The 142,799-nt window shown below is 47.5% G+C and overlaps 2 protein-coding genes across 3 annotated transcripts; one reads left to right on the plus strand and one right to left on the minus strand.

Annotated features, from left to right (window-relative positions):
* Nucleotides 1–1,141: 1,141 nt before the first annotated feature.
* ABCA5 (ATP binding cassette subfamily A member 5) lies at nt 1,142–36,032 on the minus strand. 2 transcript variants are annotated; one of them, XM_068413041.1, is made up of 40 exons: nt 35,897–36,032; nt 33,326–33,439; nt 32,678–32,791; nt 31,731–31,935; nt 30,523–30,681; nt 30,219–30,316; nt 28,922–29,151; nt 27,483–27,624; nt 26,662–26,850; nt 26,166–26,313; nt 25,141–25,309; nt 23,518–23,576; nt 22,876–22,986; nt 22,084–22,259; nt 21,559–21,678; nt 20,643–20,781; nt 19,845–19,935; nt 19,483–19,622; nt 17,871–17,990; nt 16,643–16,844; nt 16,236–16,405; nt 15,302–15,435; nt 14,273–14,410; nt 13,554–13,667; nt 13,029–13,199; nt 11,297–11,410; nt 10,902–11,039; nt 10,318–10,392; nt 9,703–9,794; nt 9,061–9,187; nt 8,848–8,965; nt 8,650–8,741; nt 8,314–8,489; nt 8,053–8,128; nt 7,873–7,967; nt 6,984–7,103; nt 6,622–6,771; nt 5,614–5,693; nt 5,305–5,360; nt 1,142–4,683 (listed from the first exon to the last, which is right to left on the minus strand). In XM_068413041.1, the coding sequence occupies exons 3-40, from the start codon at nt 32,780–32,782 to the stop codon at nt 4,576–4,578; spliced, it is 4,947 nt and encodes a 1,648-aa protein (XP_068269142.1). In that variant the 5' UTR covers nt 32,783–32,791; nt 33,326–33,439; nt 35,897–36,032; the 3' UTR covers nt 1,142–4,575. The 2 variants fall into 2 exon arrangements, with proteins under 2 accessions (XP_068269142.1, XP_068269143.1); XM_068413042.1 differs by lacking the exon at nt 35,897–36,032 and adding an exon at nt 35,696–35,777.
* An 11,851-nt stretch (nt 36,033–47,883) lies between these two features.
* Nucleotides 47,884–101,433, plus strand: MAP2K6 (mitogen-activated protein kinase kinase 6). Its single transcript, XM_068413617.1, has 12 exons — nt 47,884–48,190; nt 72,943–73,009; nt 73,961–74,009; nt 76,492–76,605; nt 78,183–78,302; nt 79,066–79,182; nt 79,631–79,682; nt 81,770–81,897; nt 82,619–82,696; nt 83,487–83,626; nt 86,507–86,552; nt 90,012–101,433. Exons 1-12 carry the CDS (start codon nt 48,175–48,177, stop codon nt 90,087–90,089), a joined length of 1,005 nt encoding a protein of 334 aa, XP_068269718.1. The 5' UTR covers nt 47,884–48,174; the 3' UTR covers nt 90,090–101,433.
* Nucleotides 101,434–142,799: the final 41,366 nt, after the last annotated feature.

Raw genomic sequence — 142,799 nt, forward strand, 5'->3', positions numbered from 1 at the left:
ATCCTGTGTATCGGGTGCTGCTCCTGAAGCGGGACCCCAGTCCAAGGTAACCCCTTGGGGCTTCCCTGAAAAGCAGCTAGAGAGCACATAGCACCTCAAAACCTCATTAATTAAATCCCCAAGTTGATCCAGAGGATTTCTGGGGAGGGGATGCAGGACCAGCCTCGGATCACCCCTTACATCTACCAGGGGGACGAGAGGGGCTGAGGACAGAGCCAGCATCCTCCAAGGGGGACACTTGAAGCAATGCATTGCAGGGAAAAGGAGAACTGAAAGCTCCAGGACACTCTTACTGAGGAGAAATTTAGCATGCTAAATCAGGGACTTTCTGAAGATCTCTTAAAGGAAGCACTACAAGGGAAAGGATTAATTTTACAGCTTTAAAAAAAAATAAATGGCATGCTGCCCTTCACACACCCTTACAGAAAAACTGGAATGGAAACCTGGGAACTTTCACCAAGTTCAGATTAAATTTCTTTGGAGTTATTTTCCTCCCCACTGAGGGGTCTGGGGAGACTGAGGCACAACCCGCTTTCGTTTTACTGGTCCTTAGCTGAGGGCTGGAGGTGGACCTCCTCCTCCTCCTCCTCAGCACCAGGTCATGCCAGGAGCTGGCAGTCCCACGCGGCAGCCGAGCAGGCAGGCAGCGTCCTCCATCCCTGTAGACCATGGTTTCGTGCTCCAGCTTCACCATAACCTCACCAGGAGCATTTTGCTGCCCCTTGCACTGGAGCGACACTCATCCAGCCACCCAGTGAGTGCGTCTTGGGCATGGATCCAACCAGAAAAATGAATTATTTTTTTGCGGTGGGGTTAATTTTCCAGTGGATGAAGGTGATTCATCCCTGCAGATGCACGACGCGGCGTGCCAGCAGCGCGCAGCTGCCGCGGGGTCACTTCCAGCCCGAAGCGGGCGGTCGAATCCCAAGTGTTGCAATACTGCAATTCCCCGAATTCAGTTAAAAATATGCAATTACTGAAGCCTGACACCCCTGGGCATGCCAAGAGCCGGGGCCCCCCATGCTCTGCCCAAGCCCCCCAAGTCCACTCACCTGCACGCCCCGGAGTGGTCCAGGGAATGGCCAAGGCTGTTGAAAACTGTGCCCCTGTTTCTAAACACACACATGACAAACACAAGCAGTTAACAATCCAATCCATCTTTATTTTGGTAGTACTCTCTGCATGAAAAGGAAAAACCTCGACTTCACAAGTAGAGCAAGGTGGTAACAGAAAGACGGGTGTATAAAATAAACTGCAAAGGATTCAAAGTGCCTGATGGCAACATCAGGAGGAGCGTTACAACGTGTCACCTTTAGACCCATTACCTTCTGCTACCAGAGTACTGGATGTCAGCCCTGTAATAGACTTCACTCGGTATACAGAGAGATTTTTAAATAAGAGCTTTTCTTGGTAAACAAAATCAGACACATTAAATTCTTCCATAGAAAAATACAACCTCATAATGACACCTCGAAGTAAATGCATCTTCCAAGCTTTAGACACCAGCTAACCATTTCTCACAACCACCCTGCAAGGGAACTAAAACCATTATACCTGCGAACGGTGGCACAAACTGAATGGATTTACCCCAAGTCCCACGGTCAGCCCGAATCCAGCTGCTTTGTCTCTGTTTTATCTCCTTGAGCACAGACTGTGTGTATCATACAGCCGGGATTTGGCGCATGTCACTGGTAACAGTCAAATAAAAGGACTTAAAATCACAGGAACAAAGCTCTCACGTTTCCAGGGGATTCTCTGGTTTAATTTTGCATGTGTTTTTTCCCTCTTCTGACAATTATAGACATCATATGACGCTCTGAAAGACTTTGATACAATGCACTATGATTATAGTGATGTTTTGGGGTGGCATGTGATGCACATTGACACATGATGTCACCACGCCAAAAAGATCTCACCCAAATACAGTTAACTTCACGAGCCAAATTCTTTGTACATGTAGGTGGGTAAGTACCGTGCCTGGGTTAACTCCAGGGTAAACAACAACAGTACCAAACTGAGCAAATCTAGCTGCTAAGGGAAGGGTTCACATGATCCATTTGAAAATGAGAAACTATTTGAAATAGGGTGATGTCACCCAGGCAGTACGGAACTATTTTACAGACTATTAGCTCTGACTATAAGTTAAAGAATAAAATTGAAAGGAGACATCAAGGCTCACGAGGTCACAACGGTACTTTCATAAGTTCAGGTGAAAAGAGCTTGCTGGACAGATGTGCAGACAACACTCAGCTGAAAAACCATTTACAAAAAGAGATGGAAGTAAGAAATGTGGGATTTGGAGAAGATGCACTTAGCTTGTATGTACCGACACGGGAAAGCATCGCGAGACAAAACTCTGGGTCCCACCTTTGCTCTGAATAAAGGAAAATGCTCAGAGATGCTGGCCAGGAGCAGGGATGCAGCTGGGAGCAGCGGGCTGGGGGTTCCCAGGGGCTAAATAAAAGGCTGCATAAACAAAAGAGTGGAAATTTGGGTCATTTTTGTTTTCTTACAGAGAAGCTTCAGCCCAGGAAAGGTTGCTACCGGAGCTGTAGTTTAGAGGCTGGTGCTTTAATCCTGTTCTTTACCTCTGTTTTGTTTCCAGCACAGGAGATCGGGGCACATGCAAGTACCACAGCTCAGGGTTCACCAAACAGGGCAGTCACGGTCTGCGCTCCAGAGGGGAAGGGACCTTCCCTGGGAAAGCCAACGGGACACGTCCAGGTGCTTCTGCAGTTCTTGGGCTCAAATTTTAACTACAAAACGAAATCCCTATGTTTATATGCAATCTACGGGTGCAAAAGAGGATGCAAAAATTGTACATGAAGAGTTCACTTCTCCCCATAGTAGAGTAAGAAACTAATGAAAACAGATTTCGGCTCAACGCGATGATAAACCATTATCAGACATATAACATACATTATTGCCTGATAAGTACAAACAGTTGGGTCACAGAACTCCACCTTAACCCACAGGTTTTTGAGTTTTCACAAGAAAAACAAAGGTCTTTTCTAACTTTAATGTGAAGATATATAATTGATAGGACTTATGAAGCCAATGTTTCGATATAAACACCTCTCTATATTTGTTCATTGCAGAACACAATAAATTGCTAGCAATCTTTAATTTTACCTTATAAAACTAAAAAAGCAATGATAGCTTTGTGTAGAAAAAACAAAAAAATAATATATTTTCAACATACATCTGTCATATCTCAGGATAAAGGATCACATACTCTGCTCTTCTTAGTGCTTCTAAGCAAACCAAAGGCACCATTCCTACTGATGAGGTTGTGAATTTGGATTCTTTTTTGGGGGGGGGTTTACAAAGGTGAATGAAAAATTGCCAGGCCAGGACAAAGCAAACATTCCTGTGCTGAGCACACTACTGCATTACTTACTGCTATCACAACAAAGATGGATTAGGAGATGCTGCTGCATGTACTTATGAATTCACTGTCAAGAAAAATGAAAACATCTTAAAAGGACGGTCTCTAAAAACAGCTGGCAGGACACACGTTGTTACACCCGACAAAAGACTTAGACTGGTTTTAATGAAGACGAGAAACACTCACATCTCTGCAAACCCCGTAACTACACGGTTATGTCTTTGTACTTTTACCAAGCAGGGGAAAAAAGAAAAAGCACCCACTTGTGTACCCGCCCTGTAACCCTACAGTGCATGCATCACAAACACCAACGCCACCCAGAAGGGCAGCAGGAGTCAGCCACATCTGCCAACTTGCAGTAGAAAGGAATATGTGTCCACAAGTGCCATATTATATCCGTAAATGAACATTTTCACATTGGTTGGGTACCACGCTAAGCTCGCAGTGTAATTCAGGACCCTCTTTGCAGTGAATACGATTACTGTGGAGTGGTTTTCCCCCTCTCCTCTAAGCAGGTGCATCTTCTAAGCACAAGCAGGGACGGATCAGTTGGCGGGGGAGCAGGACCGTGCAAGGACACGTGTCTGCGTGGCACCTCATCGGGCAGGCAGCAATGCCCAACCGAGGGCACGGAGCACGGCAAGACCCTGCGAACCAGCTAGCGGGATGCTCCGGCGACAACTGGTTTTGCTCAAACGCACGATTTCCAGTAAGGACAGCCCAACCTTGGCGCAGCACGGCCAAGGCAGGAAGGCAGGCGGGTGCTCCTGAACCAGCAACCGACACCAGGAGATGACCAACTGTCGTGGCAGCGTCTTTTCGCTCAATGCAAACCGGGAAGCAGCGAGGGGAGGAGGAATTTCAGAACAGTCAGAATAACGGTGGGGATGCTCGCTGCCTCCACCGCTACCGCGGCGTTAGTGCCATGGTCTAGTTGACATGGTGGTGTCAGGGCAATGGTTGGACTCGATGATCCCAGAGGTCTCTTCCAACCTCATTGATTCCGATTCTCTTCTGTTCTGTTATTCCTAAGGCCAGGACAGTGGAACATGCTCGGTGCTTCCAAATACCATCATCCTTGTCCGTCCCAGCTCCGATGTTTCCCACGCACACGCCCCAACGTGCGAGCCGAGGATGATCGCTTGCACAAAACACGAGCTGCCGAGCAGATCCGGACCGTAAGGGGCTCAGAAAACCACTCGGTCTTCCTGCGTCCTCTCCCACCACAGCGTGCTGTTCAGGGTGCCGAAGCTGCTGTCCTCCTCCTCCTGCTCTTTAGCAAGCTCCACAAAAACCTGGGACAGACAGAAAGGATGAGAACGTGCCATGCTCCTTGTAGGAACTTTCTAGTTGGGTCACAAATAGAATTCATGGTAAAAAAATCTCACAGGTACGGAATGTATTGGTTCGTCTCCAAGGAGGAAGTTTTTAGTATTTGTGGTTTTTCCTCCTTGCTCCTACGCTCCTGCCTCATTTCAAGAGAACAAGGAAAAGGAACCAAAGACATGCTGAAGGACATTTATCGTCAGCAGTAACTAATCCAGAATGAGCAATAATAAGCCTCAGATTCACTCTCCTTTCAGAAATGAGCAGCAATGCCCGTCTTTCAAATAAATCAGACCCTCACTTCCGCTAACATCACACATTTATTTTACTCCAGTCACTGCAGTTGCTGTGTCTTATTTTAAAAAGAAAGGAGAAAATAGGAAGAAAGAGGAGCAGGGGAACTGGCAGTTCCAATTCACTTGGAAAAAGCCCCTCCATCCACCACGACTTGTCCACGCTGGACGCACAACTCCTGTATGGCGGGGCAAAGTGAATCCACTCCAGATGCTCCCAAAAACCCCATCTAAAAACCTGCAACACCTTCACCTGGCAGGGTTTACTTCCACAAAATATCATTTGCTTTAACATACCTGTTCCAGCGTCGCCTGAGAAAAGCTGTACTCCTCGATGTTAAAGGCGTGTTTTACTGTTGAAAGAATTAATGAGAGCGCATGTTTAGGGATGCTTCACTGACACAACTGGATTTAAAGCATTTTAAGCTGGTACAAGTGCTTAGTCTTGATTTCACAAGCAGCAGAGTTGGGGACAGTAATAATAATAGAAAAAATAAATTAAATAAATTTGGAACAGAAATGCAGAAGCGCAACCGCATGGTAAATGTGTCAGTTATGGGAGACAAAATGATTTCTGTATGTGGTGTGTGGCAAGTGCTTAATTACCTTCTTCCAGCTTGGAAAAAGAGTGTGAAAGCGACTGTACGTCTTCTTTAGGAATTTTATACGCCAAAATAGAAGCAAAACTGGAACACAGAAACAAAGCAAATTTAGCTTTAGGTAAAATTACTCAAAGCAAAAATATTAATATCCAAGTGAATGGATTTAAATTCATTTTCTGGCATTTTGACCAGTCATCATCACACAAGACAACAGGAATGATGCAATTCCAGGAGACCAGCTGGTTTATAATGTGTTTCAGAGATCCGGGTGCATCAGCTGAGACCCACCTGAGACTTTCTGTGCTCTTCAGCTAAGATTCTACCATTTATATTCTGCCTATAAACTCATGAAAGAAGAATCACTCCCTGGGACTCCCAAAGTTAGGAGGTTTTTGCCTTCCCAATGAACTCGGAGGGAGGTCACGAGATCTCTTGGGACTCCGCATCATCCAGCTGTTCCTGCACACCAGACCCCAGAACAGGGAGTTGCTCTACCCCACACATTTGCTTCTGAAAAATGAGCTCTCCAAATCTCCCGAGCTGAAGAACGCTCCTTACACAATGCCTGCGGTGCCCTTTTTGGAGAGCGTCATCAGCCAGCACCAAGCCAGACCCTCGAGTTCACACAGCAGAAATTCAAAGCTCTTGAGGGGGAGAAAACCAACCAACTCACCCGCAAACTTTGAGGTACCCCCAGAAAACATTCAAGCATTTCTAGGTACAGGCCAGTGACTCATGTTACCCCCATTTCCCGGGGAACCCCGACCGAGGAGGAAGCTGTCAGGCACCAGCTACGCAGAAACTGAGTTTTGCTTCCTCCATTTGAACATCTGCAGGCAGGGCTCACAGCCACCGCCCTGGCAGCCTCTGCAAAACCCTTCCTCTTTTTTTTTTTTAAGCTACGTGTAAATATTTTTTTGTAAATTTTAGTGTCATGGCATTCCCTACTCGGTGCCAAGGAGCTGCTGAGAAATCAGGGGCTTGTGTTACTATCAGTGTTGTTAAAGCTTACCTTTCCTGACGATTTGCGTTTGGGAAGATGTGCAGAATCTGGCTCTGCAGATACTCCACCTGCTCTACATCTGCTGCTTCTTTTAATTTCATCTCCAAGAAGTACCCTCTGCCAAACTTACTCTTCAGGTGTTGGACAGTACCTATACATCTACCAATTGCAGAGAGAAAATAAAGAGTTGCACATGTCACACCACACTCAAAAAGCAGCCTAACTTCTAACAGAGCCTTTTAGGAGTTTAAGTTTAATTTTGCTGCAAGTTTAAGGTGCAAAACAATTGTCTACCTACATTTTCAGAGAAATCTATTCTAGCCAACAGCTGTTCTATGCTCCCTGCCCGCAGGGGAGGGCTCCGGTGGTACCTGAGCTGCCCGGACACCAGGATGGCCACGCGGTCGCAGACAGCATCCGCCTCTTCCATGTAGTGAGTGGTCAGGATAGCTGCTCTCTCCTTATTCTTAAATGCTGCTCGAATTGCCCGCCTACAAAATGTAACCAAAACCATCCCTGAATAAAACATTTGGGACGTAACAGTAAATCCTGGGGTAGTAGGAAAAGAGGACTGTGGTGGTCAAACACAAACCCTTTATTTTATGGACCAATACTATTCCCACAGCAACAACTTTATGCACCAATACTATTCCCACAGCAACAACTAACACCTGATTTTTTCACAAAGATTACTCTGATCTCCTGTAATTACCCGATACTCCTTACATTTCAGAGAATCAAGGAATTGTTTTGGTTGGAAAGGACCTTTAAGATCATCAAGTCCAACCATTAACCCAGCACTGCCAAGCCCACCACTAAACCATGTCGCTAAGCACCACATCTACATGGCACCACATCAATACCTCCAGGGGTGGTGACTCCACCACTTCCCTGGGCAGCCTGTTCCAATGCTTGACAACCCTTTCAGTGAAGACATTTTTTCTGATATCCAATCTAAACCTCCCCTGGCACAACTTGAGGCTGTTTCCTCTCATCATCACTTGTTACTTGGGAGAAGAGCTCGACACCCACCTCGCTTCAACCTCCCTTCAGGCAGTTGTAGATTTCTTCCAACTTTCAAGCTTCTGCTCTCCAAGCTATTCTGGGAGAGGATACAGATGAAGAGCACCTGGCGCTAAGGCAGAGTTGATTCCCTGTCTATGGCTCTCCCTAGTGTTAACAGGGATAATGCATCCATAAAATCGGACAAATCCCCAAACAGAAACAAGCCTATGGTGAACACAGCCCGGCAGCACTCACCACATGTGCTGCTTGGCTTTTGGATCCATCCCAGTCGATGGTTCATCCAAGAGCGTGACCCGTGGGTTGCCCAGCATACTCAGGGCAAAGCACAGCTGGGAGGAAGGCAAAGGGAAAGGGGTGAGGACCCAACGGCTGCTGGAGACACCCGACACAGGAGCTGGAAAACCTCCCCCGTACCTTGCGTTTCAGCCCTACGCCCAGCTTCTTCGTTGTCTTCTGCAGGTGGTCCTTTAAATCCAGGGCACTTGCGATGCTGCGGAAGGGGAAGGACCGCACGTGAAGAGCTGAGAGGGTGATGGTGCGGCTTCCCTCTCATCACACAGTATGCAAACAGGCTCATTTGATGAACTCAGTTACAAATATTTGTATTTATTTGTATATAAAGCAGAGCAGCAAACCTTAGCTAAACCTTAAACATTTCTACAATAAACTACTTACCGTTTTATGACTTCCTTAACATCAGACTGACTCATTCCTTTGATAGCGCCATAAATTTCAAAGTGTTCCTGCAATGTAATATCTGGCCAAAGCGGATTCGTCTGAGGACAGTACCCCACAAATTTCACCGAGTCATCTTCAGTGTTCAGGCCAAAAGAATAATCTCCCATCAGAACCTGCGAGGAAAACGCATAGACCTTCCTCAATAATATTGTAAGTTTCAGAACTGTTTTTTGTGAAGTTTTAGCAAAAAACACTTGGGAATGCTTGCAATAATAATAATAAAAAAATTAAATATAGGTTCATCTTCTGTTTAGTCTGTAGCACGCAACGTACCTGCCCGCTGGTTGGCTCGATCTCTCCAACAAGCATATTAATTAATGTGCTTTTCCCAGCTCCGTTGGGCCCCAACAAACCCAGTATTTCTCCTAAAGAAAGTACGACACAAAACATTGCCCTTGAGGTCAGATAAATGGATTCAAGAGTTGTTCTTGTAAATAAAACAGCTCAACAGCAAGTGATCGAACTCCCAACCTTTTTTTACACAGAGAAAAACATGTTTGGTTGCCACTTTCTTTATTTTTCTCCCCAGAAGAAATTCCTTTCTTTCATCAAACTCCTTGTGCAGGCCACTGACCAGGATTGCTGGCACCTAGTAGAGAAGAGAGAAGCGGCTGCAGGTCCCAGCAGCTCTGGGAAACATCTGGATTTGGGTTTTGAGTAGTGCCCGCGGGCGCACGGCATTACCTCCTCGCTTTTGGGGCTGCTCAGTATTTCTTGGACTCGCAGCCTCTCCGCCTTCACATCTTCATCTTCGTTCTCATCATGTGGGACGTCTGGGAACTTCCAGGTTTTGCCTTTGGTAAAACATTTTCTAAGGGGAAGAAAACGGTGTGATGCCTCTGCTCAGCATTCAGTTGAGATCTGCTCCCTGCTTTGATGCAGAAAGCGATCTGTGTTTGCCCAACCCAGGAGTAACACATCTATGCAGCACATCTGAGAAGCCCCAGAAGAGCAGAAAGAGCTGTCAATGATTACAACTATGTCCTCTGTATGCTGAGCTCTCTGTTGGGGTACAGCATCTCCAGCCATGCAATGGGAAAGCAAGTTCCCCTGTTTTTATCTAGGGGACGTCCTTACAAAATCCCTGATTTTGCACTGGTATAACTTAAAAGGAAGTAAAAACCCTCTTTATGCACTTTATTGACTGAATTTCAGACAACTAAAGTAAGGAGAACAAATTCTTTAGATACTTGGGATGGGATAGAGCCACAGGTATCTTATTTTCTGCAGCAGCCCCCATAGCTATGCATTGCACACTCCAGTTTCACCACCAGCATCACTTCTTTTGACTATTACTTTTAAAAAGTCTATTCAACAGAGACACACCTGAAAAACGGATCCTCTCTAACTGTCCTCCCTCCGTTCTTCAGCTCGAAACATCGCAGCAGGAAGAGCCACAGGACACACTGCAAATAGGGCTAAACCAGACAAACACAGTTCTGGTTACTCAGAGCACCGCCAGTCCTGGTGATCCTGTAGGTGACCCTATAGGTGATCCCACCAGTGCAATGAGTGACAAGAAGCACCAGCTCTTCCCCACCACAGAAGTGCTGATGTTTCTGAGAAGATGAGATGTATCACTAGATGCTGCTCAGTGGGTCGAGGATGCACAACCAGAGCCTGCCTAGATTTAACGGTAATTATTTGGGTTTTGGAGAGAGAAGGGGCTGTCCCGTGCTCTGGAGTTCTGGCTCCATCAGCACAGGCTCCCACAATAATCAGGATTAATATCAGCACTGTTAATGAAGCAGCAGATGTAGAGCTGGCAGGCACAGTGGCTTCTACTGATACTGTCCGTGTTGCGACAGGCTGCAAAGCTGCAGGCTCCGGCGATGCTCAGCGTTAGGTCAACTCTTCACTAACAAAGATGCCTGAGCAGAAGGGGCCTCCCAGCAGGACTGAGCGATTCTCTACAGCAAATAATCAAATAATCATGCTTACAGCTATAACTGCTACCAGGAGCCGGTCCCATGGGTCGTAGTATCCTCCATTCTTTCGTTTGCCTTTCCACGAGATCTGACAATGCAAAAAAAAAAAATACATCCAGGTAAGTAACCACCTACCAGAGACTGCATGTTCTACCCCGCACTTTAATCTCAAATCAGTCACTTAAGTTCTGTTGCTCAAGCACCTTCTGAGCTCTGCAAAGACCCTGCTTGCATGAGCCTGACGCCAATAAAACTCCATCCAAGTCCCCAGGGCTACTCCTGGTTTAAATCCACCGACTCCCAATCAACCCATCTCCCACCACAGTGATTGCCCAGTCTGCAGGCTGAGAAACTCGTGGTTTTGCTTTAGGTATTTAATGGAAGACTTGCTTCTTTCCTCATTTTAAAACTGCAACATTCTGCTTACAGGAAAAAAGGTGACTTTTCACCAGCAGTTGCTATTCTTCACGTGTTAAATAGCTACGGATGACGTTACACCACTAGGCAGCTAATTGCTGCCTCGTTATCATTAAAGACACCCACCCAACCCCAGATGTCTACAAGTGCTCTGGACAGGATTTCTTGTGTCCCCTTTACCTTTATAAAACAAATCAGACAGCCAATAAGGGGATAAATAGGAATGAAGATGGAGAAGACATAATGCAGGATGGTCGTTACCAGGTAATAGTCCAGAAAAAAGGCCACTTCAGAGACAACCGTACAGAGCAAGGCTGTCTGTACAAAAGAAAAGGAAAAAAAAAAAGTCCATTTTCATTCAGTTCAGACTCTCTAAGCATAAGTTATCTAATTTGAGGCACATTTTTTAAAGCTTTTATCTTTAAGATATGGCAGTGATAAAGAGACATTGGTAAACGTTTCAAATTTCTTGTGCATTAAGGACACACAGTTAAATAAAGTAACTGCGAAGCCCGTTGTGGCTTTGGAGAGAACCAACCTTCCCAGCTAGCCGAACTCAAGGTAAAGTTACTCACCACTGAAAAGATAAATGACCAAAATTCTTTCGTATTCTGGACTTTTTTAAACGTGAAGGAGACCACGTAAGTGAAGAGCACGACTGAGGGGACGTAACCAATCAGGCAAAAAATCTGCAAACACAGGAAAGGTTCCTCAGGAAATGTACAGCAAGAACCCACGGGTGAACTTTTTGTGTAAGTATCAACTGGAATTACTTTAACGTGCCACATAAGTCTGGATTCATCTTTGTCACTTGATATATTTTGCCACCTTGGTACATACAGCATATACTATTAAAGAATACAAATAAAAGAGTAAATGGATACACAGGAACCTCACTCCGTCTCCTTTAAACTATTTCCCATTTTTTTATAACACAGGCTCCCATAAATGTTGACTTAAGAATTCTGGCAAATATTAGGAATTCCACCCTTCAGCCTTTGCATTTTCACAGAAATTAAAACAAGGTTTGATGTGCTGGTAGCAAAATAGCCCTGCAGCGCAACGGTCACATCCCAAACCTGATTAACTCAGAGCTTCTGGGCAAGCAGCTAGGAAAATCTGATTCTTCTCAATCACGGCCAATATCTCAGGGAAGCCCGCTTTGAATATAAAAGACATGAAGACTTGTAGTCTCTTCAATTTAATCACATGCTGCAATTCATTGCAGAGCTGGTCTGCGTTCAAAATCACTGTGACCTCCTCGTTAGCTGCACGCTGATGCAAACGGAGCAATTATCAATGGGCAGCAAAGAGGGCAAAGCAGACTGAGCAAGCAGGATCAAAAAGGACACAGCATTTCCTTGGAAAATCCTGGTATTTCAAAGCTCCTTTTTATTCCAGTTCTGAATGAAACTCCAAAATATTAGTATTTTTCCCCACGAGAAGCACTACTATCCTGCCTTTGGTGCGGCCTGACTGGTGCCTCTGCGCCAGCAGCCTCAGTTAAGCATTTTCCCTGTATATCAGTTGGGAAAAGTCCGCTGAACCATCCAATAAAAATAAACACTCGTGGAAAAATAACATAACCATTCGACATACATAACCATAGCTGATCAACAGCCCGTTAAACATGAGCCAGCAGTGTGCCCAGGTGGCCAAGAAGGCCAATGGCATCCTGGCCTCTATTAGGACTAGTGTAGCCAGCCGGTCTGGGGAAGTGATCGTCCCTCTGCACTGGGCACTGGTGAGGCCACACCTTGAATCCTGTGTCCAGTTCTGGGCCCCACACTTCAAGAGAGATGTTGAGGTGTTGGAGCGAGTCCAGAGGAGGGTGACCAAGCTGGTGAAGGGTCTGGAGGGTCTGACCTATGAGGAATGGCTGAGGGAGCTGGGGGTGTTTAGCCTGGAGAAGAGGAGGCTCAGAGGTGACCTTAGTGCAGTCTACAACTACCTGAAGGGAGGTTGTAGCACAGTGGGAGTCGGCCTCTTCTCCCAGGCAACCAGCGATAGGACAAGAGGACACAGCCTCAAGCTTGGCCAGGGGAGGGTCAGGTTGGACATTAGGAAGCATTTCTTCTCAGCAAGGGTCATTAGCCATTGGAAGGGGCTGCCCAGGGAGGTGGTGGAGTCACCATCTCTGGAGGGGTTTAAGAAAAGACTGGACATGGCCCTTAGTGCCATGGTCTAGTTGACATGGTGGTGTCAGGGCAATGGTTGGACTCGATGATCGCAGAGGGCTCTTCCAACCTCATTGATTCTGTGATTTTCTCACATCCCTGTGTGTGCTCCGATCCCCACCGCACTCACCACAGCAAGGAACTTGCCCACGTAGAAATAAACGCCGTAGTGAAAGGCGAAGAGGCTGCCTATCATCAGGACAAGGATGGAGAAAAACAGCGGGAGGTCAACGACAGCTTGCCCGGTCCAGTACGCAGAGGGGTAAAGCCCCGCTATCTTCAGCTGCGTGTATGCTTTGATCTGCAACAGAAAAAGAAAATGCAACATTAATTAAATGTTCATTAAAATCAATACAATGTTAATCTGCCTCGGTGTGTGAGCAGGATCTTGTTTTTCCCTCTAAAACACCGCTTTTACACTGATGTGGCATCAGTGCTTTGCTCAGTTATTGCTGATTTTAGCTGCCACAGAAGCAAAAAGCACCTCCAAGGAAAGCAAAAGGGCTTTTCCCACACCTGCTCTACCCAAGGCAGCAAACAGCAGTCACATCCATACTGCCTCTCATGGCAAAAGACACTATTTAAAACGCCTGTTAAAAACCCCAAGGTTTTTAAGTTCTTGTGCAGTCCATGAATCCACATCTTGGGAGCTTACCTTATGGTTTTCTGCGTTGTCCATGGCAAAATAGGGTGGCATGCCAGTAATAATGATGCCCAGTAACACAGCTTCAAAGTAGATCTCTAGTCTGAAAATTGTGTCTGGAAGATTCTGAAATATAAATCAGATTTCCTCAAATCAGAACATGTGTGACCAAAAAAAATGCATTTAGAATTGGAACATGACTGTAAATGCTAAAACATATATTTTGTGTATCTCAAGATCATCTGAGCAGCAGCATGAAGAAAAATACCTATGGAAATCTCTGGAGTATGTATAAGAGCATCTACTGAATTCCTGGAGCATCTGCCTCCTGCAGCAGGACCTCTCCTCTCCTGAAGACCACCCCAGCTCTGCACAGGAGGCAGCAGAGCTCCAGCATCCCCATGCTCAGCCTCTAACAAACCCCTAACAAATTCCCCACAGGAAATCCTCTGGCCAAGCCCCTTTTTTCCTCCACTTCCACAAACTGCACAACAAAATCCTGGCACTTTTCAAGTCCTCTTCAATCTGCAAAGCTCCACCAAGTACCACCAAGGACCTGCTCCACAGGATTTGGCTACTGGGGCCCGATCCTTCCCGACTGCACACAGCCCCAACCAGCTCCTCCCTCCATTTACAGCACCTTTTTTACACCCCTCCTCTCACCCCAGGGATGCTTTGCCACCCGCCCTGTGTTTTAAGGGTGATTTTAACCACCCACGGGTGCTGCTCACCTGAATGAAGGGGTTGCTCCAGATTTCAATGCTCTCCGTCACGTTTAAACTGCGCAGAAGCAAATTGCTGACAATATTCATCAAAACTGGCAGGGAATGCACCATGGTACTGTTGAATATGACCATGAAAACATAGTTCTGGAAAGGAAAGCGCTTGCTATATTAATTCTTCTGCACGAAGGGTAATATAGGGCTCTCCTATGGGCTTAATTAAACTTGAACGTTGGGAAAAATCTTTGCATAACAAAGTATGCTCTGTGGGAAGCTCTGGGCCGCTTATAGAGAACAAATTATTTGGAATAAATTCCCAGAATGTTTTATGCAACTGTGACGCTACGAGAAATGATGCTCCAGACAATCACAGTCTGAAAAACAAAACGCACAACGACCCGCGCTCGGATGTTCTTGCTAATGCACTCAAAAACCAGACAGGAAAAAATCTGCATTAGCTGAGGGCTGCACTGTCGACCCTGATATTCACCGTTTGCAGTGAATAAAAATGGGAACAAGAGACAGGGCTGGCACATTGCAAAGCAGTTCCTTTGTTGGAGATGAAATACAACCCCAATGTTCAAATCTTTCTGACACTCCTTCAGTGACCATACTGAAACAATACTTACAATCCAAGAAACTCATTTTTCTTTACACGAGAGCACCGCAGAATTATACTTCTGTCAAATTGTATAATTCAGCCAGTATAAGTAAAAAAAAAAATAAATTCCTATGCCAGGTCTCTTGAGAAGTAAAGTATTTCTCTTGGCTTTTTGTATCCTTGTGGGGAAGAAAATGGGATGGAAGTTTTATTAGTCTCCTGTAATTATCATTATGGAAGAACATTTATTTTGATAGTATTTCCATTCTCTTAATACAAGTCCTCTTTGCAGGCCTCCTGTCTAAGCAACATTATATGATATTATTTGATTATATGACTCAATACATGCCCTCCAGGCAAGGGCACAACAAAAGCAGCCCCTACCCTGCTGCTTGTCTGCTCTCTGGGACACAACCGAGCGCGTCTGTCTGACTTACCTGTCTGGATTCGAGCTCGAACACGTTTAAAGCTGCGCTGTGAGGCGCAACCGAGACGTAATCACTGTCATTGAACATCTCCAGAAGTATGTTCATGCTCCCAAGGGAATGGACAACGTCATCCATATCTGATTCTGGTGTAAGACAGAGAAAACGACGTGATTATTCATCACCAGCTTGGAGAATTTTACACAAAATTATTGATGCTTTTTCCCACTGATACAACCCTTTCATCAAAGATCATCGTTTCCTTGCACATGCCCACCAAAGAGAGTCCTCTGCTGTTTTGAACATGAATTATTTTATTTCAGCTTCCCACTAAACAGCCTCCAAAGCATTCAAGAAATTTTTAAAATTATATTCTCCAATTAATTCGTGCAAGTCAAATGCAGCAGTGAGGAAGTGGAGGTGCCAAGGAGCATTATCAGGAGACTCAAAGTTTCAGCTGAACAGAGAATTAGCCAAGAGAGCAGGACACCAGCAGCACTTTTATACAGTGTCCAGAGAAATTAAGTTGTATTAAGCACAAATTCCTGATAGCTCAAACAGACGCTCATTTCTATTGCCCGGACTGCTGCTATGCAGGGAAACAAAAAGGAATTTTCCAAAATGCTTTGTAGCAGGATTATAATGTTGATATATCTAAATGTCCCTCTGGCCAGTTCCTCATACAGGTCATCTTATGGCAGAGAAAGCACAAGGCTACCAGAGATGGGAGGAGGAGGAAGACCTCCAAACCAAACCCTATGGCACAAAGGATATTCACTACCATCTCTAGGTACTTGGAAACTCTTCATTTGGGTTAATTCCAAGGGAAAAGTTTGTTCCAAACCCCCACAGTAGCACACACCCATCTTTCCCCACCATGTGAAATGCTACATTTAAAGAGAGGTGGAGAGAGGAGCTACCCAGCAGAGAGTCTCTGCTCTCCTACCTGTGGAGTTCTGCAGCAGGAGACGGCTCCTGTACTTGTGATAGTCCTCCCCAGGCTTCAGCAAGTACAAATCGGGGGAAAGTTTGATAGCAGCTAAAGAATTTTTGATGATGTGGTGTATGAAAAACAACAAAATCTGAACTACAAGAAAAATCAGAAAAAGCAACAACCTGAAAGAAAGAAAAGTTTCAGTTTTATTAAAATTCAGCAAAAGCCAGCCCAGTTTATGTGCATGTTGTTGAAACAACATCTCCCTTGCCCCAAAAAAGTATGTATTCAAGAGTAACACTAGTTATTGCTGAAATATAACTATGGGGAAAAAATAAATCACATCCTGCTGTTTCTCTGGTACTATTCAAACAGGTTTTGAGAATTTTGTGTATAAGTGAGAAAGCCCCAATACTCACATAACTCTCACACATTTATTTTCCCGCCTGAGGCTAAGGAAGTGAACTTTTGCTATGGTGGAAACCTGCTTCTTCCAGAGGGCTGTATTGCTCATGGCTGGCGCCTTCGTCTCCGAGAGCATCAGGAGGCTCTGCTCCATATCATCGAGGGATTTTGTATCCATTTCATCCTGCACTTGCTGGGAATTGAACACGCTGTAATCTGAAAAAGAAGAGAGTAAAACTCTCCAAACGTGATGCGCCATCAAAGCTACATGGTCTGAAATTGGAGGGCTGGAGAAAGCTGGGTGGCCATCAACTCCTCCCCCTTGCTGCTGCAGAAACCATCTCATCTCAACCCCATCTCTCCACTTAACCCCAAGCTCAACGACACCAATCTACCCCAAAGCCCTGAATCACCAGCACAGAAGACACTTAAGGCAGATGATACAAGTTTCTGCCACCCAAAAGGTGCAGCTTGCCCCAGTGTCACACCGTTAGCCTACGCACGCGCCTACATTATTCAGCACCAGAATATTCAGCTGTTAAACCCTCTTACACCCCTGCAAAAGCTTTGCAGAGCAGGGTAGTTTACTAGTCTGTATCACAAAGAAAGTTCTAGATTAAGATGGTTTAAACCATTCAAAGTTGACATCAAAAGAACTGATTAATTCTAAAGTAATATTAAATGGTCCCAACTTTTCATTTCATTTGGAAGTTAATTTAAAGGAGGGGAAGAAAGATGAGTTCAGCTACTTCAGCATTAAGTGCAGGCTTAATATTAACTAATATTACTGTTCATGCAGAAGGCCAGAAGTAAGTTTTACCCTGGACATTTACAATTTCTTGAAAGTAAGCTCCATTAGGAAAATAAAGCACATTTTAAAAAGCCAGCCATAAAAAGTGCAACTGTAAAGCAAAGAGGTTAGATCTAAGTACACTGGATGTAAAATTAATTACGGCAGAGACAGACAGTAAAAGCTTTTCCCCTGGATCCTCCCAGAATCACTCCCCACCCCAACTTGCTGCTTTTGGCTTGTTTTTCATGCCAAATATTTCAAAAGCCTGGAACGCCGTGAGACCGAGGGAGCCTCGTGCTGCTGGATGTAGCCCTCTGCGAGAGCATTTTTTTATTCTTGCCTCCACAGTGAAACTCCTTCTGGCAGTGATGTGGCACAGACAATTCTACACTAATTAAGATGAAATAAAATATGAGGGAAAACAGGAGAACAGCCACGGTCCATCCCACCTGCTTGATCGATCTCTGCCTCCACTTCCAGCTTCAGATAGACATCCTCCAGCGTCGTCATGGAAACGCCGTAGGTGATAACGCCCAGATGGGAATGAGTGTCGAGGTCAGAAAACAAGCCTAGGGACAGAAGTGAAACAGACTGGTTGCTCTGAAACAGGATTACACCATCTTCCTGAGAGATCTTCAAGCCCATCAGAGGCATCCCTAAAGCCTTCTGCACGGCACCCTAGAAAGCAGGTTACACGTAAATATGGTTGCTTAATTACGAAGACACAGGTCATGGCTTGAGAACCAAGGTTGGGATAAGCTCCTTCTAGCACAAAACTTCAACCTCTGGGGTCAGCAATGGGAAATGTGGCATGTTTTCCCCCAAGCTGTAGTGTTTATGAAAACCACCTCAGCATCCTGAAGCTCCTGGGCTGAGAGGTGCGTCCTGGCTGGCTGCGACAGCCCCGCTCCTGGAAACACCATGCACAGGGACTGCAGGACAGCTCACCCTACACAGATCCCTGCCCAGGCACAAAGGGATTTTACAAATAAAACCACTGAGCAATTTTTTATATATATATATAAATACCCAGATCTGTAAAGCCAGCTTAACTGGGCAGGAGATTCTGGATGGCATGCACAGCTTGAAGAGCAAAATGATGTTCAGCGTGAGAGCACTTATTAGCACCTTGAGATAAAAAAATGCTCTTGGGCTCTTGCCAGTCCTATGAAGTGAAGGACTTGACAAAATGAGGAGCTTCAGAGCCAAGGTCACATTGAAGGGAAATGCAAATGCATACAATGGGAAGAGCAGGTGGATACTCGACGATGCTCATCAGATCTCTGCGATTTCTCCTGCCCCAGTAGCTGAGGCTTATTCCTAACCTCAACTTCTCCTTAAAACAGTTTGGGGGGATTGATTCAGTCTTGCATAAAGATGCCTGTTTTTCAGAAGTACATGCAGTGGCTGCTAACGGTAAAGCTAATAAATTATTAACTGGTTAAATGCAACGGGGGAAAAAAAAGCATTTATGAAATATGAGCTGCATTCACGTCAGTATTGATTCTCCCTTAGCCTTCCACACAGCACACAGAACACACAGTTTCTTCCATTTCTCCCGGGAGCTGAACAAGGAGTCCCACGTAGGGCTGACCAGATAATTGCTGCCATCTAGTGAACCCAACACACCTTCTCCACGCTCCCTCCCTCCAGGGAATCGATTATTGTAGGACTTGGGGCTTTCTGGCTGCCGGCTGGAGGCCAGCTCTGCTCACCAAAACGCTCTGCAATAAGATGATGGTTCTGCGGGACAAGGGGATTCTTGGACAAAAGGGTCCCTTCACCTTTCTGCTAAAGGCATCTCCCCAGCGCTCGCTGCCGGGTACCCACGTCCCTCTAAACGTACCACAACCCCCGTGGAGGAGGTGATGAGGTCCCCACTCACCTGAGAAAGACCTCGCTGACTGATCACCAGCCAAATCACAGCCAAACCACGAATATGTATAAAAACATGTAAAATGCAGAAGTGCCAATTCAATGAGAACCGCAGGCTGCAGCCGTGCTCGATGGATTTCTCTTCTGCAGCCATTCGACCCCGCAGCACAACAACATCATCAATACCTGCAAACTTGTCCATGTCCTTGAGCGGCAGGGTGTACACGAGCTGCTCGTCGTTCTCTTGGATCAGGCTGGCTGCAGGGATGTGCTGTCGTATCAGCGAGGTTGTGGCTTCCGTGTTGCAATAGGCATCGATGTGCATGCTGAGAAAACGCACGACAAGAAAGCGGGTTTTTAAAGGTTGCTCTTCTCCTTACGCCTGCATAAGAACTAGCAGCCAGCGGAGCACCAAATATTCAGTATGAAGATGATAAAAGGATCTTTTTTTGGGGTGGGAAGCGCTGTCTTACAGATTTCAATAGAAAACAAACAAAAAAAAATATAATATGTGATGTCACGTAACTGGTATAACACAGAAAGAATACCTCAAGCGGTAGCCGATCCCCCATTTGCTTTTCAGAAAGAGAGAAGATCCAAGGCATTTCAACATCCCTTGAGAAATCACAGCTTTACGATCTAGAAACAAAAAAAAGTCAGAGGACTGTCATAGAATCCTAGAATGTCAACGGTTGGAAGGGACCTCTGGAGATCATCGAGTCCAACCCCCTGCCACAGCAGGACCAATCTAGGGCAGGTCACACAGGAACGCATCCAGACGGGGCTTGAAAGTCTCCAGAGAAGGAGACTCCACAACCTCTCTGGGGAGCCTGTTCCAGTGCTCTGGAACCCTTACAGGAAAGAAGTTCTTCCTCATGTTGAGGTTGAACTTCCTCTGCTCTAGCTTGCATCCATTGCCCCTTGTCCTATCGCAGCGCACAAGTGAAAAGAGGTTGCCCCTTTCCTCTTGACACCCAGCACTCATCTATTTATACACATTAATCAGATCCCCTCTCAGTCTTCTCTTCTCCAGATTAAAAAGCCCCAGGTCTCTCAACCTTTCCTCATCAGGCAAGTGTTCCAGTCCCTTCATCATCCTCGTAGCCCTCTGTTGGACTCTCTCCAGTAGATCTCTGTCCCTCTTGAACAGGGGAGCCCAGAACTGAACGCAATACTCCAGGTGAGGTCTCACCAGGGTACTCCAGGTTACTCCAAAAAACAACCACGTATTTCAAATGAAGGCACATACGACGGTTAGAGAAGCATCACTTTTTGCTCTAAAACGTGACCGTCGCTCAGGGACCGGGTACCCCGGGTGGTACGCAGGGGCTCGCGGCAGGACTCACCGGCGAGGATATCCGCCTCGTCCATGAAGTGGGTACTGAAGACGGTCACGCGATTCGCTTTTCTGTTCTTCAGGAGGTTCCAGACGATGTGCCGTGAACACGGATCCATGCCCGCCGTCGGCTCATCCAGCAGCAAAACCTTTGTGCGAAACAAGAAGCGTTTGCAAAGCCACGGGCAAGGTGTTGAGCTCAGGAAATCCTACCTAAGCAACAGACACTGGGCTTCCCGTTTGAAGCCTGCTAGTTAGTCCTCTAAAACACATAGGAAACATCCTAGAGTAAGCAAGGCAGCTCTGAATAAATTTGCCTCCTGTCCTGATAAATGGAAAAATTATATAGCAAGTTAATGCCACAGTCTGTTTTATTCTGTTTATTCTGAATACAATTACATTTAGCCAAGGATCCACTCCTTCTTCAAAGGGATGGTTAAATACACACACATGCTTTTAAAATCCCAGTGAGCTGCCACATGCATCATTCTTAAATACAGATCTAAAAGCAGTCCCCATTCTTACAGGCCAGAAATAATAGATCTGTAACACAAAAGAGCTCTCTGGCCCCGTCCCTGCTCCAAGTGCCTGGAGGCTTTGCAAGGAAAGTCTCTGACAGTTTCACTGCTGGGGGCTAAATGTGACCTGCCAGAGACAACATAAAACTTGTCACGCTGTTTATTTCACAAAGAGATCAAATCCAGAGCTACTGCCGTTACGTAAACCTTAATACCCTCAAGCATAAAGGCTGAGCTATTGAAGTGATTTTAATTGTTTAAACCATAAATGAATTAAAAACAGAGTGACAGATGCTCAGAGTAACAATTTCTGCACCTTACGTATTACTACATGCAAGTTTTAACAAGAGACATCAACCCTTGGGTGTGGTGGTGACACCAGGTTGGGAACACCTCCATCACACTCACCTTTGGGTTCCCAAGGACAGCAACTCCCACCGACAGACGCCTTTTCTGCCCCCCACTTAATTTTTTAGCTTGATTGTCTCTGATAGGCTGCATATCCAAATCCAGCAACACTTTCTGCACCTTTAAAACATAAGGAACACATTTATTATTAAAAAAAGGCTATACATTTTTTTAATCAGATTATTAACCATTAACATTCAAATTAACTGGTCCTAACTCACAGGGTATTCTGTATTTGAACTGCGCACCCTGCTAACGAACCTGTACACCCACAGCAGGGTCTTAAGCTCCAGCAAACCTGAAGTTAAAAGGTGTCTGTGCTTGAACACAAATGCCAGGATCTAAAATGTTTCTGTTTATCTATGTAAAAACATCTGCCTGTACTCCGCCTCCTTGTCTGTTATACTGTAAAACAGTATTCCCCTGCAAACCTCCCTGAAGGAAGTATATGTACAATATAAGGCTATTTTGCCCCACAGGTTAAAAATGAACATATCAGACAATATTTGTGCCCAGATGACTTACTTCTTGTATCAAATCATTCTGTGGGATTCCTTTAATTGCAGCAAATATGGAGAGGTTCTCCTCCACAGTCAGTATATCGAAGTGTATGTCGGACTGGGGGCACACCCCCGTTATCTGTCGCACTTCAAGCATTTCATCGATTTCGGAGACTTTGTGCCCATAGACAGAGACGAACCCTAAAAAAACAAAAAGCCAAGAGCAATCAACTGAAGGGGTTTTTTACGGCCAGAGAGCAGGCTAACATGGCCACGGATCTACAGTGGACTCCTCCAGACATTATCCAGAGAAAAGTCTGGTTATCCTGAAATAACCATAAAGGTGAACAGCTTTGGTTATCAAAAGCGGGGTACTCACAGAATCACAGAATCAGTCAGGTTGGAAGAGACCTCTGGGATCATCGAGTCCAAACATTGCCCTGACACCACCATGGCAACTAGACCGTGGCACTAAGTGCCATGTCCAGTCTTTTCTTAAACCCCTCCAGAGATGGTGACTCCCCCACCTCCCTGGGCAGCCCCTTCCAATGGCTAATGACCCTTGCTGAGAAGAAATGCTTCCTAATGTCCAACCTGAACCTCCCCTGGCCAAGCTTGAGGCTGTGTCCTCTTGTCCTAGCGCTAGTTGCCTGGGAGAGAGGCTGACTCACACTCCACTACAACCTCCCTTCAGGCAGTTGTAGACTGCACTAAGGTCACCTCTGAGCCTCCTCTTCTCCAGGCTAAACACCCCCAGCTCCCTCAGCCATTCCTCATAGGTCAGACCCTCCAGACCCCTACCACCGGAGAAGCTCACCGTCTGTCGGTGGACACAGCCCGCAAAGGATGTTCATCAGCGTCGTCTTCCCAGTCCCGCTGTGCCCAAGCAGAGCCGTGATCTGACCTTCATAGATGTCGAAGGATAAACCTGGTCCCCAAGAGAAAGACGAGCTGTTGGCGACGTGCTCGTGGCACCCGGAGCCAGCTCCCGCCGCGGAGGTAAATTCAAATACTGACATATGGGGTATGCATTTATGCCATGTTCGAAGGGACGCCTTACCTCCACACCACGGGACCGCTGGGGCTGGGACAGTCCCTGCGATTGCTGCGGGGCGGCCGCGTTTAAAAGCCACGCAGGGACACAAGACTAAAAGATCAGGGAGATGGGGCAGGGAAGATCGTATCATAACAACAGGAGTGGAAGAGGAATAACAGGGATGACGTCAGCAGGCTTTCTTTAGTGATGGAAGGGCTCCTCTTTTTGGGTACCATTTTAAATAAGATTACTGCCAAAGCGGTGAGAGAAGACACACGCAAGCACATCTGGCGTTCATGCTCCAAGGTCCCACCCCACTAAAAGAAACCAAAAAGCCCGAACTGAAACACAAAAGATCACTCAAAAATTCAGCTATTGCTCCTCTGCATCTGACAAGCAGCTAAAAAGCTAAAATGTTCTTACTTCTGAGAGCCTCCACAGTTTCACCCTTTTTCCTGAATGTTTTCTGAACACAGCTGATTCTGAAAGAAGACATGTCATTTTATAAACTATTTTAGGACCTTTATACGTCATTTTGAATGATCAATACTTGGCAACAGTCACAACAAGACGACCATGCTAAAGTGGCACTAGACACGTTAAAGACCCATAGAGGCAAGTCAAGGGACAGGGCATCTCTTCCCAGAACTTACTCCATCTCCACCCTGGTATCAGAAAGCTTTTTTTGGTCACCTTCTAAGGTATTTCCTATGATGACAGACTGCATTACTTCAAACCTGTGTTTCTTTCACACAGTAGAACAAAGCACTAGAGGTTTCCCAAGCTAGAAAAGGGAATGGCCACTCCCCAGTGATTTCACAATACAACAGAAGACTCAACAGACACGATATGGAAAAGAGGTGTTAGTAGTAACAGACTCCACAGATGTGGTTACTGCCAGCTCTTGATCAAAATTAGGCAAAAGAAAACAGGTATCTTTCTCTCCAAGAAAGGTAAAAACCTTCCTTCTAGCCCCACTGCTTTTCAAAATGAAAAAAAACATCTGGTTTATCTGAAGGCACCATGTGAAGAATGGGTTTTGGAAGCCTGGTCACCCTGAAAATGAGGATGGGGAGTGGCTTACAGGTGTGGATAGCAGGGAGGAGAACTGGGTCTGAAAGGCAACAAAACATGCACATGTAAAGATGACAAGATAGTGCGAAAATGATGGAGAGCTGGTGGAGGGATGCTATGGAAAGAGTCCAGGGTGGATGAATAATGGAAAAATGGCCACAATGTTCTCATGTGAACATCAGGATTAAAACTGGACCCTTCAACCTATGCCCGAAGAGACATGGATAGCATGGAAAACGCAAGATCCATTCTGGTGACTAAGCTCAAATATTTATTTGAGACTAGCGGAGACAACCAGGAGGAGTGAAGACACAGAGTTCCTCAACTCACATCAGGCTATGCCATTGGAAAATGTTGGAAACAAGGGAAAATAATATCTGAGACACTAAAGTACACAACAGTCCAGATGCAAGACAACAGGTGACACAAAACGCAATGTGAAAGATGAGAGCACGGACATCTATTTTGCAGTTTTGTTTTACCCTCTTAGATATGGCACCACCACGAAGTTCTCCTCTGGTCAACAGAGCACACAACAGCCTTCACACAAACCCAGAATTCCACTTTTTCTCCTCACATGTGTGTTACCAGAAACTAAACCCTCCCAGAAGAGTAGGCATTTCAACATCTGCAACTGCTTATGCCTCTTGTGGCCTTGGTGAAACTGAGGCAATGGAAAACCGTCCGGTTTTGAGGGGACTCCAACTGAAGGAATACAATCCACAAACAAACCCTTTCTTTAAGCCCAGTGATTTATCCTTGGAGAGCATCCATGTCGTTAACGATGGGGCTTCACTGAAAAAGGAAACCACCCGTGCTGTGCGTGCGTGTGCAGGACGCCCTGCAATGCATACCATATGCTATTTGAATCCAACAACTGGAGAAACAAGAGTGATTTCCAAATTACACGTTAAAATGTCAGGGACCCAGGTGATCTGCTGACCTGCACGTGAGGCAGGGCAGGAATCCTACCTGATGGCTTCTTTCCCCTGAAATTCAGAAGGCACGGGCTCGACTATCTCACTGAAACTCAAACTGCCGTTGATGCTGCTCTCGTACAACTCCTTGTAATTTTTCCTGCGCTTTGACCAAAACGAGGGCTTCATGAAGAAAAACGGTGCACGGCGTAGCCCAAACTCCCCTGGATAGCAAAGGGAAAAGACAACTTTGTTGTTGTTGTAACTGCAATATTACAAAATGTTGTAAAAATGTGAAAAGCACTGGTACCAGAGTAACTGCAGATACTCCTCAGCTTTTGGGTTTTAGATAGGAAAGCCATGAGCTATCCTGCTAAAGGCTTAGGAGCCAGACCACACCCCGCTTCTGGAAGGATTTCATCAGCCAAGTTTACATTGTCTGCATTTAAGCCATGGTTCCCACCACCACTGCTAGCGGGTTCCAGTTTTGCTAAGTATTTAAACATACGTGCAAATCTCTTTTCTAGGCAAGAGAAATCCCCAGTGCTGAAAGAACAGTGACTCAAACACGGGCAATATAAAGCCAGCGAGATCAGAGGCAACGGGAGCTGAAGGGCTTAACCAGGCACCAGCCGCCAGATTAATAACTTTATGCTGCATTTCATGCTGAACTACTGCTGTCACAAGGACGGGTCTGGCACAGGCAGAGCGGCCTTTAATGAGCCACCCTGTAAGAGCAAATTGCAAAGGCTGAGGCACCAGTTAACCCAGTAAGGAAGTTTTTCCTTCAGAAAGATGGAGACAAAGTTTAGCTGGCGTAGCTAAGGGCCATCAATTCCAAACACGCTAACACCCCTCCTCACACCTCACAGCTTTAATAGAATATAAATTATTTCAGCTAAAAGCATTCTGAGTCACAGTGTAAAATCTGTTTGTAAACAGCACCATCTCCCTTCTCCGCAGCTGAAATTAAGTCAGAAATGCCACCCAGCCCCACGAGCCACGTCGACCTGGGGGGCTCAGGACTTCAGGAATTGGTGATGCTAGCACGGTTCCCTTCAATTTTTCTCATGGACATACCTGGGATAACCTGATCAAGGTAGACAGCTACAAGCAGATAAAATATGCTATCCAGCGCCAACAAAATAAGAGCGATAAAGAGCGGGTAAGGACCGTGATTTAGATTTGAAAATGTTGCACCATCTTCATAATCTTCTAGATGCATGACCTGCCAACAAACACGGACAGAGGGAGACGTTACACAGCGGCACTGCGCCAGCCTGGAAAGACACAACAGCGTGGTGCAAAACTTGGCAACAGAAAAAAAAAAATGTAATGAAAAAGTGACTGAGATGACAGTAATGAACACAAAGAATAACAGTTGCTTGATAGTGCACTGTGTTTTTCTTGATGCTAAATTGCCATGGGAAGCTATTAAAATAGGCATTTTCCCCCATCATCATCAGTTTATTAAAAAAAAAATATATACAGAAGTATATCTACATCACTATTTGAAAATGATGCAAGACAAGTGAGCGTGATGAGGTTGCAACTGGAGGAGCAGAAGATTATTCACCTGTGCAACACCAACCAAGAAGCTGCACTGACACAAGGGGCTGAGAATCCACACGAAAGACTTGGGGAAATCTTCCAGCAGGACAATATTAAGGCCCACGAAACCAAAAGCCAGCGTCGCCAAGAACTCCACTATACCCACGTGTTTTGACTTTTTAAAGAGAGGTGTCAGCATCAGCGCAAAGAAAACCTACAAACAGATTAAAAAAAAAAAAAGATAAGAAGGTACTGTATTAAAAAAAAAAATACAAGGTGTTGAAAAACTAAAGTAAAAAAACCCAATAGCTTCGTTTTTTCCTCTGATAATCAAATCCTTTTCCTGGGATAGTCACCACTCATGTCCCACACTTCCCTTACAAACAGACCATCGGGAGGGACAGTTTCCCAAAGGTGACAGGGCACAGAAAAAAATCTTAAAAGAAAAATAAAGAGCCATACGGCTGAGCGTATAAATTAATTCTCTGACCCTTAATTGGGGTTTTAACATTACACTATATAGTAACAGCACATGGTTAGAAAAGGGCATAGTTTTGGACCTCAAACTGATGCTGTACAGTGTTTTCAGTCAAAGATGGATGATTATAAACTCACTTCAGTAAGGGAAGATATTTCTCCTAGTGATGGTTGAGAGCTGTAGAGCATCCCAAACCAGAGCAGCCCCAGGGAAGGGGATGGGGACAGGTGAGACACCCACCACCCTTTGGTCCTACAGAAGCTACATTTGTCCCAAATGCTTCAGTAGAGAGAACAAGATCAGATGGGAAGGGAAAAAAAACCCACAGGGATGGGATGGTTGAATTCAACGAGAGCTGGAATACTTACTGAGGAGATTCCATACAGGAAAAAAAGGAGAAAAATCACAAAGGCACTGCTCTGGGGAAAGAGGGAAGAGGCCGTCGCGATCACCGCCATAAGAATGGACATGACAAAAATGAGGCTCATGTAGAGCAGGACCCAAGAAAGCCTAGGAGCAAAAGGGGGGGGAAAGAAGAGAAACCAGTCAATGAAATGCCAGCCTGAATTATTCACATACAAAAAGAGCTAAAACTGCCGTTCTTTAACATTCCAGACAGCTGCACCAAAGGACAGGCCTGCAACAAAACAAGAGCCCCCAAACAAAGAGCTCTTGTAAACATCCCTGTCATTGTTCTAAGCATCAGCGCACACATCAGCATCAAAAAGATACGCAACTAGATGATTCATTATTTTTTTGTTGTTTTTTTTTTTTTTTTTTTAACGTGCACCATTATTCCCTGGTATAACCAAAAGAGAGTAACTGAGTAGTAGGTTTCAATAATTAAAGAAATCCTATTTAAAATTTAATACACTAGTCACTCCAGTAGCTGGGCAGGGTAATAAAATCCTTTTCTTTTCAAAAACAGAGCTGCAAGTCTGTGAGTGATTCTGACCTCAGGAAGCAGAGGCGGCTTGTGCACAGGTAGTAAAAAATGACACGTTTTCCTCAGAAGCAAGTTTCTGAGTTATGTTCACTGCGGGTGAAGGACTCAACTAAGATTTGTCACCAAGGATATACTGCAGACGACTGTCAGAAAAGAGCTTGGGTGTAGAAATAAAACAAAAGCAAATGGAAAAAAAAAAAAAGAGAAACCCCAGGTGGCTGTCACGGTGCAGCAGGGAAAGATGCTAAAGTGCTGCTGTGGTGAAGGGTAAAGCTAAACCCGTTTTTATCTCTGCAAGTATCAATGATTTCAAATTAAAACATCCTCTCATTCAGAAAAAAACCCCATTATATTGCATAGGAAAATTTCCATCATGGTAAGGAAACAAATTAAAATCTGCTGCTCAGATTGCTCTGTCACGTTAAAATTACAGTGAGATTCATTTAATTACGTGTCATGGAAACGCTACGGATAAACTCTGCAGTTTAGAGAGCACAGGTTACCTGTTGAGCCTCCAGAAAAGAAGGCACTGAGCCAAAAATATCTAAAAACAAGCGACATAAAAATCTCACGCGTCATCACATTTAATCCCTCTATGTCTGGCGTGACTTTACGTGCATAAATGCAACAGCATTACTCTGGTGTTTACTTAGGAAAATATTCCTGTATTCATGATATCTCTGTGTTAGATTTTATGGAGTATCTCACTTTTAGGCTGCTTTCAGTTAATCAGACTGAAAACAATTAGAAACTGGAGGACAGAATAGATGAGTTTTTCTAGAAAGTGTTTTTTTTTTTATATTTCTTTATATATTTTCTATTTCTTTTATAAAGAACGGGTTATACCAAACACTCACATACCAAAAGGCAGTGTCATGAAGTCCCAATATTTTTAAGAATTCCTTCAACTTCCTCTCCTTTTCTGCCACAATATGAATTGCCAAATAATACCCGAACGGTGAGAAAGCGATCACCAGGTAAATTAAAATGATTGCACGAGGAAAATTATCTATTTCCACCACTGCAGCCTCTCCCATAACCGTTGCTCTCGTCAATTCAAGTTGCTCCCAAACCGACTGATTAGTCTTCAGCTGTAATGAGAAGGAGGAAGAGTTATTTTTGCATCACTCCTGATTTTACAGCCCCATCCCACCCAGCAGCAGCAGCCCTGGCTCAGCCCCCACCGTGCTCAGCCCAGTCTCCATCCCTGCTGACAGGGAGTGATGCGGAGACCCCAAAACCTGACTGTGCCCAAATCCCAGCCCAAAAGCACAGAAACTGGAGAACATCTGAATGCCTGGAGATAAAATGAACAATTTTGCAATTCTATCACCTAAACAGATGAGACTCGCTCTCACGGCGAGCGGCACGACAGGAGAGAAATAGGGAAAAGCGCATTGCTGACAAACACTGGCACCAAAATAGTGAGGTGAATTCCGCAGCCCCTTTTGGTACAGCATCTCAAATAGTATTTTGGGGTGAGGAGTGTCAAGCCTCTGCGTTTTGGCGACTGCTGCGATGTATATTCAGGCTCGTTTGGACACAAACGAAGACAAACATCCCTGTTATCCACCCAGACAAGAACACTTCTGTACGAAATATGGCAAAACACATATACAGAATCACAGAACCAATCAGGCTGGAAGAGGCCTCTGGGATCATCGAGTCCAACCATCGCCCTGACACCACCATGGCAACTAGACCAGGGCACTAAGTGCCATGGCCAGTCTTTTCTTAAACACATCCAGAGATGGTGACTCCACCACCTCCCTGGGCAGCCCCTTCCAATGCCTAATGACCCTTGCTGAGAAGAAATGCTCCCTAATGTCCAACCTGAACCTCCCCTGGCCAAGCTTGAGGCTGTGCCCTCTTGTCCTATCGCTGGTTGCCTGGGAGAAGAGGCCAACTCCCGCTGCGCTACAACCTCCCTTCAGGTAGTTGTAGACTGCACTAAGGTCACCTCTGAGCCTCCTCTTCTCCAGGCTAAACACCCCCAGCTCCCTCAGCCGTTCCTCGTAGGTCAAATGAAATACTCTGCTTTCTTATCAAACTTATTTTTGATACGGCGTTTTACACAGTTAACGGACAACCTCACAAAACCAGTCAGCGCCAAGGCAGTCCCCTCCTTGGCTTTGTGATGTTCTTCTTCCAGAGTTACCTGTATAATCGCAGCATCAATGCAGGCTTGCAGAGCCGTAAACCCCGAGCTCCAGTACGTGACCGATTCACACCCTTTCCGCAGGTTGGAGCAACTGGCTGCAGAATAAAGCAAGGCGTTTTGAAAGGCAAAAATCCAGAGTTACAGCTGCCCTACCCCCGATGTAAAGGCGGTGCAGCTTGAGGCCACCCCTTACAAATGGTGGAACCAACTGCCATAAACCAATATACGCAACATCAGCCCGGAAAAGAAAAAGAAGGAATGATTTTTCAGTGTATCCCCTTAGAAAAGTGTTCACATTTACCTCTCGATTCCATGTAAATGGAAGACATAGCGACCGAATCGGGAAACCTCAGCTGGTAGGACATGGCGTCGTTGAACACCACACCCACAAAGTTGGAGGGTTTAAAAGCACTGGCCTCTTGCAGCTCCTCTTCGCTTAAATACTCCTCTGTGATGATGTCTGAGAGACATAAGAAATTATCACGTTGATTTAGGAATCAGCACAGCAGGAAGAAAAACTGTGCAATGCTGTTTTAAAGAAGTGTCATGCTAATCATTAATGATTTATTTAGTTTTGGATATATATATCTATAGGGTTCTACTTTTGTCCCAGTAAAGGAAGTATTTTCCTGATCAGAAACCTGCAGGAGTATCGCTCAGCAGCCAGGTGGGTAATTCCCATTTACCCCCAAGTCTTCCCCTTTCCCCCCCCATTTATTGCTGCTCCAAGAGCTTCTATGCCCTAATCCTCTGCTGCTACCCGAGCAGCACCAGTGCTTGTCAAGAAGGGCAGATTAAATCTAAATAAATATATGAAAATATGGTATTTTGCCACCGACTTCAGCAGAGGATGGGAGGAAGATGGGCTGGAAAGGCAGAAAGTGGAACTGTTTGCTCAGAGCAGCCGAGGGCACCCATAAGGAAAAATACATCAGACTGGTTTTGGAGAGAGAAATTCCCGCTAGATGCGTGAGCTGCGTAGGCAAAGCACTTAAAAAAAAAAAAAAAGAAAATAAGAAAAAAGAAAAATCACTTTCAAAAGAAGAGGTGACACAGTGTTAATGGGAATCAGCATTTAAAACAAATTAAAAAAATTGTTTTGACATTAACGACAGGATAGAAAACACAACCTAAAACATCTACAGGACAACATCATCTCTTGAATTTGCCCCAGGGTGTCACAGGACAAGTATTAATTAGCCCTAGAGCTGTTCAGGGGCTTTTTGTACTTTGCATTTGGGTCCTCCCAAATCCTCTCCTGCGGCCACACAACACTTGTTGGCTGCAACAGGAGAATGGGAACCATTTTGAGATGGCAGTGCCAGAACATTTGCCAACTGAAAAAAAAAAAACAACAAAAAAAAAAGCTTTCACAGTCTGTTCTCTGTCTGTGATGGAAAATAAATGCTTTTTTCTATCCACAGCAGCAGCAGCAGTGAGCTCCCCCTGCAAACACAAGCCACAGCGTGAGATGTACTCAGAAAAATAAAATGCTCAGGTTCTAAATACCATCTTCGAAGTTATCGAAAGCCACTTTCTTCATGATTTCTCGTGCCATTCGGGTTGGCGGCGTGTATCCGATGACAAAATTCACCAGCATGGAGGTGTCCAGCGTGCCAAGGTTGGTGTTGGCCACCTCGCCATACTTCCTGTGCGGGTGCATCATGCTCATCAGAATCAGCCAGAACAAGAAAAAGAGGGGGAAAAGGACCTCCTGCACCAAGAAAGAAATATGAAAACTTCAAAGAGCAGTCGTAGAAACAAAAATTTCCAGACGTTTATGTCAGTTACACGAAGATTCAAGGAGGGACTGAGAATCCAATTCCTTGACTGTAAAGTTCCCGGAATGTTTTCAATGCAACAGTTGGTTTAATGCCAAATCCTTCTCTGGCACCGAAGCAGGATTTTAATCGCATGCATTGGTAACCTAAGAAACCATTTTAAGGTACAAAGGGATAATTCTACACGCTTTAAGTACCAGCAAACTTATGCTATTTGGAAAGTAGCAAAACACAAAGCATGAACCATTAAACAAGTCCAGCCAAGCACTGTACTGCTTCACCTCAAAATTCACCTTAAAAGCACCCCACACCTCAGGTATGCACAGGGCTAAACCGTTAGAAAAGATAAAAATCTTATGGAGAGGTCTAACCCTGCTACACTGCTCAGTTATGGGTGCAAATGTTTCTGAAAGTGCACTACGATTGCACTATTAATTCAATATTAATTAATAATCCAGATATTTTCTGGATAATACCTTACACATTAGGATACATTTTCAACCAAAGGATCACAAAATACCTTCTGAAAAAGCCTATTTCAACCCAAAATCCAGAGCAGACCTTAAAGCTTCAGAAACATTATAATAAAACTGAGCGTTGCCTCTGACTCAGCAGCCACTTAAACACAGAATAACTGCAGACACGAAGGCAGCAGTAAACAAGCACTCCACTTACCTGAACGCTGCTTTTTTTAGTCCTACACTTAATAAGACAGTTCTTGAATAAGAGAGCTCTGGTTTGTCTCCATACTCCTGCTTCTCTTGGAGTAGCTGGTGCCATTTTTCAAGACTAGTTTGTTTAAGGAGAAAAAAAAAAAACAAAAAACAAAACCAAATTCATATGAAATGGTAAAATAATTTAAAAAGCAAAAGCCAAGTAGTTCCAGCATTCAGGATCTCATATTTTTATATTTTCATATAAATTTTTCATTTTCAATTTTTCATATTTTAATGCCACAGGACTCGAGCTAACCTGGGCTTATGTTCATTTTGCTCCATATAAATTACAAACCCAAGTGTTTATCTCGGAGCACAATTCCAGCGTCCACCACATGGGCTCAGGGCAGCCAGCCAGCCCCATGCATCTGAAAACAAGAGCCAGCTCACCCCAGGCAAACTGTTTAATTTACTGTGAGTAACCTCTTTCCATCCTGGAGCAGATCCAACACTACTTATTTTCCTTTTCATTATTTTTTTACCTCTTCATTAGGCCAGCTGCATGGCACAGTAGTGCTGAACGTAATCTTTTGGAAAAAAAAATAAAACTAAAGTAAAATTGATAAAGCTCTTCCAGGAGCCAAGGGGATGTTCCACCAGGACGTACCTGGTGAGGGACAGCAGGCTGGGGAACCACCAGGTTTTTATCCCGTTTTGCCACCACCTTGCTGTCTGTGGTTCGGAGTCACTGGTCAGTCTACATCTCTCTCCGTTTCCTCACCTGTGAAGTTGAAACAGAACCATGAGCTGCTCAGCAGAGAGCACGAGAACTGGCGCAGGTCTTCACACCACCACCCCTTCCAGCTCCCCACTGCTCCGGCCATCAGTCCCACCTGCAGCAACACCTACATGCCACAGGTGAAAAACCGAGTCATTTCTCAACATTTCAGCCAAAACACATCACAGATTTCAGGAATCCATCCATATTCCAGGTTTTACAGCTCCCAAAACTCATCCAAAAAGCAGACCGATGTTTTTGTTGATGGCACATTCAGAGCAGCTCTGCAGCAGGACCTGGTTTCTCCACTATCTGTTAGACAACACACGGCTCAAGCTTCCTTCCTCAGCTGTATTTTAATATGGAAATCTATTCCTGGAGTACAGACATCATCGAACTAAAGAAACACAGGAGGTTGCTCAGCTGTCAGCACCGCTGCTATGAGCTCAGCCAGAAGAACTTCAAGCGCACAAACTGCTTACAGACAGACAGCTCCATCAGAGCCGGCGTTTCTCCGAGCGTAGGAGGGAAGAAGAGGGGAAAGGCACCCGCAAGGGACCGACCCCACTGCTCGGGGCTTGCTTTGCTGGGTGTCGGGGTGCTCCGGGGGACAGTGACCCCCAGCAGGCACAGGAGGACCCACGGGGGACACGGCTGCACATCCCTGCAAGCGAAGCCTTGGGAAGGGATCCCACCTGGAGGGCTCCTCAGAAAAGCCCCTTGAATCTACTTCACAAATGAAAAATAAATTCCTTTGATTATAAAAAAAGAAACAAAATGCTCAAACTTCAACCTACTCCAGCAACTAATTCTTGCAGGAAAAATGCCTGCAACTCCTCTGGATATTTTTCAAGCAAGAAATGCTTCAAAATGACAGCTGAGTGCCTTAAAAACAATCAAGAGCAGCAGCTGTGGCTTACAGGTCATAAAAAATAACGTGCTTCTCCCTTCTGCTCACAGCATGCCCTGCTAAGCGCTGGGACTTGCACAGTTTGCTTTCAAGAGCACGTACAAGAGGAGAAGCTCCACCAAGGTCCTTGCTGAATGCTACACGACTGCATTACAGCAGCAACCCCTTCCCTTAGTCACCCTTCCCTATTTATTTGAAATACAGAAAATTGGTAAAGCTGATTTAATCAGATTCAATCACTAATGCCAGTTACTGCTTCTTTAATTATTTTCTGCCCAGTTACAAAAAATCCACCCCAGTAATACTTCCACATCTTCACTGGAACACTTCCATGCTTTAATTTACCTCACCTAGGTTGGAGGAAGAGTCATTTTAAGAATGTTAATTAATTTCTTGATATTACACCTGCCATCTCCACATAAGCTGATTAAGCTACATAACATGCAACTAAGAATACTGAAGCAGCATCACTTGAATGGTGAAAAATTGTATCTGGGGAAGAAAAATCCCAAATCCTTCCACAAACTCCAGACCAGGAAAATGAACACATAAACTGAACAGAACAAGAAGCTGCCAAGATATTTGAGTAATATTGGACAAAATGAAAATGCCATTAAACTGCAAAAGCTCCCCACAATTTAGCCACTTCCTTATGATCTTGTACGGACAGAAGTGGCTGAGACACAACGACCTGTGGGCATCTCGACCAAAGCAATCAAGGGAATTACCAGGTTTGTACTTCAATCCCACACTGGAGATGCTTCTTACAGGGGGGAAATAATGATCAGATGGGAATTAGGAAGACTTTCCTCATTTCCCCAGACATGCACCTGGCAATGGTTTTTAAGGGTCAGTTTATGTGATTTAGTGCTGATGTCATGTTCCCCCTGTTTTTTAAATTAAAAACCAAACAAACAAGGTGTGTGTGGGGGGGAGCCTCAGCTAAACGAGATTATTCATCTTGCTGCAAGAAGACAATTAACCTTAAGAAAAACTCTAATGTGCCTCTTACTGCTCTTAAATTATTTAAGCTAAATGCTTTATTTGTGCATTTTAAAAAACGGGCTGAATTTTCCTCCCTTATCCGACTCCCAAGGGAAACGGCCGCGTCTGGGGCTGACGAGCACCACGCAGACCCCTGCCCCCCCAAACCCATCGTTAATTAACGGCAGGATAATGAGCTAACCCCGGAGCGGCACCGAAGCCAGGCCGGGCTGTTCCCAGCACAGCCCCCTGCTCCCCCCCAAAGCCCCTCGCCCCCCGCAGTTAGCGAGCGGGGGAGGGGGGCACCCCTTCGGGCTCCCACCCTCCTTTCCCCCCTCCAAACCTTCCCCACGTCGCTTCCTCACCATTTTTCGCCCAACCACGAAACCGTAATGACCACATAAAGAACCCAACGCGCTCACTCCGCAGCAGCGACGCGCTCCCAGGTAGACCAGAACTCCTCCTCTTCCTCTCCTCCTCTTCCCCTTCCCGTTTCGCACACCTCGGGGGGGCCCCTTCCCCCGGCACAGCAGCTGCCCCCCACCCCCGCTCCCCCCCGCACTCACCGGCCCGGCTCCGCGGCGGCGGAAGGGGGGGACACACAGCGCTCCCCGGCACGGCCATCACCGCGGCCCCGGGGCGGAGCGGGGCTGTAACCTCCCCCCGGCATCGCCACCACCCCGGGGCGGAGCGGGGCCGTACCCCCCCGAGCACTTCCACCACCTCGGGGCGGAGCGGAGCTGCCTCCCCCCCTCCTCCCGGCCGCCCATCCCCGTCGCACCCGGGCGGGGCCGCAGCACCGAGACGCCCCCACTCACCCCGCAACGGAGGAAAAGGGTTGGAAATAGGGTTGGAGATTTAGGGTTGGGTGGGAGCCGCCTCCATACATCCATTGCTGCTGGCTCTTGCCCGCATCCAGGAGGTCGCCAATGTTTTATTGCGTTACCCAAAATATAATTAATGCGTGGAAAATGCTGCCTCGCATACAAACGCTGAATTCTCGTCGTTGGTTCCCTACCTCGGTGGCTCAACGGCGCGTGATGTTCCCCACCGAGTCATCCCCCGTCTGCCAAGCGCTCTCGTCACCCTCCGGACAGGCCCTTCGCCTTAGTCCATGACCGGCCTTGTGCTGACGAGTGGAATGTGATCAAAAACACTTTAATTACCCCATTCCCGGCGCTGCCAGCGCAATCTGACGTGCTCGTTTTTCTAAACGCCTCCCGCGCGTCGCCGGGAAAGGCTGAGCTGAAAATGAACCCCCGAGGCGTCGCTGGGCATCTGGAGTCCTGCGGCAGAGATGCTGCGTGCTCAGGAAGCGACCGTGCGGCTCCTTGGGCTCCACCGAGGCCCGACTGCTCTGCTCCCTGCAGAGGAGCCCAGCACTTCGATAGACCAGTGTTTGAAAGTCCCCGTCCAAGCTGGTTTTGTGCAGCTGAGGAGCTGCGGGAGCATCACGCGCGCCTGTGCTGAAGCGCAGCTGTGTAACAACAGTATGGACTCAACATTTTTACCTGGAAAACTCAGATCACAGAATCACAGAATCACAGAATCAATCAGGTTGGAAGAGCCCTCTGGGATCATCGAGTCCAACCATTGCCCTCACACCACCATGGCAACTAGACCATGGCACTAAGTGCCATGGCCAGTCTTTTCTTAAGCCCCTCCAGAGATGGTGACTCCACCACCTCCCTGGGCAGCCCCTTCCAATGGCTAATGACCCTTGCTGAGAAGAAATGCTTCCTAACGTCCAAACTGAACCTCCCCTGGAGAAGCTTGAGGCTGTGTCCTCTTGTCCTGTTGCTGGTTGCCTGGGAGAAGAGGCCGACTCCCACCCCGCTACAACCTCTCTTCAGGTAGTTGTAGACTGCAATAAGGTCACCTCTGAGATCAGGAGACTGTGTCCACATCTGGGAAGAAGAAAAGGGTCTCAAAGCACAACATTAAGTGGAAAGCTCGGTATCACGGCCATGCAGAAGCCTTTGTGTTCCCACCTTCACCTGCAGCGATGATTGGAAATATCCAGGATTCAAGCCCCTGCCCTGGTCTCAGGCCCTCGTTAGGCACAGGCACCCTTTGCTGCAGCCCCAGAGCAGCAGAAATCCCGTGGGCCAGCACGGCGAGGCTTTGGGGAGGAGGTTTTTGGGAGGAGGCTGCTTCCACCAGCTGTCCCCCAGGGCGGTACGGCCCAGCAGCGTTGGGTCCAGGCTTCTTCAGAAACCCCACATACAGAAATGATCAAATCACACCTGATCTTTATGCTAGCACTTCCTTTAGGGAAAAAAAAAAAAGCCATCAGAAAGGGTTGCTTTAACTGCAAACTGTCTTTATTTCATTAGTTTCCACCTTAACAAAGAGCATTAGATAAAAGTATTCTAATTAAATAATGCCCTTTAGTTTTGCCTAATGAAAACTGAGTAAATACAATGGCATAACTTGAGCGTCAATTAAAAAAAAACAACCCAAACTTCTTATCTTCATCCATCTAGCATTAAATAGAATAGAGGCCTGTCTGGGGCTGAATTCTTCTGGTCACTTTGATGTTTGTTGTGGTCTCTTTATACTTAAAGAATTTTAAATGCTCATATTCATGTTCTACCTGCAAAGTTTTGAACCCTTTGCAGTTCAGGGTATTTTAGCACAACAACCCCTCCTCAGCAGGCTCACACCTCTGCTCACCTCAAGCCCCGTCCTTCCAGGGAAGAGCTGAGAGCTCGGGGTCTACAGCAATAACCCACCTTGGCGCAGTTCACGGCAATGAGTAGTTACATCACAAACTCCTCACGAACTTCTGTGAAAATTCCACTATTTCAATTCAATTCCTCTTTCTTCATTTGTCAAGACTCCACAAAAGTCCATTCTTCTCCATTGATCAGCTGATCTTTATCTCCTGGTTCCACTTCGGCTCTGGTCAACACCCCATCCTTGATATTCTTGCTGTGATCAGTGTCCCGTCTTGATCCGGGTTGACCAGAGTCTGGTTTCCACCACCAACGTCTCCTAAATATTAACCTAAAATAGCTAAAGTCTATTTAGGACCTTACTTCTACTAATTTTTATTTCTAAGTATTCTATATTCTTTTAAGGTCAAAAAGGTTAACCATACATCCTTTTTACTAAAATCATCAGAAATTAATACTTCTAGGCCTACTTCTGCTTAGCTACATTAAGACTGATGATTGGTTCAGTCATAGGTCAGGATTATACAAAGGAGCTTTGAGAACAATATTCATGGATTGTGAAAAGCCACCTGTGTTTATTCAGATAGACTTATATTAATTATTCTATTCTTAATTCTATTCCATCTCTATTGATTCTCATTTGCTTAATTCATGAGAACTTCTACAACAATTATGTGAAAATTTCTACAACAAGACACCCGTGGTCCCGGGTCCTGCTGCAGCCGGAGAGCCCTCGAGCACGCACATGGCAGCACCAGTACGAGAGTCACAACCCACCCGCCCGACGGGGAGCGAGCCTCCGGGGAGTAATTACCACCTGAAGTACTGCAACGCTTTTCATCTTCAAAGCACATTAAAACCATTACCTCATTAATTTTTACAACTGCCCTGTAAACTCAGGTGCCTTGAACGTAATCTCCATTTATAGATACAAAAAAAACAAGGGTGATGTAACATGTTCAAGTCCAAAAGGAGTCTGCATCAGAGGTGGGGATGGGTACTGCTTATTGCAAACAGCGGGCGCCAGAAACCTCTCTGACTTACACTTCTGAGCGAAAAAGAAACTTGAAAGACAAAGAAAGCAATTTCATCTCTTTAGCTGGAATAAACATCTAAGCAACTACACCCAGGTACCGGCACCAAGTGCAACAAAGCTGCGTGAACAGTCGCACAAAGGTTTGGTAGGTACAGACGATCCCATTTGCTTTATGGAAACTGGTTTCTACTCATAATGGTGAGGTTCCCACCCCTTCTGCAGCGGGGGGGGGCCTCTCCATCTGCATGGAAGCCCATAACAAACAAACTCAGCACCTGGCAAAACAACTCGGCACCTGGCAAAACAAAACAACTCGGCACAGGCAACATTTACACATTTATGGGAAAGTTTGGGATGTTTCTTCCCCTTGTTATGTAAACGAAATTATTTGAGTTTGATGACAAAAGGTAAAATAACAAAGCATTCAGGAAAAGTAAGTCTGAGTTGAAACTCTCGTAAAAGCAGAGGGAATTAAGGAGGAGGTGCTTGGAGTTCAGCGGGGTGATGGGACAGTCCCAGCCCAACAAACCCCGAGCAGCTGCTGGTGATAGGCTGGGGACTTTCATAGCTGAGGGCAGAAGTTGTCCCTCAGCTGTAGGGCAGCCCCACCATCGCGTCTTTGTGCCAGTGGTTACTCTGTCCTCGCTTTCCAGGTACCCAACACCTGGGTTAAAAGAGAGGACAAAGATTTATGCAAGCGAAGCTGACAAACGACTGACAGCTCATGCCGAAGCAGGGGGAATTTTCTCCAGTTCTCATCCCTTTGGGCTGACGGACTCTCTGCGTCGCATCAGGAGCTCTGAAGCCACAGCGGTACACGCAGAACGGCACTTCTTCCCTGCCAGGCGGTGGACGGCCGCTTCTTCCACTTTCTTTTTGAAGGATCTCCTTACAGAAGTATTTCTCTGAGGAAAAAGCAAGCTGTGCAGAGGCACTCACCTCAGGAACTCAGACAGGATATCATGGAAACGGCAGTTCAGTGCGCTGCAGATGTAACGCACGAACCCATCGTGTTTCAGAAAGGAAACAGGATTAACTGAATTTCCTCTCTTTAAGTAGGTTGTGACTCAGCCTTTCAAAAGTAAAAAGAAAAAAAAAAAAGCATTAAAATCGCAAAGGACCATTTCCAAATTGCTCAGGAGCATCCCTGCTCATCCTGCCGGCCAAAGGACGGGGCAAACCCTGCTACACCCGGACGTGGGACAGAGCGAGAGGGAGATGCCTGCAGCAGAGCAGGCTCTATTCTTGCAGTCAAATACAGGTGGTTCTGCCCATCCTTCCTTGTGCTGGGTTGAACACCTTCAGCGTTGAGATAACAAATAAATGGCCCGAGCTGGAACATTATTCTTGAATTTCAGTTTGGTGGATGTGGCCCTTCTGTCCCCTGTGGCTTTTGTCTCGTAGCTGGAAAGAGTGCGCCTGCTCCGATCGCTCTTCCCGTTGAGCAGAGAGTTTGCAAAAAGCCCAGAAATGCTGAAATGATTTTGCCCAGTGATGCAGAAACTTCAGGTGAGGTAAGCAACTGCTCTTTCACGGTTTCTCTTTTTATCAAAGCTTTGCAGAGCCCTTTGAGAACCAGAGGCCACCACGTAAAATGCTCAAATACAGATAAAACCAAATTATTTTACATTTTCCTTTGTATTTACCATCTGCTTATTAACTGACTCGAGTCCTGCTCCTGGCCCATTTCTTGTTACTGTTTAGATCCATTTTTCTCATGCGAACATTTCCTCTTCTCTGCTGCAGATGCTCTCCTGGGCACGGCACTGTCGCAGTGGGGGCCGAGTGACCACAGCCTAAGGGCTGCTTACGCTGGGCGTCCTTGGCACGCTCTTCCTTCTGCATCTAAGAGTACCTTCGCTTTCCAGAAAGCAGAAATAAAAAAGAAACAGCATTTATACTGTAAATCATAGATGTTCTCGGCACGCAGTCAGAGGGCACAGATGTTCTCACCCGACACAGGGCTCCTCCTGCATCCAACCAGCGGCTGCAAGTCCTCCCAGGTCGCGAACCCCTCGAAGCAGAGCAGCTTCTATTTGGTGACAGCATTTCCCGAGTGCCCAGCGCTTCAGCAGGGCACAGGCGGGGCGAACAAAACCCCAGTGATGTGCTTGTGCCTCTGGTCATTAGGGTGGGTTTAGCTTGGCTGCGAGGCAGCACGCTCCATCCTCAGGAGCATCAGGGGTGCCCGACGTAGCACGGACCAAGCAGGAACCGCTGCTGCTTCCCAGCTCGCTTCACCTGCTGTGGTTTCATCCAGGCTGAAACAAAGTAAAGCTGTTAAAAAAGCTTTTTTTAGGTTTAATTAGATAGACAAGTTGCCACCAACAGTTAAACTTATTCTCAGAAATCAGGCAGCTTTGACTGTAAGCAATTATTCCACCCTCCAGAGCAGAGGCAATGGCTTATAAGAAGACAGGACAGGCTTTAAAGAGGAGATATACTCCATATTTACTGGAAACGATGTGTTTGCACCAATAAACCTGTATATAAGCACAAGGATGATGCATTTGCATCATCTAACACTAGAGACCAGATGCTCTGCCAGGGAAGACCTTCGACAGCAATTCAGAGCACCTGATTTAGAGACCTGCCTCTTTCTGTGAGCTAGGAGGAGATTAAAATAAACTGTGCAAAAAACCATCTTCCTTCAGCATTAACTGCTCCAAGTCTGCAGCTGCAGCCAGCTGGGAAGGGTGCTCTGCCACTGCCAAAGCCACGAGCTCTTTGCCACCAAAAACCTCCCTGATATTCAGAGCAGGGTGTGATTATCATACACAGGCCACTATCAATAGCAATTCATACCTGGGTAAAAAGCAAGGGGGTTAAAACCCTGTTGAGAACGGCAGCATTTTACACCTCTACAAATGATTATGCAAAATGCAAGTTCTTTAGGAATCAGCTTTGCTCCTGGCATGCAGGACACAGATTTTACCCTGTGCCCTTATCCACCTTCTGTAGCAACATACAAACTGGCTCAAAACAAAATTTCATAAAAGAAATTTCAGTCTTGGCCTAAGACTTGGCACAGAGAGTTTCAGCCCAGAATAGACTTTTATGGGAAGTTAAAAATGTCTGAAAAAAACAAGTTTTCTAACTGAAGCAACAAGAGATTCTTAACAGCAGCAGTGCCAGGGGATGCAGGGATAATACAGACATTGTACTCAATGCACATAGAATACTGTAATTACAGCCATGTCGGTACAAACGTATATTCATTCTGGCCATGAATGATACCTCATGTTCACAGGAAAAAAGCACCAAAACGCCTGTTTTAAATCAGCATCAACAAAGGGGGCAAACGTGCCCCTTCGCTGATGGGGACGTGGCAGAAAACAGATATTTTTTCCCCAGCGCTGCCGTCGTGCGTGGCAGCATCCCCCGATCCAGCGGCCACCAAACACCAGCTGTGTTCCCTTCCCAGTGAATTTTGCTGTACAGATCATGAAATGTAATTTCCCACTTTAAAAAAGCACTGCGCTGCCTGACTGTGTATTACAGAATACTCTAGATATATATGTCATTTAAAGAAAATTATGCTTCCTGCTGCCGGCCCAATAAAAACATCCCTTCAGACAGTGGCTGCTACCTGTCCTTATTTAGCACTGCTTTTCTCAGAATCTCACTTCTGGAGCTGCTCAACCTCATTCAACCGTGTTTGAGCACATTTTTGCAGTGGGTCCCTCCTCCTCCTCCCTCTCCCTGGCTGCCGGTAAGGTGTCAGCTTCTACCCTGGACGTCGGGGCTTCTTCTTGCCTTGCACACTTCGTACCGGGAGCTTCCAGGTGTGGTCTCCTACCAAATCCTAGGCTGGTCAGGACACCGTGTAGCATTGCATCTGTACCCAAAAAAATCATTGGTGCCCACACCCAGTTAGGGCTGAACCCTCAGTTGTGCTGTTGAATGAGCCTGCGACCCATTTTGCTGAAAAAAAAAAAAAAAAAATCAGTGGAATGAAGGAGTCAGGGAAAAACAGCGAGAAACAAAGTCCAGAGTACGGAGCAGTGCCACAAGGTGAAAAAAACCCCTACGTAAGGCAGGGAGCGAGGGACACGGGGCAGTGACTCGCAGGGACTGCCGCCCGCCCGGCCAAAGGTTGTGCCTGCATCTGCACCAGCCAAGAGCAACCCCGCCGCTGTCACCGAGCCGTGCCACGGGGCCGGTGGCTCCAGCTCCGGGCTCGTCGGGGTCCTGCCCCAACCCCTGCCCGCCTGGGAAGGAGGGAGCATCGCTCCCAGGCAGAGGCTTCGCTGGCTGGCGTTTGTTTAGCGCAGCTTAAAGGTGCCTTGATTTTAGAGGAGCCTTGAAGGACTCATTTAAGATGCCCTCGGTGCAGCGCACGTGGTGCTTTATTCAGCCTTACGAAAGGGCTCGGGTACGGGCGGCCAGGCAGGATTTAGAAAAGTCTGAATTAGCTTTATTGCTCCTGCCCTTGGGATGAAGCCACTGGGCGTTCAAATGATGCCTGGCGAGTGACCAGCATGGAGATGAAAGGTGGTGGGTATGACCCCGAAAGATTTAACAACCCAACTCCCCCCGGCAGAGCTGAGCAGTCGCAGGGCCACGAACACGCAGCCGGCGGCACGGCGTCAGCCTGGGCATGTACACGGGGGGAGAGGACCCCGAGCCAGCACGGCAAACCCAGCACAGCACAAAAGGTCTGGGGCTGAAGACTGAACTAAGTGCTCCCAACATGCCTGAAGGATGCATTTTGGTCCATTACTTCACCGAAGTAAACAGAGAACGTATTATATACATACAGATACACACGGAGTACAGACAGGAGGAAATCTAAACAGTAAAAAAACCAAGCAACATTTGCAGCAACAAAACCCACTCCAGCAGGCAAAGGAAAAAGCAGCCACAATGTTCAGCTCACCATGCCAACCCCACCGTGTGTGACAGGGACGGGACCTCTGATGGGGGCTTTCTGCACGCGGGGCATGTCTCAAGCATGGACGCCTCTGTACGGCAACACAGCAAAAAAAGTCACCACGTAAAATGAATCTGGTAAAATTTCAGGGTTTTTCGTAAGAGGCAAAACCATCACTGAAAGCATGACTGCAAGTCTCAGGAGGAGGGACATGCAATGTAAGATATGCCATATCAAAACACCTTTTCCCCCAGCCCCCAAGAAAATGATTTCTAGAGGTACGAGGAACTGCTTTAGTTCACCTGTGCGTTAGCCTCATATTTTTAAAAAAAATTTTAAAAAATCCTATCTGGCTCTTACACATCTCTGCTCTCCACCTCCATCTCCATCCCTCTTCTTTAGGTTAAGCATCACCTCACGGAAGAGCGTGCTCAACCCATTATTATTATCTATCCGGGTTTATGGCTCTAAGACCTTATTATTACTTAGGTTACTAAGTTGTAAGTAGGTTTTGTTTATTGGCCTCTGCCACTTTTATGAGCTGCAGGTACTTCTCGGGTCATTTCATGCTCCCTGAGTTCCCCAGCTATCTGACTAAAGCCCCAAAGAGAGACTTCACCACCTCACCCACCCCGCGTGCGCCGGGGCAGCGCAGTTTGTTTAACTTCTGCTAACTGCAACGTCCTCCTGGGCTCTTCATCCGCCTACTCAAGACCCGAGGTGGAAAAATGTGCTACCAATGGCTGCAAGAGAAAATGCTTGAGGAGAAGGAGAGGGAGGAAATTCAGACAAAAGGTAAGACGTGGCTGAACTCTCAGGGATGGCGTTTGGCTTTAAGCACTCGCAGCCCGCAGCTCCCCGTACACCAGGGAACAAAGGAATGCAGGATGCTGCTCGGCACCATTCAGGCCGGTGAAGAGCAGATGGTCTCTGCTCCCATGAGCGGCTCGTGCTCAGGACTGCTCATTGTTTCTCACCTCCTCTCTCAAGCCGTATTCTCCTCCTCAGCATCTGCACCCACTGTTTGCTTTGGCTTTTCTTCAAGCTCCTTCCCCACATACCCCCTTGGGGGCATCCCTCTTTCCAGCTGGTCCCTCTTGTCTTGGAGAACTTCCTACAGTTTCTCCCCTGCATGCCTTTGGGGAGGGGGAATAGGGAAAAACTCAAAAAAACAATTAAAATTTACGTTCTGCTGTTTGCTGGGTGCCAGCAGCGCGACACTGGTTTTGCTGGGCTGTCCCAGCTTGCGTGTGACGGGGACATCCCAGAGCACCTGATGGCACCTGGGACACAGCAAGGGACGTGGCCAGCGCGCCGGGAAACCGCAGAGAACCAGGACCTCATCCTCTGTAGGACAAAATGCCTTAAAACAACTGAGCTCTTGTTCTCGCCCGATGGATATTCTTCCAACAGTCATCCAAAAACTTCATGAAAAACCAAAGGAGCACCCCCCCATTTCGCACGCAAGTTCGACCAACAAAAGCTCATTAGAAAGATTAAAAGCAAATTAAAAGCCGTTGCCTCGCTGCACATCTTCCTCGAGACAAGGCCGGCTCACCACGGCCATCCTCGACGGCTGCCCACGCCGCTGCTAATTTCACTTATAGCTCCTGAATTGTAACGCTGCCATTTGTAACGTGTTAGTTAAGGGTTTGTCAGCATCCCCATCGTAAACCTTTCATTTGGGGGATTTATTGCTTGGCTGTAAGGATCTGCTCTAGCTGTTTGGCAGGAAGGACCACGTAGAGCAGCGTATTTCCCTCACCCCAAACAATCACTCTGAGCATTACATGCACAGATCCCTAATCGAGGGTTACGGCCTCCTTCAGACTGGCCCTTGCAGCTAAAAAGGGGAAAATCCTGCTCAACGCCAGCCTGGTGCTGGGACACGGAGCATCTTCCAGCCCAAGGAAAAAGGACAGCGCTGCTTGCAATCCACACAACCTTTTAACCGAGTTTTATACTTTTGTCATCAATATTTCACTGGGGTGTGAACATCTTTGCCACTAATTTAGCTGTAAATGTTTTTAGAGTGCATGTTTCTTAGCGCTTACTTATTTTTTTCTTCTCCTTCCAGTGTTCCCATAATGAAACATACATTTAACGTAAAGCGCGGCTTTAGGAAGGCCTAGCTTTTCTTTTCCTTAGGGTTTTTTCCCCAAAGTGGGGTTTCTACGTACAGAAGGGGGTACCCATCTGCCACACCCCAGCTGCGTTTCTGATCCGGACAGTGTCCCCATCTCAGGGGGATGTCACCGCATTGCATCCCCCCAGCTCTTCATATGGGGAACCTCCGTGAGCCCGTTGGGGCCGAGCTGACTACCTCGGCAAACACTCCATTTCAGACTTGGGATAAACTCGTTTCATTTGCAAGGGGGAAAGAAAAAAACATTAAGAAATGGTTAATGTTATCTAAGGTCGCCAAGAGCCGTGGTGAAGCCAGGGCACCACCGTGCCACGCAGAATGCACAACACCCCAGCATCACATGAGCGCAAAGGCAAGAGGTTCCTCTCCAATGGATCCTTAAAATCTAAACCAAATGGAGACAAAATGAAGCGCGTCTTTTTTCCTCTTTCTGCTGTATTTTCCCACCCTGATCGCTCTCATTTTCACACCGGTGCACCAGGACACTGCGATGGGCTTCCCCACGCCCGGTGTGGAGCGATGGGGGACGTGTCCGCGTTGGGCAGGTACTGCCTCCCCCCGCACCCGGGAACAGCAGGAGGACATCCAGCACCCACCGCATCGCCTCCCGCACCGCGCTGGGAGCGCCGGGGAGCTGCACGGCACCAGGCAGCAGCACAGGCAAGGGCGCAGGCAGAGGTGCAGGCAGGGATGCAGGGAGGGATGCAGACAGGCAGGGATGCAAGCAGGGGTGAAGGCAGGCAGGGGTGAATGCAGGCAGGGGTGAATGCAGGCAGGGGTGCAGGGGTGCAGGCAGGCAGGGATGCAAGCAGGGGTGCAGGGGTGCAGGCAGGGGCGCAGGCAGGGATGCAGGGCTGCAGGCAGGGATGCGGGGGCGCAGGCAGGGATGCGGGGGCGCAGGCAGGGATGCAGGCAGGGGCGCAGGCAGGGATGCAGGCAGGGGCGCAGGCAGGGATGCAGGGGCGCAGGCAGGCAGGGATGCAAGCAGGGGTGCAGGGGTGCAGGCAGGGGCGCAGGCAGGGGTGCAGGGGTGCAGGCAGGGGAGCAGGCAGGGACATGCTCCCTCGCAGCCACAGCAGTTTGGGTTAAAAAAAAAACCCAGGCGAGCCACCGCCGACCCGGGCCACCTCCGCGCATCACCCCGAAGCCGCAGCCGCGGCGCTCTGTTTCCGCGCTATTTGTGCGCCCTTGCGCGCTAATTGCGCACCCCGCCCCCCCCCCCGTACATCCTCCGCGGGCGCTCCCCCCACTCCCCTTCCCGTGCAGCCTCCGCAGGCGCGCTGCTCCCTTCCGCGCTCAGCCTCCTCAGACACCCCGCCGCCCTGTGCAGCCTCCGCGGGCGCTTCCCCCGCTCCAACCCCGCACATCCTCCGCGGGCTCCCCCCCCCATCACCGCGCAGCCTCCGCGGCTGCTCTCCCCCCTCCATCTCCGCACATCCTCCGCGGGCTCCCCCCTCCATCTCCGCACATCCTCCGCGGGCTCCCCTCCATCTCCGCACATCCTCCGCGGCCACTCCCCCCGCTCCATCTCCGCACATCCTCCGCGGGCTCCCCCCCATCCTCGCGCAGTCTCCGCGGCCGCTCTCCCCCCTCCATCTCCGCACATCCTCTGCCGCCGCTCCCCCCCCCATCCCCGCGCAGCCTCCGCGGCCGCTCCCCCCCCTCCCCTTCCCCGCGCAGGCTCCGCGGGCGCGCAGCGCCGCGCCGCCCCCTACCGGCCGCGCCGGGACTACAGCCCCCAGGCGGCCTCGCGGCGGCCGTCGGCAGCGCGCCTGCGCCCTGCGCCCCCAGCTCCAAGTTTGGAGCTCGCCGCTCGCCAGCCCCGGCCCATCATGTAGGTGCAGCGGCGCCTTCCCCACCATTGCAGCAGGGGGGGAGGGACCCCCCCCCCGCGCTCCGCGAGCTGCCCCGCACGGGGTGCAATTACCCGGCTGCACCCCCCGAGCCCCCGCTGCAAGGAGAAGCCGCTGCAGCCAGCCGGGAGAACTCCAGTTGCACGAAGACCGGAGCGCCCCGCAGTTTGCATCCCTGTTGCCAAACTAGCTGCAGACGCGAGGGGCAAAGGCAAAGCCTTTTGTGCTCCCCTCCCCCAGCAAAGCAAAGGGGAAAAAATGTCCCAGGCGCGAGGTAAGGCTCCGCTTCTGTTCCGTGCAGATATGCAAAAAAAAAAAAAAAAAGCAAAAAAAAATGCAAAAAAAAAAAAGCCGCGCACGCATTTTATTTTTTTTTTTTGCAGCGCCCGCGTGCATTTTTGTGGGGGATGCGATCGCATTTTGAAGTTTGAGGCTGCTCGGCGGCTCCCGGCTGCATTTCCTGCTCCTCGGTGCGCGCCCGCGCTGCAGCCCACGCACACACACGCGCGGGGCCGCGCCGCTGCGCCCTCACGTTATTTGAATTCTTCTGCGGGGATTACGGAGCTCTTTTTTTTTTTTTCTGCACAGTCAGGACAGATAAAAGGGTGGCGAAGAGCAGATGCATTCGCTGCTGCACAGACGGCTGCAAAATGGGCACGGTGCATGCGATCTGCGGCTGATTGCGAGCGCGGGGTGAAATGCAACTTTTAAAGCAGCCCCGTGGAGGAGATGAAAGGTGAAACTTGAGTGGAGTTAGCAGGAATTAAATATATACTTATGTTTCCATGGGAAAGTATTGTTCTTGTGCCAGGACTGAGATCATTTTCCACCGATTTCCCCCCCCCCCCCCCCCCCCCCCCCGCAATATTTGGTAACTTTTGGTCAGAGGCAGCGGTGTGGTTTGTAACACCAGATCGCTGAGAGCGTGCAAAGGGCTGCTTTATTTAGCATTTAGGAGCAGGGCCTCAGCACTTGGGATGGGTTTGGGTACGGGACAACAGTGATTTTTCTTCCTTTTTTTTTTCTTTTTATTTTTTCTTGTTTTTTTTTTCTTTGCCAGCGCGGTGGGGAAGGTTTGCTCTTTGCTTTTTAACTTCATGATTATTCCGGAGTGGCTCTTGCTCTGCCTTGTGTCCTGCAAGGGAGGGGGGTGGTGGGAGGAGGTGGAGAATTTAATATTGCAAAAATGTTGTGGGAATGCAATAGTCCCTGCAAGACCAGGCGGAGATGTTTAAGGAGTTGCTGCTCAGGCCATTCATTGTGAAAATAGATGCACATATGTCAGCGACTGGCCACACAGATGCAGCTTTTGGAGCTGCTTTTAAATGTTTGGATTTGATCTGGCAGCTGCCTTCTCCTTGCGTTTTGCAGCCCACGCACATATTGGGGAGTGGGGGGGTGAGAGGCAGTGCCTGGTGGGAGAGCACTGCCCAACCTGGCACTGGGGCTTTGGTTTTAAAAGAAAAAAGCCAAAAAAAAAACCCCAAGACATCTGTGAAGTCAGCGGCCTTCCACTATAAGCCTTGCTGGGAGGACATGGGAAGGAGGTGCTTTCACAGCTCTTGCCACACAGTTTTCCTTTGTAAGAAAAATGTAAAGTTGTTGTATAATTTATTCCTAATTTGGGTTTGCTGCAGTCATCTTTTCCAGCCAAGCAGAGAATTGTAAAAGTTTCCAATAGAAAGAGCCAAGGAAGTTTGATAGTGCAAAATTGAACCCAAAGATACCCAGAGCACGCTGCCACTCGCCGGAGGGTCCCTGCGAGACCCTCGGAGGGGCAGGGGCTGGGCAGGGCAGCAGCCGCTTCCTGGGGGTCCCCAGAAAGTCTCGGGGTGGGAAAGCCTGACCATGCAGAGCTGGTGACAGCAGGAACCTGTGCTGGTGGCCCTGCAGCCCACCCTCCCGGGGCGCCACTTAGCCCCCATGCTCAGCAGCACTGGCCTTGCCCGTCCTTCTCAGTACCAGGAAAATGGGAAAATGCAAGTAGCCAACCCACAAAACACGATCTCTGTGAATGGCATCATTCTTGAATCCATTTTCCGTCCCATCTTGCGCTCTGCAATACGAGTGTCTGCGTTTGAATCCCTTGCACAGATAAACTTTTCCAAGTTCAGCTGTTCAGGCTGAGGTTTTTGCTCGGGAAGGGGTTTCAGCTCCGGGGTTTGCACCAGAGATATCGTTCTTCAGGATGAGTTAAGGGAGGCATAATCTGCATTTCAGGATCAGCTTTCACTCGTTGCACAGGAGGTTCCTCGTCAGCTTTCTAAAATACTGTGCAGAGCTTCAGCCAGCTGCTGAGCTCTGGAGCCCTCTCCCTACTTTGAATCGTTTCCAAAGTTGTTCTGAGAATTTGCCAGAGATTTAATATTTTTAATGCTGCTTGTCAGGGGCACAGTAATCGGGAGGGTTATTCTGATAAGACTTATTCCCTGCAAGTAATCTCACCTAGTTAAGAGGGCAGAACCGCTCCTCAGACCCTACCTGTGTCACGCGAAGCAGCGGAGGTGATCTCCTTTCTGCACAACCGTAGCACGGGCTGTGGAAGATAAAACTCTCCCTGGAATTTGGAAGCAAAAGCTTCATTCTGGCCCTTTCCACAGCAGAAACCTCCAGCATCGTGCTTGCAGTACTCGACCACCTTACCTGTGCCCTGATGGGCTCCCTGAGACTTTGTGGTCAACAAAATGCAGATCAGGAGGACACCATGGGGTGCAGGCTCCTGCATTTCACCCTCTGCTCATTTCTACCTTCATTCCCTCTTTTAAGTTGCAAAGGGGTATTTTTAGTTGGGTGGAGCAATCCGTAGAAAATAAGGTTTCCCCAAGCGCAGCAGGTCCCTGCAGGCTGTTTCTCACCTTCAAAGATGAATCTGCTCCGGACAAGTGGGACTTGGTGTTGTTGGTAGCTCAGAAGTTGTTGAATCGTTGCCCAAATGTGGCACATTTGGCTGTCATAACTATTAGGATATTATTCTGGAAGAGAAAAAAGGCAGAAGTCCATATTAATTACAAGCTAAACACAGTTTGAGGCTATAAATCCGAACTGTCGTGACAGCAGATACATTCAAGAGTCTTCCAAATTCATTGTAATGGGGGAATTATTCACTCACGAAGCCCACATCAGAGAAGCAACCTGCAAACATGCAGATTTCTCCATTGAAATAAGCGAGGGGGGAGCAGTTCCCATTAGAGCACTAATTCATAAATAGTGCATTGAAATGAGCTACACTTAACTACTAAATATTGCTGTCCATCAATCTCATTCCTAATTCTTAGACTTAGTTGTTTCAAAGACAATTTTTTTGTGCTCTAGCTGAAAGGGGACACTGGAGATTATGAGCACCACGTCCCATGTGATGCTGGCTGAACGTGTACCTATGGACTTTGACCAAAGGCCCTGCACCTATTCAAAATACTACATTTTATATAAAATACTCTTTTTTTTTTTTCCAGCTAGAAGTCTCAGTGGAACAGATGTAAAGTCTAAATGGTAGCTCTTTTTTTTTTTTAAAAAAAAAACAAACCCTAGGTAGGTGGCAGGTTTTGCTGGTATAAAATTAACCCGTGAGCAGCGTGAGGCGCCCGTGGGTTGTGCAACGCACAGTTTGCCTCGTCAGCACCACCTCAGCTCCTCACCGTGACACAGGCACTTGGCAAGGGTAGGGTGAGCAAAGCTGTGGCACGGGCAGCGAGGTGCAAGCCTACCAAGGCCTGGTCTAGCAGCCAACACAGCCAATTTCAGTTCAAGTTGTTGATTTTTTTTTTTTCTTGTTAATTTTATTTTTTTTTTGGAGACCATGTCGAGTTACTGTTTCACCCTGTTGCACGTGCTGCCTGCTCTGCTGTACCACTTTTGTGATGGAGATGCCTGCATACTCGCTTTGGGTTAAGAGGGGTCAAATGTTTTATAAAGAGGTTTAAAAGTTTCCTGCAATGCCACACTGGGGGAATTAAGGAGCACGGGAAGAAAGAAAACTGGCTAGTTGAGGTAGAAAGGATAAGGCAAGAAATGATGCCTGACGTAAGCCGAATCACTGCTCTACATAGCTGAGCGAGAGGGAACCAAGACACCCAGTCAAGGCTTGAATCACAGAATCATTTTGGTTGGGAAGGACCTTTAAGATCAAGTCCAACCATTAACCCAACGCTACCAAGTCCAGTTGCTGCATTTTGTTTCCTGCTCCCTCAAGGCTGCTGGGCTGCACGGGGAAGGAGCTGTCACCCCCTCTGGGGGTGCACAAACCAGAGTGCGTTTGTGGGGTGCCTGATCCTTGTGTCCCAGCACGGCACGACAGCCAGCAGCGTGCTCTCAGGGACAGGAAGACCCAAGCATTTAAAAGCTTAAACTATAGAAGTAATTATAGCAATAAAAGTGATAAGTTGCAGGGAAAAAGGAGCAAAGATCTGTTGTCTCCTCCCAGCTGAAAAAAAAAGTTCAGGTTTCTCACTGCCACTGTAAGTGTTGCTCATTTGTTACTTTAGTCACCAAAAAAAACCCCGGAGCTTCCTTTGGGGTGAATTCCCTCCTATGACACATAGGCAAGCTGCTAAGGTGAAGCAAATGATGCTCAATTAAAACCACAGGAGTAATTTAGAGAGATGAGACACTTCATTCCTCCAAGAGTATTGGCATTAATGGGACACAATTACCTGCAAAGTCACATGGCAGAATTGCAAATTCTGTGTACTGTGGTTGCAAATACACAAGATGAGTAAAACGTTGCTTTGTTTTTTTTTCCCCCCAAACAATACATGGATTTGATGTCACTTGTGCATTTTCTCTTGCTGAAAAGAGGCCTAACAACATCTATAGAAGCCCCTCAGAAAAGGATTTAAAAACAACACAGCCAAAACAAGCTCTGATTCCTTTTTTAAGTTGGAAAAAGAAAAAGAGAGTGGAAGCTTTGATGGCACAGGGGTGGGAGAGCACTTGCAGCCCTCCTCTGTGACCGCACTTGGAGGACCGCAGTGTCTGTTACCCTGACCACTGGGCACGGTTGTGGTTTCCAACCCTTTCCCATGGGGCTCCCTGCCTTCACCCCATGAACTTGCACTTCCAACACCCATCCTGCCCACAGATCTCCTCCCGCTCCAGCTCCGAAGGCAAAGCTCTGCATCTCTAAAGCATCCACAGGCAGGTCACAGCTTCCCGATGGCAATGGGTGGGATGAGTAATTCCGAGTGAGGGGAAGGGGTAGAATCCAGAGCACAAAGGTGTCCCTTACTGTGGTCACTCACGTTTTGGGGGGCGATCAGGGCATTGTACGAGTTTGGCAGCGTGGGCACCAGCAGCATCGTTATATAAAGCGTTGAGTCAGTCTCCGGTGGCCGGATAAGTTGCAGGACTGTTCTGTTAATTTTAGCCATGGCCAGAGCTATAATTAAAAAAAAAAAAGTTTCATTACCTGTAGAGTGACTTCGCTGCCTTCCTTAGGGCCTGTCTGGGACTAGTTTAAGAGATCAGCATTATCAGCTAGAGCAATGTTAGCAGGAAAGCAGATCTGGGACCCTTGAGCTGTACCACAGTAGATACCCTGCTCTGTGGTGGCAGAGTGGTGAAGGCCATTCAGTGCAATTTCCATATCTACTCATTATGCAAAAAAATACTTTTTTTTGCTTTTGTCTTCCAAATCCACAATATTCTGCATGTTGACAAGTGTGAACGGAAAAGTGTCTTCTTCTCAGTAATTCTGGCTCAGTAAAAAGCAATTCGGAGAGGGCAAGCCTGAGACTTTCACTTGTAGGGCTTGCTTTTGTCTCAAAGCCAAAATTAAAGCTGTCCTTCCTTTTAAGCTAGAAATTCCAAACGCCCAGTTGTCATTTCAGAGGGTTCATCCCACCATGAAAGTCTCAGGGGTGCTAAAGCACCTTCTGAGTCACCTTTACTTTGGCGATGTTGCAAACAGATGCTGAACATCCTTTATGGAAGCTCCAAGAAGCCTCTTGTGCACCTCGGCCTGCCGGTGCTTGGCAAAGCTTTGGCTGAACATCGCTCTGGGTTTGTGTCCTCCAGTCAAGTAGGGACCTGGATTTGTACAAGCGTGGTAGGAGCAGCATCTGACCACGTGAGGAGAGCGGGAGCAGGAGCTACTTAGGCTACTTTCCCCCTCAAAGGCACCATGGGAGCAATGGCCATGCCTTGTTTTGCTGCTGCAAAAAGCCAAGTGCATTGTGCAAACAGCCGGAGGGAGCAGCCTCTACAGCTGAGACAGAGTTTCATATTTGTAAGAAAGATTGCAGAGAGAAAAGGCATTTTTTTTTCCCCTCTTGTTTGAGCAGGAAAACTTCAGTGAGCCGAGCTGATCCAGTTTCTTGCTGTTGCTGTTTTGTTAGCCTACTTAGCTTGCAATTTTATAATCGAGGCTAGATTTTTCTAGCCTGTACCCAAGCAGATCAAAAATCATTAGAAGAACTGAAGCTCAAGCAGCATCCACCTTTACTGCACTCAGATGACACCAGTGGAAAAAAAAAAAAGAAAACACAAACCAGTAAAGTTGCAGATGAGATGCCAAAGATAAGGCAGCAATAGAAAATAAGTACAGGAGTCAACACTTCCCTGTGTCTGCAGTAAGAGACCTTTAATGAAGGCTGAATCAGCATAGACTTGATAGCTGCTTTTGAAGGAGAATCTTTTTCTAAACAAAAATATGTAATTGCAGTCAATGAAACAATGCTTATCAGTGCCAAATGGCCTCAGGGCATCATCTGGCTGTGCTGCTGTGGAAGTCCCGGGCAACATGCTTTTGTGCTTATTTCCCTCCTGCAGTGGGGTCTGATCCTGAAGTTCCTCATTCGTGTGTTTTCAGCAGGGCTTACTTGACACTTAAGCAACAAGTTATATTATAGAAATTACAGCTTCACTCCATGTTATCATTCCTCTTAAGAATATTTATTGCTTCTCCAGTAGTTCAAGGTCAGATATAGAAAATGACTCAAAGAAGTCATCTGTTGTTCTGACAGCTCTAAAGTAATGGCAGTCCCCATCTGGCAAAGACAAACCTTGCCAGAGCACCAGCATCAAAAAGATGGGGAGCTGGAAATTTTTAAAGGGAAACCCAGCACTGATTACTGGGTTTCTTTCCCTGGACTTGCTCCATTATATCTGCTCTCACCAGCTCTCAGCATCTCCCATCTCTCACCCAGAGGAGCCCCAGTAAGAGCCCGCTGGACTTGCATGCTCACGCAAGTACCAGCATGTAGGAGGTGAAAAATCCAGGGCACATGAGATGAGCAGGTCCTTTTGGCACCAGCTCTGCACGGAGGGTTTGTGCAGTGCCTAGCGCTGCCCTTGGCACCAGCTCCTCGTGCCCAGGGCACCTCTCCAGTGCTGGCAGCTGGCACCCATTTAGAGGCACACTTCCCAGCTTTGATTTCAGCACAGCCCTTTCTTCCTAGGGCTGCTTTCATTGCCTGCAATTAGGGTCTCCAATGCAGCAAAAGTATGAAGAAATAAACCCCAAATTTGGCTTTGAAAGGACTGGAATTGATTTCTTCTTCCAAACAGCTGATGCTGTGGCCTTTCAAAAACGAACTGTCAGCCTGTGATCTTAGCATTTATGCCTGCTACCGCCCATGGATTAATGCACAGATACATGACATTTATTGTCATTTTATTCAAGGAGTGAAACACCTGTAGGAGCTGAGAACAGCTGTCCCCCTTCTTCTAGCTAGATGCATCATGAAGGAAAAGACAGGGAGTTTACATGCTATCATCAAAATGCCAAAAGCCCTTTGGGCAAAGCTACATCTTAAGTAGATTTAAGCACTGAGCCTCAGCTCTTAGCAAAAATGCCTCAGCAGAAGCAGGAGCCACAGCACAGGGCCTTTGTCAGCCCTGGTGGTTCCCTGAAGGTGCAGTGGGTCACCCCAGCCCCTGCACAGGGCAGCCAGGATCTGGCCAGCTGGGGCTCTGTGCTGTTAATGATGTGCAGACAGAGATCTGAGCTCCATTTCCAAACCCCACACAGGTTTTGGAGCTAGCAACAGGGCAGGGAAGCTGCAGCAGTTCTCATCCTAAGCTTCAACACCACTGACATTTTGGCCATGGAGATAGAGAGTTAACCTGCAGTCCCCTCTCGCAGGTTTTCTTCTCCAAATTGAAAGATGCTGATGGTTAATGCAGAAGCTCACTCCCCAGCAGACCTCAGTACTTAACCATACTAATTAAATGTTTTCAAAAACCACAAGATTGACCTTCCCTGCATGCCCACAGATTTTTCTCTCATTTAACAAGCACAGGGTTGGCAGAGTAACCTATTAAAGGAGAAGAAAGGCAATGCTCTAGATACTGTTGTTTTTCAACCTGTTCCAAAGTGTTTTCTGCTTTTTAACTATCAGAGATGGAAACCATAATCCCCTAATAACCTACCAGGAGAAACCAGGCTGGAGACAAGGAGTACCTGGCTCAAATAAAGTACAAAGTCTGATAAAATAGTGAACATACTTAAAACTAAAGCTTACAAAGGTATCTGTGCAATAAGCCATTATGTATACAGGTACTTACGTCACCAGAGAGCCATTCTGTGTGGCATAGAGCTGTCCTTTGGGAGATACCCTCTAGAAAAAAAGAAAAGCAATTAACATAGACTGACTTCCTTACCTTTCCCAAGGACACCAGTAATTTGCTCATTGCTAATAAAACTTGGAACCTCTCTACAGAGAACTTGAATTCCTGCCAAGGAATCAGTTTTACAAATTAACTAAAAGATCAGATCAATGTGGTGCAGCTGCGGGAAAGGACATCCCAAACAGCCCCCCGGCAGAGCAGCATCTGAACTGGAGGGAGAGCCCAAAATAGTCCCTGGCAGCTGGGGAGGGTGACACAGGCACCACATTCAAAGATGATTAGTAGTAAGTTGCTTTCTGGAGACAAGAAAGACTGAATGCACAGCAGGCACCTTTTTGGCAGAGAGAAGGGCCTCTGGGCTTGCACCTCTCCAAGTCTCTATGGGGGGACAGTACCCTTGCCCTTGCTCGTAGCCACCTGAGCTGGGCAGCCCAGCAAGCTCCCACATAGCATGGCTTCAGTTTCATTCATGTCCCTAGGCAGCTTCCTTTATAGCCAAGCACGTGATTTTTTTTTTTTCCTTTTTCTTCCCCTCAAAAACATTTGGTACTTCCCCCACAAGGAATCAGAAGCTTTCTGGCTGATAAGGGGCTGGAACAGCTTCCTGCAATAGCAGAGCATTCCTCCTCTCGCTCTTCCTGCGCGACCGCAGAACAATGCCAGCGCTTCCAGCATCAACAAGCATTCGCTGTACCTTGTAGCACGCTCATTTAGGGCCCATCCTGTGCAAGCATCTCCCCCACCAGCACCTCCTGCAAAGAAGGGGGCTCTATACCCAGGAGCTTGCTTTAAAAAGGCATCGCTGCAGCTGAAACGCAGGGAGCAATCTGGGAGATTGAATCAGAGCCGATGCAGAGCAGCTGTAGCCAAGCAGGGCCCTCATTTGGATGAGCGGGGTCTGGAGAATTTTTTTCTTTCCCCTTAAAAGAGAGGCTAAATAGGATATTTTTTTTTTTTTCATACTCTGATCTTGAAACTACTCATGCACGTGCTACACTTGGAGCATGAGAGCCCTTTTGCTGGAGTCAGTGGGACTGAATGTGCCTGGAGTTGAGCACACACATAAGAATTTACAAGGCTGGGGATATATTTTGTCCTGGTTGCTAAGTAGGATGGACATTATGGAGCTGTGTAGATGATTTATACTACCCTGCTTTCTCTTGCTTATCTGTTCTTGCAGCTTAGAAAGCAGTATCGTATTTGAGAGCATGTATGTACGTAACTGAAACTGGTCTTGAACCTCGCGCAGGGAGTTCTATGGAGGCTTTGATAGAAGGGCTCATAAAGGGAGTTTTGTATGTCCAGCTCCTGATTTAGAAGGCTGGGTGGAGAGATGTAACCTGATGGGGTTTCATCCACATGCACATATGTGGATAGAAAAAAATCTGCCCAGTTGTGTCAGGGACACTTTATTGGAAAAAAAAAAAGGAGACAACTTGCAGTCTTTGCCAGGGTTTTGTGCCATAATGCATTTCTTCAACATATTTTCCAAACTGAAATAAAATTGCAGGATAAAAACTGGGGAAAGGCTTTTGTTCTTTACATACTGCTTGCTTTACTTTATTATATGACATGCAAGCAAGTGTATGCTCTTAGCAGGTGCCTGGAGGGAGAGCTAGAAGTTCACACTCTCTAACCTCTGGCTAAAATCTGTTTGAACTTGAAAGAGCTTCCCTGGAAGCCCCGAGAGCTGCGCTGCATCCTGCAGACCTTCGTGTGCACGGCTTTGGGCTTCTGAGACACCCTGCGTGTGCAAGGATACGCTGCTGAAGTGGTTTCAGGACCGAGACTTGATGCTTGTGGTCGGACAGACTTGCTGCTGCCGTGGTGGTGGTGGAGCAGCTCCGGTTCTCGCCCGTCGGTGGTTTTGTGGAGCGGCTGCTGTCGTTGCTGACGGTGCAAACCGGGTGCAGTTACTCTCCTGGAGCCTCCTGTCCTGCTCCGGTGTTGGGGTAATGCCCGAAGCTGCAGTGCTGGGGAGCTGGGTGGGTGCCGGCGCTCTGAGGGGATGTGGGTTTGGCTTTCCTGTGGTTGCCCTTGGCTTCTCACTGTGAATAGGGTTCCTGTGTGTTTTTAAAGTAGGACCTACACGTTTGCGTGGAGGCATTGCCAGCAGAGGGAGCGTGAGTTAGTGCCGCCCGTCTGCGCCGCCCAGAACTGTCAAATACCATCTTGAATAATTTTGGTACAAAAATAAGCAAATAAGCTCTTAAGTCAAAAAAAAAAGAATAGCAAGAGAGAGCTGTCAAACGGGGTAGCGCAAAGGCAGGTTGGTCAAAGTCTTGACCGTGTTGAAAACTTAATCACGATAATTGGCTGAGCCTTTACGAAAATGCCTCATGACAAAACGTGAAGCGAGGAAGCAGATCCTCTCCTTCCACGCCAGGGCTGCAGGTGCTGCGGCGTTGTGCTAACGCAGGAAAACCTCCGGGCGAGATTGCCACCGGATTGCTAATCAACTCCTTGGCCCGAGCCGTGAGTGAAGGATGGAGCATGAGCAGCATATCACTGGGAAGAAAATGAGGCGTTGATTTGAAATTCTTCGAGTGTTACTTGCACCACAGAAGAGGAGAGTGGTCCTAAAATTATCTTCAGTTCAACACTTTTAGTTGAAACAAACAGTTGCCAGCTGCCAAACAGAGCAGCGCAGCTCGGGAACTGAGGAGAAGTATTTCAGTCTCGAGGTGTCTTGTACAGCTCTGGCGTGGTTTAAACCTTTTGTACCCAGAGGGGCTGTTTTCCCCTGAGGAGCACAGTGGCTGCCAGACCACGTGGGTTAACACAGCCCTCCTGTTCATCAGGGACCTTCTGCAGAGGGTGAGGATGCTCGCTAAAGAAATGGCTTGTGGCACTGGTGAGGCCGCACCTTGAATCCTGTGTCCAGTTCTGGGCCCCGCACTTCAAGAGAGATGTTGAGGTGTTGGAGCGAGTGCAGAGGAGGGCGACCAAGGTGGTGAAGGGTCTGGAGGGTCTGACCTACGAGGAACGGCTGAGGGAGCTGGGGGTGTTTAGCCTGGAGAAGAGGAGGCTCAGAGGTGACCTTAGTGCAGTCTACAACTACCTGAAGGGAGGTTGTAGCGGGGTGGGAGTCGGCCTCTTCTCCCAGGCAACTAGCGCTAGGACAAGAGGACACAGCCTCAAGCTTGGCCAGGGGAGGTTCAGGTTGGACATTAGGAAGCATTTCTTCTCAGCAAGGGTCATTAGGCATTGGAAGGGGCTGCCCAGGGAGGTGGTGGAGTCCCCATCTCTGGAGGGGTTTAAGAAAAGACTGGACATGGCACTTAGTGCCATGGTCTAGTTGCCATGGTGGTGTGAGGGCAATGGTTGGACTCGATGATCCCAGAGGGCTCTTCCGACCTGACTGATTCTGTGATTCCATGGATATTCTCGTTTGGCCGTAAAAGTTACTGATACGCTGTAACTTGCAGAATGACCAAATCAATGGGCAGTTTTCTCTCGATGGAACATAAATTGCCCATTTTTGTCCTAAGGTGGCTTTACTCATGAGCAGAAAATTATAAACCCAGGTTTTCTATGCAGCGCATCAGCAGTAGAAGATGGCTGATAGCGGTGTACTTTAAATGTCCAACATTTACAATATGCTGAACAAATTAAATCTGTGCCTGGTAAAATGAGACTCCTGTGGCTGCCTGGAGCACCCGGTACCAGAAATAAGACCATAGCTCAGGTTGCCCTGCGGTATTGATTAGATCTTGTTGTCCTGCTGCAAGGGCGATGACACCAAGACAGGTACCCACAGACAAGGTGCGATCCTGCTCGGTGAGCAAAGGACTCTGCAGAGAACTGGGGCTGCGTTAGCACGTGGGGAGCAGCGGAGCTGAAGGACAAATAGCTGTGGATGCTGTCCTGGGGATGGTGACACCCTAAAGGGCCTGTTTGCTGAGCTCCCAGGGGAATCCTTCCTGGCCCATCGCACCCTCCTGATTTCGCAAAGACCCACTTTTCCCGTGTTTAAGCCTCCTGGTTAATTTGTGGCTGAACAGCGCTTGCCTGCGTAGCTTTGCCAGCGGATGCTCCGGGCAGCATCCCTCTTGGTGGGTACGGCTGAGCGATGGGCTGGAGCCTGCAGCCGGGTGCCCAGGGGACAGACCCTTGCTGCAGGCATCGCGAAGGCTCAGCCAAGGGTCTGGCAGAGCCTTTAGGTACATGTTCATGCTCAGCCTGGCACTTAATGCAGCCTTAGTAGGAACGTGTGCTCCCGGTAAGCACGTGCTTAAATATAAGCACCATCAAGACATAAAAACCTTCATAGCTGGAGCCGCAGACCTGAATCGGGCTTTTGAGTCTGCAGCGCAGCAGAAATCAGTGAGCGGGTGGAAATGTCACCTTCGTTTTCCAAAGCAATTTGCGTTTCCCTGGGCTGGCAGCACATCTGACAGCTCCGAGAGGGCCTGGCTCGGAGAGCGCGGGGCCGGCGCTGCTGGGGGGCTGCCCCTCGCCTGCTCTCACGGGTGCACGGACTCGTCCCCCCTCAGTGTCCGGGCAGCCGGGGCAGATGCAGAAGCTGATCTGTTTCTTCAGGAGAAATGAAGCTCTGCTGCAGGGCCCTCGCTCCGCCAGCGATGCTGCTTTAAAAACACCTCGCGGGACCCGCTGGGAGAAAATCCCAGCTGCGCCGAGCGCGTTTAGAAAACCTGAAAACCAAAAGTGGAAGGAGACCTTGAGCAAAAAGTCTGTGTGATGGGGAGCGTGTCCTTATCGCCTCCACGCAGCCAGACCTGAGAACGTTGGTTTTTGAGGCTCCGCAGAGCAATGGGGAAAGGAGGTGGGTGCTGCTTTGCTGTGTCACGTTTTGCAGGGAGCGGCAGGTTTGGGAAGCGTAGAATTGTTTGTAGCTGGGCTGGGGCCAGTGAATTGAAGTCAAATCCTGCTCCCACCGTGGCTGAGGCAGGCAGGGCACCCGCTTTAATGCTGAGTGTAGGAGACTTGCTGCTGCCTGCTAGATGTTTGTATGGGAGGTTGGTCAGAGCCCCGTAGCTGCGCGTGGTCACTCGCTGTGGCGTTTTGAGGTGAAATCTCAGCGGATAAGGGGAGGTGAAAAAAGCAAGCGGGGCAGTGGGAGTGATGCCCAGCTCGCGGGTGAACCCGCAGCATCCCCGGGGCTGCATTGCCTGTGAGCACCGACCGGCACGGCAGAGCCTGCCCGTCCCTTGGGGGTTTTTTAGGGTGCTGCTGCTGCACGGAGGAGCTGAGCCCACCCTGCCTTCCGTGTGAGGGGCAGAGCCGGGGCAGGGAGCCCGACGCTTGGCCGACAGGCTGGGGTAAGCCTTGCACGTGGCGGTGCATGAACGCTTGGGAAGCCCTTCACCCTCTGCTGCCGCTCTCTGCTTCCGCTGCCTGCTGGCACGGGCGCCCGTCCCCCTGCCCGTGCGTCCCCCCGTGCCCGGGCAGCAGCCCACCTCCCCCGGCGCCGCTGGCAGGTGCTCCTTGGCAAGGAGAAAATAGAAACGAAGGTAGCGGCAATGAAAGCAGCCGCGTCCTCCAAATCCTCCTGCACAAAAGCCCTTTTGTTTTCCCGGGTGAATTCCAAGAGCTTTTCTCCAGTTTTGATTCCAGCAAACACCCACTGCAAGCAGACAGCCGAGGCTTTGAAAACAAAGCAGCAACTAAACCAAAAGTCCCTCAGAAAAAATCCCCACGAGGGCTGGAGGCTCTTGACAAACAGCTTCCCCGGCCTGCAATTCCTGTGGATTTCCTAATTTGAGATAAGCAGCAAATGAAACAGGCTCCGGGATGGGGAGGCAGCGAAGCCAGCGAACCTTGGCAGGGGGAAAATACGGGCTTGATTTATGGCATGCTGGTGACTGGAGGGAGTGACTGCCCCTGCCGCTCGCCTCCCCAGAGCTCCACTGCTGGGACTTCTCGTGATAGCGGCGAGGGGAGAGGCCACGAGGCTCCCGCTGGCGTCTGTGGGGTCTCCACCACCATCGCATCTTTCCCGGAGCAACGGGAAGATGCAACCGCCCAAATGCCAGAGGTGGAGCCCCGCGAGGGATGCGACCCGCTCCAGCGACCGTGACGAGCAGAAAACAAAGTCCCTTTTGGCACCGCTTGGACCCCAATGAGCTTCCCCTGAGCCGTGAGCTGCCTTTGGCTCTCGCAGCCTCACGTCGGGCAGCGGCGAGTGATTCGCAGGATTTGAGGGCATTTGAGACGGTGTGACGGGAGGAGAGGCGTGGAGGTGGTTTTTCTCTGTGCATGATGAGGAAGGCTGGGGTGCACCCATGAGATTAAGTTGATGGGTGGAAAAATAGTTAGGCAAGGCAAGGTGAGAAGAAGGAAGAGGCTTCTATATCCCTACAGGATTTCCATCAGACTGTTGGAGATGGCGTGTGTGTAGGCAAACTGTTAAATTTTGCATTTTGTGTTTTTATGTGTGTGCCTCCACGACCATCTCTGGAGGATCCATGTCTGGAGCATCAAGGCACAGCCCCAGCCTCGGCACGGGCAGGGGGCTCCTTGCAGCTAAAGGGTGTCACAGATGTCTCACAAACCTGGTGGGGATCGGTGCTGCTCTCCCATCCTTAGCTTGAACCACCTCCATGGGTTTGGGCTAATCCTCTCAGGTGCCAAGGGGAATGGGACGGCGGGGTGAGCCTGTGCTGCCTTGTGCCCCCTGTGCAATGTGGGCAGCATCCTTTGGCAGCTGCCAGCGTCCTCACCCATGGAAGCCCTTTACTTTGGTGGATGTGGGTCAGAGCCCAAAGTGCCAGAGGTGTTTTTGTCTGAATTCATTATTGCAGCACACCTGCGTGCCAGGCGGAGAGGGGACACTTGCCCGCGGCCACGGATGGGGTCGTTAGAGCTGAACTAGAGCGTGCGCATCGCGGTGCCCGGTCCCTTCCACCCACCTCCTCCTCCCCTCTTTACCCCATGGGTCCCGAGGCAACGCCTGTCCCTGACAGAGCATCTCGCAGCTGGGGTGGATCAGCAGAGAACTGCACGTTTCCACTTCGCACCCGCCTGGGAGGAAGGTGCTGATCCCTGGAGAGATGTGCAGGGGCAGGGCTGGTGCTGGGGGGCAGCTCAGGGCAGCCCAGCCCCAGCCTGGGGGGAATTGCCCGAGGGCAGCTGCTCCCAGCTCTGTCCATCCAGCGCCTGTCCTGCCGGGTGGTGTGGCCACTGTTTGCACAGAGGTGCTGCTGTTTGGGAGGAGCCGTGCCCTTTCCCCAGGCCATTGACGTTCGTGCAGCTGGATGCACATGCCAGAGGAGTTCAGCCAAAGTGTTGTAACAGGGTTTTTAATATTAAAGTCTCCCGTGCCCTATGCTGAAAGCCATAGGCAGGCAAAACCCTCATATCTACCATCTCCCACTTACATTAGCACCTGAAGTGTGATGGATTTAGGACTGTTTTGTATTGCCTCTGTTTTCTAAAGAAAATCTGGCTAATGTAGAGGCTGCCTTGGCAGTGCAGGATGTCAGGGGAGGACTCTGTCTTGCCTTGTCACGTCTGCAGATACCAACACGGTCCTGGCATCAGCTCAGCAGGAACATGATGGGTGGCCTCATGCTTTGCCTGCAGTTCCCTCACTGAGATGATTGGGTTGATGCTGCATCTGGGCTGGGAAGGGACGTTATCTGGAAAAGCTGTTTGTTGTCACTTCCCTGTTGCCTCTGAACTGTTAGCATCAGGAGGGAGCGTGTGGCTGCTCTTTGTTGGTCTGTGAGCGTGAACATGGGCGCTGAAGGCCCCGTTGCCTCTCTCATGTTGGTATTCCTGCAAGCAAACACTGGAGCGGGGTGCAGGGAACACATCGGGGCAGAGCCCAGCTGGGAAGTGGCATGAAAGGTTCTGGCAATGGAAGGTCCAAGCCAGTGTTGGAGTCCATGAAACGGCTCAGTGAGGTGACAGCAGCTTCTGTGGGACACAAAAGATCATCCTAAACCATCACACCCTCTTCCCTGCAGCCGTGTTGTGTCACACCTCCCCTCCATCAAATGGCCATTGGGTGTTGGTGTCCCACAAAACCTGCTGGAAGGTTGCTCCAGTCCGTGATTACTCCAGTGCTCCCTGCAAGCTCTTATGGAGTAGAGCTGCAGGGGAGCTTAGTTTTGTTTGCTGGGGGATTACAGGAGGGTACAGAATTGGCCAAAAGCTGATTCAGCTCCCTGCCCCCTTCCCAGGGTCCCTGCAGCCCTGTGTTCAGTGCATGTCTTAGCGCAGGATCTCATGTCTGATCTCTATCAAAGCGTCTCTTCCGCTTCACACTCAGAAGGTCTTAACTCTTCTAAAGTTTAGAGATGCACTCTTATCAGAGTGACAAACAGACTCTCATAACCAAAATGTGCAGATAGATAAGAAGAAATTGCATCCCTCTGTTTTCTATATGGACTCGAATAAACACAGCAGCCTGCAGCCCTTTTGCAGGATGTGTTAAGAAGAAAAATGGGCAGAGTAAGGGAGGTTAGCCTGAATCAGGAAATTACCTTCAAAATTGAATTACCCAAATACAGAGCTCATTGAAAGGCAAGCGAATAGGTTCTGATATTTGCACAGTTTGGTGACATTTCTGTATGTTTCTGCACGGTGGGATCCAGAGATTAGTCAGCTGGAGTCCTTATTGCAAAGCTTTCTGCTTCGCCTTCTTCCAGCCTTTTTGTTCTTGTGCTGTTCAGAGCTTCGCCACCGAACTGTCCCCCGCTGGAGGCCAATCTCGAGGCAGGCGCGAAGGACTGACCTTGTGATTTTACCTTGCAGTAAAAGCTGAAGATCTTTGTCTCCATTGTGTTTGTGCCTCAGCAGAGCCGACCTACGTCAGCCGCCGCGGGTGGAAAACGCAGCTTGCTCTGGCCGCGGGGACGGGCCCTGAGACGCAAATAACCCGAGCAGACGTTGCCCAACCTCCGCGGCGCGGTTCACTCGGGGCACCTCCGTCGCTCCTTGCAAAAGCCCTGCTATTTTGGTTTGGGGCCTCTCCTGCGCTGGGTTTATTACAGGTTGCAGGACTGAGTCATAGGAGCGAGCCGAGCCCTGCGACGAAGAAACCCTGGGGCAGCTGCCGGCACGGCTGGGGCACGGCCGCCGTCGGGGCAGGAGAGCGAATTACATTTCCAGCGTTGTAATGTGGGTGCTAATGGGGTTGGCGAGTAGTTTGGGATTGGCCAGTATATGGTCACTGGGTGAACTGTGCCCAGGCCATGGCATGCCATGCTCTTCTTATCTTCAGGAGCCTTGGGAAATAAATGGCATCTGCTCATGGGTTGTGCCAGTGTTTCAGGGTTTCCTACCGTACAGGTTTCCAGATGTTGGTTTTCCAGATGGAGATGCAGGGTTTTTCTGTCTCCATTTCTTCATTGCTCAGACTGACTTTGAGGAAAGAAAGCGTTCGCCTCTGGGCTGTGGCTCTGAGGTCATCTCCTCTTTGCCAAAGCAAATTCGGTTGCACTTGGGGTGATGTGTTGGCTGGTTAAGGCCCTGGGAGGTGTCTTTAGGAACAGGTTCCCCCCGCTCAGTGCGGTGCGTCTCAGCCATCAGTCAGAGCCAGAAAGGAGAGGCAGAGGGAAAGAGCAAGCAGAAGTGACTCAAGCACTCCGTTTAGCCTGCTGGCATTTCCAGGTTTGGTGTGGAATGAGATGTACTTATTTATTTATTTTTGGAGAAGAGCACCAAGAGAAGGAGGGGAAGATTAGGAGTTCAGAGGAAATTAGGGCTGTCCTGTGGTACCTCTGCGCCTGGCACGGTGTTCCAGGCATATCCTGATTCCAGTACACGTTGGCAAAATCCATCACAGTCATAAAAGTGCTCTTGCCTTTCCTGCTTCCTGTTCCAAAACATGGTTCCTGGGGGTGAAAAAAAAAAGGGAGCTTCAGTTCTTGAGACATAAAGGTGTGAGGTGCAGCGTGGACACGGGGCGCAGTGGTGGGGCTGGCAGCAGTGATGGTGTGCTCAGACCTGGCTGTGCCAGCGGGCACCAAATGAGCTGGCAGCTCCACGGCACCAAAACGAGAGGAAGAAAGCCTGGAGCTGGGAGATGTCTCAGCCTCATGACAGCGGCAGACTCAGCTCCCTTCTCCCGAGCAGCCCTGAAATGAGGCGTTAAGGAAACAGATTTCAAGTTTGCCATTTCCAAAGGAGTTGTTGCAAAGAACCGTGAAGGAAGACACAGATAAAGGACATGCAGGAAATGTCGCTGTCCTGCGCAGGGGACGTACCATGTTCCTCGTTGGAGCATCTCTGTTTGCATTTGTACGACTAAAACCACCAGAAGTGGCTAGTTCATGAATTTGCACCCATTTGTGTTTGTTCTTTTTGTCTGATGACTTGATTTCCATTTCAGCTGGAACAGAGCCAGCTTGTAAAAACAAGTCCAGGTACAGCCCTGGCAGCACGGCTTCTCCCTCAGACCCGCTCATTCAAAATATACTTTGTTATCTATGTGTATTTTAATTTTTAAGCGCAAGGATTTGGCAGGAAATCTTGGGCATCTTTGCTCGGTGACTGTTGTTTAGTCTAGAGGTGGTGAGTGTGTGACTGCGGGGATGTCAGGAATGCACCCGGCCTTCCCACTCCTCTTACGCTTGGCTGGGGCATCCCCACTTGTGGGATTCCTTGGTGGAGAGACCTAGGCAGAATTAAAGGCTTTTCACCTTGAGAACTGATGAGCAGTGATGGGACAGATGACTGAGTACCAAAGGAGATGGGCAAGTCCATCACCAGCCCTTGAGCTCTCATGTGCTCCAAGCTGGGTTTTTATCAGCTCTAACCATTGCGTGTGCCTTAACCTTTAGTAACTTGCAAGCATAAATAATAAACTTGTGAGATGATCTTTAATACTTGTTAAAAAAATATTTTTTTCCTGCTTTTTGGTCATCTTGTGTGAAACTTGATGTTAAACATGAGGTTGCTACATCATCTACAGCAGCAGGCAGTTGCTCCAGGTGACCCTGCTCTGCCATGGGTGCCGTGAGCAGCTTTAAGATATCTTAGTGTTTATGTGCCTGGGTCCAGACATGTTAATGGGTGAAGTTCTCAGAGGTTTGGGTATTTCCACCTGGCCTGCAAGGCTTGAGCTTCTCTTTGACAGCATCAAATCTACCAGTGCTTGCTGAAATATGGGCTGGAAGTGGGCTATGGGTAAGAGATGTCCTTTGCAGTTGAAGAGCGAATCTTTGCATGAAGAGCTGTCTCCTGCTGGGCATTTCCAGGGCATCTGGGACAAAAAAAAAAGTTAATCTTCATTTCTTGGTTTTGCAACAACCATCTCAGTTTGGGGTTTTGCACCTAAGCCATGACCACGGGTCCTTTCCCACTGCAAAGTGGGCACAGTGGCACTTTGATGTCAGGCGAGATGTTGGTTGTGCAGCCGTGTGACACAGGGCTCAGTCTTGCAGAGCCCACGAGATGCCAGTGCACTCTCGTTCCATGGGAACACACCAAGCATTTCCAGTTTGCCCTCGTTTTAGGGTTGGGGGTTTTGCTAACACAGTTGAGTACAGCTGATGGGGCAAAAGCAGATCCTTTGGCTTTCAAAACCTTTCAAGAAATCAGACAAAAAATCCTTAGCAAGGACAGGAATAGTAAATGAGCCGCTTTTATCTCATAAAGAAGTGGGAGAAAGAGGCATTTCCCGCTTGTGAAATTTTACCAGCAAATTATATGCTGAAGAGTGTTACTTGAATGAAAGTGTTGCTGCATGGCTATTGAACACAGCTTTAATAATAAATTGTGGTGAAGACAGAACTGGTTAAAATCCTTTGAAGGAAATAGGAGCTTTTTGTGGCAGGGAACCATTTACTTTGGATTATATCATAAAAAGTTTTTGACTGGAATGAAAAGTCTGGAGACTGGGGAATGGGATTTTCCTTCAGAAGTAAAAGTTTATTTTCTGTTACAGCGTATGTGGGTAGCGAATTCCTCTGTCTTCCCTTTCTTTATTATTCTCTGTTATGCTTCCTACCCTTTTGCTGTGAAACTTCGAAGTTTCCTTTTTCAATATTGATATTTAACGCTGCCCTAATTGAAAGGGGCTAGTGACATTAATCTCCCTGTACACCCTGTCAGTGCTGGTGGGAAGAGGTTAACAAACCCACTGGAAGTTGTATTTTTCTCCCCTCCCTCGGGAATTGGGTTTAAGACCTTCACAGGGAAGTACTTAATGTGTTTTCATTAAGTCAGGTTTTCTTTTTCCTATTACAATTTTGCTTGCAGACCTCGCTTCGTTCTCAGCGTTGAGTTTCTTGGGCTGGTGTAGCCAGCGCCCGTGCAGAAGGCACGCGGGGTGGGTAGCTGGGCGCAGGAGGTTGCGGTGATGTTGCAGCCAACTGCTGTCCTGGATCGCCGCACTTGCCAAGAAAGCGCTGAGGTTTTTTAAAGGTGGCAACTTCTCTAGCACCAGTCAGTTAAATATTTACTGTGCGTAATTGCTTTGCTGAAAGACAGTAGATTTAAGCTTGTGCTTAACGTTACAGATACCCTGGATGGTTTGCTGAATCAAAACTCGGTTCTGGAGATGTCTCTCAGCATCGCTCCAAACCAGTCTGTTTTTTTCCCCTTATTCCCTTATTCTGTTTTTTTCTTTTCAATTATTCTTAAAACTTGGCTTTTGAGGCAAGTGCTTGTGGAAGTCTCCATGTGGAAAATTGCAGGGAGAGCCCTCAAATGAGCTTTAGCTTGAAGGCTCAGAGACCAGAAAGCCACCAGTGGTTGTTTACACAGAGAACTCATGACTTCTTGGATGCTGGGGAGCAGATGCATGATCCCATCTGTTGATCAACCAGGACTGCGAACCTTTTGCAGAAGGAGCCGCGTTTAGACTTCGTGGTTTGTGTGATGGCTCATTGGGGCTTTCCTTATTGCAAATCCTAGGGAGCTGCAGTGAACCCCCTACACTGATGCTCAGGCCCCGACTGGTTTGTGCCTCAGGATTGAGCCTTGTGCTGATATTTTGGTGTCTGAGACACCCGGGGCTTCTGCACAGCTTGAACGTGGGTGCCTGGTGTCTGCCATGGGTTGCTTTTGTGCTTCAGCCTGCCTCAGAGTTGGGGACTCTTTTATTTAGTCACCTGTTTTTATCAGATTTGCAGTCTCCAAAAGCTTGATTTCTCCGTCAGATAGGGCTGAAATTGGCCAGTGGATTTACACTTGCCACAAGGGACACAGACTGTCAAATACACACGTGCGGTGATTTTCTGCAGGAAACAAAGCTAAAAATAATAATGATTCATAAAAACACTATGGAAAATACTGGTTTTCTGGTGGACAGAACAGGTAACATCCAATTTTGTATGTTATTAAGCTGCCTGCACAGTTTGGGCTCCTGTACAGATGACTTTCTCTGCAAACTGCAATTTAATACCAATATCTGCTACAGTAAACTGGGGGATTTTATTTTGACAGCAAGATACTTGCTTGGCAGCTGTTATTGAAGAGAACTGATCCCGGGACTTCCAATTATTTTTTTGTCTAAAAAAAAAAAGCCCTCTAAGTGTCAGAGTTTGCCTTTGGGGAAAAACTCCTTTGAGCATGTGTGACCTGGACCCTTGTTTTTTGGAGCAGCTGCAGAGCCTCAGCTGAGCTCCCCCCGCGTGCAGCTGGGAGCTGGGGCGCGGGGCAAGGGGGGACCCTGGTTCCTGCACCCCGCTGCAGCCCGCGGGTGCTGACCGCTGCTCCCTGCTTCTGGGTTTTAAGGCAGCATCGTGTTCAGGATTGCTAATGCTTCCTGCAAGACGCTTGCAGACGCTGGCCCCGGAAGGCTTGGAGAGACAAGTATTTTGCATGTTGTAACAAAAGGAGCGCAGAAACTTTGCCTGATCCGGTTGAGAAGCATGAAATTGCCTCATCGCAGCCCGAGACTTTCATTAAATAACCGTGCGGTGAGCCGTGGAGGTAACCGCTCTCCCTCTCCGCACCAGGAGCTAATCCCTACAGGTACGAGTCCCGGCCACAATTCCTATTTGCAATCCCTTCTCCTGGTGCCGTCGTGAAACCCGTGTTTTATTCTCACTACTGTTGTTGCTTTCTTCTTTCTTGAAAAGAAAACCCCAAAGAACGTTAAACTGTGTCTGTGTCTTGGCAACTCGAACACGCGAACAGATTGTGCCTCAAAAAAATGGCAAAGCTTCAAAATATTGTATTCTGTGAAGAAGAGACAAGGAAAATAAACTCCCCTAAGTGCAGATTTTATTTCATCAGAAGGCGGAAGGCTTTTAATATTTATTTGGGTTTGGCATTTTGCTACCTAGTTCTTCTGCTGACACCACTTGTGAACTGTGATAAGATTAAATGCTGTACAACCTGTTCTGGTTCACGTTCAAATTAGGTTCATTTCCAGTAGGTTCATTTTCACCCTCCCAGAGCTGCCTGAGAGCAGGTTCCTGAGGTTCAGGTACGGCACATGGGATTGTGCAAGCAAATCCACGAAGGAAAAAAAAAAAAAGGAAAGAACAGAACAAATTTGTGCTTTTTTCTTATTTGGTTTTAGTTGTTGTGTGAATGTCATTGGTGCAATGTGGATGGATGGTGGACGTGTAGAAGTGTGCCAAGAGCTGGCTGGTGAGTGTTAACAGGAAGAGTTCAGCTCTAGAGCTGGACTCCTGCCTCCATGGGCAAGGCGGCGAATTTCTGTATCTTGATTCCCACGTGCAGAATGAAGGATGAAGATGCTGCTTGTGCCTGTGGTTGTCTTGTGTGCTTGAGCTGCGAGAGGATACAGGTGGGTTTTTGGAGGCAGAGAGGTCACTGGGATGGCAGACTTAGCAATTGCCAGAGAAACAGGGTTTTGGTTTGCCTGCACTGCACGACCTGTATTTTTGAGATTCCTTTTTGAGCTAAAACATGGCAATGTCAAGAACACCATCACCCATTTAGCATCCTGTTGGATCTGACGTGCACTTGGCGCAGCTTGGGCAAGAAATGGTGTCTAGAGCGTCTCGCACAACAGGGCTTGCTTCTCAGTTGTGCCTTCTAGAGACCTTTGTAGTACAACTAAGAAAACTAGAAGGAAAAGGGTCAAAGAACAGCTCTGCTAACTGTAGAAATTCCTCCACTTGTTTGTACAATAATTTTTACTTCCTTACAGACCAGCTTTTACCTCTTGGGAAAACTGAGAGCTATTCTTCATGCTTCTGAGTGACCTCGCTTCTTTTATTTTGCCTTTTCTGTGCTAGACTGGAAGCTCCTTGGAGCAGAGAATTGGCTTTTTTTTACCCTTTTTGTAAATTTGCAGCTCTGTAAATTTCTAATAACAATAGCGAGTGTGCACAGTGGTTTCCAATAAATGCTTTTCCCACGAGGTGTCAGCTGGGTTGTCACAGCCTGTCCCGTCCTGGAATGACTCTTCGCCAAAAGGAGCGAGCGCAGCCCTGTCTTTTGGAACAGACAAGGGGAAAAAGAAAAAGATTTTAAAAAAAAGAAAGAAAAGATTGGCAATCTGAATTGACTATTTGCTTCAAAAAGGTCATTCTCAGTCCTGGGTGCCTGCACTTTGATCTAGCACCCTCCGGCACTGGGATGCACAGACATCTATTGACGTGAGTTTGTGTCAAGAGGAAAAACAAACTCAAACACGTATAGGTAAAGCTTGCAAGAGAGTGTTGGGAATAGAGAGTAAAACTCCTGCTTAAAAGAAATACAGTAATGGATATAAATTGTTAGGATAAAAATGTTTAACACTTCAATTAGATGCTTGTGCCGTTTTTGGGGACCAGGGATTTTATTACATGGCCAAAGAGCCAGATGTTTACCTTGGGGTTTTGGTGACATGACTTATGATTTCAGGTTATTTTATCCATGAATTCAAAACCCCATGCTGAAATGTGGCTGTATATGTTTAGTCATAAAAAGGTTCTTGTGTTTCTGTAGTCTGCCTGGCTCTTGTGTCTGCCGGCTTGGACCCCTTTTACAGGAGAGCCTGCATTTCAACTCCTTCAGAGCTTGAGCTTCATCCAGCTCAGAAAAGCTTGGCTGGTCAGTGTGAACAGCAAGAAATGGCTTTGAAGCTTGCAAACTTAATTCTGCTTTATTTTTGCTGGGTTTGCACAACTTTAATGACCAAGAAGTGAAACATCCATTGAACAGAATCAGAATCTGGTTCTGGACTTTCAGATTCCATTTTAAAAAGATTTTTAATCCTGCCAGGGTTCACAGTTATGTATCTGGAATGATTTAAAATCTAAGAACCATTTTAAGGGATCCTACGTGGGTAGGGCTGACGAAGGAGAAATACCTTTCACTTTGCATTTTCACATGACCTGCCTTCGCCAGAGCTCTTGCCTGTTTTCTGTACCAAGCTGGCAGCCAGACCTCGCAGGTCTAAATGAAGCATTACCGAACAAAGGCACTTTATGTTTTGAACTCTGTGCCCTGAGTCTGCACCACCAGCCTGGCCGGGCATTTATGTTAAATAAGGTCAACAAATATAGACAAGCTGTGTTTTGCAAATGAAAACAAAACAACAACAACAAAAGCCTTTCTTAATTCTGCCTCTTTCTTGTTTCACAGGCAAGAAGAGAAACCCTGGGCTGAAAATTCCTAAAGAAGCATTTGAGCAACCACAGACAAGCTCCACGTAAGTCTGCAAACACTAAGGCAGAATAAAAAGAAAACCACGAACCCCAGCTGCCTTCCAGCCTTCGCTAGCGGCCTGCGCTGCCACGGCCAGGGGCCAGCGGCCGGTCACGGCCAGCACCCGGCGCTCATGCTTGGGGGTCTGGGGTAACGGGGGACCGTTTGCAAGGAACAGGGACAGAACACCCAGGTTAATTGTGGCATTATTAGGGAGGATAATCACTGAACAGCCCTTGTATTCCTCTTGTAGCCCCAGGTACAACCAGGGGGTCTCAGCCCATCACCCTCTACCTGTGGTACATATCTCATGTGCAGCTTAGTGATGCGCCCAGAAAAAGGGAAAAACAGAACAGGCGCCTGATTTTAACCAACGTGGCACTTCTGCCACCCAGTTTGGGTAACAGGCTTTTGGTCAAGGCATAAAAATGCCTCCCCTTCCCTACATACTCAGCCTTGCAAAAGAAAACCCTGTGTTTTTAAGGCAATTTGTGCAGCTCCAGGCTGCTTGGCTTTGGATGTTTCCTTGAGGATTGACTTTTATTAGCCTGTTAACCCATGCTGTATGACTTAGGTAATCATTTACAGTGGTTTTAGACCTTTATGCCCGTTTAATCCATTTTTCATACAGCCTGGCAGAGATTTGGAGCTTGCCACCTGGCTTGCCTTTCGCAATGAATCTCTCTGGGTTCCTGCACGGGCAAGTTGGATGTGAGAAATGCCAACTCCAGCAGCTTCCCTCCTGACCTGTTTTTGGGGTGACTTTGTGGATCTCAGCAGTATCTGTTGATCCTGCAAAGCCAGGAGACTGCTTAGGCTGTTCAGGGCTGTGAGGGCTACTGGCCTGAAGGTGCGAGGGGATGGCCTGGGGGCCCATGGGGGTTGTATTTACTCATGGAGGGAAAACTGATCTTTGTGAGGAACATTTCAATCTTTTCCCTTTTCTCTCCTGCAGGCCACCCAGAGATCTAGACTCCAAAGCCTGCATCTCTATTGGCGAGGAGGTAAGTCTAGGAGTTATGGTGAGAAGACGACCTCTGGGGACAGGTGACCATCCTGGGCTGGCTGCTGTGGTGCTGGCTGCTTGTCCAGGCAGGCTGCTTGTGGGATTGCTTAACTTCAGACCCCCCCAAAAGAGGGCAGATTAATAAATACCAGCTTTAAAAAAAAATGTAGCCCATTTTGCTTGAAATGGGAGGCAGTTGCTGGATGAATAAAAGCTAAGAAGAGCCAGCCTGGGAGCTTGTGTGAGCCCTGACAGCCACCTCCAGGCACAGAGAGCTGACTAGCGTCTGGTGTTTGTGCTTCTCCAACAAGGGCTCTCTGCGTGGGACCGATGGCCCTGTGGCCAGCTGCAGTGTGACCTACTGGTTGTCACCGCTCATGAACATCCCCCCAAACGCTCACCCTTTGCATCCCATGACACCTGGGTCTGCTTCATATTTTCCACCTTGGAAATGTCTTCCTTGCCTCAGTAAGGTGCAGCTAATCCCCTGGGAACAACAATTATAAAACAAGGGGATTGCTAACAGCAGCTTTCACTCTCCTTTGCAGTTCCTGTGCTGATTTAAAACCTTCATCCAAAGTATTTCCCTTCGCCAATATTGAAAGCCATCTCATCAGGAGTCTAACTCAGGGTAGATCTTCCTGTCCTGGAAGCAAATTCTTCTGAGAGCATGGAAACCAGTCCACCTGATGTTCTAAAAAAATAGCAGGGAAAAACCAAACCCGAGGACAGCTATTTTGATAGGAGAAAATGGCACAGCAGCATTCACAAAAGCACTTTAAAGCTGGGCAATAAATTTATGAGGTGCAAAAGATAGGCCTCAGTGTCAGCGAGTTAATTTATGAAGTGAAATGCTAATCCAATAGTGTTTTATAATGTCTATCTTTGGATGCTTTTCTTTCATTTTGGATTTTGTATTTTCCCTGGCATGGAGCAGGGGCTGGAAGGTGGAAAGAGTGTGAGATGCCTCTGGAGCAAAATGGTGCAGCACCGAGGCACAGAAAATGCCTGCTGCTAGAGCACGCGCCCGCTCCAAGAAAATCATTTCTCCCCCGCTGTCCCAGGGCCGAGGAGAAGCTCAAGCTCTCCAAAAAAGGCTCCATGCACAGAGGCAGAGAGCCCACGTTGGATGGTGCAAAGAGAAACGCACTCATAAAACCCAGAGCTCAGTCTTTTTTACAGACACAGATATGTGGCTATCTTGGAGGGATAGTGACGTGCCATGGCTTGCGTTTCCCATAGATCTGTTGCCTATTTGTCCACCCAAGTTCCTTTAGGATGTGCTCCCTCTTCCACCAGCCTTTCTGCGCTCACCCCTGTTCCCTAGGGAAAGCCACTTTTCTCTCCTCTCCCTTTAAACTGCTAAATTTAAGAGTGGCCTTGAGAGAGTCAAAGTGCTCTTTTGGAGGGGGTCCTGCTGAACAGTAGGAGCAGTGTCAGGCGGTCGGAGCTGCTTAAAGCTCTGCCCTTACACAAGAATGTTGGTCAGGGCTCCTTTTGCAGGTGATGTAGATGTGAGGGAGTGACCGGGAGCCTGAGCGCACAGTAACGCAGTGTACAGGCCCCGCGCGCCGTGGCATCCCCAGCCAGCACGGTTCGGGCTGCAGGTTTTTTTTCTGCTGTGCCAGCAAAAAAAGCAGTGTGGGATTATGCCCTGTGAATCAGTGCATTATAACCCGCTTCTTTCTGTAGGATGATTGACTGATGTGTGTGTGCGTTCAGCAAACAGAATGGCTGGTTTTAGTAGCAAAGGCGTGTTTTAAACATCCAAAAATAATAATAAGCAAAAAAATAGAGCTGCTGCATAATATCGCAGCAGAAAGGAGAAGGGCAGGTTAGAATGCAGGGCTCCAAACAAAGTCATCCTTTGTGTGAGGCCAGGAGAACGACATCGCGAATGCTAGACAAAATAAATCCTCTGTGGTTTAAAAATGGGGCACACTCAACTGGTATTTGGCCCATCTACAGGTCTGGAGAAATAAGCTTTTACAGGCCTTAAAAAAAAAAAGGAGATATTTCCATGATTATTTGTGGGAGGAGGAGGATGGAAGGAAAAAAAAAATAAAAGGCTGAAGGTGATTGCTAGGGGAGAAGCTGCCATGGTGTTTTCCATCCCAGCCCTTAGAGGATGGAGAAGCTGGAAGGTGGCTGAGAGGGGCACTGGGGTGCGGGTGGCGGGGGGACACCATCCCACTGAAGGGACGGTCCTTCCTGCGCCCACCCTGCTCCGATGCTCGCCGACACAGGCTCCCTGCGCATGCTGTTACGAGGCACGTCTTCTTCAGAACTCTGCTAATTACTGCACAGTAATTAATCCTCCTGACAGCCCCTGAGGACCGTGATTTTGTTTCTAGCCTCACGAACACGATGAGGGGGGGATGCACGGAGGTGAATTTGCATGCCAAGCAGGGATGGATTTTAGGGGCGTTGCGCTCCTTGCCCAGCGGCCACCTTCGCCCTGATGGTTTTTTTTCCTGCAGAACTTTGAGGTGAAAGCCGATGACCTGGAGCCCATCTCCGAGCTGGGACGAGGTGCGTACGGGGTGGTGGAGAAGATGCGGCACATGCCGAGCGGGCAGATCATGGCAGTGAAGGTAGAGTGAGCGTCCCGAGGTGCTTTCTGTCTGTCTCGTTGTGTGTGGACACCCTCTGCGCTCTCGTTCGTGCATATTTCTAATCCTGCTTGTTCTGACACGTGCCTTTACTGGGCTTGACTCTGTATGGAATCCTCCTACACGGGGCAAAGAGTGCCGAGGTAGATTTGGGCCATTTAACCAAGAAAAGGGGTGTGTTTTAAAAGTATGATGCTCAATGTGTTTCCAGTGTTGTGGTGTATACAAACATAATGTTCGTCTATGTCTACAATATTCCTTTTTTTTGCTAGGATTTTACAGGCTATTTGCCATAATTTTTTAAATATGCATATTTTTTTTCTGATGTAGATATACTCAGATGCAAGGCTGTGCACACTTAATTGTAATTGTAAAGAAGAGTGTACTGTAAATTTAATTGCATAAGACAATTTTCCTCAACTGGGACTTTTTTAGTCTGGAACAGGAAATTTTTGTTGGGGTTTTCACATTTTGTCTGCTACAGTGGGATCTTGATTCATGACAGGCTTGTAGATACTATTATGAAAAGTTTTCATCACAACAGTTTAGACTCCTAAGCTTGCAGCGTAGGGAGATAGTCATGGGAAAATTTGTATTTTGGGAAAGACCAATTTTTGCTTGGCTGAATTTTAGCTCAAGTTTCCTTTCAGAGTAAGAAAAAAGAAAAAAAAAGATGCAGAGCTGGAAGCTATGAGCAAAGTGAAGGAAAATTCTTAGCTCCTCAGTTGTAGATCGACTTTGCTGTGAATGCTGGGATGTGTCTCAGGGCCTCTGTGCTCTGCATTTGGTCTTCTTGTTTGCTTTGGTGTTCACCAAACTGCAAAAGACATCCCTGAGTATGATGGAAGGTCTGAAGAGGGTATGGCAGGAACATTCAGGTTATTACTTGCATCTGCGATGCTGAACAGTTTAATTCTGTCACATTACTGATCTCGAATGGCTTTGGCCAAGGAGCCTGGAATGTGTGTGTGACCTGTGTTGGACTGTGTCATGCCCCTTTGTGGTGTTTCCCAGCTGAGGGTCTCCAGGTATTTCACATAAATGATATCTCTTCCCTGGGAGCCTGGGAAATGTCCATTTTCCAAAGCCATGAGGAGCACATGGGCTCTGGCTGCAGGGCTGGAGCCCTCTCTCGTGACCAAAGTCTGCTGACATAAACAGATGGCCACTGCAGCTCCAAAAGTCGTGGGTTTCCAGCAGCCTAGAATTTGCTTTCCTGTTCCTTTCTCCTCTCTTAAGCCACAGTGACTTTTGGCTGTTGCAAAAAGAGTGGCATTTGCAGAGAAGGGCAAAATCACCTGCAGTTTGGGCTGAGGTGAGAAGACCCCTTCAGCCACCATTGCCCTCTGGGGTGCTCCTACCGCAGGTGCTGTGCTTGTGATGTGCCTGTGACAAAGAGATATGACAAAAGGGTGACACAAAGAGGTGTGATAAAAGGGTGAAGGCGTGGTGTCAAGGCACTGTGGCCAGCACGGGTATGGCTGTGGCGAGTCCCCTGCAGCAGCAGCAGTGTGGTACGGAGGTGCTGACAGCCAACGCTAAAATGCTTTGTCTTCCAGCGGATCCGAGCCACAGTGAACAGTCAGGAGCAGAAGAGGTTATTGATGGATCTGGATATCTCCATGAGGACGGTAGATTGCCCCTTCACTGTCACCTTTTATGGGGCACTTTTCCGAGAGGTACGGCATTCTGGAGATCAGCCACGCTGCCCCTGGGAGACTGGATCCTCTCTCAGGCTCTGAATTCCCATGCCTAGACTCCCTCCAAGTGCCAGGGGTTTAATCTCATCTTGATACAATATGGATTTGCTCAATCCCAGCCTAAGGATCTGTCACGTACAGTTAGTTCTTGGCCAGTGAGGAGAGATGCAGTCCCACGCGAGGAGGAGCCAAGGGCAGCGAAGCCCCAGTGCCAGGAACGTGCGAGGCCCCTGGGCTGAGACGTTGGGGCTTGGTAGTGGGTTTGAGTGATGGGGACAACCAACTCACAGCCTGATCTGTTAGTGTTAATATTGACCTGGCTTGCAATGAGAAAGCCACATGGAGGAAAAATGTGGAAAGCTCTGAAGAGCAAGATTTATTGAAGAGTTTTAAGCATAGCTCTGCAGTGCTGAACTTTTCCTGGCTGAGCATTTGCAGTGACCTGAGCATGTAGGGAACCTCAGTCTCGATAACTTTCAGGACTCCTAAATCACTGGGACTCTGCTTTGGGAAAAGACAGCAGAAAACACACCCTAAATGGTAGTGGACAGCACTTCATTTCAGCTGGGGAGGAGGGAAAGAGAAAGCCCAGTACGGTTTTGTTGGATGACTTTTAATAAAAGATGGGAAAGAGGCAAACAGGCCAGCAAAAGGAAAGTGCTAGAGAAGACTTTTGCTTGTGAAACGAAAGGAAAGGATGCTTTGTTCCAGTGGGCAGATATTTGCTTTCTTTATCCTCCAGGGAGACGTGTGGATTTGCATGGAGCTGATGGATACCTCACTGGACAAGTTCTACAAACATGTCATTGACAAAGGCCTGACGATTCTTGAGGACATCTTAGGAAAAATAGCCGTCTCTGTGAGTATTAGCAGGGTGAGGAGGGAAGGGAAAGGGTGTTTCTCTTCTAAACCAAGTCCTACATGACCCAGTCTCCCTGCTGTATTTGCACTGGGAAGAGCATGGGCCACGGGCCAGCCCACGTGAACATCCCTAGCTGGCTTCCAGTATCTTGTCTGAGGTGATGATATTTATAAGACATAAACACCCCAAATGTGCCTGTACACGTAATTGAGAGATGGCACAGCGTTAGATGTGGGGAGGGCCCTGCAGCTCCTTTGCCTTCTCGTTAGGGTCCTGGTGCCCCTGGGAGATCCCTGGGTACCACCGTCACCTCGGGCTGCTGTGAGGAGATGTAGTTCCTTCTCTCCAAGGAGGTGTGCTGAGGATGGGGCAGGTGAAGCCAGATAGCATTTCCTCCTCATCATGGTGCTGCCAGCTGTGATTCACTCTAGATTTGTTGTTTCAGATCGTAAAAGCACTAGAACATCTACACAGTAAGCTCTCCGTGATCCACCGAGGTAAGTGCCAGGCACACAGCCGTGACCATGCTGGTGTCTGCCCCGCGCCGCACGCTCTCAGCCTCGCAAGGGCTGGTCTTGCAGCCAGGCACAGGGCTCCCAAAATACCCGAGATAAAAAGGGCCTTTGACAGCAAAAATATTCCCCAGCATCTCTTGACTAGCAAAACCTAGTCAGAGGAAGTGTTTGCTAGCTTGCTCTTTAAAAACTGCATGCTGGTCCCAGCGTTTCTGGGAGAGAAGCGATCTCCAGCTTGACTGTGCTGGCAGAGAAAGGGCTGTTTCCCCCTGGGCTGCATTTCCCTAATGCGCAGTCTAAATCCATGGTCTGCTTCAACACCTCTGCGAAATTCGAGCAGACTTTTCCTTCTGACTTTGGTGGGCTTTGGATCTGGCTTTGTGAAGGCTTCTCCCTAGCTCAACAGCTCCGTGTTGACGTGCAGTGAGAGGCGTCTCCATGCCAGCGTGATGCCTCGGGCAGTGATCTAACCATGCTCATCCCCTTCTGTCAGCTTCCCAGAGCACTGGTGGGGCAGAATAGTTTGAAAGCTAAACTAGCCTCAAGTGAAGTCATAAGTACCCTCCCTAAACTCTTCTGACATTTCCCCCTCTAGAGCATCTCAAAGATGCCATGAACACGCTTAGAAAGAAACAAATTTGCAGTGTTGCTGCTTGACACCTTTATTTTTAAAGGGTCAGTTTCAATCTGTCATGAGGAGGAAAAAGCCCTCTCTGGAGTGTGTGACTGCCGGGGAAAGGAGCATCCGAAGCCACCAGAGTTCAGCTCTAGCAGGCAGTCACATTTGGTACATTCTGCATGTGGCTGGGGCTTGAGTTTCTGCCTTCTGTATCATTTACAGTAGGTGGAAAATGCTGCTCGGCTTCTGGATTTCTGTTTACTTGTTTGATTTCCACTGAAGATTGTCTTATTTCAGCATGGTAACAGATGGGTGAGGATCTCAGATACCTGAAGCTTTTGATTGCAAAATGCTAATTAGAGAGCAGATGTTAACGAACTGTAAACCATCCAATTCTAATAAGCAGGACTCAAAAGCAGCTTCTGGCCTCCTTCATATGATGTTTCAGCTCTTCTATTTAATAGTTTATCACATGTAGACAGAGGACCTTCTTGCAGAATAGATTTCTTATTTCTGGGTGGCAACAAGGAAAGGATTGCTCCCTTTTGAGGATCAGTGCTGGGACAAGAGAAAACAGGGCAGCCTGCGCTACCTGCGCTGGGTTGAGATTTCATCTGGGATTAGCCTCACAGGGAGCGATTGCCTGCTGTGCAGGAAAGCACCTCCGTGCTCTCGTGGATATCACTTACTAGCTTCTTTCTGTGCTTTAATTTCCCTTTCTGCTGGTGATTATAACTGCCTTCATGAGCGTGATGCAAGTGTGAATGCACCAAGGATTATAAGGCCGTGATGGGAAGCAGATAAATCTGGCAGTAATAAATAGATGAGACACTGGCCTGATTTCCATAAGGTGTGGAGCACCCACACTCCTGCTGCTGTTCCCCTTGCCTTCAAGCTTGGTATCCTTAAAATTAGAGGCTATTTCTGAAATCTTGATCCTTGTATTTTAGTTTACTGCTCCCTCCTTCCCCTGCAACCCCTGCTCCCCTTCACCCTCTCCTGCCCACTCCTCATCCTTTCCCCGTGGGTTTTTCCTTTTGCTGGCATGAGACCAGATCGAGCTGGGGACTTGTCAGAGCTCCAGCCATTTGTAGACATCCTCTGGAGATGTCCCAGCCCTGCTGAGCTGTTCACCTGTGAGTGCTCGGATGTCTGTGGCCATCCCGTGCGCAGTGGGATACAACAGTTACATGCAGGGTTACCTCCCACTCCCCCAAATCAGAGAGAGGAGCTTCCAAGTGCAGGGACATTTGCAGGACACGACAGGCCCATGAGGCAGTCACCTGAACTTTCAATATCCGCAGACAGACAGTTTCTGGCGTGCACAAAGTGCAGGGGTTTGCAGGGGCACCTTTGGTGCCCTCTGCTGATAGGAAGCTCTTTGGCTTTTTTTGGCTTGGCACAGCCACCCATGCATGACAGTGACTGTGGTATGTGTTCCTTCTTGCAGATGTAAAGCCCTCTAACGTGTTGATCAATACGCAGGGGCAGGTGAAAATGTGTGATTTTGGAATTAGCGGTTACCTCGTTGACTCGGTTGCTAAAACCATGGATGCAGGATGCAAACCCTACATGGCTGTAAGTTGAGCCGCGGAGAAGCTGTGTGTGAAAGCTGCTGCGGGACAGCCAGAGGAACATGAGCCTGGGCATCGGGTCATCCTAAAGGGGGAAGGATCAGCCTCCGGCATGTGTCCTGGGGACTCGTTTTGGAAGACATATCCCTGAAGTTACTTGTAAAGGGGCAGAGAGAGGAGATGGATCTCCTGGGTCAGATCAGATCTCCTGGGCACAACTTCCTGCTGCCTTATCACCTCCCTGTGACCTTGGGGAAGGCTCTGTAATTACTCTGTGTTGCATTTTTGCTGTTTGCCCTGTGGGGACAATAGTACTTTCCATCTGGGAGGAAAAACAGACCCCAGGGAGTGGATCCCTCAGACTCCTCCTGGGAGCTGCTGTTCAGGATTCACCTTGTGTGGAGCACTTGCACAGGGTGAAAACTGTCCTGGAGAATTGAGGCTTGTCACCCCTTACGTGCCAGATGTGGTGGGTGAGCTCCACCACTCCAGTCGCCGGTGCAGGTACCATCTGCTTCTGGTGACCCATTTCACTGTCTGCCCTTACTGGCAAGGATGTGGGACCAGATCTGGCCCCACAACAACCAAGGGAGCAAGCTGGGGGCATGGGCTAAGTCGTCCTGGTCTGCTGCCATGACAGACCCATCTAATGTCAGTGAGCCCTGGGTGTGGGCATTGCACTGGGGCTATCCCTGTTCCTCAACCACTTTTGTCTCTGTTCACAGCCTGAAAGAATTAACCCGGAGCTGAACCAGAAGGGGTACAGCGTCAAATCTGATATCTGGAGCCTGGGGATCACAATGGTAGGGTGACCTGGGGTCTTGCCAGGAGGGTTGAGCGTTGCTCGTGGATTCATTTCCCTCCCCATAGCCCCCCTGACACTGGTGGCACTGGTTCCCTGGGAAGCTGGCGGGGTGGGAATGGGAATACAGCTCTGGGAGTACCAGGGAGCACACCGCAGGGTTGAGGGGAAGGAGGAGGGAGCTGCTTTGTCAACTCCTTGCTGTCTTGGGACGCATTGGTGGGGTGCCACTGTGGTGGGGCCGGCCCCGCTGCGGTGGCTGCGGGCTGCCGGGAGATGGCAGCATGGGCTAAGGGCAGGGCGTCCGGCGCCGCACGTCTGTCCTTGGAGCAGGTTGGATTTCAAGCACCAAAAAAATACTCCCAGCACTTTTAGCAATTAGCAAAGTCCCCCTCAGAAGAGGAGGGATGGGTGGCATCTCCCACGCAGCGTTTCAGGGGAATCCATCTGCTTGCAGAATCATTTTGTAGCGCAGTTACCCTTTGCGACGCGGGGTTGTTTTTTAACTTCTTTAAACCGTGACATAACCTTTCCCATGCGACGTCGTAACACAAGGGTAACAGAGGATTGAATATGGAGACTGCTGGGTCTCCTCAGGCCTTTCCCTCTTGCTGGGGGAGGTTAAGCAAGATGTTGTGGCCAGGTGGGGTGAGGAACTGCCACAATTTGCGTGGGGGCCTAAAAAAACACACCTCTGGGTGGGCACAGACGAATTCAAAATCCGTGGGGTGGGAGGGCTAGCTGTGGGGCGTCCGCACCCGGTTTCTGAGGCCGGGGCTCTGTCTCCCCAGATCGAGCTGGCCATCCTGCGCTTTCCCTACGACTCCTGGGGGACGCCCTTCCAGCAGCTCAAGCAGGTGGTAGAGGAGCCGTCGCCGCAGCTCCCAGCAGAGAAGTTCTCGGCGGAGTTCGTCGATTTTACCTCGCAATGGTAAAATACCCTCGTGGCCTTGCTCGCCCTGGCCCTGCTCGCCTCCGCCATGCTGTGGGGAGGCCAAGGAGGGCAGGTGCCAGTGGCCTCCTGCATCCTCGTCCCCACAGGCATCTCTCTGGGGTACAACCCACATTTTTGAACAAAACGTAACCCCATGGGGAAGGAACGGGCCTTCACGGCCTCTGGGCTGGGGCCTGGCGCCGTGCAGGCAACGCACACCCTGTGCCAGAGCACCAGGGATGGCAGCTGTGGGGGTCTTCCCCACCTGAGGTGGCAAGGAACAGGCTTGATTGCTGTGGGGGGACACACAGGAGGAAGGGATTTAGGAGAGTTTCTCATCCAGTCGTCGCCATATCAACAGCACAGGGTGTCTGTGGCCGGGCCGGCAGCACGGGGAGGTGTGGGCAGGCAGGTGTGCAGGGCTGGTGCAGGGTGGGGAAGGGGAGCAGGGCACAGCATGGCTGCGTCCTCCTGCCTCCCGCTCCCGGCAGGACACGGCTCTGAGGGCAGAGGCTGTGCAGAGTTCACCCCACGATGGCCCCCGTCAGCGGCCATCCCGCTACCGGAGCCTTCCGCCTTCTGTGGGACTTGAAGCTGGAAGCAGCGGGAGAGTTTGGCTGTGGTGTAGGAAAAGGGTTGGAGCAGATGCGCGCTGTCTGGAGGCTGCGAGAGCTGCATAAAAGCGGAGGCTCTCCCAGCACCCGAGGAGACTCACAGCTGCCCTCGTCGTATGGTTCAAAGAAAGCTGGCAGCGGCCCCGCGGCTCCTGACTGCTTCTCCCTCCAGCTTCCCTGGAAACCGCCTGGGAGGTGTTTTTATTTTCCAGGCGCTGCAGTGCCATCCACGGCTTGCCAAGTTGGCAGGTGGATGGTGGGTTTGCGTGGTAGCCAAGAAGGGACGGCAGATCGACAAATACAGAAATGTGAGACTGTTCCCGAGCTGCCAACGTCAGGGCCTGGAGCCCGGCTGGCTATGCTGTGACCCAGGAAGGGGATTATCAGCCACCCCTGCCCAGGGACTTTAAGTACTGACATTCAGATTCTTCAGAGTCTTGTTCAAACGTTTTTTCGAGGTCCCCGTGATTCAGCTGCCCTCCTCTCTACCAACCCACACTGGGGAATACCTGCCCATGTCCCCACTGCTCAGTGTCTGTCAGAGGTAGGAGCTGGCTTGGAAAAACCCTCTCACAAAATGCCCACCGTTTTTGCGAGGCCCACGCTGAGATTTTGGACCAGCTGTCTTTTTCCCATGCTGCTGGCTCACTACTTGTTATTGCAAAATTGCCTGTTTGTGCCAGGCAGGCTGTTGTTCCCCACTGAATATTTTGCTTTTGTAAGCACGGTGTCTTGCAGCTATAGCTGTGGACTGATTTAGGAGTGAGATATCCACAGCCATTCATGATGGCTGCAGTGAGAAGAATGACCCTGCTGAGCAGCACTCGTGTCTGGAAAGCTCATGCTTTGGAAAGCACGTGGCAGTTCCTCTCTTTGCAAATCCTATCCCCTAGGATTGCTGAAAATCCCTTAACACCAGTGGAGTGGCAGGGACCTGGAAAAGTGAGCTTTGGCTGCAGATTGCACCAGTTTTGTGTTGTCGGAGTGTGAGATTTCTTCTGATGCTGATCCAGGTCACATCACCTCAGTGTATCGAGATTGGCCTGGCTTAGGGCTATCTCACATTCAAGAGGTCGCAGAGTGAATCACACCGTCTGCTGCCTGGGGCAGCGAAAGTCTGATTACCTGTAGCCAGTGCAGGGAAGTTCCTGGGACGTCTGAGTCAGGACCAGATCCAAATATGGCTCTTCATTCCTGAAGATTTACATTGATTTCAGAAACTTGTCACCAGATTTCCTGGTATTGGTGACCTAGGAACAAAGGTTTTGTTTGTAGAGGGTCTAAATTAAGAGGATTATGCCCAAATCCTGCTTCGGGACACACCTAACCTTCAAATTCACCTTAGCATCTCGGCTTGGGCGACTTTTGAGCTCAGAGGATGTGACACATCCCGTACCTTCAGTTCGGCAATATTGGCACGTATCGTTACTAGGTTCCTCTGTTCATTCACAACATGACACTAAGCATGAGCTTGCTACACACAGCAAGCAGGAAATATCTATTCAGTGTGTGTCCTCTGCTTCCTCTGGGCTCCGGCAAATCCCAGCAGAGGAGCGACTTATCATCGCCGAGGTTCTCACTTTTGTTTTGCTCAGTGTGACACCTTTTCCCCGCCACCGACGTGTACGTGTGTGAAGATCTTTTCAAGTTGCTCCAAGTGTCTTTCCCCTAAATACACTGTCAGGAAGTGAGTAGAGATTACGTCCTGTCTTTTAAAAGCTATTTTCTGCTGGAGGGAAACCAAAATAACTTCCAGCTACAACCCTCCAGAGCCATCTGTTGTAGGAGAGGAGAAAAAAAAGGATGTCCCATGTAACCGTCCCTGCTGATAACAGCAGGGTGATAAACAAATAGTTGTACACGTGCTTCAGAGCCACTCGGTCACCGCTCCCAATCAGAGGTTGGAGGCTATATCCATTCCCTTAGTCGCTGGCCTACTGGATGGTACCCAAAAACCCAGTTGTACCTGGCCCCCAGCAGCAGGCAGTGTCTTGACTGGTATATATGGTGTCTCCGGATCTCTGGTTTGACCTTGAGCTCACTGCACTTGTGTGTACCCAGCACTGTGTACCATATGGGACAGGCTGTGTTGGCTGTAGGTGTCCTCAAGGCCCATGCTGTTTGCTTAACATATGAATGAGCAGTTGAACTTCTTCTACAGGGACTTGAAACCTTGCTTTTGTCATGGTAGAATTTTATGGCCTTGCTTAAATGGCATACAGAATGTAACTTTAAAATTTTTTCTTCTTTTTTTTCATTACAGCTTGAAGAAGAATTCCAAAGAACGGCCAACATACCCAGAGCTTATGGTGAGAGTGCTTGCATTAAGCAGTGTATTGGTTCAGATCTGAGATGGATTACAATGAGATACTGAAGGCAGGGTTTCCAATAGTGACTGGTGATTTGGGATACTTAGCATCTCCATTTTCATAACAGATGTGAGAATCATGGCACTTCAGGGTCTTGGGAGGGTGACTGCAAATCAGAGATGCTCTTGGAAGTGTTGTTCAGGTGCTATTCCAGTCAGATCAACAGAGAAAAATACATAAAAGCAGTTAACAAATTTGCTAAGGGTCAAGAATGAGGCTGTGAAGAGTCAGTTAGGATAAAATCCTCCTCTTGGGTTTGTGTAATGGTTTCGAACACCTAAGTGAAATGCATGCACCACGGATGCTTCACATGTGCTGCAGGAGCTGAGTGACCTGCTAGGCTTTACTGTCATGGTGCCTTGGAGAAGAGACTTTTTGGACAGAGTAATTCCTGGATGTTAGGGACAGAGACGAGTCTGTGACTAATAATTCCGGTTATTGAATTCCATCTGCTGCTTAGAGACTATTTGCTGTGAGCACGTCTAGGACAGAGGAATAACTAAGGAAGAAAACGCTGATAAAGGCTTACAACAGGGGAAATGCAAGGCAGTGCAGGGCCTTGAGGTCAGATGCACTTAACTGCTGATGAACCCCCAGCAGTGCAGACACTGGTGTGTACTCAGCCAGAGGTCTGGGCTGGAGCTGGCAAGAACAGGGTCTGTGGTGAAATTTTTCTGCTAGGGCTCCACAGCTTCATGTCACCTCTCTCTCCTGACTTTCTGGTATTGATCCTGGTGCTCCTAATAGCTGGCAAAAAGCAGGAGAGCTTAGGAAGGCAGCGTTGCACTCCCATAAGCATCTAGTCCCTTTTTAACTCTTACTTACTTCACAGCTTGCTAAAAGCAGGAAGGTGCCTAACTTTGTTATTCCCGAAGATCCTGAACCAAATGCTTCCCTGTCCCTGCATGCCCACCCCTGCCCAGTGCCACTGGCAACATCTTCTGGGTGAAGGGTGGAAAGTGCTGCAGAATTTCCTCAGGCATTGCTGTCTCCTGCCCCGTAACTTGTAGGACATGCATTATGCCATCCAGGTCTGCCTCATCGGTGCCTCACACTGTCCGCTCCGAGGTGTTGGGACCTCTGTGGTGTGAAGGTGCCAGGGTTTCAGGTGCTCTCTAGCTGCAAGGCATGCTGGAAATCTATGTACCTTTTGAACGTGAGTTGTGAGCAATGAATAATTCCTGTGGCATTTCTTGCTGGGCCCTGTAATGCAATTAGACTATATATAGACCTGATTTACACACAGTTTGCCCAAATACTGGTTTCAGACAAAGGGAGGCCCGAGGTTTATGGCTTTTTTTTTCCTTTTTTTTTTTTTTATTATTGAATAAATACATCTATATTTTAAGCAAATTTCTGACGTTTGCCAAATGGCCTTTTATCAAAAAGGTTCGCCGGAGCAGCTCCGTCTGCTGCAGCGTTAATACCCATTGGCAAGCGAGTGCATTTCTATTGAATTAGGTTCTTGGATCACCTCTCCAGAGTATCTCAATGCTGTGGTATTTTATGGCTGACATGAATGTTGTGAGGTCCTGTGGTTGAGGGTTGCTGTTTTGTTGGGGTTTTTTTCTCCCTCCTCTCTCTCTTACGGCATTAAGTTGCGGTACTGGATTGGACTTGTCATGTAGACCAAGACTGCTCCTTTGCTTTCCTGTGGAATTGAGGTTTCTCATGGAAAATATGACTCTGTGTTATCTTGACCATCAGGAAAACTGATACGGATGCTTAATTTCTTTTTAAAACCCGCTTCCTCAGGTGAAGTGGAGCGTGAAACTACTGCAGGACTCCTCCGCGGTGGTCTGCACATTGCATGGAGCACATCCCACCTGGCACGGGATGTTCTGTGCTATAACCAGACTCAGTCATTGCAAAGGGGTTGGGTTCACTGAGGGACGGGGCTGGAGGCCACCGCTGCCACCCATGTCACGCTTGCGGGTGCTGCCGGGCTGCAGTAGCTCTGCTTTGGGTGCGACTTAGCTGGGATGTGAAAGCAGTGGCATCACGCAGCAGGCCATTTGGGCCATCTCTGCGAGAGTTATTCAGGACACTTCGATTCCTGTGACTGTCTGACCCAGGGAGACTTTAAATTATGTCTGGATCCTTGCCTCAACCCATTTCAGCTCCGTTTCCCACAGAACTGTGCTTCCTCTTCATTGCTGGTGTGTCTTTGGGTCACCTCCCAGCTGCTCAGAGCTCCCTCTTTATTCACTGAGTAGCTTTCTGCTCAAGCCCTCCTTGGAAAGTCTCTTTTCTTTGCTCCTCTTCTTCTTCCACTTGGCTGCTGCCATTGAAATAGCCAACACTCAGGGACTGAGGTGGGGGGCACCTTCGAAAAACCCTGAAAACCCCAAATTGTCTTTAAAAATCTGATTTGAAATGAGAGGGTCAGGAGTCAAACCGAGCTCCCCCAGCCTGCGTATGGGAAGCACAACAGCGTTTTGCACAGAGCAGAGGTCACCTCTGAGCCCTGCAGGTCCCCAGCTGCCTTTGGGTTTTCTTTGACACTCTCCATACAAATAAATACAATTAACTGCCAGGACAGTGGGTGTCAAGCAGTGTTTGGTGATTTCAGGTGGAAGTTGGCTGATCTCAGTTGACGTGTTGCAGCCCACGGTAGCAAACCGAGTCGCTGGTGCTAGCGGAGAGGGGCTTTGCTGTTGCTGTCAGGGGGCATTTGGTTGTGTTTTTTATTTCTTACACATATTTTTCCGTTTGTGCTGAAATGTAGGCAAGATTTTCTGGCAGGATGTCTTCCCATGTTGGTCACGATTAAGTAGTTAAACATACAGCTGCGGATGGCGTTCCAGCCGGGATGGCTTTCCTCTTTGCGGTGGTTAGGGGTAGAGTAGCCATCTCGTGCTGCGAGTATGAGCAATCGCAGGGAAGAAATGAGACTCAAAAGTCACTGGAGGGTAAATACACAGATAAAGCAGGAAGCTGAGGGAAAACACACTGCAGTCAGCCTTCCTACAAGGTTTTCCTTGCTCCCGTTGGAGCTGGTGCGCGGTGGGGTGGGTAACCACGGCTCAGGAGGAGCACGTCTCCTCCCGGGGCACGCAGAGCTGCAAGCCAGCATGTGCTGAAGGGCATGGTGTGCTAGAGATGGAAGCAGGGTTTTTTACTACTTGCCGTTGCTTCGAGAGCAGCCCAGCTCGGCCATCCCAGCCAGGGCAGGGTTTAGAGGGAATCCGAGAGGGCAGCACAGACCTGCAGCCTTCATGAAGTGGCCCCTCGGGCTTCCTGACTTGCCTCAGCTGCAGAACGTGGAAAGCCCAATATTATGATGCTAGCAACAAAACCTTTTTCACTGTCTAGAAGATTGTCTGAAAAGCTTTTAGGTTTTGTCCTCGGCGTTGTGAATAATAAACTTCTCTATTTTTTCTGTCTTTTCTTTCCCAGCAACATCCTTTCTTCACCCTGCACGAATCCAAAGAGACAGACGTCGCCTCTTTTGTCAAACTCATCCTGGGAGACTGAGAACTGGACTTGTAAATTAATTGCCCTTCTGTGGACTGGTGGGTGCAGGGGAGGGGCGCGTGGCAGGACTTGTCATGAAAGCACCAACAGAAAGTCGCCGTGTTTTGTTTTGTTTTGTTTTTATTCTGAGAAACCCTCGCCTCGCCGAAGTTTTTAAAAGGGTCCTTTGGTATCCATAGTGACATAGAACGAGCTGGTTAGTGAAATGAATTTTAATAAGGTTGGTAACCTTAAAACGAAAACAAAACAAAAAAAAATTTTAAAAGAGTGATTTACATATTTAATGACAGTCGAAGTCCCTCTTCCTAACTTTCTCCTCATCCCCCTTCCCTTCCCCCTGAACCAGAAATTGCTTTGTCATGGTAATAGGTGCTATGGTAGTCATGAAGTTGTATGTAGATTTATATTTTGTCCCTTCCATTATTTTAATATTTATGTTAAGTGCTTGATGGAATAGATTTCTGTTTTATATGAGGATGAATGCGTGGTGACGATGATGATGCTAAATGAGGCCACAGCAAGCAATAGTTGTGGGGCTTTGCTGGGGAAAAGGTGTCAAAGGAAAAGAGGAAGAGGAGAAGTGTCTATGTTGTGGAAAATATTTAATGTGCATCGTACAAAAGAACTTATAAACAAGGATCTCAGCTCAGCTACACGAGCTGCTTTCACAGGCAGGTGTGAGGCAGCATCACTGTAAGGGAGGGAGGCCCCAGCGTCCCCTCCTGCCCCGGGACAGCCCCTGCCCTGCATCCCACCGACTTACTCTGCTATTTTGGGCATGTAGTGAGGTCTGGAGTGGGAAGACATTGCTGGGATAGTGTCTGGGACAAAAGCCCCAGAGGGAAATAGATTGACAGAGAAGTTGCACAAAGATCAGGAGGAGGCTGCAGCAGTCAGTCCCCACCTGCCCGCGAGCCCAGCAGCATCTGGGGCTCCCTTGGGCTGGGGATGAGCTGCTTTGGGCCTAAAAGGGAGTTCCTCTCTCCTTCTCCACATGGGAAAGGGTAACAGTCTGCATAGCACAACACCTGTGAAAAATGGGCTATCTCAGTGCGAGTTTCCAGGGCTCTCGGCCCTGCGTCGGCAGCAATCCCTCCGTGCTTGCCCACAGGCTTTGGGAGTACTAGCGAGCTCCCCTGGAGCCTCTGCCGGCGTGCGGCCTGGGCCGTGTCCAGCTGTGCTCGGGATGCTGAAGGCAGCCAGGAGCACTGGGCTCCAGCACGGGCTGCAGGTGTCCCCTGCGAGAGCTGCAGCCTGGGAAACCACGCAGGGAAACCACAGCCCACCCGTACCAGGAGCTCGTTGCTGTTGGCTGGGTCCTCAGAGGAAAGCTGCTAGCCAAGGGCAGGAGCGTGGGGACTGTCAGGGTGGGAGGGGAAGACAGCAGATCACGCTGCTTTTAGGTAACGTGGTCACTGTCTAGAGAAAGGGGGGACTGTGCACTGCAAGGTGTTGCTGTGAGTCTGGAGCAAGGCCACTGGCTCCAGATTGACACTGGTTTGACTGAGCCAAACCTGCATAGCTGCCTCACTCGGCTATGAGGTCCTTTGCCTTTGCCCGTGGCTCCTTCCCCCGGCCCTGTGAAGGAGCGTGCCTGTGTGTGTGGCTGCACCGGAGTGTGCACGTGTGCCTTGTGCCCCTCCACATGCTTCCCTTCCCCGTCTGTTGCTTCAGCACAGACTCTCAGAGTCAAATCCCACCTAGAAGCATGCCTTGCTCTATAATATTTAAGTTGTGGAGGATGTAATTCAGCCTGGGATCCAGTTTAGTCACTGTTGGTGCAGGTTGGGCTTCTGGACTAGCCTGAGCAGCTGTTTGGGAAGCGATCCCTTGGAAGAGCTGATGGGGAGGGCAGTATTTAGAGCAGGGGTTCCCAAACGGTGGTACCTCTCGTGCTAGGGACATGCTGACCACTTTGAAGAGGTGCACATAGACACAGCCATGGCTGGCAGTGCCCGCAGAGGTGGCCGTGAACCCAAAAATAGTGCAGCATCGAAGGGGAGCATTGCTCATGAGGATTCATCGGTCCTTGTGCCCCTCAGCTGCAGAGCAGGGTGGCTTGAGGGGGGCTCGCAGGAGTCGGGGTGCAGGGGTTTCCTTGCTGCGAAGAGCTCATGGGTCATGCAGACTTTGGGAAGAGCCCACGTTCCTCAGCCCGCGTTTCCCAAGCCTGCCTGGCCCTTGGTAATGATAAGCTCCATAGTCGAGGGGAACCTTTCAGGTTGCATTTTGTTGCGGATGAAACACAAGGATGTTTTACTTCGCAGTGTAATTTTAAGAGGCCTCGCATGGCTCATAATCTGCCCTCTCATATTCCATGGTGTGTGTGTGTGTTTTCTCTCTCTCACTTTCTCACAGTCGCAGAGCTGTTTTGATTGATTGTCCTCAGCTGCAGCTAAAAGTCCAGCCAGCCAGTTTATAGAGTTGGTTCCAGCATCAATTCTCGCTTTGAAAAACATGACATTTAAAACCACCCTCTGGTTTTCCTACATATGGATCTGACGCTTTTGTTAAAGATTCTTTTTGCCGCTTTTCTCCTGGAATATAAGTCTCATTTGGACACCACATCTCCTTGACCTCAGAGCACCTTTATTTCAGTGCCATTGTAATTGACAGGTTGAATTTATGAGATACTGTCCAAGTTCAGTATTAATAGCAGATATTAATGTCACCAGCGTTTTCCAATAGAAAATTAATGTCAGTGTTGTCTGCAGCTAGTAACCCTCTAAAATGATTCCTACATGCCTCAACACTACATGCTGAGTGCTTTCTTTTATGCTTTTTGCTCTTGCAGTGCTTGGGCCGTCTAATCCCTTTGTTTTAATGACATTACAATAGGGCATGCAACAAATCACTGCACTTCCCTCCTGATTCTCCATGACTTTGTTCCTTTAAAAGTCATTTGCGTCAGCCCAGAGTAAGTGTGAATCCGTGTGACCGGTGTGAATGAAAACAGTGATCCGAGTGATCACCACTGCGGAAGGTAGTTATGGCAGGAGAGAAATGCAGAGGCTGGCTGGCTGTCCCTGCATCCCTCGTGGCACGTGTGGACACAAAGCTTGGCCTGACCCAGGATTTTCTTAGAGAGAAGCCTGAGCTGGTGGCCTCGGCACAGGGAGGAGAGCCAGGGACTCCTGTGTGCTTAAAACCTCTGAAAACATGCTGGGCTACAAGATGAAAATCAGACTCTTCTTTTTCATTTGACTGTAACCTCTGTGAAGATGAAAAGCCCTTGGTCAGTGCTCAGAACTTTGCTTGGCCAAAGAAACCATGCCTGTCCTAGACAACCCTCTGCTCATGATTTCTGGGACATTAAGCCTTTCCCAACAACTGTGCCCCCTGAACAGCCAAGGTGTTAAGGCTTAAAGCTCTGCTTCAAAAAGCTCTTTTGTTTTCAGACTGCACAGGACTCTGGGCAGCATGTTAGATTATCCTGAACTGGGATTTTTAAACTGCAAAAGGAGCAGGTCTTGTGCCATTGATCTGGAACAAACCAAAACCACACTAGGGAGAGGAGAGGAGAGAAAAGCTGCTTGGAGCTCAGCACTGAGCTGTGACCTGGACCAGCTGTGTGAATTAATTCCAGCACAGTTTAGCCATTTGCAAGGCAGGGAGGGCCTCTCCGCTCCGCCACAGGCAGTAGTTATCGGACTGCATGAAAGACGCACAGCCCATCCCTGGAGCCGGCAACAGGAGACCACTGGGGCATGATGTTCATCCTCTTTTTTCCTCCACCATACAGCTCCTGATGTTCCTGCAGCCTCCTGGACACTTGAGGCCTTGGCATTGCTAGAGCTCTTGAAGTGTTGCTGGCAGGAGAGCTATTTTCCGGGTCCTCGAGAGCCCACTGGTCCCTTGAGCTTGAAAGAGCAGTTGGAGGGCATTTGCTGGTTACTGGTTTTAAACACCAGGTTCGTGCTGCTGCAGTGGGTGAAATGCACATCTTTTCTGGAGTTTTTCCAGGTGTACAAAACTTTACACAGATATCTATGTACTGTATTTCTGCATTTTTCCTGACTTTTTTCGGGTTTACCTGTGACGAAGGAGGCATTTCTGACTTGTTAAAGAGGTGGGAACACCATTTCTGGAGGCAGCTGGCCTCCCCTGTGTGATGGAAGGGGCAGTTGGTGGGTCACTACTCAGAAAGAGCTCTAAAAAAAAGATACCACGGTTGAGCTCCCAGGTCTTCAGCAGGTGCAGAGGGAGGTGGCTCTGTGCCTGTTGGGTCAGTGCTGGCTGCACCTTGTCTTGGTGGGAAGGGACTGCCAGGCCCTTCGCCCGTGCAGCGGAGCAGTGCCTGGTGCTGAGGGCAGAGACACCGGCATGCACAGCCTTTAGCTGGGATTTCTCCATGTTTGCTGCAAGCTAAGTAGGTACCTTCACATTTCCCTTCTTTCTAGACATTTTGGAAGAGGAAATCCTGCTCGGTCAATGCAGCATTGCTTTAGTGGCTGGTCTGATGTAGTTCAGACAAGGTTCCCACCAGCTCCCTTGTTTAATAGACCTCTTTTTTTATTAAAAACAAAACCCAAACTCCTCTCTCAGAAAAGCCAGCCAAGATGCTCTTTTTTTTCCTCTCTTCCATCTTGTTCCTCTTAGAGGAACTTTGGGAGCCCGTCTTGGTGCTTTCACTCTTTCGCATGCCAAAGATTGCTACATCCCTCTTAGTTACGCTCCTGCCAAACCAGATCTTATAGTCTTGCCTCAAAAAATCATCCACTTCCCTGCTCCTTGGGGTTCCTTTTGTTGCTGTTGCTTTTTCATTGAATTTCCTCATGTTTATTGACATGTCTATTGTTGAGCTTCCTGGACACATGCAGCTCTCTTTTTCGGATGCAGAGAAAGACAAATAGTTGCCTTCACTGGATCTGCCCCTGCTGTTGGGGAAATACTGTTAGTGATATGATTCCTACAGATGGGGATGAGTCTCATTTAGAGCTAGGGTCATGGAGGGTGTAAACTGGCATTGCTCCATTGACTTGGCTGGAATAAGGCCAGTTTTGTCCAGCTGAGAATCTGTCCTTAGTGTCTAAACAGTTATTACACACTAATAAAGATTAATGATTGTAAATCCCCACGGATTATACATAAAATGGCAAGTTTTACTCATTAATCTTTATTGCCATATTATAGCTGTTTATGTTAGAGGAGTTGTCTCTGTTCTGAACATGTACTTAGGCGGTGAGGGTTGAGCACGGGGGAGATGAAGGGTGGACAAAACAGACCAGATGTCCACGTGTTTTACAGTCTGTGTCCTCCCCCCAAGTTGCTTGTTTCCTTGAAAGCCGTTAACCAGCAGCAAAGGATGTATCACAGAGCTTTGTCTGCTTCGCTGGCCTCTGGCTGAGCTATAAAATCCAGATTGTTTCTGGTGAGAAGGGATCAGATCTCCTAATTAATATTTCAGCTCAGCCTTTAGTAGAGCAGATGGATAATATGAAATTTGACATGCGCTCTGGCAGGCCAGAGCTCTGCAGTGCAGTGAGATTCGTTCTCCCGGACTGTGGCTGGAAGAGATGCTTTCTGTGCAGTAGACAGCTGTGTTGCATGTTGAAAGGGCACTGCTCCTTCACATAACTCCACACCATAAAAGCAGTTGGATTTTGTTAATAAAGAGGGCCAGAAGAAGCTCAGTTGAATCTCAGCTTTTATGTATTTGCAGATGCATATAGACACAGCTAGGAGGTGGTGGTGCCAGTGGTCTGGGCACAAAGGTTTGTGTGCTGTATAAATGAAGAGGACTCTAAAGAGAGTGTAGTAAACTGCAAGGGTGGTTTTAATAGCACAGGGACAAGATGAGCCCTCTGACAGGCAGCTGGTGTCAATCCACTCTGCCAAGAAAGGTCTGGAGTTGATGGGGAAGGCTGGAGCAGGAGGAGACGGCAGAAGAGGCAGCCACAGACTCGATCGAGTACATAGCCTGGTGGGAGCAGCCTGTCTCCCCTTTCTCTTGCCACGTGCTCCTTCAGGCCCAGATTTGCAGGTGATAGGTTTGCTCACAAGTCCCACATTGTCACTGCATCCCCACTTCCAGCAAGAGAAACAAAATCTAAAACCCAAAAGAAACTCACAGGGGAAACCTGCAAGTGCGCTGATGCCTGTGGCCTGCGCGTGGCCTTGTGTGTTGCTGCTGCCCCTGCCGAGCTCGTCAGTGAGATTCAGAGGTTGGGGAGAGCATGGGAAAAGCCTCTGTGGCTGAGAAAGAAGAGGGCAAACGTTTTAAGGTGGTCTGTAACTAGCCTAATGGTGGAAATACCTAATTTACAAGCCACAGGGGTAAATGGATTCTTCAGGGGCCTGTGCAGCCGGCAGTGCCCTTCCACTGGGAGCCATTTTGGCTGCGTGACATTTATTACACGGGCTCCTTTAGTGCGCTCCTGCATTGCTAGAAAGCTCTTCGCCTCCGTCGACACCTTACGTCTCAGTCACCTTTACATTTTGTATTTTGCTATCTGGGATTTTACTCGCAGCCTTTTTTCTAGGCGGTTGGTCAGGGAAGGCAAGGGAAAGGGGCCTCCGCCAGCTCTCCGCAGAGAGAGGGAGCAGCCAGGGGCTCGCTACCCTGCACGTATCCAGCCGAGCTGAGAGCTTCTCCTTTCATGCTTCGCTGCCGTTGCATTAAAAATCCCTTTCTGGAAGTGGAGCAGCTCTGGAGTGGCAGCAGCCTCCCTCCAAGGCGGCTCGCCCTTGCCGGCAGCCGGGCTGCAGGATGGGCCGCGTTTTCTTCCTCGAAAGGCTCTTGGTTTTCTCTAAATGATGGGGCAAAAGTCCAGCGGCTGCGAGGTGCTGCGAGGATAAGCTGGGAAAAGCTTGGAAGCATCTTAAACGCTCTGGAAATAGAGATGGAAATCTCAGAAGATCAGACGTCTTTCGGCAATTTCCAAAGCTGTGTGGTTTTAGACAGACCTGAAAACCCTTCCTAGAAGTTTATTTCAGGGTATTTTGATATACTACTTTCGCTTTTGGGCCTAGCTAAATCCAGGAAACTCAGAATAGTGTAATTTTAAAATAAAGAGTGAACACACCCCAAGTATTACTGAACCGATCAGGAAAGTTTCTGTTTGGTTTCTCTTACAGGAATAATTCAGGCCAGCTCAGGGTTTATCCTAATTCATTCTGAGTCTGCCCCAGATAATTATTCTTTTTGAGAAAAGGAGAGATCAGACCATGGTCTTTCCAAAACACCGTGACCTGTCACGCAAGGGTACGCACCAAATCGTGCCAGAAGGCGGATGGAGATAAGTGCTACAGTGAGAGGCGGCCAGCGTCTGATGGCTGGGAAGAGCAGCCTGGCAGCAAGCATGCCCATGGCCTCCAAGAACATAGGTAGATACGGTTTCCCCAGGGATTGTGTGATGGAGGCATCAGGGTCTGCCACGTCTCGTTTTTTTTCACTCTAGTAAAGAACGTTCAGCCATCTCAAGAGTGTCCTGGAACAATATCTGAAAGCCTTCAGTATTTCTCAGCTCAGTTGTATGTTTTTTTTCAGGACGGATACTGTGAAAAGTCAGGAAGGGCCAGGTGTCCTTGATTTACGCAGCCACAGTGAAGAGATGTAGATTAAGTGCCTCATAAGAGCCAAAAAGGTATGTTTAAAGATAAGTTACAGTCTCCGTTGTAGCTGTTAAGTCAGGATCAAATTTTCACATAGATAGGTGCAGCTGCAGAGCTCTCCATCCACATCCAGCCCAGATTTAGTCGTGAGTCTTGCACAAATACCTAATAGCATGGACCGTGCCATTTGGTGGGCTCCTGGCAGACTGAGGCTCTACAGGCAGAAAAAAGCCTGGCTCACAATGCAGTATTGCCAAAACCAGGATGTGGCTCCAAACATTTCCTATGTAATCTATGTATGAAGTGAATTTCCAGAGCTCTGCCACCATTTTGTTTCCTCCATAACTGTGAAACGAGCAGCTTGTGCTTGGTGACAGCTGTCCCTGTGCCAGTGGGGCTGCTGGAAATTGTCACAACATACATACAAAATAAGTTGGAATTTTGCATTTATTTTTTAATAGCAATACATTGAGTGGAAGCTGCTAAATGTAGTTTCTTGCAAACTGGAAATATGTTGGAGTAAGACTTGTCATTTCTCTAGAAAAAAATAGCTGTCTAAAAATGTCCAAAATCTTCAATTTAAGGAATTACAGTTTTATTGGCAAAGATCCATGTTTAGCATCAAAATACATGAAATTTCTAGAGTTTCTGTCTTAAGGTGTGAAATCTTTTTCTTCAGATGGTGGTAAATTTCTAACAAGGGTATTTCTACATACTTTCAGCTAGAAAAAATAAAAAAGATATGAGCACAATGGGCACAGGCAATGCACCTGTGTGTTTTGAACACATTAGAAAACAGAAGGCTTTCCAACCTGCTGTAATGCAAGTCCTTATTTTACTTTTTTTTTAGGATTTTTTTTTTACAGTAACATCATTTGTTTTATAACTGTGAAAGTCTCTGCTTTTCCTTACATGTGGAAGGCTGATTATTTCTTCCTATGTTCTTATTATTTATTATTTATCCATTTCTGGTACTAACCAAGATGTGCTGAAGGTATCTCCCAGCCTGCCGTCGAGCCACATGGAATCACTGTAGTATCTCCTAACAGCTGGGACAGCAAATGGCAGTAGATGGCTAATTATTATTTTAAATTATATTTATAGCAATTTAGATTTTCTTTTAGTGACCTGGTTTGCTCTAGAATTAGGGATGGGGATAAGGAATTTTTTTAAAAAAATTGCATTTTCCAGTTTTTCTTTGAACATCTTGGAGGCTTCTGAATAAACCTGCTCACTCTTTTTAATAGGAAAATCACCAGTTGGGTTGTAATTGTTCCTTCAAGAGGGGATTGACTAGCATCAGGGTTCAGTTTAACTGGTAAAAATGCTCTATGTCACAAGACCATTAACCAAAAGCGCACTGGAATTCTGAAAAATGATAATTGTCCACCGGAAAAATAAAATCTGCTTTGTGATGACCTTGGTTTGTCCAAGTCTCACGCCAGGCTTTTCTGTATCAAATTTGTGTGGAGTTTGCCTTTAGCCCTCGAGCCAGGGAGGCTCAAGCTTGCCAGGATGGCTTCGAAGCAGGGCTGAGGGCCACCCAGGCACCCTCTGGCCAAGCGTCTGCTCTGGGTACGGAGGACACGAGTCCTACAGCAATGATGGAGCAAGTAATGAATGGCTGTGTCTTGCTCTGTAAAAGATGTTGAGGTGAAATCCCATAAGCGTGACCTGTGTGAGACAAGCAGGACTGGGGGCTCAAAAACATCGGCTTTTTGTTCTTTTTATCCCCTTTCTCCTCTTTGCGAAGGTGCCTTGCTGCTCGACTGCTTCAGAAGCCTCCCCAGCCTTTCTGATAACGAATGCTGTGGTGCATCTGTTTTCAAACAGCTTGCATTGGTTTTCTGGTTTGTTTTTTCTTCCCCCTATGTACAAGAAATGTTGGGTAGCAGAATGTGGAATTCATTAGAAGTTCATAAAGCAGGGACCTCAGAAGGATGTGGGTATAAATGCTTTTCAGGCATCTGAGGTGAACTTTAAATGGAGCTTTGGCCCTCATTTACTTTCTGCTTTTCAAATACCATTTATGAGAAAGTGGAGCTGTCAAAGCCAGGCATGAACTTTGCCTTCTTTCAAATAACTTGTCTCAAAGTAAATTGTCAAAATGCACAAGAAACTTGTCTCAAACTAAATCCAGTAGCTCTACAAAGCTGGAAAAGTATGTGCATTACAGTGTGTGTATGTGTGTGTGTGTGTGCATGCGCGTGCACGTGGTGTGCATGGGTGGGTGGAGTAAGTACCATTTTGGAGATTAAAAAAACACAATGCAAGTGTTTTTAAAAAAGGCAATGTAAAATATTTATTTCTTGGCAAAAGTACATCAGACCACATCTCCCATCCTTTTAATTGCTTCGTGTTTGTTTTTGTTGTCTAAGTCTTTGCTGGCCTGTTTCCTCTGCAGTGCTCGTTGCTAATTAGCAGCCTGTAACCTCACACAACCCCTCTCGCAGCGAGGGAGCGCATGGCACGGGGGAGCTCATGGGAGCGCAGGCTCTGCGGCTCGTCAGGAGAAGCAGTGCTTCACATCGATGGGAGGAACAGCAGTATTAGATGAAAAGGCAGGACAATGCAATAGGAGCGATTTTCGATTTTTAGCCTTGTTGAGGAAACTCTGTCCTCCTGAGAATCGGAACTGCCCACATCCTAATGCAAGAGCCCAGATCATGGCTTTGGGGGAGGGTGGATTGGTCCAGATAGAAAGCTTTGAGAAAGGCTCTCCCTGCCTTGGCAAGTTCTTGTGAACACGTACTAGTGGTATATTTAAAAGAAATGAAGTGCTGTCATCTTCATGCAATGGCACCCAGGTTCTTGTCGGTGCTGGTTAAGGTCCCCTCAGGCTTCGCGCAGGGTTTTTAGCAGTGCAGAGTTGGTGGCCCGGAGGCAGTGCTGCCCCGCGCCGTGAGGAACCATCGCTCCGACCTCCTATTCCTGTCTGCAACCAGGCAAAATGTCATCAGTCAGATACTGCAAAGTTCACAGGGTCCTCCCTGCGCTCCGGGGTGCTTTGGTGGTTGCCTGGCTGCCGACCTGTACAGCTTCACGTCTGCTCTGTCTGAAACACTCATCTTAACCTGTGTCGTCTTCATTCATCTCAAAGCCGCTCCTTGTACTATGAAGATGATAAATAGTAGGAGACTGACAGTAGGACCGTTTGTGTAATGTTAGATAGGCTTTTATTTAATGTTGTTGTTACTTTAATGAGTTGCTTTTAGGATCCGTGTTGTACTGGATTAAGGATATTGGTGGAACAATTGAACTGGTATTCTTTAAGCCCGACTGCCCCAGATCCTTTCCCTCCACCCTCTTCATTAAAAAAAAAAAATTAGATTGGGAGAATATATTTAACTTGAAAAAACCCCCAAACCCTGCTGGTGGGATAAGTTAATCTTCTTGCCTATGCTTCAGTTTTACTTCTCAGGATATCCAAAGGTTTATCACTGCTGCTGAGAGAAGGGGACAATACACCTTTTTGAAACTTCAACCACTGTAACCGTTTCCCAGATGTGCGTGTGCGCGTGTGCGTGTGTGTGCGTGTTCAACTCAGCACCGTGTGTGTGTGTGTTCTGCTGAATATTGTGTGCATCTATGAAATGCTTCAAACAACTGCCTGGAAGTCAAAACCAACCACCTCTTTCCAGTCATATGTTTGCCGTGACTTTTCATAACCACACTTGAACTAGTGGTCTTGGATTAAATATTCAAAGAGCAGGGCATCTTTATAGCAATGGTATGTCAGTCAAATTAAGAAAAATGTACACAAAAATAAATAAATGAAATTTAAAAGTAACGTGCCGTCAGTCTACCTGTGTTTACCCAGTGGAAGTACTACCAGTTGTTGGGGGCACGCTCTGTCCTGCTTCTGCTGGTCATATGGGAGGTTGTTAAGGATCATCTTACTCGTAACAGCTTATCGTACATTGCTGAAAACTCAGGAATGCTCACGTTGCTCTACAGAAATAATTGTCAGTCTTTCTGCCGTTGGTTTTCCTTGCTGCGCTTCGGCTAGCGTGGCTGGCGAGAGCAGACGCATCCACATCCCGTCCAGCCCACATCAAAGGCACGAGCCCCGGCTCCCACCACGGCTCTGGCTGGTGTGATGAGAGGAGCCGGCTTCCTGCCCCCCCCCTCAAAAAAGCATCTTTCCAGCGGGGATGGGGGGGGTTCAAGAGGCTCCGTGCCCAGCATCACCTTGGGGCTGTGTTGGCACCAACACGGCTCATCACCCTGCACCGATGCGGCCGAAGCGAGCGGTGGGTTTTGTGCAGCTGCCGGCCCCTGCGCTCACGGGCTGGAAAACAGGCGTGGGGCTTTGCTCTGGCTTTCACCAGGTCCTGGATCCAACCCTTGAGTCCACTGCCAGCCCCATCGCTATTATCTGCAATTAAGCCTTGCATTTGTTTAAAGGTTAACTATTAGGCTGTGCATTTGTCATGATGCAAAGCCAATTTTCACCCTTAATTTATTAGGCTAAGTCAAATAGCATTTTGCTTGAGTAAAGCACGCTGGTCTGGGTCGTACTGAAACATGAATCGCTATTTCCCTCTTTCTCATGTAAATAAAATTATGCTTCCATTTATATTAGAATTGCCGAAAACAATATATCAGCTCCCTCTGCTGACCCTGCCGTCCCCGTTAAGGCAAAAGCACTAGTTGCAGAGCTGATGCGTTGAGGAATGAACTAAACAAAAATAGCCCCGTTAATGTAATAACCTTTAAGGGCACAGGAAAGGAATCAATGTTTATGGCATAGAAGAAAGCGCAGCGGCCTGGGCTGAACGCTTTCAGATTGCAGGGGGAATGTTACCCGGCGTGGGTGATGGGAATGCCGGTGATACAGAGATTGCCATAAAAATGTCTGAAGAGAAGAGTTGCAAGAGGCACATAACCATTTCTGGGAATCCTAAGCAAAACAGCTGCCGAAGTTTTATCTGCACTGTGGTATGCGTGTGTGTGTATGTGTGTTCTGTTTAAAAGGAAGAAATTAAGAGCCATACTTTTATCAAATCGAATTACCCTTGTATGTTCAGAATATTTATGCATCGGTACTTTTTTTTTTATTAGGGCTTTATCTCACTGTAATCAATTCCAAATACAAAGCTATTTTTATCACTGAAATGCAGCAGTAATTTATAAGACGTAGACGGAACGCACACGAGATGCCAAAAGCAATTTTATGGAGCCTCTTTTGTTGTCATCTACAATGCATCAGTTCTTGCCTTCAGCCTCCCATCAATTTTAAAAGCCCCAAGATGAAAAAAAAAATAAATAAAAAGGAGTAAGTGTACTGAAGCAGCTGCCAACCTCTAAAATAGTTGAGAGATACGTATGCACCTTTGGGATAGAGTTTGATTGAGCACGGCACAATAATGTAAGCCGTGCTGAGCTTTGTAATGCAATTATTTTAGTTGGTGAAATGGCAAATCTTGTTCCCTCTCTCTCCCTTGCCTACTCTATAGCATTTCATATATGTGCAGAAAATGAAATTGTGAAATAATGATGTCCTGCATTATCACAACTAACGTCACACTGAAAATGAGGAAAAGAAGAAGAGTGACAGTTGAGGTCTTCACAGCCAAACAGGAACTGCAGCCCCGTACAAGACAATATTTAAACGTGTCCAGGCTAAAGCATGTCTTTTGTATGGTCCTTCTTTGGGTTACCTTCCCAAAACAGAGTGGCTCATCCCCATCCCACTTTTTGCACCAGTCAGCTGCTGGTGAGCACTCTCTCCTTCCAGCAAGCTCTCAGTGCCCCTCAGGAGCCCCTGCAATAGCAGCATACATGTATATGTTCATGGCTACGTTTTTTCAAACTATATCTTTGATCTTGCCAATGCAGACATTATTTCTGCTCTCTCAAACTACCCTGATGTTTCCTGCTACAAAGCCATGTCCTACCACTCCACCAGAGTGATGTAGTTTAGAGGTGATGTAGTTTACCGATGGTAAAGATACAGATGTTTAATTCTGTTTCATTTGCTTGCCAAATCCTACTAATGCTATGAGAGGAATAGCCAAATGGGAAGTATTTTCAGTCTTAAAAAAATCATCTCACTTTAATACCCAATGATTGGTTTTAACATACTCATGTTAATAGGTCTCTTTCAATATGCTTCTATTAACGATAGGTATTGAAAATAAATGGAAGAACACTACAGAATGTTAAAAAATTGTTCATGGCAAACATTACTAAGACACCTTTCTTGTTTGCCTACCACTTTCACATTAGAGTGCTTTTGGGAAATAATAATAATCTTAAAAATTGCTCTTGAAGGACTCATTACTAAAGCATTTTGCATGCAGATTACTTCAGGCTTCAGCATTGCGACTCTCGGCTAGGTTGGGAGATGAAGGCCAAGATCTGTTGATTGAGATCAGATGGCTGGTGGCGAGAAGGAATCTAGATGACTTAACTGGAGGGATTAAACTCAAGTCTTTTGGCTTCCATTTGGCTGTTTTATAAACTCCACCGCTGGGCCAGCTAGTTGGGCCATGTTCCCCTCGTCGTGTATGTGTGATGTTAGCGGGGCGGTTTGTAGTATCAGCCAATCCATCAGTATTAGCAGTCCAGACGTTCTGGGTGAGAAAGAAAAAGACACTGTAACTGAAAGCTAAAATTAGTCCCCAAAGCGCCTGTCCGTGCACCTCCAGCTCGACAGCTGACCTACTGCCCGGCTGCTGCTGGGTGGAGGAAAACAGGGGTGAGCGCTCTCTAGCCCAGCCAGCACCTGGGTTTTTTGGTGGTTGATGGCATGCAGATGCCGTTGGGCAGAGCCGGCCTTCCCAAGAGCTCCAGCCCCGTTTCCCTGCCCTGCCCAGGGAGATGTTTGTGTCCGCGGCACCCAAAACACAACCGATGTCCCTTGGCTGCACCGCGGCCGGCACTTCGCTGCAGGGTGACGTACCACCGGACACACGAGGAGGAGGGTTTTATTATCAGCAATTCACGTTTCAAGCCTCACCCATTTGACGTAGCCCCATGGGAAGAGATGGAACTCACTTTCTTCTTTCTTTCAGAGCCCTAACCTTTAATTTTACAACACTGATTGAAACCAAGAGTGGAAATAAAATGTCAGAGCTGCTCTCTGTTTTCCTTCCCCTCCCTTCCATTATCTTCTTTCTTCTCCCTCCATCCTCATTTCACATGCCTCTCAGATTGCATCCCCCTGGTTTTCCACTTATTTATTGACCCAGACCTAATTCCTTATTTCCAGAAATGTGTCATGAATCCTGCCTTTGAGTCATTTGCTTTTTGCTTTCCAGGCTCACCTCTTTGACCATGTTTTCCTGTAAGAGATAAGGACATAGGGTTTGTGGAGTAATCGCAGCAGGATGCCTGGGTTTCATTCATGGATCTGTTGCCACTGGCTCATTATGGAAAATCAGGAGAGTTATTTCACCTTTCAGTGCCTCACCTCAGTGTCACCATCTGTAAAACAAGGGTAATAATTGTTATCTCTTCCTTGCAGGAGAACTGGGAAGCTTCGCTAATGACCATCTGCTAAATGTTCTCAGAGCCTCACATGAACATTTCTACTGAAGTGCAAATTATTATTAGAAACCAGGGATTGTTACTGGATTGATATCAAATCATTGTCGACAGCTTCTCCGCAGGGAAAACTTAGGCGCAGCCAACAAGAACAAGCTGCATGTTTTGAAGTTATGCAGTTGATTATATTGGCTTTCATCTTCTGGTAAGAGGATCCTCTGCCATCTGAACTCTCTGATCTCTGGGAACACAATTCATCCAATCAATCTGGAGGAAAATAAACCTCCTCAGACAAAAAAATAAAGTATCCACCTGAGAGCATATGAAGATGGAAGATGTCAATTCATTCCCAGCTCCCAGTCCTTAACTCTTGTAAACCCAGTGTTTTCCTGGCCCACCAGGCAATGCTTAAGAGAACGGTGTCATGCGTCCATTACACAGTCTCAGTATTGCAAAGAGCCTCACGAGCCTGTCTGGGCGAAATTATAATTGAAAACATGCAAATATTTTACAATGAAATTGGTGCCACTGAAGGCTTCTATGGGCTGTCTGAGGTATACCTGTTGAACTCGTGGCAGCATATGGAGATTTGAGGAGCCAGGACAGATTTCAGCTGTGGCTCCTTCCCAGCATGAGCCAGCTCGGCTTGAAGGACTTGTCCGTACCACTCCTGCACCTGACATTGTATATTTTCTCCCTAGGCCACCCTCAAGATGCCCACCAAGCTGATGGACTTGGTTGCAAACTGAATCTTGAGCCCACGCTGAGCACCATATAGATGGACAGAAACTGCCACTGGTCATCTTTGGTGTGTGCCCCATGTGCCAAAGACCCAAATGAGCTCCACTGATGACTTTACAGGGAACGACTGTCTTAAGCGAGCACGGCCTCGCATCCTTTTAGTGTATGGGCTCATCTGTTGTGTTTTCCCTGAGCTAGAAATTGGGAGGGAGGATCGCTGGAGGCTCCAACCCATTACTGGGTACTCAATAACAACACTGTCAATAGGGACAAACAAGCGGAGATGGGGCTGGAGATGGGGATAATTAGAAGGACCAAGTTGTGAGGACCAGAGATCTCAGGTCTCCTGTGACACTAAAACTGATAATATATAACTGGCGAGGTTCAGCAATGGCCTCCTCCGATACCGTTACGTGCCATTACGGTCACTGTCTTAGTTTGCTGGGTTTAAATAAAACAAACGTGTTTTAACGATGCTGTTACTATCCAAGAACATCAGCGGTGCTGTATGGATGAAACCCTTTCCGAAGCAACGCTGTGAGGGCTTACAGGGAAGAACACGGGTGAGTCTGAGCTTTTGGGAGCTGCAAGGGGAATATAAATATCCCTGGTGCAACCATGTGCGGCACACTGGGGACTCTGGAGAAAGGACTCGGTTCTCTTGCACAGTGCAGAGCATATTAAAAGTGGAAAAAATAGCCCAGTAATTTTTTTAATTAAAAAAGGATAATAACATCTTGTGTTAAAATTTTAAAAAGCAATCCTCTACATTTAAAAATATACCTGTAAAATAATACGTGCCTTTTGGCTATTTCCTATAATACGTAACTTTGGTCACATGGCTCTCATTAAGACACCAGAAAATGTCGTAAACTAGCATTTATAAGCTCAACATAGGAAATTTGTGTATTTTTATTTTGAATTTAGAATCCCGGTCCAAGATTTGCTGAAAGATATGAAACTTTATTTGAGGTTTTGGAAATGGAATAATTTCTGAGCAAAACAGTCTTCTTTTGGTAAAAACTCCCATCTGTTCAAATTTTGACATTTTCTTCAGGCAAATATGATTTTTCTTTCCTACAAATATGCAAATATTAAAAAAAAATTCTGGCTAAGAGCGCAGTCACTGATACTTAAAAAATGCAATGTTATGAAATAGTAACAATTTAAGACAAAGCTACTTAAAATGCGTGGCAGCATAAAGATGCGCCCTCAGCCCATCTCCGCAGAGCTGAGGAGCGCTGCTGGGGAGCCCTGTGTGGATTCAGTGCTGAAGACGAGGAAGTTTTGCTCTGAAAATGGACAAGAATATTAAAAGTGGGGAAGAGAGTAACCTCATCTTCTTAGTACTGAGGCTTGAATAACACTGCCCCAGGTAGTTAATAATTCATACTGCCCAAGCACGTATGTGAGGAAACTTCCCTGTTTCCTCCGAGCTCACATCTCTGGACAAAGGTCAAGCTCTAAAATTTGAAATAAAGTGGACTAATTAACTAAAACAATGACGAGACAAGGGGTGACGCCCATCATTCCTGAATAACCTAGGGATTTGGAAGGGTACGAGCAGGTTCAATACCAGCCTGCAAGTCTGGCTTCAGCAGCTCGAGCGTGGCTCTTATACAAGCAGGCTGCAGGTGGCAATGCGTTTATGTTCATGTTCTCCCCGAAACGCCGGGATCAGAGCAGAGGATGTTGCTCTTGAAGAAGAAATACAACCCGGTGCCTCACAGGTTGTGCCGGGAGCCACGTGGAGAAGTCATCTGGAAGTGGAGCAGCATCCCCCGAGATGGGCGAAGCTCTGGGACACATCGGGGAAAATCTTAGGAGTAGAAAGGATAAAATGAGGTATCTTTAATTCTCCTTCCCTGAGCTCATTGTCATGTTGTTCTGGGAGCAAGAATACAGACCTGCAGCTCTCCCTCCTTCCTTAAGGAAGATTAACCAGAGTAAAACTCAGACTTATTATGGTTTATAACATCCCTAAGTGCATTATAGTGCCCTTACAGTGTCTGTCTAGCAATCCCACTTCTCCAGGTGCCATAGCAGGGTTTATACTCATAACTAAAGGCGTTTGTAAGGGTTTTTTTTGCACTGGGGTTTTGCTAAGCAGCGCTGGTGCAGTTTATTTAATCCCAGGAGATGGAGGGTCACTGAGCTCGTTAGCGCAGGGGTTTTAATCAGGGGCTGGGAACCCCGGGTCGTACATGGGCAGGACGCACCAACAGCCTCCAACCTTCATTTGGGAGCTTCCAAACTGAAGAGGTCTGTGGGGTGATGACTGGGGAAACCGGCTACAGACAGTTTGTGATTTTCCTGCAAGGTATTTCTGTTGCTCGTGCTGACACCGGGAGGATGGAGGGGGACAGACCGAGGGCTGAAGCCAGACCCAGTCCCCCCATGGGTGCTGCCTCTCTGCTCCCATCCCTGTCCCAGCAAGCGGCTCTGCCTGTGCTGAGCCCACAAGCAGGGCAAAAGGGCAAATTCAGCAATACCTTTGGCTTATCAGTGACAGAACAAATTGATACCAGACTTTTAAGAGGGTGGGGAAACGTCTGTCCATAAAAAGAATCTAAATTTACCATCGTGTTAACAATTCTGTAAGACTTTTTGGCAACTCTTAATGGAAATTTCAGGAGCAGATGGAAATATTTGGAAACGTATAGAACACATGAGCCTGCAACATCCATTTTTATTTTCTCATTGGGAGTGTGGAGTGGTTTCATGTTGCCTTTAAATTTTTTTTTTCTTTCCCTCTTTTGGATACTAAGAAAAGCAAGAGGGGAAGCAGGCGATGGATAGAGGCAGGAGGGGTTTTTTTTGGTACTACTCACTTGATTCCCCTGTGTGGTCTGTGATGGGATTCAAGAGAAAATGGCACCAGTGCGAGGTTACTTGGTCCCAGGTAGTTTGGGAGCCTGGCAAGAATGGGAGGGCACCTGCTAGCCCAGCTCTGTGAGGTCCAATGAGCCAATTAACCTTTTTTGATGTAAATTGAGGTGGATAACCTGTATCTACCTCCCAGGCAGCATGTGAGGTTTAATTAATCAGCGTAAAAAGGCCTCAGGGATTCTTTGATGGAAGATAATGTCATCGTATGCAGAATGGTTTTTACTACCCCTGAAGGGCAATGCCCAAGGTCACAGCCCCCCTGGGAGAGGAAAACCCACAGAGAACATTGAAAAGGTGGCTCAATATTTCCAGTCCCTGTTGCCCACAGAGTAAGAAAAGCTTTTGCTTTTTAGGTCATATAACCCATCCTAGAGCACGAAATTCAGTGCAATAGGACGGGGATCAACAACAGTAATAGACACTCTCATATACAAAAGCTGGGAAAAAAATAATAGCTCTCAGTTACCAAGTTTCTGGACCACTGCTTATCGGTCATGATCAGGAATGAAGGAATACTCCGTATTTTTCCATCTCCCTGATGGCTTAGAAGAGTGAGGGCCGATGCACTGGCTTCACTTCTGGTCTGCTCTGGTAGATCAGCCACTACAGTTTCTTATGTGGGGAACTCATTTGGAAACTGAGGCACTTTCCAAGGTGTTTACATTGTCCCGCTTCCACCGGATCTCAGCAGCTCTTGGAATGTCCATACCCAAAGCCTTTAATTAGATGAGAGACTTCTGGGGCTGGTGGTCGCAGCATTTATTGTGCTTGGAAGAGGACTGATCTTCTGTTATAGCAACAGCAAACTAACCCAGCGCCAGCAGCAGTCCCGACAGTTATCACATCCACGGCTGGACGCACTTCACGATAGCGCAGGCTTTGGAAAATGAGCGCACGTTTCCCTTGAAGCCCAGGGAAACGAACGTGGGTGATGACAGAGTGACTTCTCGCACAACCACTTGAGCAGCTAATGGAGAAAAACGAGTCACAACCCCCTCACTGTCTCTATACGTTGACAGTAGCTTGTACAGCTTCTTCCAGCACTGAATTGGAATATGGGACAGTTTAGAAATGTCCGCCCTTTCTGGTGAGCACTGTTGTCATCCCCTGACAGCAAATACTCTGCAGTGACAGGGAGCAGCTTCGTGGCATCGCGCAGGTAATTCAGCAGCATGCTGAGGTGGGGACAGCCATCCCCGCTGCCCTTCGCCCCTCGCCTCCCCTCTAACGCAGACAAATGATCAGGGGGCAGCACTCAGCCTGCTCCTAATCTGCTTTGGCTGCACAAGTTCTTTTTCCATAGTGGGATTAGTGCAAAGGAATTGGGTTAAATTTTCTTGTGTTGGCCACGATACAGGACCACATCTGCCCAGACCTGCAGAAGTTGTTCAGCTCCTAAATCCTCTTAGTCATAGCACTTCCTAGTGATTTCTGTGGCAAAGAGATGTTGGCTGGAGAGCTCTGCAGATGCTGCAGAGCTGCCGCCATCCTTGCTGCGAAAAGGTGCCACTGGTTTGGTCCTGGCACCTTCGCCTTTATCCAGTGGCAGCGGGCACTGAGCCGTAGCATCCTCAGGTTGTAACATCTCTCCCTGGAAATGCTCCCCTCGGTACCTTGTAAAACATGAAGAAAGCATTTGGAGTGATTAACTGTGGGTTCCTCCTTCCTAATTGCAATGTGATCCCATGTGTGACATGGAAGCTGTTATGATAATTCCTTTTTTATTGACTAGTAGTGAATAATTGTATTATAATCCCCCTGTCCCTAATAAATATGCATAATGCACTTGCAACTGCTTCGAGGCAGGTTTAAACCACATGCTCACACAACTTCACCAGATGCCAGGTATTTCTATTCATCCCAAATCAGAAGAAAAACCAAACAAACAAAAAATACTAAATTCAGTTTTATTCAAATCAATCAGCAAATATAAAAACCCATCAACTGAAATGAAATTCTTCTGAGTTGGGAATAATATGTCCATGAAAGCATTTTATTATAAACATATAAAAAAACCTCTATTTTGTTTGCAAACCGCTTTTCACCTCTAAAATGCTTGAAGTTAAACCACCTGAAGATAAATCTGAAAACACCCCAAATTTATTTTATTCACAAGTGTGGGGCACTCAGGTAGAACATTAATAATAAGCAGCAGCTGGGTTTTTAAAAGTTAATCATTCTTAGTCAGCTGAGGAAGGAGAGTTATTCATAATGCAGACAAATGTCTTTGCCTAGACCCCTCTACCTGTGATTCATGTGCTGACAATGACTCCTCTCTCCCAGCTGTGCTTCCTCGGAGCTACTTCACCTTTTTCTCTCTACTTTCTTGCACAGTGTGTTATCAGCCACGATTATTCACATTCAGCACAGTGAATATGAAGAGAGGGCTGTGTATGACTAGAGCTCTCCTTCTTCCCTTAGGCATCATCATCGAGAAGATGCTGGTGTAGAAACACATCTCTGAGCTAAGGGGGAGCCCCGAGAGCTGAGCTGGAGGGGCTGCAGGGGAGGGAGTGATGCCAAAACAGGGGCTCGAACCCTCTCGAGCACTAGAGAGAAATTCCAGACCCCTGTGGCCCACGGGAGCTGGACCAGCTCCTGAGCACTGATGCTTTTGTGGTGGTGTTTAGTAAAATCCATTCTCAGAGCTGCGGCCTGTGGAATCAAGTCCCTCCAATGCAATTTTAGTTCTTCAGCCTTTTCCTATCTCCATTTTGGTCCTATCAGCATAAATACTGCACACGTAGATTCCCTCTCTTGTGCTCTATTGAAGATATTTCAGTACAAAAGCCAAAAGGGCAATTTTTAAGTCTCTCCATGTGTTGGGATTTTTTTCCCTTGCTAAAAGGTGCTGCTGCTTCCCGCAGTGTGGGGCCAGCTCAGGAGCCGCTCCCCAGCCTGCCCCAAGGCAGAGGGGACAAGTCGTGTTTGAAAAAAAAGCAAATGAAGACACAAAACACAAATTCCCTCTTTCCATGGAAGTGTGGAGAACTCCAACCTGCCAGGGGGATGGAGGCAGCCCATTAAACACCCTCCAGGTAGTATGGTAAGACGAGCCTCCCCAAGCTGGGGAAAATGATGCTGGGTGCTGAGTGTTTGACAGAAAACTGGCTAGAGTTACACCAAATTGTTTCCTCGTCATCAGTCAAAATTACCCTTTCCTTCCTCCTCCTCCTCTCCCTCCTGAAATACAAGAAGATGAAAAGAAGAAGGGAGGGGGAGAAGAGGAGGAAATCGGGACAGCTTACAAAGTGCAGTTGTTTCTCCCTGGAGAAGCTCTGATGACTCTGCCGTCTCCCCACGATCCCAACGCCTGTTAACGCCTGTTCATCCTGCGCGAGGTTATTTGGGAAGTGCTGGGAGCTAAAACCTTGCTGTGGACTTCGCATCTGGCCTTTGCAGCATTAAACTCTGGAAACACTTGGGGGAAGAAAAGACTTGTTGCCATCATGATGGATGATGTGTCTGCTGTAAAACGGGGCCAGCTGGGATCGGCCGGTGCCGTGGTGGGTCCGGCTGCGGATGGCACGGGGCAGGGACCGGTGCACGTGTGATGATGCTCCTGTGGGAGCTCCTGGGATGCTGCACAGCATGACGGACAGACGGGCCCTCCCAGGAGCCCTTTTTGCAGCACTGCAGGAGATCCCAGAGCAATTCAAGTAAAACTAATCATGGCTTTTGATTTGGTGTAACTCCATCACATCAGAGCAGCCCGCTGGCGTTCCTACCCAGACCCAGTGGGTTTAATTTCTCCAGATTTCCATTTTTTTTTTTAAGAAAGTACCAACCAGCACCAAGAGCAGCAAGGGTGATCTTGTAGTTAGAGCGTCTGCCCTGGGTTTGGGAGATGCTCTTTCAGACACCCCATCCCTCATTTGTGGTCCCTCCCCACCCGGGTCCACACTCTCCTGAGCCGCCCCGTGCCCGTTTGCAGTGCTGGCTCTCTGCAGCAACAGTTTCTCTCCCCTACATTGCTCAGCACTGAGCCCCAGGAGCACCACGTCTTTCCTTTTAAAGTTGTTTTATTTATTTTATTTTTTTTTCTGGAGGCTGGAGAGTTTATAAACACACATCGTAGGTGCAATGTAAAGGCTCTCTGTCTCCGTGGCGTGTGCCGGGCTGTCGGGAGGAGCACCCCAGAGCACGCTGAGAGGGTTTTCCATTGCCCAGAATAATTCAAACTGGCATGAAGGAATTCTTTAAGACAACACAGGCAATCAGCTCTAACCAGGCACGCGAGCACTTATAGCGGTGACAGCATGGAGATTCGGCCAGCAAAACAAAATCGATCTAGTCAGCATTTAGCTGTGACTTATTAAAAATGACATAAGTTAAAACACTGTCTGGCAAGGTCGGTAACTGAGACCAAGCGGCTCGACTGGGAATGATCCTCCAGCAGGCTATAAAAATAAAGATGCTCTGGGTTTTGCAGCTCAGCATCCCTGGCAGAGGGATGGAGAAGGAGGATTGTGGCAGACGAGGCTCACTTCAATCACTCGGTCTAGGAAAATGTGCAGAACTGCTTAAAAAAAATCCCCAAGCAGGCACCAGGCAGTAAAATATTTGCCACGTTGCCAAGCCTGTGGCACTGAGTGACTGGGACCTCGGCTTTTCTCACCCCGATGCAATTCCAGGGCTGCCTGGAGCTGCCCTTTCCCACCACACCTGATCCTGCCATGCAGAGATGGCCCAAATGGAGCCTTCCTACGAAACCTTGGAGACCTCTCAAGCTACCCAGAAAATGGCATAAAAATGAATAGCTGTGTTATCCATCCCTACGGAAAGAAGGTCACGGCTGCCAGTCGGTTGTGAGCAGAAATGTCTGTCTTGGCTGAAAGCAAAACCAGTTTCCCCAGCTGCTGGGCAGAGGTGGTTTTCGGAGGATTTTTCCAAGATGCTCCGGGCACGGCCGTCTGCCCCGACAGACAGGCATGTGCTGGTTGCTCTGGGCTGTGGGGCTGGCAGATCATCGGCTCCCCGAGCACAACTCACCCCGTGACTCACCGGGACCTCAGAGCCAGATTTTCTCAGCTGCTCCACATTAGCACTTTGACTTCAAGGCAGCGCTGCCGCTTCACCCCAGTCACTGACCTGGCCCCAGCAGCCCTCTTCTTTTTTTCTTTGTGGAAAATCTGTGAGCAGATAAAAATTTCCCTAAATTTCTTGGCTTGTTCGATAAACCTCCTTTATTGATTGATTTATTTGTGTTTACTTTGGTGATGGACAGAATCCGTTCCAGTTGCAGGCAGGCGACCGAGCCCAGGCAAGGCGGGGATTTTGCTTTTCCTTGCTCCCGTGGATGCCTGAGTGCTTCTCTCACAAACGTAAATGAAATGAAAAATCCAGCTTCGCCTTCTCTCCCTCATGTGACGGACCCTGGAAAGGGCTGATTGTGGCTCTTGCTAATTCATGTAAAGATCTGCATGAATAACCGTGGAAAATATTTGGCATTGCTCAGCCCCAGATATAACACGATTAAATATGTCTCACAATTATGCTTAGTCTAAAATTATAGGCCCTTAAATACCTTGCGTACCACTCACAGCTGGTATAGCTAAATTTAGGGGTTTCATCCACAGGGTAGCAGGATCCCGCAGTATTGTTCGCGGGGACACCGTGGGGACACTCAGGTCAACCTGCGGCAGCAACCGATGGCATTTGCTTTTCTCAATTCCTTTGCAAGCTCCCACGGCCGTTTGCAGGCACCACGGCAGTGCGGGTGTTGTCCACCCACCCAGCACGGCGCAGGGATGGGTCTGCAGCATCCCCGGCTTGGGCAGCACCTGCCTGCCCGGCCCACCATCCCCAGGCACGGCTCTGCCCCTGCCCAGCGGCCTCGGGGAAGGAAAGAGCTCTTTCAACTTCTTATTTCCCAGTTGGGCTTTATTTTTCTTTCCACCACCTTTTGACCCTGGACGTGGAAATAAGGGCTGGCGTCCACAGAGCTGAGAAAGTTCTCAGCATCTTCTTTCCTTCCTGCAGACATCAAAAGGGGATTGTGGGCTCGATCGTGTTTTACATCATGGCTGGTTTTGATCCTTTAAGCATAGGAGACATAAATCTTCTTCCTCTTTCTTTCTCTGTTTGGGTGTTGATTCTTTCCTGTGTTCTGAAGTTTCTCAGGAGAAAATGTAAGCGAGAGAGAAGAAATGCTTCCTAATGTCCAACCTGAACCTCCCCTGGCGAAGCTTGAGGCTGTGTCCTCTTGTCCTATCGCTAGTTGCCTGGAAAACTAGATAAATTACACAGAGGATTTTCTTTTTTCCCATGTGCACATCTGTGAACTTGCTTTGCAGCCAGGATGGGGACATGGACTCCTGACTACCTGGAGCTGGTCATCATCATTCATTTCTTCTCAGAGAGGGTCATTAGACATTGAAACGGGCTGCCCAGGGAGGTGGTGGAGTCACCATCTCTGGAGGTGTTTAAGACTGGACATGGCACTTAGTGCCCTGGTCTAGTTGACGTGGTGGTGTCAGGGCAATGGTTGGACTCGATGATCCCAGAGGGCTCTTCCAACCTGATTGGTTCTGTGATTCTGTGATCATCATCCTCCTCCTCCTCTGAGCACTGCCATGCTGCCCAGGGCCAGCATGCATGCTCAGCTCGGCGTCCGGCCGCAGATGTCCAGGGAGGGAGCACACAAGCTGCACGCAGCAATTCCCCTGGCACAAGGATTGCCGTCACAGCTCAGCCTTGGGCTCGCTTGTGCCTGGCCGCGGAGGTGAGCGGGAGCACGCGTGGCCGGGCATCACCCACCGGAGGCCATTCCCTCGGCTATTTTTAATGAATCACAATCACTTGAATGCAGAAATTTCAGTGATTTACTGCCACGAAAAGGAAAAAAAAAGTGGGAATGGGGGTAGGGAAGGTCATTCCAGTTTCTTCCTGCTTACACCCCTTGCAGCTTTCGGATACAGGATATCGCTGAATGGCAACCTCCACGCTGCGTTTATTTTTAAGCCACTGATAGCTTTCGAAGTGACCTCGCTGTACATGAGCAACATCAGCCAAGAAGCTGTTTTTTTCCGGCCCTTCGACGTCAGATTGCTTCCTTTGACACCTCTGAGAGCCAAAAAATGGGAAGCATTCTCTTCCCAAGGTGACTTTATTTTTTTTTTTCCCCTGTGATACTATAGCTGGGTCTCTCTCAGGCTCGGGGGGCTGGCACGGCATGAATGGCACTGCCCTGGGGACACGGCCCCGAGGTGAAAGCTGGAGGTTGCTGCTTTAGGGCAAAGGTGCCCAAATTACCCACACCCTGGGGAAAAAAAAATTGCCTTGGCTGGAGCCAGAGTTAGGGCAACTTCACCTCGATCTGAAGGACTCTGGTATGCACTTGTAAAATATTTTTCATTTTTTTTTTTCCTTTTCAGGGCAGCTGGGGCTTTCCAGGATATCCCAGCTCACATCTCCATAACCTGTTTACTACAACCTTCGATTTAGCGCAAGTTTTTCAAGCTCATTCACAACTGAGTGCAAATACCTAAACCCTGCTCTGTCACGAGAGGTGCTGAGGCACCAGGAAAACGCTTCACCCCTGCTTCTTGAAAGCGTGGGTTGTTTTAAGCACCCTCACATGAAAATAATAATAAAGCCTCCTGGAGTCTATTTTGGACTCCGTAATGGAGCTGGGGGGGGTGTGATTAAGCACTTTTCTTGCTTGGTGCCTCAGTTTACCCACTTACAAACCATGGCTTTGCACTGACAATGACTGCTGCGCCCTGCAGCATCAGTGTGATGTGGATTTTTCTATCCACTCCTCAACTGCAAACTGCAAGAGAGATTTTTAATAATAAAAAAAAAAGATGGAAGGGGTTCAGGTAGAGATGCAAGTGCAGGTCTCAGCTGCATCTTATTTTCTCAGAACTGAGGATATGCTTGAAAATCCCCTGGAAATCAATAGGAAGAGCCTGGCTGGAGAAGACCCTCATGAAGGTAAATGAACCTGGACAGTGCTGCTCTGCACAGCTCCCCGGGCTTGTTATGAGGCTGGAAGAAGGGGAAAACACCAGGCTGGGACGTGGTCGGCTCCCATCCTTGCCTCCGCTTTGTCTCTGCCCTGCCTCCAGCACTTCAAAGCAACCAGGCGCAAAAATCTGGCTGAGAGGTATCCTTCAAAGCCGCTTCTTCCTGCGTCACTCGTCAAGGAGAGGGCACCGGGCTCAGATAGGGATTTCTGAGCTCAGAAATGTCAGAAGGAAGTGATGGACTCGGAGGAAATTCTTGCGACGGTCTAGGAGGAAACGGGAGATGTGAAAATACACGATGTATTTTCCTCCCACAAGCTGCGCGCTCTGTTTTTATTATCATAAACCTGGGCCCAGAGGATGTCAGCTTGTTTATTTATTTGTTTAAATGAGGTTTCGCTCCTTGTTCAAACATTCCCATGTTGGCAGCTGCTGCGCTCCCGGCCCATGTCCTGGTTCCCATCTCCCCTCCCTCACGAGGGGACGAGGGGACGTGTCAGCCCGGGCAGCGTCCTCTGCTGCCGGTGAGGTGGGAGATGCTGGAGGCAGGGAGGGAGGTGGGTCGCCCCAGGGTCCCCCTGGGCATCACAAGGTGCAGCAGGAGCCCCTTGGGCTGGTGGCACCACCACCATGTCCTCATGGCACCACTGTGTCACCTGTGTAGCCTCCCCAGGCTCACAGCTTCTCTCCCTGGGAGTAAAATTAGAAATCTCAATTTTTTTGGCTTGTCCCCCCAAGTCAGTGTCCCCACAGGCACATCTGCTTCCCTGCCACCACCAGCGTACAGAGAAGCTCCAGCAAATATGTGCTGGAAACAGCACCAGTGTCTCCAGGCTAAACAACCCCAGCTCCCTCAACCGTTCCTCGTAGGTCAGACCCTCCAGACCCTTCACCAGCTTGGTCGCCCAAGACCCACAGAGGGTCTTGTGGTGGTGGTGACCCCTTCCACCCTGAGCTCCCCTGACACTTGGGCCTGCTGCCCTATAGGTCCCCGGTGAGGCTGAAGGATGCCAGGAGTCCCACACGGACCCAAATAACTGGGGTGAGACAGCAGAATACATTGTGCTCAACCCAGCTCTGCCTTTCACCCCCATGGAGATGAGGGGGGGTTTATTTATCACCTTGCAACATCGGCCAGCCCAGGCCCTGGGCTGGGGCACTTCTTCCCCGGCCAAGGGGGCATTGCCCTGCGTGGCAGAGGGGGGTGCCCCCGCTGAGCCCTGCCTCTCCCGGCGGGGTCACACCGGCAGGAAGCCGCCTCTCGCCCTGCCGTGGTGGGGAGCCGCAGGAGATGCACCTGGGAGGAGAAGCACTTTGCTGGAGGAAGAAAACAGGATCTAACATATAAACAACATCCTCAATGGCTCAGCAAGTGAGTCGCTCTTTCCAGAGCCTGTTTTTGAGCCATTGTTGCAGCCCCCACAGCCCCCCTCCACCTACAAAGTGCAATTAAACCAAGATAGTTGGAGCCATCAGCGCCCTGGGCAAGGTGCTGCTCTGCTCCTTGCCATGATACAGCCCTGGATGGACCCAGCCAGGGCAGGTATTGCAGAGGTAGTGTGTAAGAATATTGCCTGGCTCCGTTCCAGGGTATGTTTGGGGCTGAAATACATGGGTAGGATGTGATTTCCACCTCCCAGGGCCTGAATATTTAGTCCAGAGATTATTAGGGGCTGCAGGGTACCAGCGAGTGAATATGACAGAGCACGGACAGAGCACCTCTCGAGACAAAGCAAAGCCTTTCCCAAGGAGTCATTCATGGTCCTGCCAGAGAGGACCCTCCACAGGACTCCCCTCGATGAAGATGGTTTTTCTGGCTAATGAACCTTTATTTTGCATCCACATAGTAGGAACTCTGCATGTTTCTGGAATGGATCATCCTATATTCTGGCCTCCGTGGCCACGGCATTAAGCAGAGCATCCCGCATGGCCCCTGAATTTTGGCTAGTTTTTGACTGAAAACAATTTTAATTTTAAAAACACAAACAACTTGTTAATTTGGTTTTCATTACTTATTCCTTCCTTTCCCACTATAAAGCACGGATCACTGAGTGCAGCATTGCTGGCAGCCAATGAGCCCCAATTGCTGCGGTATCCCAACGGGATCCAACTGGACAGGCTGGGAGGGCCGAGCAGCTTGGGCTGTTCCTGCACCACGTCTCACAACCCGAGCCCCTCTGGGCTTTGGGGTGCCTCCCAGCCACCCCAGGATATTGTTAGTGTCCAACTGTCGTGATACGATTTGTTCCCAGATTTATTTTCTGGTTTGTTTGGATGAGAACAAAGCGTTTTCTTAACCTCGGAAACTGTCGCACGTGGCTGGGCAGGTTCCCACCAGCCCCACGAGTGGCCGGGCTGTCCTGGCACATGAGGAGGTGAACATCCTTCACTCCCGTACCCGGCAGCTATCAGTGGGTGTTATCCTAGTGTTACTTGCAGCATTTCTTCTGCCAGGTTATGAGAGGACCTACGAGATCCCTCCAGCACCACCCTGCAACCCACCCAACGCTCTGGGTTTTGCCAAGGTCCCCATGCAGGAACCTCTCCCCATCACCCTGACGCCTTTTGGATCATCCTTGGACTCCTGCCTTGTCCGCATCCCCACCATGGCTGCTTCCCTCCAGGTGACTTCAGACAAAAGGTTAATGTGAACCCATCCCCACGGGCTTAGACTTGCCCATCTCCCTCCATCCTCAGCTGAAACGCTGCTTGCTTTCTGCCTGGAAATACCAGCTGATGCTGGTTTCTTCCATTTTTCCTTTTTCCCTTTTCTTCTGTTTTCCTTCCTTTCCCCAAACCTGGCCACGGAAGCCCTACCACCTCCAAGGAGACCCCATCCCACCTCGCTCTGGCTCTGGTGTCCCCACTGGAGAGCAAAGAGGCCCCACCTGCACACTCCCACCTGCCCATGGGATGCACCCCGGCCCCACCAGCCCATGGGGTGCCCCAGGGGGCTGGGACATGGGACCTCCCAAAGGGTTAAGCTGCTCCCCAGCACAGGAAACCTGCAGCCAAAGCCAGATTCCCAGGGAGGAAACATGCCGTTTATTGTGGGAGAAAAGGTAAGCGAAGCGTTAACGCGATTGCCCGAGCAGAGGTCATCGGCGTATCCTGCTGCAAACTTCCTGAGTAACCTCACACGAGAAAACAACAACCCCGGGTATGGGACGTGGTGGGTTTGTTTTTAACTCTGATTACCTTGGACCTACTTTCTCGCTGGCTCTCATGGCCGCCCGCATACCCTCCCTGCAGAGCCACCGAGGACCTGCTCGAGCACCCTCTCCTCCCTGCTGCTGCAGCGGCTGCCTCTTGTTTTTTTTTTTAAATCTTTCTCTTGCATGACTGGTTGTATTTTTATGCCCTGGACTGGAGCAGTGGGTATGGAGGAGAGGAAGGAAAGCAAAATGCAGCTCTGGAGGTTTCAGGCTCTTTGAGATGCTGCTGCTCCCTTGGAGGTGTGCAGCAGGTGGGAACAGGAGTAGCGGAGCAGCCCCACACCAGAGCTCTGCGAAGCCAACAGAAGGCAAATCCACCAAAACTCTCTGCATTGTCTTTTTTTTTTGCTTCTGGCTCTCAGGACATGGAGCAAAAGAGGGATGGGAGTAACTGCAGGGGTAACTGCGGAAGCAGACTGATGCTTGGGGAAACCATGAGCGGGACCAAATTGCCACATTGCCTTCCCCAGCCTGCAAAAGGGAGCAAAAGGGTCTCTGCTTCTTTTCCCAACCCCTGGTTGTTATTAAAAGCAAGTTTTTTGCAGTAGTTGGGGTTCCTGCAAAGAAAAAACCCTAACCTTTAAAGGTAGAAAATGCCTGAGATGCTATGCCAAAAATGATGTTTACACAGAACTGACTCAGAAGTTTAAAAACTGAAGTGTGATGCAACTAGTTTCATTTACACACATGCACAAGAGCAGCGGCAGGTTGTGACCAGCATATGAAATCATTTCATTGAGTCCAGCATTGCTGTGTGGTTCCTTAGCAAATATTTGGTAGAAAGAGACTCCTAGAAGAGGTCTATCATGAGCTTTTGCTAACCTTGCGGACAAAACTGGGATGAGCTCCATGTCTGAAGCAAGATGCTCAGCCTGGCAAGCTTCATTAGAAGTCACAGCACATACAAACATTTCCATTTCCAGGTCTTGAGGCAGTGCCAGAACTTGGACACTATTGAGTGGTGCAAACCACTGAGTGAGGGTTTCTGCCAAGCTACCAGCTCAACGGATCTCACACGGCGGGTGTGTTGCTTCAGCTACTGCATCCCTGGACGTGACCCAGAGCTGAGACCTTGCTCTTCTTGCCGACTAACAAGAGAACAGGTTGGACATTTTAAAACATCTGTATTTTTGAAAACATGGGCCCAACACCAGAACAGGATCAGCTCAGATCTCACTTTGGGGCATCTGCTCATTGCTGCGGGAGAAACATCCCTGGTGAGCCCTTGACCAGGATGCCACCATGTGCAGCACCACAGACACAGCAGGTGGAGAAACTCCTGGGGTGTCCACCTCTCTGTGTCCTCCTGTCCTGCACATCCATGTCCTCCTGTCCCCTTGCATTGACCTTTCTTTATATGCCCTTACCTAAGACGTAAAGTCCAAAGGTCCCAGAGCCCAGGTACCCTTGAAGAGGATTAAAGAGACTTTCAGGTTTCCTAACAGCTACTGACACACCAGTGGTGGCCAAGTTCAGTGGACTGGACTGAATTTTCTTTCCTTCTTTTTCCTTTTCTCGGGATTCAGCCAAAAGACCTGTTTCACAGCCACCACCATCGGGCTTCCTGTGCTCAGTATTTATTTTGCTTTGAAGGGCTTGACAAGAGGAGAATGTACATTCATGGACAGGATTTGGAGCCACAGGACAGCAGTGTGGCCATACACCCTCGGAGTAATGCATGGCTTCAGGGGAACGCAATCGATGCCGTGATTAGCTATGCTAAATTGAAAGCTTATGATCTTCGGGGTGGTTACATAAAATGCCAATTAGTATGCGGTCTACATTGTTTCATATAAATGTTTTTCATTATATTTTGCTGTCAGCAAATGCTGGTGTGAAACCAGTTTTCATCCCTCATATGGCCACCATGAGGAGTTGTGAAATGCACCAGCATGACTGGAGTCCTCCTGTAGACAGATGCGTTATCTTGTTTACCCAGCACCAGTGCAGCATCTTTTCTTTGAGCAGTGGGATGGACACTTTTGTGTTGGAAGGGACAAGCCCAGAGGTCCGGGGCCTCCTGTGGTTCCCCCAGGACTCACCAAGACTGTCCTGACAAGTGCACCCAGCACTTCTGATCTGCTGCAACTGCTGTTTGTTGCCTCTTCAAGTCTTGTTTTTTATATCATTGCTGTGTTGATAAAGTGCTGAGTCACAGGATCCAAGAAATACTGTGCAAAATAGCTGCGAGGGACTCCTATTTGTTAAGATGTCTGGGATGCTTCCTATTAAATAATAACAAAATGCTGTAAGAATAACTTGGCAGCTCTCTGCCTCCGTCAGTCTGATGCTCAGTGCGGGTTTGCTTTCCTAAAATTCCTTTAAGTATCCCGACAAGTTGCACGATAGGAAGGAAGGCTGCTTCACTCTTGACTTTTGCCTGAATAAGTTCTTGTAATGAGCAACTATCTTGAAGAGATGGAAAGGATGGGAAATACGTCTTTGAATCATGTTAACTGGCAATAGCGTGGGTTATTACACACAGTATTTCCTGATAAAGCAGGGACAGGTTATGGATTTTGCAGAGCTGTGGTCTTGGCAGGTTTCAGCAGACGTGGAGGTATGGGTCGGGAGTGGCTTGTTTCACCTTTTGGGCAAATATTGCAAAACCTATATTTGAAAATAAAAAGCAAAAAGCAGGAAAACTACTGCTGGCACAGATCTACTTCGCATCCCTATTTCATGATCTCAGTTAACAGTCTCTAGTAGTGAAATATTTCAATTCATATCTAGTGCCAAAGCCCTCACTAAGTTTGCGTGGGTGTATCTGTGGACACTACTTTGTTTTCAGTATTTATTAAAGAAATTTGCCTCCTGCCTGCTAAGTTTATCAGAGCAGCTTTCCTGGCCTAGGTGGCACCAGCTCTCTCTGCTAGAGATCCCTGCGTGGCAGGTCATGCTCTTCACAGAGCTTCAGTGCTGGGAAATCTTTCCAAAGTATTACATTTTTTTCCCCTGAATTCAGGATGATGGAAGTTGAATCAGATGAAAGATCAAATACATTTTGTGCTGACTTCAGTATCTGGGGTTTTTTTTTGGTGAGAAGTGCCATGCAGAGGGTTTGTTAAAATGTTTTGCATGAGTTACTACTATACTTTGTAAGTCTTCTGAACAACCTGGTCCTAAGTTGCAGGATTTCAATCTCCTGGCATTTCAGTCTGTATTTGCCACAGATTCTGCTTTACTGCTTTGCCTACATTTGCTCCTTAAAAAGTGATGGATTTTCATGTTCACTTGAGGTCACCTGTGGTTTTGTTAGTGACCATAATGAAGCCATCGTCTCACCCCAGTTTATCCAGAACAATTGAGAAGAGCTGTAGATGGACACCCAGCCCTGTGGGACCGGGTGATGTCGGGGACGTGGAGCAGCACCTGGATGAGGCATCATGGGGCAGATGCTTTCACTCAGGACGTGCCCGAGCTGTGGGTCGCGTTTTGGGAGCCATCCCTATGGGGTCACTGTATGTCACCCTCCCCTCGACAGCCACCTCTCAGGGACAGGATGCTGGTGTGGAAGCTCATCTGCCCCGGTGGGGCAGCTCTTATGGTCTTCTTAGTATTTCTGGAGTATAAGGCATCCTGTTTTTTTCTGTGCATAAAAATAATGCAATAAATCTTTAATAAAACAGAGAAATCTCCAGGAAACCTACTGCAGGAATATGTGTAAACCCAGAGGTGATAGCTGAGCTACAACACCCAAACCTCTCTCCTATTCTGATAAACAAAGACCTCAAGAGACCCAGATTTCACACCTATACATCTGAAATGCCATATAAAACAATCATCATCACAGTGTTCCTCCCCCGCTATTAAAATCACTGTCCCATTGACATTCTAAATCATTCTAAAATTATTTATTATAGTCTTCAAATTGAGATTATTTTTTAAAAATAAGTGAGTTTATCCAGGTTTCTTTTGCACAGGGAGATCCCGGGCTGAGGTTCTGGCTTTGTGAGCTGCAGAGTTACAGGAGCAGGATGATAAGGTGCAAGGAGTGAAATCACACAGTTAAGGTTGGGCAGCAACTTCATCAGCTGGAAACCAGAGAGGAGAAGATGGAGCATTACAGTTTTATGGCATAATAACAACACTGTGACATGATGCACTGATGAACAGAGCAAACTCAATTCTCGATGTGTCCACCCAATTATTTCCAAGAGAGATAAGGGAATATTCCTGTCATTGCGCAAAGTCTAGATAAAGGCATCTCTAAAAACTGTGCAGTTCTGGTAACTCTGTTCAAGAAAAATTAATTTAAACTAGAACAGATTCAAAGAAGGTCTATTAGATGACTGGAACAGGGAACTCTTCCTACAACAGGAAAATAGGAGAAGTTGGTTTTGTTCAGCCTTGTACAATCAAGCTCAAAATACATATAAGAACATCAGGATGAACCTATAAGTAGTGGGAGGAGCTGTAGACTACGGGAGAAGGCAAAACTGACCCTGGGTGCAGTGGGGAAGGTTTCTAACCATCAGAGCAAGAGGGACTGGAGCAACCTTCACATACCTGTAGAAGAGGCAAATCAACCAAATGTTAAAGATGGAGTTTAATCCCTTTTGAAATGGGTGTTGTGCAATGGCAAGGAGCGTACGAACGCAACGCCACATGCGTGCTTGGCCTCACAGAAATGTTTCTAAAAACAAATACAGTAATTTACTCTGTCCTAAACTAGCGATGAAGTCTGGGCTGCAATACAGTGAAGGGGAATTTACCACTGATTTAATATGATTAGGATTTTTTTTCCCCATGAGTTTGTGTCTGTCTTTTTATATTATCTGGAGGGTCGGTGTGGAGTCCTGAGTCAGGAAAACAGCTAACTCAAATTCGTCCCTATTTGCAGCAGAAGTCTTTGGTTTGACTTCAGAGTGATCCATGCATGTGCTTAACATTAAGGCTCTGCTTACAGGCTGTCCTGAATAATATGCTATAGTGTATTTGAGAACTCATTTTTACTTTTTATTACAATAATAACTTCTACAGTGACATGAATTCCAACACGAAGCACCGAGAAATAACATACCCTTCCAAATGGTTTTCCCCTTTACACTGTTATTAGAATACATATTAGGAGAGCAGCGTATTATAAGACAAAGCACTTTCCAGAAGACATATTTTTCTCAACCTCACTGCAGCACAGCAGTTACTTTATAGTCAAAGATTAATTATATTACCGAGTCTGCTTCTGCAAATTGTAGTCAAATGGATCATTAAAAAGAGAAGAATAGCAGGGACCACTGCTAGGGTATTGCTTCCAAAGGGCCCAGCTCCTGGAGGTGCTGAGCTGCTGGAGCTTAGGTTGGCCTTTCTTTCCCTATTTCCTTTTCAAATTTCATGCTGGCGTCCCATAAAATGATGTGTTTGAAAAACTGTCCTGCTGCGGTTCTGACAGTATATTGCATTCCTCCAAGAGCAGAGCTACCACGGCTACTAAGCCCAGGATTACAATGCGTGGCCAGTCGTATGGGATATGGAGATGTCTAATAATTCCCTTTGCGCTTATTGGTGATTACTGCCTGAGCCCTAAATAGCAACGTCAGACACAATACAAATCATGCCCATAAGCCTTGACAGGGAGATAGAAAAAACCCCGGACATATTAGTCAGTGCAATAAAAACAAGGAAGGTGGAAGACAACTCAGACTCCACCAAATGTAGGTCCATCCCTCTGTTACTTCTCCAGCTGCTGGGAAGTTGGCTGCAGGATGGTGGCTCCCATGGGTGTGTGCAGGAGGAGAAGGGAAGGACCACATGGCCGGGGTCGCTCCTCTTGCATCCCTTAGGCTCTGCACCCTGACATTCCTGTTACAGGCAATTCCTGTAACAGGACCAAATTTGCTCTGGCCATGATGAAAAAGGTACATTTCTTTAAGGCTAAGCTAAGAGGAAAAGTCAAACATTTACTTTCAGGCTGATGTTTTATCTCAGAGTTACCAGTGCTCTGACAACCTGAGACACATCTCCTCTGCAGGAAGGAGATGATAAGCTCTGGCTTACTCACACGCCTCTCTCAGCATCTTGTCTTCAGGGGAGAGGAATGATGACGAGATTTCCACTTAAAATTAAGCTGCAGAAGGCAAAACAAAACTCAAACTCAGCTAATTTTATCTGTGGTTTAAAAAAGAAACAACAACCAAAAAAAAAGCCAGTAAAAAAAACAATGGGAGAAATGAGCAATATCTGCCAAATAAAATCATTCACTCACTCCTCATATTAGTCAGGAGAGAAATAAACTTTTAGAAGGCCACACAGTAAAACAGATCCCCAAGTATAGTTAGAAAACAATGAGTCAAGATCCCTGCTTGAGCTCCTCGAACTACTCTGTATTTTCTTGGGAAACAGCACGTTGCTGCAAAATGGTACCTATGCCCCCAGGGTCTGGAAATAGGTATGGTTATGTGGTTATTTAGACCATTTCATTAATGCAAAGTACAGAAGAGATGGAGTAATTGAGCCAATTTGCTATGTGGGCGTGCGGTTGTTTGTGTCGTATCTCCGTACGGCTGCAGGGTTTGGAAACCCACCGTGACTCACCTCCGCACGTGGTGGCTGAGGACAAGCAGGAGGTACCTAAAAGTAACCCTGGGCAGCAGGTGATGGTTACTGGAGACACAGCTAGTGCCCTTCCTGCCAAACTTTCCTTATTTTCCCAAAAGTGGGGAAGTTTCTGGGCTGGAAAGAGCAAATCCGTGGAGCATTGCTCAGCCCCAGCACTGCTGAACAACGGAGAGGAGAAACAGTCCGCGTGCACCAGCGTGCATGAGGTCAGCGAGGAGGGGACACGGCCCTAACCCAGGAACACTCCTGCAGATCGTTTTGCATTGCAACACAAACTTCTGGGTAATTTTTCACGGTAACGGTTTCACACGGAGGCAGCATTCCTCCAGCGCACCACCCCGATCCCCCCATCACCCCGACGTGCGTTACAGACCCTCGGAGCATCAGGACCACATTAGGGCTGTTTCCATTCCCGTGTCAGATGTCAGACCACCGCCACGGCGGGGCACGGCCGGGCGCTTTCCAGATGGCCGCTCTTCGCCGTGGGGGGACCCCGAAAGTGCTCCCACATTGCTTTGTGGTGCACGTTACCCCAGTGATATAATTTCACTTATTTCCATCTCAAAGAGCCCGTTCTTGAGAGAGCAGAGAACTTCGTGGCCTTTTACTTGTTGCTTTATGTATTTTGGCATGTGCCTGCTCGTTTTACAATGGAGAAGCTGTTTGTGCCTCTGCAGACATATTTTCTAGGTGCAACTTAAGCAAAACTTTTGATGTGTCGGGCTTAGAGGTCACCCAAGGAATGTCAGTGTTTGTCATCAGGAATACGGGCCAAGTCCTACACACCTTCTCTGAAAATAACCCCTTTGAAGTCAGGAGAAGCACTCACGAGCACAGGGGGAAGCATTTGGGCAGCAGAACATAAAGGTAAATTTCACATCGCGACCTTTTATTTTTTTTTTTTTTAATTTATTGTCTTACGGAAGTTTTTCCTCCCTCCTTTCCTCCCCCTGAATTTGAAACCAATGTTGGTCAGACAAAAAGTCAGACACTCAATAAGCATGGAAAACTTGTCTGATAGAGTTCAAAGGGCTGGGAAATGTGATTCCTTTACTAAATGTTGAATATAACCTGAGTTTATGCAACTGCGTCCTTCAGGGTATTGGGAAGGTGCTGAAAACATAGTAACAAGCAGCTTTGTTTTCTGGGATACAATTAAAAAGATACTGAGAAATACAACAAACAGGGAAAAAATTCTCAGAAAAGTTGGCAAAACCTTTGTAAAGACGGTAACAGATGCCCCCAAAGAGGAAATTACAACATGTGGCAGCTGTGTTTTTTTGGTTAAGCAACTTTTTGGAAAAGTTCAAAGCATCTGGGGAAGGTAACTAGTAACAGGGCGAGACAGATTTATGGAGCCCACACATGGCAATATTTTTGTATAAATTTAGTAAAAAACCATTATATCCCTAGATGAAGAGATTAATTCATACAAGTTTGCATTCTTTGAAGAGCAATCATATTTTGACTTTGTAAACTGGAAGAACTGAGTAATTTCTTGGATTAACTGATCACAAGAGTTGTAATCCATAACAAAAAGCCATGCAAGGCTGCCAGGCTTTGTTTCGCAGAGGATCAGGGTAACGAGCTGATTTGATATTAGCAGAACGCATCCCAGACTGCAGCCCCAGTACCTGGATCTAAAGGGTGGATTCCGAAAGATGAAGCGGTTAATCAAAGCCTTCAACATATTTTTTTCTTAATATGAGGGAACTTCTTGTTTATGCAGGTTGCTGGATTGATGAATTTGGGTGCATGGCATGGGGACTGCCTGACTTAGCTAGCCAGCCCCCTATGTGCTGCATATATATATATACACACATATGTATACATAAGCCCCTAGAAATGGACTCTGTAGCCATGAAAAGGACAGTCTGCAACAGTTCTCTCTGCAGGTTTGTGTTTATTCTCTCTTTTACAGCACTTTAGTGGTTTTGTACTTCGTGTTTTGGTGAGGGAGCCAGAAGAGACGCTGGCCATCTGCTGTCAGAGTCACCATGTGATGCAGAGAGAAGGCAGGCTCAGGTTTGTAAATGCTATGTTTAGAGCTAATAAAACCCTAAATTAAATTTCTAAATCAATGGTTAATGTTCCTGGAGCTCGGGGAGGCTGTGGCTACCTGCAGCGATAGCAGCTCAAGGTGTTTCCCTTGCTGGTTCCCTCCCCATCCTGCCCATCCCCATTGCACACCATCCAGCCACCCCATCCCTGGGGGTCACCACGTAGTGCCCCGAAGGTGCTGGTGGCCGGGGACACGCTGGTCCCCCCCAGCCCTCGTGCACGCAGGTGCTCCCGCACGGAGATGCCTTTGCAGAAGGCGGAGAGAGGCCGGAGGCAGCCGCAGTCACGCGAGCCGCATGTGGTTTGAGGAGCAAGTGCCAACATCTCTCACTCTCACTGTCCCAGCGTTGCTCCGAGGGCAACCTGATCTGCCTTTAATCTACTCTGACCACAGGACAAATGGTTTAAATAAAATCCTGCACGACTGAGTCACTCCGTTTCTGGCTTTTATATGACATACTGAGGAGCGATGGTTTACTTTGCCTGAGTAACAAAATTAATATAAGAGAAACATTTTTGTTATGTGGTAACTAAGAAAAAAAAAAAGACATAGAGAAATTTGGGTGGGATGTTTGTGCGTGATAAAAGGAAAAACAAGGAAAAGAAAGTTAGTCGCTTTTCTTGGAACAGCAGGTAAAATAACAACAGATAAACAACCATCGCAGACAGGACGAGGGCTCTGTTTTAGCAACCGAGTTATTTTTTGAGACCCGAAGCCCCAGTGCCCTCAGCCCAGCTGCAGTAAGCTGTCACCAGTGAGGTACCAGCTTCCTTACGTCTGCCTGGGTGAGGTGCGGGGAGGGGCACGGGCTGAGCGAGCCCTGTGGTGCAGGGAAGAGGAGGACCCAGAGAAACGCCCCAGGGTCTTGGTGGGAGAGCTGACTGCAGCTACAACGGCTGTTTGGTGTACGGGGGACCAACACGTGTGTGTCAGGGAGGGCAGAGGACTTTGCCTCTGTCTGCGGACAGATGGTCACAGGGATGCAGCCTGGTTTGCTGCTAGAGCTGGTCCCTGCCCCTGCTCGGGCTGGGGTTTGCAAGAAAATGTGTTGTGAGATACCACACTCTGACTGTTCACCATCATCCTACTTCTTGTCCAGGACTTGTTGCCGCCAACCCCCCCGCTCCGAGCTGGGCAAATAACCTTGGTTGGGCAGTCGAGGTACTCGCAGCTCACCATCCTGAGCCTCGGGGGAGTATGTGAATATGAGCTCAAATGAAGACGACTAAAGGGTGAAGTTTAAAACCCGGCAGTGTGGGTTTCACGTGTCACATGCCAGTAGCACCTATAGGAAAAGCTCTGCCTTTTTCATGTTTTTCTTTTTAATGAGAAAACTAATGATTTTCAGCAAGCTTTAGGACATGTAAGGTAATACCCCGGTCTCTGTGAGAATAACAAGAAATTCCCACTGACTTTCTGGCGTGTAGAATAGTTTTCACATCAAGTAATACTCTTGCAAAGAAGGACTTACAATGCTGGACTGGAGCATCGCTGCACGCGGACACCTGGCTTCTTGCTTCTGCCAATAGTGTATGCCCTGTAGAGATGATCTTCAAACCATCTCCTGGTCCTGCAGGTCTGGACGTCCTTCCTGGTTCCCTGCAAAAGAAATCAGGGCTCGAAGCTTGAGATCTCATCACCCTTGTCTCACCACATGTGGTTGCACAGTATTTTTAGGGTCACTTCTCTCTTGCGTTTCATCCAAAGACTGGTACGTCGTGTTCAGGACATGTTCCTAACGCCTGCCGCTGCAGCACGGCAGATCCACTTTGAAGTGGGAATTTTGGTGCTTTTACAACAAGCAGCACAAGAAGAAGAATGTTCCCCTTTGATGTTTATTAGTTATGAGCATTGCTGGCCCCTTTTGGCGTTGATTTCATGCATGGTCCCCTTTAAGAATCAGAAATACATTTTACCAACATTTCAAATGTTACGAAATGCAGCATTTGGTGGGAAAGAAAAAGACAAATGAGAAAAATATGGTACTTTTTCATTTTCTGAACCAAGTTATAGTTAGAAAAAATAGACTGTATCTGCAAATTCGAAGTGATCAGCTATTACCTACAACATTTGCAGCACTGTGTGCCAGGAAGCAGAGGCTGTACATGATTTTTCAGCTCTTACACAGCGCTGTAGCCCATACCTTGCAGATGTAGGACATGCTTATGGATATTTCTTTTACAGTGTTTTGGGGTCATAAACAAAACAAAGTCAGCAAAGACCATGAGATGCCCATGTACTTCCCTTTATTGTCTTTGGATTATGCTTTTGAAGGTGAGTCAGTGTTTATCGATATAAAAATATAAGAAACAATGCGCTATCAGGGTTGTATATTTCCTCATGTGCTCATTGTCCCTTCACTTGCTGCAAAATCCATGTGATGATGAATTAATGAGGGGACACCTGTTTTCTTGGCAGAACCTGTGTTTTATTTTTCAGTTTTAAGCAGTCTTTGAACGTGGTTGCAAAGGCAAAAAAAATGAACTTTGTCCTCGCAGGTGGGAAGGGGAGATGTTTGCTGAGCAAAGGGCAGCCCTGGTGTTGCACAGCCTTCATGTATCATTCAGAAGCTTCAGGCTGGCTACAAGGCAGGACTTTGTCTGGTCTGTACTGAGCGGCTGCTTCCGAGGCTTGTCTGGTTTGTCCCTGTTTAGCAGCTACCCAGGCGTGTGAATTTGGGATACGCCTCCCCAAAGAGCTGATACAAGGGGGGTACTAATGTTTCATTAACCTGTAAGACAGGAAATGTCAAACCACAATGCTCAATGCAGTAGTTAAGTTTTGCATAAAACACCAATCTGCTTTGCAGGGCTTAGTCTGCATCTATTACTTATTTTCTCACTCATTAACTGCTCCAGTAGCCCGAGACACTGAAATCTTGCAGCCAGATTTCTTACTTGAGAAACTCTTTGCTGTTAATACAAGATCTCTCATCAGATGTGCTTTGAGCAAGCTTTTCTCTGCTATTCCTCAGACCTCCTGAAAGCACATACTCTTTTTTGCAAGATTATGTTTACACACAGCAAATATGCAGGGAAATGGTCTTTTGTGAGGCAGCGTTGGCCAGAATCAGTAATAGTAACACTGGTGAATCCAAAAATAGCTGTAGGAGGGAGTAAAAGAGAAAGAGAAGTGGTGAAGTCTTTCAAAATCCCTTCAAAATTGTTTGGTCAAGCTGAGATTCCCTCTGAAAGATGATCCCACCTCCAAAACCATCTGTTGGTCTTGAGGAGAAGGGAGACTCTACTCTCTGAGCCATATAGAAAGTTGAGTTCATGCCCACAGTGATCCCTTCTTAAGCCTGAAATTTGTCAACCAGTGAGAAAAACAAACTCTCTGCCTAAGTCTTGCTTTCTTCCTACCTTCGATGTCTGGCAGACAGACAGATAAACCAAGTTAAAAGAGGTAATTTGCAAGAGAATTGCAAAGCTAAAAGGTGACAATAATACTATATTGGAGCAATTTTGTATCACATGTAACCTGGAAATGTTATCTACTTCCTAGAAGTGAATAATCCGTCAGGAGAGAAAAGGCAAAAGGCTCTGATGCAGCACCTGCCAGCCTTTGGTAAATGTAACGTCCATCATTTAATTCAGAATTATCCTCCAGTCCAAGGACTCTGGAGTGATCACACGACTTCTTTGGGGGTGGTTTGGTTTGTTTTTTTGTTTTGGCAGGCAATGAAGCCATGAAGCCTGAACACAGGCAGAGCATAAAGCAAAAATTCCCCATGCTACACCCAGATGGATTTAACAGCCCTCCTCTTGTTCACGTGTAAGTGTTTGTATGGAAGGGATCCAACTTTATGACAAGTTTCACTAGTTTCTAGCCAAACAGAGATCCTCTCCAGGGACATGAAATTTGGGGGTGAACAACTTTCATCAGATTTGCATAGCAGATCTGGAGTTAGAGGCATAAATAACAACTTATGGTATCAGAAAGGCTTCTCTAGAGACCTGCTGAGGGTCTTCAACCCCAGTTCCCACTGGCTCCAATGGAGTCCTGCAAAAGTCTAGATGAGCCAAGAAGGTCTTCTGCCACTGGTGACCATGGTCCTCTGGTGAGGAGCAGGCTGGTCTTGGCTCTATGGAAACCCATGAGATATTGGGGTTCTTAGTACCTTGCAGGAGCGGGGCGTCTACTGCAGTAGACTTGATCCAGATGGAAAACGAGAGGCACCTGTGTGGTGGAAACACCCTCATAGTCCCAGATCCATTCCCATGTATGACGAACTACAAAAAAATACCCGTTTTAGCAAGCATGGCAGGTGCATGGTGTTTTCAGAGATGTATTTTCCTCTCCTGGATAGTTTGCCTTATTTTTTTACGCACAAAGATGTCCTGAGTGTGGAAATAACCATACATTGAGCCTCTTGTGCACGCCCTGTGGGAGCAGCATGGAAACAAGGGCATGGCAGGAACACAGAGAGGCTTTTGCAGCTATGAAAGTCCACCAGTAAATTTGACCAGCGAAAGCCTGCCCTCTGAACACTTGCTCATGGGATATGTTAGAGGAAAATATTTTCGCTTAGCTTTTACTTGCCTTTTCTCCTCATGCATGTGTGTGCACGCTCAGGGGTTCATTTGTCTGCTGCACTGAATTGAAGAATTCATTTACTCCAGCTGTTCATTTCCCACCTGACATCACATCTCTAGGACTGTGGCATCAGAGCCAGTTGCTATGGGTAACGTTACGATGTCTTGCAGCAACATGAAAATTGCAGCTGGGGAGTATGCGGAAGCACCAGGTCTCATCTGAAACAACGAGCTTATTTTTGTAGAATTATCCTTAGTTCCAATAAAAAGCAGAAAATATGGGACATACTGGCAGAATAATCTCGAAACAGAATGTTCTTAAAGTTTCCATGGAGTGCCAGCTGCTCTTCAATTACTAACCAGACAGACATCGAAGAAAGTTGCTAATTATGAGCACACCATAAAAATGTAAACACTGTGTCCCAGTTTCATAATGGCAACACCTTACTGTGGATGCAAAAGTGAGCCTGGATTGGCTAATGAATGGAAAAATCATGGGATTTTTCTTGAACAGCTCATGAAGAGGCATCTGCAGTTATAAAATCAACTATTTCCTTTGGAAAAGGAATGAAAATATTTGACAAAAATACCTTCAAGGTTGGGTGGGGTTTTTTTTTAAATACATCCCAGGAATAATCATGATCTGCAGTTTTTGCAAAAGAAATCATAAATCAAGATATCTTTATTGAAAACCATCGGTACTTTCAGCGTTTTATGATGCCTGAAATCTTCATCCCAACTTCTTTTGTTTGCTGCTTCTGCCTTTTGAAGCTGCACTGAAAATCAGTCCCGATTTAAGCTCCAAGTGGTTTCTGATTTAAGTCTCTTCATTTTTTGAAATCCAGGCTGACCTCTCTCAAACCTGATTTTCAGAAATACTTGACAATGCTTGAATTGTTTGGAAAATGAAGGTGCTCAGCGCTCCTAAAAACAGACCAAAATTGCATCTTGTTGGGCACACAATTCAAATTGTAATTCCCTCTCTCTTGTTTACTCTGAGGGAACTGGTAATCTAACGTTGTGTACGGATAATCTAATGTTTGTGTCATAAAGTATTTTTAATTACTGCTTTTTTTTCTTTTTTTTTAGAGAGACAATATATAAAATAATTGAGAAAGAAGAAAAAGTGTTGCTGAAACATGTTTTTCCTTCACTATTAAAGCATATGAGGGAGTTAACACCTATTCATGGAACCATTCACAGTGATGTGGAGCGTGGCAAGCCCTCCCAACTCCTGATGTAGCTACACAGGGGTGGCAGCTATTGCCAAGTGGGCAGTACTTGCTCTCGATGTGTTACTTGGTGTCCATCGCCACTCACGTGCTGGACTGTGACAGCTGAATAAATTAGCCAAAAATAACTCTTCCCAAATATTTCACTCTCAGGATTCAGTCCCATCACAGTAGCCCAGGGATTGACAGCAAAGCCTCTGCTACAGGCAGGCTGAAACAGAGGAGTTAACAGGAGAGCGCAGAGAGTGCTGCAAAGGCAAAACCAACCGAGGAGCTAATTCAGAATCAAAGGGATTCCCTGGAGGTGAGAAGACGGCTTTGAACAGATTGAGTCATTAAATGGATGTAGGGTTGATTGATCACTCGCTGCAGTGAGATGAGTGCATTACGTTGTAAGCGTGGGTTGCGATGGATCAGCTTGAGCTGGATCAGCTGTCTGCCAAAAAGACGAAGGAAGTTCATAAATTACCCCAGAGTTATGGAAACAGATCCTTTCTGCAGAGGGACCCAGGGAGCAGCAGCGTCCCTGGGTAGCCCATCTGTATCCCATAAAGAAACGGATACCTGTAATTAGTGCCATGAGTTATCACAACCGCGCGCGGTGTACGTACGTCTCCATCGGAGGGGATGGTCCTTCGCAAGCCGGAGCATTTAATATGGAAATAACCAAGACTGCTGAAAATACAGTTTCACTGGAAGGTTTCCAGTCAAGATGTTTGAAGCAAAAGCTTGCTGTTGCCAGTATGGGAGAAATGTAAGATTCAGAGCTGATTGCATTTCCAAGAAACAAAACAGGGAAACTTGGACACCGCTGCAGAGTAGGTGCACTGGAGTTCACACCGTTCAACCTCGCGACTGGCCTTGTTTACGGCTTCTAGGTGCTCTAGTGAGGTGCCGAAGTGCCAGTCGGAAATGAGATATCTTGGGAAAACAGGATTTTGTTTGTATTCTTCAAAGCCACAAGGCTGAACGGGGGAATCTGGGATCCATTTTCCCTCCCTGTGCTCCCCTGCCTCACTCTTACAGAGACTTAAACAAAAGGGCGAGGAGGCCACTGCAGAGTAAATGAGGCCCTTAATTTACCACAAAAAGAAGACGACTGGCTGTTAAGGTTTTATCGGATTACAATAAAGACTCTTTGCACTCAGGAGACTGTGGTTTGATTCCCGGCATTGCTGGCAGGGCTGGAAATCATAACCACAGATTATAGCAATAAGCTTCCAAATTTCCATATTCCAGCCAAGGGTGCTGCTCCCCGGCATGGCTGCTGCCCCGTGCCAGCCTTGTGCCAGCACGGTCAGGATCTGCAATGTCCTTCTGGGGCAGGACCTTCTGCCAGGCTCCAGGTCTCTGGGGGTATCGCTAGTCAAGGTGGGGGATCTAGCCTGGGACCGCTGAGACCTTTTTGACCGTGAGATGGGAACAGGAGCAAGGATAAAACACACCGTGTTATCTATTTAGTTATCCATCAAGAGTTTAAAAATAAGCTACCTTCTCCAGCATGCCTTTATACTATAACTTTTCAGATGAGAAGTCTTCTTCCTTCCTCCCAGATGCCTCCCAGCAGCTGTCACCACAGAGCAAAGTAAGTGAAGCAGATTATGGCAAACAAAATTTCCCCCCCATGAACAAACCTTGTTGTTTTTTTCCAGGCTTAAATTCCATTAGGAAAATAATTTTATTAATATAACACATCTTCTTTCAGCATAGAGAGTGCTGGCATTTTGTTTGTCATCTAGCAGAGGGAGCAACAGGCAGCCCTGCATTACGAGGGATATGCAAGGGAGAAGTTTAGCTGCCGCTGTGCCTTTCCTACCTGGAAGACATGTCTGCATTTGGACCTGTAAAAGAGAAATGCCATTGCACCTTTTTTCTTCAACCTTTTGTTGCAGTCAGTGCATAAAAACAGGTATGCTCCTGGTTGTGCACTGGAAATGCCAACTCGTGTTTACAGCACATGGCTCACCATCAATTTTTTCTCTTTCTCTGCTCTCTCAGTCCTATGGACTTGCAGGAGGCTGAGGCTGGCTGACACCTGTGGGAACCACCTAGCCCCGTGGCTCAAGGCAGGCTCACCCAGAGTGGGATGCCTAGGACCGTGTCCAGCCAGGTTTTGAGTATCTCCAAGGACGGAGGCTCCACAACCTCTCTGGGCAACCTCACTGCAATCATCATGTCCAAAATAGGCATTTAATCCTTAAAATAATGAGCAACAAGAAGCCAAGGGAAAAGAGATTAAGCTTAGCTTCCTTAAAAAGCTGTTCTCCTTGTAATGGCCTCTTTGGTTGGATGCACAGAGCATGGAGGCACCCTTCGGAGGGAAATACCTTCTCCTGGGTCTGTATCACAAACGTCAAAATAACAGTATGGTAAAATATCACATCCATAATGGGATGTAGACAAGTCCATAAACTCTCTTTATTCCTTCATCATTTGACGTTGCTGCCAATAAATCTGGAGGAGTCTGATGTTAAATGGCAGGGAAGAGAAGGGCAGTCCGGAGGAGATTCACATGCGCCAGTCTCCCTCAGTTTACCCTTCATAAAAACAGCACCTCGTGTTTTTAGCCCAGGCTGGCTGTATGCTAGAAAACGTATGTCTGCTGGGTCCTCCACCAGGATTAAGAAAGATATTGTGGCCCATTTCTCTCTACCCCATCCTTCAAGGCCAGCACAGCGTTTAGTCCTTAGTTACAAACCAGAGACTGTGCAAAGCTCCAACATCAAATTTTCCACAGGAAGAATCCAGAAAAATGTTTTCTATAGATAAACCCAATTATTTTCATTATAGTTTTCTAACTTTTATTTCTGCAATATAATATATTTAATATATAAAAATACTAGAGAAAATATAACAAAACCAAAAAATTCAAAACAAAAGCCATTTCGAAACGGAAACTCTAAACATTTTGTTCTGAAATAGTCAAAACAGAATATTTTGACATTGTCAGAATTTTTTCCCTCAGGTTCTCTTCCAAAACAAAATTCCAGAGGAAAGAAAAACCCAACATTTTGTTAAGCATTTCTATTTAACTTCCACTTCAGCCCTGCAGAATCCAACAGAATACGTTTTTTCGTAGCAACTTTTGCAGTCAGCACTGCTATACACAAACATGCACCATGTACGGAACAAAGGACCATGTATTTTGATTTGATAGATGCTTTTATGGTTTTGTATGTAAATAAACTAGATATCAATTAATCAGATTTGAAACCTTGCTAGAGTCACTCTGTAACTGATAATGAACTTCTTTAAAATTTTCATTTGGATACTGCTGAAGCAGGACAATAGATTCAGTGGATGATCAGATTAATATTAATAAGCATAATTATCTCTTTGTTCCAAGTATGGCATCTTGGTAACATTAATTTTCTTGCTAACTGATGAAGGTTGTGGAACGGATTTACACCTGGGTGGGAATGAAAAAGAACTTAAGAAAAAATAATTAAAAAATGTTCTTGAATTTCAACATGAAAATGTTGAACCCTTAAAGGACTTGCAAGATCTGCAGAACCTTTCCAGGAATGGCTCCATAAGCTATCTTCTATAATTGCACACATTAGGGTTGAGAACGGAGCTTTGCCAGAGGCAGGCTCACAATATTGCAAAAAATTCCACCCAATGAGTCGCAGGCTATAAGAAAAACAATATTGATGTATTTTCCTCTATTTGTGGTTTCTTTTGTCCGCAGAGTGTTTTTTGTCTCTCAGTGACGTCAAAGCAAAATTCTCTTGCAAAATGACAACTGGAAAATAACCCTGAGAATATATTGGATTTCCCAACTAGTAATTAACTAACTTGAGCTTAATGGAATGTATTATATATGTTACCAAGTCTACAGAAGATTAGTAAAACAAAAGTAATATTTTCTTTTGTTTTGATTGCAACGCTTGAGGCAAAGGCAGCTTAATACTTCATAAGTAAGTGTTTTGCACTCCTAAAGTGTCTGTACGCTCAAACGTGTCACAGCATCCTCATTGGTGGTGACAACAACTACACTGCGTGTCACACACTCAACCCATGGCCCTTGGGATGCTCCAGGGCATGGACAATATCGATGCCTACAGTTAGGTGAGGTGCATCTCATCCTTTAAAAGAGCAATTCGCCGCCTTCTATGAGAAATGGTCCCGTTTTTCCTGACTCCCTCCATCACCTGCAGAGAGACTCTTAGCCAGTCATCTAACTTCATGCTTCCCAAAAATAGGCACGGGGAAAAGCACTCCCAGATGATCAGCAAGAGTTGGGGGCCTTTGACAAGCCCTTTTTCCACGTTTAAGTATGAAGCTGTTGCAGTCACCAGAACTCAGTCACCAATTCAGATCACTTTATTCTTTTCTTCTCCTTAGTTCTTCATTTCTGTAAAATCGGTACACGCTCAAGTACAGCATTTTATTACATGTTGATGTTTATGGCTTTCTAAAGGAAAAAAAGTCACCTGGTTTTCACAGAACCCACTGTGTCTTTCAGACTGCCCTGCAGAAACAAAAATACATATTTCAGCATAATCTCCATTGTGTAATATCAGAAGGAGCAGGTTTTGCTGAGATTGTCTAGGACAAGCTCAAACAACAATGGACATTTTTCCTTCCTCTATAAAAGTTTTTTCATGACTTTACACTATTAGGTGCCATGCAGGAATGGCTAAGAACTGAGTCTCAAACCCTAAAAGCTTCGTCAAAGTTCCTTTTTTGTGGTTTCAATCAGCTGTTGCTGAGGATATTCTGCCTTACACAATATGTACCGGTCTAAAAGTGCATCTAAAAGTGTAATCACATTACATCACTGCTGATTAAACTCACATGGAATACACACTTGGCACGGCCCCTTTCCAGCTCCACGCGTAAAGAGTGAGTAAAGAAACCCATTAGGGAGGTCAGTGCCTTTAAAATCTTATTAATTGCAGAGTAACTTAAATGCTACTCATCCATTGCTTCAGCTGGATTGCTTGCTTCTAATTAGGGGTTGACAGCCATGGCTAAAGCAGTTTCTTCTCTTGGACTCTCTGATAATGTGTTTCAGGGATCAGAAAAGAACACTCTTCTGCATTATTTACACCTAGCTCCATAGTTCCTAGGGAATATCCACCTGGAGCTATGGAGCACAGCACCAACAGGGATTTGGTGGCCTAAAATGCCTTTCTGGTCTTATTTTGGGTATGACCTATTTCTTTTTCTTCCTTCTATTTGTCCATGTGGGTTCACAATCACTATGGGAATATTAAATTTCCATTTCCTGTGCATCTTCCCAGATATAGTGAAGATACCCTTTCACTTATATCCAGTAAAATGACACTGTCATCATTTGCTCTGGGCTCTTCAAAACAGACCTTTGATTTCTTGGAAAAGATTTAGTTTTCCAGGGAGATGTTTTTTCATGATTGCAGTGAAGCACCAATAAAGCTTATATATGCCAGGGAAGATTTAATGTCGATAGTGGTGTTGTGCTTTGGAGATTCAGTTATCCTTGGGTGAAAAAGGCATGAATGTTACTGAGTGCATGAGTGAAAAGGGAACATTAAAAAAAAATCAGCTTTATCCAGACAAAGTGGAAATCAGGTGAATAAATAAGAACATATTTTAGCCACAGGAGAGACTATACATGTGTTCTGCACTGCAGAGGGACCTTCCTAACAGACAACAGTGTTTTAAGATCTATGAAACAAGTGTTTTCTTGCTCATACATCAGCAAAAGCAGATGTTCAACCTGTCAAAAACAGTGCAGTTGACATTATACCCGTTGAGGAGCCGGCTGCTCAAACCAACAGGGTTTCTTCTGATGTGAATTTTGTAACTGGAACAACATGATCAAAGTTGGTATGTTGGTGTGGGAAGGTCCCATCACTGCTCTCTTCCTGGGGCTTTCCAGAGCAGTGGGTTGCACTTGCAAATTCCTATCCAGGCCCTGCTAAAACCAGTGCTAAAATGGGATTGAAATAGCAAGCAGACCCTGAGCTGGCTTCTCTATTCTGGGTGAGTCCCAGCCCAGGAGAATATGTTATTTTGCATTGCTTATTGGTCAGTTCTTACTTCCTATGTTTGACTCTGATCACAGGAGTTTGGTCAAAATCCTGGACTTTGTGGCAAATCCATGCTCTAGGTCAGGGATTTTGAGAGTGTCCTCGATCTCAGCCAGCACATCCATGAACCTGGTGTCAGCTTTGCATTTATAAGAAGAGCGTAAAGTGGGAAAACAGTTTGCAAAGCTCTGCTTAGCATTCTTCCCTCGGCAGCCGCTGCCATGGACAGCTGAGGAGGTGAGGCTAACTGAATCCAGAGTGAAGGAAACCGAGTTTTACAACCTATTCAGAAGAAGTCATTTATTTAATGGAAAGACTTGTCTACATTATTTTGGATGTTATGGTTTATACATCAAGTACAAAATTACCCTTTCAAAGCTCTGGTATGAGGTTCAGTTTGAGTACTGTATATTAAAAAAAAAAAAGACCACCCTTCCCCTTCCCCCACCTTTGAGAAGCCGTTATCCCAGGGCAGGGAAATGAGTGTAAAAGGGACATTGCAAAGCTATATCCCCTGTCTGCCAGCTGCCCGTGCTTACTGAATGCTACGAAGGAAGCACACTATGCTTTCCTCTCTATATCCTTGCTTTGGATAGCAAAAGATTATTTGTTCTGCAGAAATCACATCTTAGCAAACCACAGCCTCCATCTGTGGCTGGTTCAAAATAATTCATAGGCCCCCAAAATTGAGGGGTTCACTCGCTCTTGAGGATGGCAGACAAAGTCAGGGAGACTTTGTTTTCTTTACCTATCAAGACAAGGAAGTGTGCAATGAAATTAAAGTGAATTCTTCTAAAGGACCCCTTGGAGGGAGAAATCAGTGAAAGCTAAGTGATTAAAACATGGGTCAGAACCATGCCAGCCTGCCTGGTTATCCCCAGTGTGCAGGTAGTCTAGAGATGGAGCCGTTTCATACTGTGTGAAACAATATTGGTGAGCACTGCATGTTGCCTCTGTATAACTGCATCTGGAAAAGGGAGGTCTCCTCTCCTCAAGTGTTGAGTGACATCTTACAACCTGTTTCTTTCCAGTCGACCTGGAAAATATACACTCAGATTTCAAGGGAGAGGAAATATAAAGTATTTTCTCATCAAACTTGGCATTATCTCTTTAGCAGGCAGGCCTCTCTCCCACCGTACTGTATTTTTCCATTGTGTTGAATCAAACTTTATCTTCAGCTCCGCTTCCCCACTCTAATAATAACGCCGTGGCATTCAAAGCGTGGCTTCGCAAGTGATTCATTTCCTCAATACTGTTGATTGGGACTTTACACTACTTCAAAGGTAGGCAGCAATTTGGCTTTTTAACACATGAGAGATAACATTTCTTTTGCATTGGGATGAACTCATTATGGGCTTTAGGACCAGGACCTGATTATTTGCAGACACACAGTGCTACTCCTCTGCTGATAGGAATGGAGAGATGAGGTAAAGTAATAGATTGGGTAAGAACTCATTAAATGTTGAGCCAGAACAATAGGCTCTTCCGGCCTTTAACTCCTTAGATTCATCTGGATCTTTCAATCTCAGCATCCTCCAGCCACTGGAGACTAAAACAACAATGAACTGAATGCAGAAAAAAAGCCAGGCAATTATTTCGCTTTGGTAAAAATTTAATGGAATTCGTAAAGTCAGAGGGAGATAAAGGTGCAAGGAGCAAATGGGGTCGCTGAGATTCTGATGTAAGAAAAAGAGCACAAAATAACAGAGTGTGAGCTGGTAAGTGCTACCCTTTTCAGGTTGGCGATGATTTTATGAGGAGCCCTAAACACAAACACTAAAAAACTTGGGAGAGTCTCTCTATCAACTTTGGACCGTCCTATAGATGCTCAGGTGGTGTCAGGGCAATGGTTGGACTCGATGATCCCAGAGGGCTCTTCCAACCTGATTGATTCGGTGATTCTGTGAGAATTGGGGTGCTTATGTTTTAGCACCTAGATACAGACTTAGACGCGTGCCTATGCCTTATATTCAGCTGATGAATGTTCTTTTAATGTATCTTGGATTGCTCTACATGCTTGACAGGCCATGTTTCTTTCTATCGGCCCTATACAGCACTGCAAAAAACCTGCCTGCAATAGCCAACGCTTTTTCTTCTGATGTTTACATTAGCATCTTTGTCTCATTATTCCTGGATGGCTGCCCATCATTTCTTATATGGGTTGTGCTTCAAAAGATGAAAGGAGGAGGGTGTGGGAAGGGAAGGGAAAGACAGAGGAAGAAATCTTGCTTTTTCTTAGAAAAAAAGAGCAAATAATTCATTGAACTGCATGGGTTTTATTATTTATGCAATGTACTTTGGGATACTAACATGTGAGTCAGATGAGAATATATAGAAAGGAAAATAAAGATGTCTCTCCTGTCAAGTGAAAAAAAAACACTCACCACCTCATTTCTCTCCCCCTGCCTCTGACACGGCTTATGAAGGATGCTCAAAGAACAGAGCC

Source organism: Nyctibius grandis, chromosome 15 (genome assembly GCF_013368605.1).
Source record: "Nyctibius grandis isolate bNycGra1 chromosome 15, bNycGra1.pri, whole genome shotgun sequence".
Classification (NCBI taxonomy): domain Eukaryota; kingdom Metazoa; phylum Chordata; class Aves; order Nyctibiiformes; family Nyctibiidae; genus Nyctibius; species Nyctibius grandis.

Coding starts and splice junctions, on each gene's coding strand:
- ABCA5 (XM_068413041.1), bottom strand. CDS start 32,782: ATGGCACCAGCTACTCCAAGAGAAGCAGGAGTATGGAGACAAACCAGA. Junction 11,411..13,028: donor TGGGCAAGTTCCTTGCTGTG/GTGAGTGCGGTG, acceptor CTGTGTTTGCAG/ATTTTTTGCCTGATTGGTTA. Junction 8,966..9,060: donor GCAGCCCCAAAAGCGAGGAG/GTAATGCCGTGC, acceptor CTTCTCTACTAG/GTGCCAGCAATCCTGGTCAG.
- MAP2K6 (XM_068413617.1), top strand. Junction 73,010..73,960: donor CAACCACAGACAAGCTCCAC/GTAAGTCTGCAA, acceptor TCTCTCCTGCAG/GCCACCCAGAGATCTAGACT. Junction 82,697..83,486: donor GGAGCCTGGGGATCACAATG/GTAGGGTGACCT, acceptor CTGTCTCCCCAG/ATCGAGCTGGCCATCCTGCG.